The sequence below is a fragment of the Salvelinus alpinus genome, chromosome 24 (assembly GCF_045679555.1).
Source record: "Salvelinus alpinus chromosome 24, SLU_Salpinus.1, whole genome shotgun sequence".
Classification (NCBI taxonomy): Eukaryota; Metazoa; Chordata; class Actinopteri; order Salmoniformes; family Salmonidae; genus Salvelinus; species Salvelinus alpinus.
In genome coordinates this window covers 17,893,311-18,037,489 of record NC_092109.1, presented here as the reverse complement: position 1 = coordinate 18,037,489, position 144,179 = coordinate 17,893,311, and the positions used below count along the sequence as shown (strand labels likewise).

Genomic DNA, 144,179 nt, shown 5'->3' with positions numbered 1-144,179 from the left:
TGCGCAAGATTTTTTGGAATAGGCCTAATCAAAAAATATTTTTGGAAGAAGCCTTAGACTCTCTAACTGAACTGCCATCATAGACCTACACAGCACAGCCATTGGTTAGGCAGCGCACAAAACAGTTTTGATCAGCAAGAGCAGAGCAGGTCAGGGCTCAGGGTTGGAATATCCATTGCAGTGTGTAATGCAGCCTAGTTTTATTTACACTTTCCCAGCAGCTATCTTAGAAATATAACTTTGCTCTGTGCTTCTCTGTAACGATTGTCGTTGTCGGGAGAAGGAGAGGAGGACCAAAGTGCAGCGTGGTACGTATCCATAATACTTTTAATCAAGAATGAATACACGAACAAAAACAACAAAACGACCAACGAACAGTTCTGACAGGTGCAACAAACACTAATCAGAAAATAATCACCCACAACTCAAAGTGGGAAAACAGGCTACCTAAATATGGTTCTCAATCAGAGACAACGACAGACAGCTGCCTCTGATTGAGAACCACACACGGCCAAACACAAAGAAATAGACAACATAGAACACCAGACATAGAATGCCCACCCAAACTCACGCCCTGACCAACCAAAATAGAGACATAAAAAGGATCTCTACGGTCAGGGCGTGACAGTACCCCCCTCCCCCCCAAAGGTGCGGACTCCGGCCGCAAAACCTGAACCTATAGGGGAGGGTCTGGGTGGGCATTTCACCGCGGTGGCGGCTCTGGTGCGGGACGTGGACCCCGCTCCACCTTAGTCTTGGCCCACTTAGGTGGCTCCTCTGGAGCGGGGACCCTTACCGCCGACCCCGGAGGGAGACTCTGGCTGCTCCGGACAGGAGGGAGACTCTCGCTGCTCCGGACAGGAGGGAGACTCTGGCTGCTCCGGACAGGAGGGAGACTCTGGCTGCTCCTGACTGAAGCCCGTCGCTGGAGGCTCCGGACTAGAGGGCGTCGCTGGAGACTCCGGATTAGAGAGCGTCGCTGGAGGCTCCGGACTAGAGGGCGACGCTGGAGGCTCCGGACTAGAGGGCGTCGCTGGAGACTCCGGATTAGAGAGCGTCGCTGGAGGCTCCGGACTAGAGGGCGACGCTGGAGGCTCCGGACTAGAGGGCGTCGCTGGGGGCTCCGGACTAGAGGGCGACGCTGGAGGCTCCGGACTAGCGTCCTTCGTTGGAGGCCTCGTGCCATAACTCCTCACTGGAGGTTTCGTGCCATGGATCCTCACTGGAGGCTTCGTGCCATGGATCATCACTGGAGGCTTCGTGCCATGGATCATCACAGGAGGCTTCGTGCCATGGATCATCACAGGAGGCTTCGTGCCATGGATCATCACTGGAGGCTTCGTGCCACGGATCATCACTGGAGGCTTCGTGCCATGGATTATCCCTGGAGGCTTCTTGCCATGGATCATCACTGGAGGCTTGGCTCTGGGAGAAGGCACAGGACTCACCAGGCTGGGGAGACATGCAGGAGGCCTTGTCCTTGGCCGAGGCACCGGATACACGGGGCCGCGGAGGCGCACTGGAGGTCTCGAGAAAAAAGCCTGCACAACCCGTCCTGGCTGTATGGTGACTTTGGCCCTGCACCTGCAGGGCGCAGGCACAGGACGCACTGGGCTGTGCAGACGCACTGGAGACACAGTGCGCAAAGCTGGCGAAGGATAACCCGGACCGAGGAGACGCACTGGAGACCAGTTGCGCTGAGCCGGCATCATCCCTCCTGGCTTGATGCCCACTCTAGCCCGGCCGATTCGAGGAGCTGCGATGTAACGCACCGGGCTATGCGTGCGCACTGGGGACACCGTGCACTTCATTGCATAACACGGTGCCTGCCCAGTCACTCTCTCGCCACGGTAAGCATGGGGAGTTGGCTCAGGTCTCCTACCTGAGTCCGCCAATCTCCCCGGTGCCCCCCCCCCCCAAAAAGAAATTCTGGGGCTGCCTCTCGTGCCCGTTACCTTGCGCCAATTCCTCATAGCGTCGCCGCTCTGCTTTTGCTGCCTCCAGCTCCTCTTTCGGACGGCGATACTCTCCCGGCTGTGCCCAGGGTCCTTTGCCGTCCAAAATTTCCTCCCATATCCAGGAGTCCATGTTCCCACACTGCTTGGTCCTTTGTTGGTGGGGGATTCTGTAACGATTGTCGTTGTTGGGAGAAGGAGAGGAGGACCAAAGTGCAGGGTGGTACGTATCCATAATACTTTTAATCAAGAATGAATACACGAACAAAAACAACAAAACGACCAACGAACAGTTCTGACAGGTGCAACAAACACTAACCAGAAAATAATCACCCACAACTCAAAGTGGGAAAACAGGCTACCTAAATATGGTTCTCAATCAGAGACAACAATAGACAGCTGCCTCTGATTGAGAACCACACACGGCCAAACACAAATAAATAGACAACATAGAACACCAGACATAGAATGCCCACCCAAACTCACGCCCTGACCAACCAAAATAGAGACATAAAAAGGATCTCTACGGTCAGGGCGTGACATTCTCCAAGCATGCACTTCGTAGCCTATAGCCTATAGGCTATGGATAATTTGATTGAGACCACACTAAATAGCCTATAGGCACAAATTATATTGTGAGCCCCAGCAGAGAATCAGAGATGAGGGGCGGCATTGGGCACACATGATATATAGCCTAATAAGCAACTCATTCTAAAACACTGAGAAATATAGAAATGTCATCAATTACATGACCCTCCCCTGGTCTAGATTAAAAAAACACTAAACCTTACCTCTTAAAAAAACATGACCCTCCCCCATTTTCCTCCAGGTATCCATTATGTAAATTTCAATCTATCCCTTAGGTTTTCCACAGGAATGATGACTAAGACAGAGGCTTGTTTAAATCTAGTTTTCTGTTATATTTTTTCCTGCTGTCTTACAGTACAAGTGGGGAAACAGTCTATTTTTGATGCCCATTCAGAATTCACAGCACTGTAATAAAATACATTTCAATCGTAAATAAAAACCAATAACAGAAGTCAACCGGATCTATTTGTATCTGTTTAGGAAATAGACCCTTAGTAGATAATCAAATATATAACTCAATGAGCCAAGTCTGATGTTGTATTTTAAGCGAGTTCAGCTTCCTCTACCAACATGTGTTCTAAATGAACCTTTAAATATCTTTCCTGGGTTTATACTAGTTCTGCTACTGCCAAAGAAGCGCAGCCTTCAGATGGGCAACGGCTTATGTGCAAAATTCAGGAGAAAGCAAATAAAGCCAATGTTTCATATCTAGTAAAATACTCCATTCATCATTGTGTTCTCTATTCTCAACCCACTGTTTTTTCATATATGAGAGTACTCAATGGTCTACAGTACATGCTCTATGCCATTGAGACGGAACATGTCAGTGGAGAGTTACAAACAGAGGTTAAACTGGGAGGGAACACAAACCACCATCCTTAGTTTTTATGATCAAGGAAAGTCTAGACCTAGTTTACTGTCTATAACTTCCATTTATCTGACAGGAACATTTGGCCGGTATGTTTGCACTGATGGTTTTCCGACTCCTACACAGGCCTATATTGTAGGCTTACATGTCAATGAGGAACATATCCACCCACCACTATCAGGAGATTCTTAAGATTCGCCATCATCACATTCTCAGCTTCCTTTTATCCAGACAAAACAGAGCTGGTATGTAAAGATGGAATCCCTAACAGAATCAAAGATACGGTTGGAACTCTGTGAAGAAGACGACGTAATGAGATGTGAGGCATTCCGAGTCAGCCACGGTGAGAGATCCCCCCGTTCCCCCTGTTCCCCCTGCCAAGCCTCTGAGGCCGGCCTCAGGTCAGCCCCGCTATGTGATTTATGTGCTTCTTTATCAGATATAATGAGTCTTTTCACAATTAGCTTATAGCCACTATCAGAAGCCAGCCAGCGCTCTGTCAGTCCTGACCCACGCAAAAACAGCTGCTTTTTAACGACACAAACCTGGGGTTTCTGTTTAATGGGCGGATATCGCGGCTACGGTCGCAGGCAGCCGCAGCTCATTATGCCATCTCATGAGAACTGCTCTCCCCTCAGCACAGAAATGCACCGGCTCCATTCTCTTCCTGCTTCCACAGCCCTTTGAGTTTTTAGAGGGATGGTAAATCACGTTTCTAAATAGCCAGCCGCTGACTGCAGGGTGTCAACATTGTTTATAGAAATGTAGACGTATCACTGAGTCTACTGAGCACTGTGTCGCTGTCTAAACTCCAGCTATCAGCATCTTAATCCCCACAAAGTAACCCACATGGGGAACTGAGGCTTTAAGAATCCCATTGTGCTAAACGTTCATTCTGCCTTGCCATTTAGACCCACCGAACCTGCTGAAGTGCTCTGCTGCAGAACGGAAGCCTGTGTTACTGACTGCATTATTGACAGGATGTGGCTGAACCCTTCAATCTAAAGATCCATGAATGTGGCAATTAGTCAGCAGTGGAGGCAGCATATCACTTTGACTGTTCACCCGGACAGTTTATAAGGCAGGGTTATACTGTACTCCAAAGCCACTCTCTATTCAGCCTGCCCGTATTTAGTGTGTCATAGAGCAGAGGTCTGGTGCTTGAATCATTGGTTCCACAGGCTCAAAAGGAGCAGGCAGGAACAAAACACTAACAACGAGGTGTGAAGTAGAGGAATCTCATAGATTAGATTAGATACATTTTTGCTAAAATCTATGGATTTACGGATTATATGAACTAAAGCATGAATCATTTCTAAATTAATAGGCCTATGCCAGTAAAAGTTTCAAGAGAATGATGGTGCCTCAACTCTTCAGAGCACAATGAAGCTTTGATTTCTGAGAAAGCCTTGTGCTTGCAATTGGAGTTCACAAATAATAAATGAACACTCCAGTCTTCAAGAAATAATGTGCTTATAAAGCACATGGGGATGTGTGAAACTTACTCTCTAGCCTGAAGGGTTGCCACTTGCGCCACTTGTTAACTTTTCGGTGGAGCCTACTGGTAAGACACTTCGGGACAGGGGTCACGTGTGCTAGCAAGGCAGAGGTCCTGGGTTTAAGCCTCGGTGTGAGCCGAATCAGGAGGAAGCAATCCTCGCTAGGCAAGCAGTGTGACATCCTTTATACTTAGTAGGCATTTTATGATACAGCCTTGGCAGTGAATCATTCAGAAAATATTCAGTGTCGTGGAGAATGCACTGCAGACAAAAGCCCTCTAATAAATGGCCATCCATATAAAATACAAATGGTCTCTCTGAAAAGCATTTCCATAAATAGCCTAACTCTGAGTCATTCTTCCGTGCTGATTTGCCTCGCATTTCCATAAATTGATGAGAAATTAGTGACAATGGGAGAAATGTGCTGTGACACAAAATGCTGAGAGGACTATATTGTGGGGCTTCAGTTTGATTATTTAGCTAAATAATTTCAGAACAATCTCTGGAGCACATGCGTGCCTTTTCCGTGCTCTGCAAATACGGCAGTTTGTTTTCTCAAGGTCCATGTATCAACTTCCAATTCAGAGCTTCTTGCTTCATTAGACAAATACTCATCTTAAATCTTAAAGAGATTCTCTGGTGCTTTTGTATACTTTTTAGCCTGGGATTTCGTGGCTAATTGAGGTAAGACTGTAATTATGCTTATAGATGGTGTATGTATGAACTACACATTGACACATCCTGCCCAAAGCGGGAGGTTTAAAAATACTTCGTAGTTGCCAAAGTTCCGGAGCATCTTTAATTACAAAATTATGCAAATGTCTTCTAAGATGTCAACTTCCCTTATCATCATCAAAATGAAAAAGTTGAAATCAACCCACTCAATCAGTCTCAGTAAGTTGTTTGAAGCAAAATATTGTTTCCCATGATCTAAGCAATATCTCCATGCCTCAGGCTCCCAGCATGAATCACTGCATGGTGCCTATAGAGTCAGACGTTCTGGCACACTTAGGACCACTTGGGGACCCAGAAGACAGACTGGGACTTCCTCAGAGTCTCCTTCAGAGTCACACAGATGTAGTAAGTACATAACATGAGACATTGAAAAAGATGGTACCAAGAGATGCATTTTTTCTCTTCTAATTTCAATAAAACAAAAGGAGGCTTAACCCATAACAGTTCAAAGGTGTGTGTGTGAATCTGTTATTCATACAAACGCATTGAATAACAGATTCACTATATGGAACAATAGATAGTCCCCCCCCAAAAATGTAATGAAGTTTGTTCTGAAATGTCTGTTCTATATCTGAGCAATATAAGAAAGACCAGGAAACATATATATATATATATATATATATATATATATATATATATATATATATATATATTTTACATGTATTTAACCCCTTATTTTAGGCACTAAACATCTCCATATATAGTACCAGTCAAAAGACTCATTCAAGGGTTTTTATCTATTTTGACTATTTTCTACATGGTAGAATAATAGTGAAGACATCAAAACTATGAACACATATGAAATCATGTAGTAACCAAAAAAGTGTTAAACAAATATTTTTTTATATTTGAGATTCTTCAAATTAGCCACCCTTTGCCTTGATGACAGCTTTGCACACTCTTGGCATTCTCTCAACAAGCTTCATGAGGTAGTCGCCTGGAATGCATTTAAATTAACAGGTGTGCCTTGTTAAAAGTTAATTTGTGGAATTTATTTCCTTCTTAACTCGTTTGAGCTAATCAATTATGTTGTGACAAGGTAGGGGTGGTATATAAAAGATAGCCCTATTTGGTAAAAGACCAAGTCCATATTATGGCAAGAACAGCTCAAAAAAAGCAAAGAGAAACAACAATCCATCATTGCTTTAAGACATGAAGGTCAGTCAATCTGGAACATTTCAAGAACTTTTCTACAAATGCAGTCGCAAAAACGATCAAGCGCTATGATGAATCTGGCTCTCATAAGGACCACCACAGGAAAGGAAGACCCATAGTTACCTCTGCTGCAGAGGATAAGTTTATTAGCGTTACCAGACTCAGAAATTGCAGCCCAAATAAATGCTTCACAGAGTATAAGAAACAGATACATCTCGACATCAACTGTTCAGAGGAGACAGAGTGAATCAAATCAAATCAAATGTATTTATATAGCCCTTCTTACATCAACTGATATCTCAAAGTGCTGTACAGAAACCCAGCCTAAAACCCCAAACAGCAAGCAATGCAGGTGTAGAAGCACGGTGGCTAGGAAAAACTCCCTAGAAAGGCCAAAACCTAGGAAGAAACCTAGAGAGGAACCAGGCTATGAGGGGTGGCCAGTCCTCTTCTGGCTGTGCCGGGTGGAGATTATAACAGAACATGGCCAAGATGTTCAAATGTTCATAAATGACCAGCATGGTCAAATAATAATAATCACAGTAGTTGTCACAGGTAGCACGTCCGGTGAACAGGTCAGGGTTCCATAGCTGCAGGCAGAACAGTTGAAACTGGAGCAGCAGCACGGCCAGGTGGACTGGGGACAGCAAGGAGTCATCATGCCAAGTAGTCCTGCGGCATGGTCCTAGGGCTCAGGTCCTCCGAGAGAGAGAAAGAAAGAAAGAGAGAAAGAGAATTAGAGAGAGCATACTTAAATTCACACAGGACACCGGATAAGACAGGAGAAATACTCCAGATATAACAGACTGACCCTGACACAAACTACTGCAGCATAAATACTGGAGGCTGAGACAGGAGGGGTCAGGAGACACTGTGGCCCCATCCGATGATACCCCCGGACAGGGCCAAACAGGCAGGATATAACCCCACCCACTTTGCCAAAGCACAGCCCCCACACCACTAGAGGGATATCTTCAACCACCAACTTACCATCCTGAGACAAGGCCGAGTATAGCCCACAAAGATCTCTGCCACGACACAACCCAAGGGGGGGCACCAACCCAGACAGGAAGACCACGTCAGTGACTCAACCCACTCAAGTGACACACCCCTCCTAGGGACGGCATGGAAGAGCACCAGTAAGCCAGTGACTCAGCACCTGTAATAGGGTTAGAGGCAGAGAATCCCAGTGGAGAGAGGGGAACCGGCCGGGCAGAGACAGCAAGGGCGGTTCGTTGCTCCAGAGCCTTTCCGTTCACCTTCACACTCCTGGGCCAGACTACACTCAATCATATGACCCACTGAAGAGATGAGTCTTCAGTAAAGACTTAAAGGTTGAGACCGAGTCTGCGTCTCTCACATGGGTAGGCAGACCATTCCATAAAAATGGAGCTCTGTAGGAGAAAGCCCTGCCTCCAGCTGTTTGCTTGGAAATTCTAGGAACAATTAGGAGGCCTGCATCTTGTGACCGTAGCGTACGACAGGACCAAATCGGAAAGATAGGTAGGAGCAAGCCCATGTAATGCTTTGTAGGTTAGCAGTAAAACCTTGAAATCAGCCCTTGCCTTAACAGGAAGCCAGTGTAGGGAGGCTAGCACTGGAGTAATATGATCAATTTTTTTGGTTCTAGTCAGGATTCTAGCAGCTGTATTTAGCACTAACTGAAGTTTATTTAGTGCTTTATCCGGGTAGCCGGAAAGTAGAGCATTGCAGTAGTCTAACCTAGAAGTGACAAAAGCATGGATACATTTTTCTTCATCATTTTTGGACAGAAAGTTTCTGATTTTTGCAATGTTACGTAGATGGAAAAAAGCTGTCCTTGAAACAGTCTTGATATGTTCGTCAAAAGAGAGATCAGTGTCCATAGTGACACCGAGGTCCTTCACAGTTTTATTTGAGACGACTGTACAACCATCAAGATTAATTGTCAGATTCAACAGAAGATCTCTTTGTTTCTTGGGACCTAGAACAAGCATCTCTGTTTTGTCCGAGTTTAAAAGTAGAAAGTTTGCAGCCATCCACTTCCTTATGTCTGAAACACAGGCTTCTAGCGAGGGCAATTTTGGGGCTTCACCATGTTTCATTGAAATGTACAGCTGTGTGTCATCCGCATAGCAGTGAAAGTTAGCATTATGTTTTCGAATGACATCCCCAAGAGGTAAAATATATAGTGAAAACAATAGTGGTCCTAAAATGGAACCTTGAGGAACACCAAAATTTACAGTTGATTTGTCAGAGGACAAACCATTCACAGAGACAAACTGATATCTTTCCGACAGATAAGATCTAAACCAGGCCAGAACTTGTCCGTGTAGACCAATTTGGGTTTCCAGTCTCTCCAAAAGAATGTGGTGATCGATGGTATCAATAGCAGCACTAAGGTCTAGTAGCACGAGGACAGATGCAGAGCCTCGGTCTGATGCCATTAATAGGTAATTTACCACCTTCACAAGTACAGTCTCAGTGCTATGATGGGGTCTAAAACCAGACTGAAGCATTTCGTATACATTGTTAGTCTTCAGGAAGGCAGTGAGTTGCTGCGCAACAGCTTTTTCATTTTTCTTTGAGAGGAATGGGAGATTCGATATAGGCCGATAGTTTTTTATATTTTCTGGGTCAAGGTTTGGCTTTTTCAAGAGAGGCTTTATTTCTGCCACTTTTAGTGAGTTTGGTACACATCCGGTGGATAGAGAGCCATTTATTATGTTCAACATAGGAGGGCCAAGCACAGGAAGCAGCTCTTTCACTAGTTTAATTGGAATAGGGTCCAGTATGCAGCTTGAAGGTTTAGAGGCCGTGATTATTTTCATCATTGTGTCAAGAGATATAGTACTAAAACACTTGAGTGTCTCTCTTGATCCTAGGTCCTGGCAGAGTTGTGCAGACTCAGGACAACTGAGCTTTGGAGGAATACGCAGATTTAAAGAGGAGTCCGTAATTTGCTTTCTAATGATCATGATCTTTTCCTCAAAGAAGTTCATGAATTTATTACTGCTGAAGTGAAAGCCATCCTCTCTTGGGGAATGCTGCTTTTTAGTTAGCTTTGCGACAGTATCAAAAATAAATTTTGGATTGTTATTATTTTCCTTAATTAAGTTGGAAAAATAGGATGATCGAGCAGCAATGAGGGATCTTCGATACTGTACGGTACTGTCTTTCCAAGCTAGTCGGAAGACTTCCAGTTTGGTGTGGCGCCATTTCCGTTCTAATTTTCTGGAAGCTTGCTTCAGAGCTCGGGTATTTTCTGTATACCAGGGAGCTAGTTTCTTATGACAAAATGTTTTTAGTTTTTAGGGGTGCAACTGCATCTAGGTTATTGCGCAAGGTTAAATTGAGTTCCTCAGTTAGGTGGTTAACTGATTTTTGTCCTCTGACGTCCTTGGTTAGGCAGAGGGAGTCTGGATGGGCATCAAGGAATCTTTGGGTTGGCTGAGAATTTATAGCACAACTTTTGATGCTCCTTGGTTGGGGTTTGTTATTTGTTGCGATTGCAAACGTAATAAAATCGTGGTCCGATAGTCTAGGATTATGAGGAAAAACATTAAGATCCACAACATTTATTCCATGGGACAAAACTAGGTCCAGAGTATGACTGTGACAGTGAGTAGGTCCAGAGACATGTTGGACAAAACCCACTGAGTCGATGATGGCTCCGAAAGCCTTTTGGAGTGGGTCTGTGGACTTTTCCATGTGAATATTAAAATCACCAAAAATGAGAATATTATCTGCTATGACTACAATGTCCGAGTAACGTTGTATATGGCCCAGGAGGACTGTAAACAGTAGCTATAAAAAGTGATTGAGTAGGCTGCATAGATTTCATGACTAGAAGCTCAAAAGACGAAAACGTCATTTTATTTTTGGTAAATTTAAATTTGCTATCCTAAATTTTAGCACGGGGGATATGGTCACTAGTGTAACCAGGGGTTGAGGCCTCATTTAACACAGTAAATTCATCAGGCTTAAGCCATGTTTCAGTCAGGCCAATCACATCAAGATTATGATCAGTGATAAGTTCATTGACTATAACTGCCTTTGAAAAGAGGGATCTAACATTAAGTAGCCCTATTTTGACATGTGAGGTATCACGATCTCTTTCAATAATGGCAGGAATGGAGGAGGTCTTTATTCTAGTGAGATTGCTAAGGCGAACACCGCCATATTTAGTTTTGCCCAACCTAGGTCGAGGCACAGACACGGTCTCAATAGGGATAGCTGAGCTGACTGCACTGACTGTGCTAGTGGCAGACTCCACTAAGCTGGCAGGCTGGCTAACAGCCTGCTGCCTTCATGGTCAAATTGCTGCAAAGAAACCACTACTAAAGGACACCAATGAGAAGAACAGACTTGCTTGGGTCAAGAAACATGAGCAATGGACATTTGACCGGTGGAAATCTGTCCCTTGGTCTGATGAGTCCAAATTGAGATTTTTGGTTCCAACCGCCGTGTCTTTGTGAGACGCAGAGTAGGTGAACGGATGATCTCCGCATGTGTGGTTCCCACCGTGAAGCATGGAGGAAGAGGTGTGATGGTGTGGGGGTGCTTTGCTGGTGACACTGTCAGTGATTTATTTAGAATTCAAGGCACACTTAACCAGCATGGTTAACATGTATCTAACTTGAAAATTTTCCCTGTGTTCATCTTTGTATAGATTTTTTTCTATAGATTAGGGACAGATATAAATTAACAGTTGAAACACTTTGTCAATACAATGCATCATACTTTAAGATATTTTTCAATGCTATTTGTGATACAATTTACTTATTTCCCATGGTCACCCTTGACTGGTGCATGGTCCTCCTTCTGCCCCCACATTAAAAAAAAATCATAGAAAAGCCCATGGAGACATTAATCATGCTATTTAAGTGTATTAAATTCAAAAGCCTGTGGGTGTGAGATAAAAGTTAATGCACTCATTCAGCCTATCATCCACTTAAGAGTGAGCTATTATCTTTTTTGGGGAGATAATTTCTCATAGGACTTCTGATTACACCGTTATCACCTTTAGGTAAGTCATCTGTTCCAACTTTCTATCCTGTTGCTGTGGTGAAAATGGGCTGATTCCAGTCAGACATTACTACACGACCCAATTACTGAAATGTCAGGCTAGTCATCCCCTTCCCCCACCCTGTTCCATTACAGGCATACTTAAGGCCATCTCTATAAGGGCTGGTATCAGACAAATTAAATTGACAGTGCTGGGTGACCCAGACTGAGATTCATATCAAAGGAGAGGTTTATTTGTTTTCTGAGAGGAGAAGAAGCCAGGATGTTCTTGTCATAGAACCCAGCGCCCTCTCCATTTCCTGCTGAAACCTCCTGGGAGGACCTTTCACATGGAAAGATGTTACATTGTTTTCCCAGACTCTCCCATAGTATCCTCCTAAATTGTCCCACAGTGCTCTGCCAGAGGATGTTAAATCACTATGGGTGGGTGAACATCAAGCAGGGCTCCCTAGATTTCAGTGAAGTGGCTGACCTCAATTCTGTGGTTTGCTCCACCATATTCTCTGGTCTATAATGTTTTTGACATACCACCCATACTGAGGTAATTTCCTGAAGTAGCTAGCTGCCCCTATCTCCAATCAATCTAACAGCCTGGGACATACACATTGTGTCAAGCCTCAATGAAATGAAGGTCAGTTAGTGGTCTCCTGTTTTCTAGAACAAACATACCTTAACTTTGCTCTTAAATACATTCAATGTATCAAATGACCTGAATGTAACATACGACATGTCCGTTCTCATAGGTACATACCAATGGAATCAACAAGTTGAGTAATTGCTCATTTTACAAGAGACATAATAATGAACATGAGTAGAGGACATAAAACTCAAATTTGGTTCTAACTCCACCTGCATTCCAGCCTAATCCCGTCATGTTGCTGTGTTTGCCCAGCTAACACGATTTACCCTGTGCACTGGGCCAGTCACTGCAGGGCTCCAGCTGCATATTAAGTTATAACCGCCCAACACATGGAATTTGGCGGTTTCCATTTTTCTGCCCCTATGCTTTTCTGGAAGTCATCCCAGGAAGTTATGTCTTTCAGCACGATTACAGGGGACTAAAACGCCCTCAGCCAGACCAAAAAACAACGAGGCCAGCCAGGTCAGACATACTGTATTAGATAGGTCCAAGGGTATTTCTATCAGCTTTCATACAGCTGGCTTACAAAAACAAGACACTGTGATGTAGGGGCTAAAACACTGAAATATTACTGTAAGTGAAATACATTTTTTGGGCTGTGAGTGCCAGGACATCCCAGGTGTTACTGTGAAAATTCCATCTGGTTCATTAATTGGATGTTATTTCAGACGATTACTGATCCCCCCCCAGGACCAGCGCAAGCACATCTCTGCATGCATACTGAATATCATAAATAAGACACATCTCTGCATGCATACTGAATATCATAAATAAGACACATCTCTGCATGCATACTGAATCTCATAAATAAGACACATCTCTGCATGCATACTGAATATCATAAATAAGACACATCTCTGCATGCATACTGAATATCATAAATAAGACACATCTCTGCATGCATACTGAATATCATAAATAAGACACATCACCAAATAGATCTGTATACATCTTGTTGTCTGTCTGTAATTGTGTAATGACTTGGTGCTGACTATCTTGGCCAGGACGCTCTTGAAAAAGAGATTACAAATCTCAATGAGCCCTTCCTGGTTAAATAAAGGTTAAATCAAATATCTGCTGTTGTGATGGGATGGACAGTTCAGTATAGTTTATGCTCATGCAGCTATCTTACTGGTACAGGATGGATGAAGTCTCATGTGAAAACATTCATCATCAAAACGTTGATTATTACAACAAAAATGAATAGTCTGGAGACTATCTTAAGAGCAACAAGGGCTGATCTAAATAGCACATTGTGTTTGATCAACAACAAGGATACTTTTCTTTTATCCAGCATGGTTAGATCACTGATTACAATTTGAGCCAGGCCTACAAAAAAGAATGTAGCAGATTTTTGGGTCCACACCTTTTCACCCATCCCACCTCAGTATGGGACTGGTTGGGGGTTGAGAGGGAGCCATTGCTCCCAACCCCTTACAGCTTTACCCCCATCATTTACCTCTTTCCCCAGGGGAGATCAACAGGGCTCTGGAGTGGGACTCAGCATGTATCATCAAAAATGGAGTTTCAGCTTTTTTTATTATTGGACCTCTGTGTCTTCCACAAAGGGTTGTTTCTCATGCTGCTAATGTCATAGTATCCCACCCTGCAAACTCCTGTCCTGGCCCGACCCTCCACCTTATAATTACAGTTCTAAATTGCCTGAGGTGCAATCCGGTCAGTGATGAAGCCTCATTTCCCCTGTAGTGTGCCTTTAAGGCTTTAAGTGTATCTTTGAGCAGGATATGGGGATGGGGTGCCTCATTTGGGGAGTGAGTGATGGATGCTGTTGGTCTGGCTGTCTTATGGATAATAGTGATGGGGGGAATCGGTACAGTTACATATCACAATATTATTTTTGAGGATATAATATCGGTACTTTGACTCCAAGTATCGATTTGTTAGATAGCGTTAGCTAGCGCTAGTCGGCTGTGCATGCGCCAAAACTGGTATTTTTCATCCAATAGCTTGTTTTCCATCTTCTTTCTAAATAGTGAACCAACATGTTTTCAGCACTCCTATTTCTGTGACTGATCAAAACTCATTTTCTCATGCTCTCTCCTCTCCCTGTAGCAGACATATAGTGAGAAATATGTTTGGAACATCAAATCGCTAGGCTATTACCACCTACGTATCGTGATAATATCGTATCGTGAGGTCCTTGGCAATTCCCAGCCCTAATCAATGTGATCTCACTGCAAACAACTAATCAATCCCCCAGATCCCTACATCATCTGGCCTGTCTGGGGCCCTGACTGATGGTGACACCTGTAATTGGATTCAGTCTGTGAAACAACAGGCTAGAAACTATCCAGAAAGAATGAGACAATTATATACAATGGTAATGCACTCTGCAGCAGATTTAGGCCAACTCATATTTATTCTGGGAAGGAGATGAGGACTGTGTTCCTCTGAGGTGTTTTATTGAATTTATCGGGTTGTTTCTTTTACCAACCCCCCTCCCCCCGCCGCCACATCCCTCACTCTATCTGCTCTATCCATCAAACACACACACACACACACACACACACACACACACACACACACACACACACACACACACACACACACACACACACACACACACACACACACACACACACACACACACACACACACACACACACACACACACACACACACACACACACACAAAAGTGCCTAAAAATGATGGGTTTTTCCACACCCCGGGGCTCAGTCGACCCTGTGCCAGATTAAATCTTGCCCTCATGACCATGCCTGTCAGGGGAAAAACTAAGCAGGAAAAAAAAACGGTGAGCAGAGAGTGACAGACTAATTAGGGCCTTCCTGTGAGGAGCTTTATTTTCATATTTACTCTAGAGCGACAAAGGCTAAACACCAAGCTAACCCTAACAGCTCGCATTACTTAGGCTGCTCACACGCACACGCACACACACACACACACACACACACACACACACACACACACACACACACACACACACACACACACACACACACACACACACACACACACACACACACACACACACACACACACACACACACACACACACACACACACACACAGAGATCAACACACACACACACACACACACACACACACACACACACACACACACACACACACACACACACACACACACACACACACACACACACACACACACACACACACACACACACACACACACACACACACACACACACACACACACAGAGATCAACAGATATCCTGAGAAAATACCCCTTATGGCCTTTGGAAATAACAATTACAGGGCACAAGCTTTATATTACCACTTAACAAAACGTGCACTACTTCCCCTTCTCAGACTGTAGGCCAGTGTTTCTCAACTCCAGTCCTTGAGTTCCCCCATCAACACACATGTTTGTTGTAGTCCCTGACATACTCACCTTATTCAACTCATTGGGGGTTTGAATCAGCTGTGCTTGTCCGGGGCTGCAACAAAAATGTGTGCTGTTGGGGGTACTTGAGGACTGGAGTTGGGAAACACTGACCTACAGTCTGAGAAGGGGAGTAGTACAGTTGGGAAACAGGGGTATTTGGGATAATTCTAATTTGCAAAGAATGGCGCCCTCTCCTGGCTGAGTGATACATCACGTCCTCCACTGTAGGTCACACAAAACAGTGTCAGTTGGTGCCGTTTAAGATGAGGGAGTACGATACTTGTTTCAATAAGCATGGCCTTATTTCTATTACAGCATATTGGATGACTGTCATTCATATTCCAATCACCCAGTTCAATGTAACATCGATAGGTTTAGGCTACTACATGATACTCAAATTTTCAATATACCCATCATGGGTATACCCATCCCACTGCTACAACCTAGACAACAAATTAAAGTTTACAACATAGGTGCACACAGGTCGAGAATAAGATTTGAGGTGACAACATGTCAGTTCATGCTACAAGAGCTCTGATAGGTTGGATGACGTCTTCCGGAAGTTGTCATAGTTACTGTTTAAGTCTATGGAAGGGGTGAGAACCGTGAGCCTCCTTGGTTTTGTATTGAAGTCAATGTACCCAGAGGAGGACAGAAGCTAGCTGTCCTCCGGCTACACCATGGTGCTACCCTACAGAGTGCTGCTGAGGATACTGTAGACCTTCATCGCAAAACAGTGTGCTTTAATCAATTATTTAGTGAGGTGAATATATTTTGTATTGTTTTATCTAAAAAGGATAACTTTTCAAATGTTTCACTATTTTTATTTTTATGAAATTCACTTATGAGGATAGTCCTCCCCTTCCTCCCCAAGGAGTCTCCACTGCTATAAAATAATCATCTCTGTCTGCAGCTGACATCAGACCAAAGATGGCTACATGACCCCAATAGAACTAAAATAGAGCTTACATAGCATTGTATGAGGATAAATCACAAACTTCAGAGCAAATATTCTAAACCCAACGTCTGTCCAGGGAGGCATTCAAGAGCAGGCATAAGCACATTAGAGTTGTAACTATGTGAAATATAGACTTTATAATTCAACATGTTGCTTTTCCATGATTCATGTGCCGTCCATTTCCAGTCCTGGAGTTCTTGAGAGATCTATCCCCAAGGATAATTACAGTCTCCATGGTTTAGCTTTTCTCCTGTGATTTCCTGCCTCATGAAATTAGTCCTCGCTACCACCATTTATCACTCCATTACCACATTGCTGTTCCTCTAAATATAGGCTGCTCAGGTCTGCTAAAGTGGAGAGCTCTGCCTGCCAACAACAATAACAGCAATTCCAGATATGGTCATAGTCGCTTGATTATAGCATTTCAAATGACCTTATGCACGCACAAAAACAAACTCCATCAGCACGTGGGCTCCTAAACTCAATGTTAGGTTTGATTGATGCTGCTGAGGTGAATATGGGTCTTGTAATGGCCTACAAAACCCAATAACACATTTTAATAAAGCCCAACCTGTGCCTATTAATATTGCAGAACAAGTCGTGTTGTGAATCAATAGCTGTCATGTAGCTTGAACACGGAAACAGTTGAATACAAGTCAAAGCGCACCATTTAAAAGACCTACAGTACGTGTGAGCCTGTTTGTACATACATCTCCTGAGTCTCCTTCTCTTTGGTGGACGGTCAGAGATGTGATTTGTCAGACACTTAAAGCACACAATGCCTCGTTATATGAGGGTTCTTACACAGCCTTCCTTTCAGGAACTATTCATCACTCGTAGTTATTAAAATGTAGTTGCACAAGTATGCATGTCTATACGAAACTCACAAGGGAAGTGCATACTGGAACCAGGAAATATGTCTAGTGCATGTTTGACTTTGGTGGTCAATGAGGAAATTAGGGTAAAATGGTCACACTTAACTTGAAGCTTACTTGACAAGGTGTCACTGTGCACACCACGACATGGCCTGTAAACACACACTTCACCTATAATCTGAACAATGTTCATACTTTAACACTCGATCCTTATCTGCAAATGACCATTTTCACAAGATGTGTGTTCCATTTCCATTTAATCATCTGTATATCGTCTTCTGCCGTCACGAGGACGGCAGGGAAAGTGTTTATGATCAGAATACCATGAAAGAGGAAATCATGAAAATGTCTTTGACCTTTGAACTAAGATTAGATTTTGATAAAGTGGGGTGCAAAATGGCCACAGAGGCCGTCCTGGCAGGGGGAGCTGGTCATGTGTGGTGGGAAAATATCTGATAGGAAGTGGAAAGCGATGAGGGTCACGGTAAAAGGTCATGACAAGGGAACCCTCACAGGTCTGGGGTATAGGACCCTGGGGGGCCTTGTTCACATAGGAATAGTAAAGAAAATAACTCAATCTGAATCGCTGACAGAGTTTACTCTATGTATGACGAATATGCATTTCCCTGTAGATCCATAATTATTCATTAGTTATAATACTTTAGGTAATAATATGATATTACTGTCATGTTTTTAGTACTACAAAGAATCATTCTTCATTCAATTCAAATACACATCGTTTATCTGTCTTGAATTAAGCAGGCTTTTGACTATGCACAATATGGTTAGCTTTTCCTCATAAATGTTATTACTACTCTTATCATATTTCCCCGGGAGTATCTGTCGTTTTTTCCTGCGGAGAACTAACTCAAAACATGTTTCCTGTGATCCCGCAGAGCGAGCCTGGCCCTTATTTATCCATAAAACAAGAGTTTAATTTTGGCTGGGAAGATCGTGAAGCGCCTGGAATGGGATCGTGTATCACTGGTCATTCTCAGAGTCTGGAAAAGACAGTCTTCAGGCAGTCCGAGACGGCAATTCCAAAAGGCAAAACAAGGTCCCAACGTGAATGCCACTCAACTGTGTCAGCTGATGAAGAAACATGTTTTGAGTTAGACGCAGACATAATAAACTATGATAAAAAGCTTATTAACAGTCTAGCATGGGCTGGTTAAAATTAAAAAAGGGAAAGTTGATATACCCATACATACATATCGTCTGGTACGCTCCGGGGTGCAGAGTCCTTAGGCTAACTTTAACACACAATATGGGAGAAAAATGTAAACTTTTTCTCAGAAATGTATGAAATCAACCCTGAAATTAAACTATTGTTGTATCTTATGGCTGTCGAAGGTCGAAGGTCATTTAATAGCGACTGGTGAGCAGAAATATGAGGTCATGTGACCTTAACAGCTAGTGCTAGGGGCTGTGGTGGTAACGAAAGGGGGAAGGCTTACCCACAGTTTATAACATTCCCATGACAAGGCACTGAAACATGATGAAGCAGAAAGTAGAGGCCCATATATTAAACAAGCACAGAGAGCAAACAAGAAGCAGATAAATAAATCTCTCAAACAAATCACACATTGGGCACAAACATTTATGTATCCTTAGCGTCGCTCATAGGCCCCTTGTTTGATTTTTAATCATGTTCTCCTGGGAAGAACTGCTCTCGACATACACTACCGTTCAAAAGTTTGGGGACACTGAGAAATGTCCTTGTTTTTGAAAGAAAAGCACATTTGTTTTCCATTAAAATAACATCAAATTGATTAGAAAGTGCAGACAGTGTTGATGTTGTAAATTACTATTGTAGCTGGAAACGGCTGATTTTTTATGGAATATCTACATAGGTGTACAGAGGCCCATTATCAGCAACCATCACTCCTGTGTTCCAATGGCATGTTGTGTTAGCTAATCCAAATGTATCATTTTAAAAGGCTAATTGATCATTAGAAAACCCTTTTTGCAATTATGTTAGCACAGCTGAAAACGCCCTGGCCATAGAGAGGCTTTTATTCTCTATTTTGGTTAGGCACGGCTGTGACTAGGGTGGGCATTCTAGTTTCTTTATTTCTATGTTTTCTATTTCTTTGTTTTTGGCCGAGTGTTTTTCCCAATCAGAGGCAGCTGTATATCGTTGTCTCTGATTGGGAATCATACTTAGGCAGCCTTTTTCCCACCTGTGTTTTGTGGGTAGTTATTTTCTGTTTAGTCTATGTTACCTGACAGAACTGTTCGCTTTCGTTTTGTTACTTTGTTCGAGTGTTTTTGATAATAAATAATATCATGAACACTTACCACGCTGCGCCTTGGTCCACTCTTCATACCACCAACGAGAGCCGCTACATGTGCTGATTAAAGAACCAATAAAACTGGCCTTCTTTAGACTAGTTGAGTGTCTGGACCATCAGCATTTGTGGGTTCGATTACAGGCTCAAAATGGCCAGAAACAAAGTACTTTCTTCTGAAACTCATCAGTCTATTCTTGTTCTGAGAAATGAAGGGAGTACTACACAGCGGTGTACGAGATCTTCAGTATCTTGGCAATTTCTCGTATGGAATAGCCTTCATTTCTCAGAACAAGAATAGACTGACGAGTCCTTTGTTTCTGGCCATTTCGAGCCTGTAATCGAACCTACAAATGCTGATGCTCCAGATACTCAACTAGTCAAAAGACCAGTTTTATTGCTTCTATAATCAGGACAACAGTTTTCATTTGTGCTAACATAATTGTAAAAGGGTATTCTAATATTCATTTAAAATGATAAACTTGGATTAGCGGAGTCAATCACCACCTTCCGGAGACACCTGAAACCCCACCTCTTTAAGGAATACCTAGGATAGGATAAAGTAATCCTTCTAACCCCCCCCCCCCCCCCCCTTAAAAGAGTTAGATGCACTACTGTAAAGTGGTTGTTCCACTGGATATCATAAGGTGAATGTGCACCAATTTGTAAGTCGCTCTGGATAATAGCGTCTGCTAAATGACTTAAATGTAAAATGTAAATGATTAGCTAACACAACATGCCATTGGAACACAGGAGTGATGGTTGCTGATAATGGGCCTCTGTACGCCTATGTAGATATTCCCCAAAAAATCAGCAGTTTCCAGCTATAATAGTCATTTACAACATTAACAATGTCTACACTGTATTTCTGATCAATTTGATGTTATTTTAATGAACAAAAAATAGATTTTCTTTCAAAACAAGGACATTCCTAAGTGACCCCAAACTTTTGAATGGTAGTGTGCATCATAATGTGCTGCAACGCTCAAACTTAATGTGTGTCCTAGACAGAGACTTTGAAGGAGGAAAATTATGGTGACGATCACAAAGATGATAATACTGACAGTAATGGGCATGATGATGGTAATCATGACAAAATACATTGTTGAGGTTAAAGATTAGGATGAGGAATAGGAAGAAGATAATTGGAGGACAAAATCTTAATCTTAATTTAGATATACATAATAATTCCTGTTGGAGAGTATTTCAAGTCTCTTCTCATCTTGCACATCCCCTCCTACTTTGTATGTGTACTGTGTATGAGTCATGGCTGACCGCGTATCAGCAGCATCTGACTGATCCCGTCACAAATGAGTTTGAACATTTTCATGATCTATTCTCAGACAAATGGATCCAATGAGTTTAAATGAAACCTGAACATATGATTCTAAAATGAAGCCCGATAAACATCAAGTTTTGTGCTATGTTGTCGTATGTCACCCAGACGCCATGCAGTCAATGTACCTAGATTACTGAATCACCCAGTACATATGCGTCAAATAAATCCATGCCATATTTCTAGCTCATCCATTACCTTATCCAATATCCAACTCGTATGAATGGATTTCAGTCATTGTCTTAATGATTCACAGTCTTAGCCAATACTGTGGTATCCTGGATTCAGAAATAAACACATGAAAAGGATTAACCCTCATCCATTTGATTTACCCCTCGAATTAAGCACTAATGATGATCTATTTTGCCTATGTTTGATGTTTGAGTGACATAGGTCAGAGATCATCTTGCGGGATTCAGGGGGCTTTGACTCTGTCTGTCTCTCCTGTACACTCTTAAAGGACAACCTAAGGTCCAAGAGATATAGGCGCAGGATATATATAATCAAAGGGGCCGGAAGGCAGGACCCCTACACCCTATAATGGTGGAGTACAAACAAAATTCTAAGGCCCAAGCAATGGGGTCGTGCCAGCAATAGAATGGTGATAACCTCTGTGAGTCATAGACATCTGTTAAACCATTAGTCCATGTTATACAGCAGGCCCTGAGGTAGCCTGGGCAGCCGCTAGTGGGCGCTATGGATCTCCACTATCGTCTGGACGTAATGTGCCCAGCCAGTAATACACTCGTGTTCCCCGGCGAGCAGTTCATACTTAAAACATTCTCCATTCAGGCTTCAATTTCCTCCTTAACTAGATTTAATGGCAAGAAAGTTGGTGTAAAGGACGTCACGCTGCTTGCTTAGCGAGTACCGTTTCCCCCTGATTCGGCTCACACCTAGGCTTAAACCCAGGACCTCTGCCTTGCTAGCACACAGGACCACCCTCCTGAAGCATCCTACCAATCAGTGCCACGTGAAAAGCTAGCTATTCACTGCCGCAAGTGAGGACACTTCAGGCTGAGGAGTGAGGTTCACGCATCCGATGTGCTACACTAAATGCTAAATGCTAGTCCCTGATGTTGCGTATCACGATCAGCCAATCAGGTCGTAGCAGTCTGTTTATCCAACTCTAACCTAACATAGCATGTGCAAAAGAACAGAACCCCTGGTCTGATAGTTTCAAAATAAAAGTTGTGCTTACTGAACATACAGCTTTAAATGACATGTTATCAGGTATCAATGGAAGACCCAGATGCAGACCGTGTCAAAGTAACAATGTTTATTACAGCAACAGGGGCAAAGGTACAGGACGGTAGGCAGGCTCAGGGTCAGGGCGGGTGTGTACAGGGTCAGGACAGGCGGAGTGGTCAGGTGGGTGGGTACAGGGTCAGGACAGGCAAGGGTCAAAAACAAGGAGGATGAGAAAAGAGAGACTGGGGAAAAGCAGGAGCTGACACAAAAACACTGGTTGGCTTGACAAATAAGACGAACTGGCAACAGACAAACAGAGATGTAAGAGGTATAAATACACAGGGGATAATGAGGAAGATGGGTGACACCTGGAGGGGGGTGGAGACAATCACAAAGCCAGGTGAAACAGATCAGGGTGTGACACGTATTGGATTTGTGTCACGATCATCTGAATGAATGAACCAAGGCGCAGCGTACTTAGAGTTCCACATGTTTAATAAATATGAAACTCACCAAAAAATAATACAGAAGAAAACGAAACGTGATGTTCTGGGCTGCTCACAGGCAGCTACACAAAAACAAGATCCCACAAACAACAGGTGGGAAAAGGCTGCCTAAATATGATCCCCAATCAGAGACAACGATAGACAGTTGCCTCTGATTGGGAACCATACCAGGCCAACAAAGAAATAGAAAACATAGATTGCCCACTCAAATCACACCCTGACCTAACCAAATAGAGAATTTAAAGGATCTCTAAGGTCAGGGCGTGACAGTACCCCCCCCCCCCCCCCCCCGGCGGCAAACCTGAACCTATAGGGGAGGGTCTGGGTGGGCATCTATCCTAGGTGGCGGCTCCGGTGCGGGGATCGTTGCCGGAAGCTCCGGACCGTGAATCATCGGCGGAGGGTTCGAACTGTGGTTCATCGCCGGGGACTCGAACAGTGGATCATTGCCGGGGACTCCGGACCGTGGATCATGCCGGGGACTCCGGACCGTAGATCGTTGCCGGAGACTCCGGACCGTAGATCATCGCCGGGGACTCCGGATTGTATTGATTTTATACACACCCCAAAAAGTTTAATTACTATTTACCTGTAAAAATAAAAATTTACAAAGAGTGGATGAAACTATTTACCCATTTAATAACCAGACCTTCATACAAACTTGCTATGCACAATTTTTGATGCACAATCGAACGTGCTGCTATATGCTGCCAGCACCCCCACAAGCAAGACAATCTGGGCGGCTGTAGAGACACGCGGCAAGTTACCACTGTATAGTCTATATGGGCCGTAATGCATTCTCCACACACAGCAGCCTGGGAATGGGAAAACTGGGTGGTGTTAGTAGGCCTAGCTGACTTCAATGACTGGTACAACTACAAGAAAGGAGTGATATGCATACTTGTTTGTCTCTACATTAAGAAACATATTCCTCCTAACTGTAAATGTTTTGCATGATTCGTTATGAAGTTATTATTACATAAATTTGCTTCCATTCTAGTATTTTTCAGTCATCTTTGGTGACAGGCAAGTCTCCAGCCTTGGGTCGCAGAGGGAAAAGGCCAAAAGGACACGCCCAAACTGATATTTCATTTCAGAGTTTATAAACATTAGTTTACAGTTAGATTGTCACGCGGAATGACGCTGGAGGGACGAAGCAGGTACGGGGAGTAAACATTTAATAAACAACTGACATAGACGAGACAGGAACAGCGTCAGAACTAAAACTAAAGACAAAAACAATCAATGCAGCAGCAGGGAACTGACAAATATAGGGGAGGAAATAAACAGGTGATAAGTGAGTCCAGGTGAGTCCAATAACGCTGATGCGAGTGACGAGGGAAGGCAGATGTGGGTGATGGTTGGCAGGAGCGTGTGATGCAGGGTAATCTGGCGCCCTCAAGCGCGGGAGCAGACGTGACCTAGGTTTAGGTTTAAGGTCAGGGTTAAGGGTTTGGTTAAGGTTAGGTTTAAGCGTCAGCTGTGTCCTTATAGTCTCTCCCTTCGCAGAGCTTGGGAGTTTTGGGAAGCACTTGTTATGATTGGTCATTACTCAATGTTCACCGCTGGTGATTTGAATAAAGTTGGGTAATCCGATATGCATTGCGTTACGTTGGTCAAAACTTGGCCACGCCTAGCTACCATTCCTAATTTCCTTCTTCTTTTTCGGTGCATAATTCCTTCTTCCTAATGCAGTACTCATGGTGGGTTGAACTGATTTTGTTGCTAGCAGTTCCTGTGGGTCAGAGCATCATTTCAATCTTAAATTGCAGCAGTGGTATTATTATCTTTATTTATATAGACATTCCTATTGACAGATGTAGTTTGAGACGTCTGGAAGAGGTGGAAAGCATTTCAGTCTGAGTACATACAGCAACTGTCAGTGGCCAAATGTAACTATTTCAAAGAGAGAGTAGGTTTTCTGTTTTCTCCATGAAAATATTTTAGAAGTGCATTTACTACCACTCTCCAATCTAAACTTTTTTATACATTTGATACGGTTTCAGATTAAACGTGACCCTGGTATTAAACTTGTAAATCTAGCTTTATTTTAATCTGGAAACACATTGAATTGAAGCTAAAATACAAATGTGACCAACCTGCTTATCTTTCTGAATGTTGTTAATGCTACAACTCTTACATTTTTGATATACAGTAAACTTTTTGTTTGTGTGCTGGATCCTTTCAAATGGCCTATTCACTCTTATCAGTATGCACTGTTGAGATTGCTTTGAGGCACAGTACACAGTACATCCTGTTCAAATCTAACCCAAGCACAACTACTGACTTATTTTATTATTATTACTATTTCTTTTTTTAGGGGGTGGATCAGCTTTAATATTGCAAATACATTGTGACTTATATCAATGTAATTGTCAGCATCATTTCCAATTCCCCATAAATATATTTTTATAAATATATATATTATTTTAAATATATTTGTTTATATATTTTCCTTTATTATTTTCCCCTAACCTTAGAAGTAAACTAATTGACAGCAGCACTTAGTTTTCTACTTCAAGCTTATGCATACTATATACATTTTGTGGACACAGCATATTTTACATGAGTTATCTTTTGTTTGTTTTTAGTCCCACCTTTCATCTACCCTCAGCCCCTCACATCTATCTCTGAAGACCATCCAGTTTTGGTTGGTATATTTGCCATATATTTTTCAACTGTGCTGTGATGTTCCACAAAAGTTCTGACTTATTAAGTCAGAGTCACAGTATGTAATTTGTGTAGCTAGTTATATCATACTATGGATTCTGTCCTCCCACTGTAGGCAGAAATTGCTCTGGACTGTCGAGTAACTAGTGTACATATGCATTGCTTTAGTGAATTCTTTCTAAGCATTTGTATGGGTGAAATCTAGATGTAGGATACTGTACGTCCTACAATTCGTATTATATTGTACGACCCCTATTCAATTGGTAGCCTAATGTAATGTAACCTAACGTAACATATCATACTAAAGCAGTCACACGTAATTTAATGACAGGTGGCTCGGTTCCGGAGCCGCAGCTGGATACTATATGGGAATCTGGAACTTTTTCTCCAACCTCGCTGCTTCTCACCACTTTCCTTCAATTGAAAATGAATAGGAAGCATTTTTTCACCCCGTGGTGCCGCTTCCCAGTGTATACCATGTGTTACACCTCGAACACACAGGTTATTGCCGTATGGTACATTTGATGTAGTCTTCATTCATGCGCCGCATCACAATAAAATGAATCATGCTACACATTAGCAACTTCTTTGGCGGTTTACTACTGCTACCACATGACAAAGCACAAACTGAAAAAATCTAACGCATGCGACACTCTGCACTCAGTGCCACCCAGCACAACCCAATAGCAAATAGTCTGGGTAGCCATTTGATTAGCTGTTCAGGAGTCTAATGACTTGGGGGTAGAAGCTGTTTAGAAGGCTCATGGACCTAGACTTGGCACTCCAGTACCGCTTGCCGTGTGGTAGCAGAGATAACAGTCTATGACTAGGGTGGCTGGAGTCTTTGACAATTTTTAGGGCCTTCCTCTGACACCGCCATTGGCCCATTTCTTTCCTTGAGGTCCCCACAACGGCCCATTTCTTCCTTGAGGTCCCCTTATAGACTTGTTAATTATGCTGTTCCATCGTCTGGTTTGTTATTATGTAAAAATTGTAGGCATCTATTTATCCACTTGCAAATAAAAGGCCAGAAAACCATTTGCCTCCTCACTGCATCCACCATGACGGTCTATCTCACAGTCTGCTTTCAGGTATGATGCAGTGAGTCAGATTTTTTAAAATAAGATTGATGAATAGATAGAATTGCCAAACCGACACATCCTGTTCACCAAGCATGGTAGAGGCATGTCTGACAAAAATATCTAAAGGAATGTATTATTCAATAGACTTTCCAAACATGGGTCTGTTGTAGACCCACTTCCTCTGTCAAAATAAAAGCAATGCACGTGCGCACTAACTTGTGGGGGACTTTTATTTTGACATTAGGTAAGCAGAGAGGGAATGGGTCTACAACAGACCCATGTATGTAGCCTAAAAGCGTTCGCAGATATAGGTTTGGTTTGCAGAACTTGGTTAGGTACAGACCATCGCTTGAAAAACAAAATAAGAAGCATCAATGTTAGTGGTTGTCCCTCTTGAGATGCTGTACCAACAACATCAGCAGTGTACACTTCCTCAAAATAGTCAGAATGAATCTAAGATAAATCAAGAAATCTGCAATAAATTCTGACGTGTTTGCTGAGGAGGTCTTAGTCGCGCAATTTTAACCAAGACGTTTGCAGTATTTCTCAATAATGTGCATGAAAACTAGTCTCTCGTTGAATGTGACAACAAACACTTAATTGAAGAATCCTATCCATAGTTCCCACTCCTACTAGGAGTACCCAAGCAGAATTTGTATTTATTTAAATATACTTTAATCATAATCATACTTCATCAATATACACTACATGGCCAACAGTATGTGGACACCCCTTCAAATGAGTGAATTTGGCTATTTCAGCCACACCCATTGCTGACAGGTGTATAAAATCGAGCACACAGCCATGCAATCTCCATAGATAAATATTGGCAGCAGACTGGCCCGTACTGAAGAGCTCAGTGACTTTCAACGTGGCACCTTTCCAACAAGTAAGATCGGGACTGCCGAGTGCTGTAGCACTTAACAATGGTCTGTTCTCGGTTGCAACACTCACTACCGAGTTCCGAACTGCCTCTGGCAGCAACGTCAGCACAATAACTGTTTGTTGGGAGCTTCATGAAATGGGTTTCTACGGCCGAGCAGCCGTCGTCTTTTTTCTTCTTCTCAGTATTACCTTAGTGCCTTGTTGCATACAAGATGGACTTTATTCTGTATATTCATATTCTTCTTTTCACGAAGTAGGCCTAGTAAACAAAATATCAGATCAATAAAGGCATGACGCAATCTATAATAGGCTAGTTACATTAACAGTAAACAAACACAGTAAACAAAAGGTGAATGGTAATCCAAATAACCAAAACAGCCTACAGTGAGATGCAGCCATGCACAGCTGTCTTGCCAAATACACTGAGTGTACAAAACATTAGGAATACCTGCTCTTTCCATGACATAGACGGACCAGGTGATTCCAGTTTAAAGCTATGATCCCTTATTCATGTCACCTGTGAAATCCACATAAATCATGAATAGGAAGAGACAGGTTAAAGAATGATTTTTAAGCCCTTGAGACAATTGAGACATGGATTGTGTATGTATGCAATTCAGAGGGTGACTTGTGCAAGACAAAAGATTTAAGTGCCTTTGAACAGGGTATGGTAGTGGGTGCCAGGCGTACTGGTTTGAGTATGTCAAGACCAGCATGGTCAAATAATAATAATCACAGTAGTTGTCACAGGTAGCACGTCCGGTGAACAGGTCAGGGTTCCATAGCTGCAGGCAGAACAGTTGAAACTGGAGCAGCAGCACGGCCAGGTGGACTGGGGACAGCAAGGAGTCATCATGCCAGGTAGTCCTGAGGCATGGTCCTAGGGCTCAGGTCCCCCGAGAGAGAGAAAGAAAGAAAGAGAGAAAGAGAGAAAGAGAGAATTAGAGAGAGCATACTTAAATTCACACAGGACACCGGATAAGACAGGAGAAGTACTCCAGATATAACAGACTGACCCTAGCCCCCCAACACATAAACTACTGCAGCATAAATACTGGAGGCTAAGACAGGAGGGGTCAGGAGACACTGTGGCCCCATCCGATGATACCCCCGGACAGGGCCAAAGAGGCAGGATATAACCCCACCCACTTTGCCAAAGCACAGTGGGTGTTTTGTGCAATCAGTGTAAATAGGCCTATACAGGCCCGCTTCAAACATGGAAAATATTGCCGCTCGCTCATGAGTTCAGCAACAAGCTGTGACACTTCTTTTTTTTTGTGACCTACTTTTTATTTACTTTTGTAATTTATATTTTTCAGAGGGGGCATATAGAGGTATTTTTTTATTTTTCTAAATGGATATGAAGATAACCCCGTCCCATTTCCCCCCTCGGTCCTCATCCACCCACCCGCATTCTCCTTCCCCACCCGGATACCATGCTTCCCACCCTGCCATTCTAACCTCGCGCCCCGCCCCCCCCCCACCCTGAAGAAAGCATGCCTCCTATTCCTTCCCACCCCCTCCCGTACCACCCCTTCCTCGTGGGCCTGAAAGTAAAGAAAGTTACAAAAGTCAAAATAAATATATACTGTATATATATATAACTAAACACAGCAGAAAAAGAAATGTCCTCTCACAGTCAACTGCATTTATTGTCAGCAAACTTAACATGTGTAAATATTTGTATGAACATAACAAGATTCAACAACTGAGACATAAACTGAACAAGTTTCACAGACATGTGACTAACAGAAATTGAATAATGTGTCCCTGAACAAAGGGGGGGTCAAAATCAAAAGTAACAGCGTTGAGATTGCCTGCAAGGACAACAAGCTCAGTCCGATGATGCTGTGACACACCGCCCCAAGACCATGACGGACCCTCCACCTCCAAATCGATCCCGCTCCAGAGTACAGGCCTCGGTGTAACGCTCATTCCTTCGACGATAAACGCAAATCCGACCATCACCCCTGGTGAGACAAAACCGCGACTTGTCAATGAAGAGCACTTTTTGCCAGTCCTGTCTTGTCCAGCGATGGTGGGCTTGTGCACATAGGCGACGTTGTTATCAGTGAGGTCTGGTGAGGACCTGCCTTACAACAGGCCTACAAGCCCTCAGTCCAGCCTCTCTCAGCCTATTGCGGACAGTCTGAGCACTGATAGAGAGATTTTGCCTTCCTGGTGTAACTCGGGCAGTTGTTGTTGCCATCCTGTACCTGTCCCGCAGGTGTGATGTTTGGATGTACCGATCCTGTGCAGGTGTTGTTACACATGGTCTGCCACTGCGAGGACGATCAGCTGTCTGTCCTGTCTCCCTGTAGCGCTGTCTTAGGCGTCTCACAGTACAGACATTGCAATTTATTGCCCTGGCCATATCTGCAGTCCTCATACCACCTTGCAGCATGCCTAAGGCATGTTCACGCAGATGAGCAGGGACCCTGGGCATCTTTCTTTTGGTGTTTTTCAGAGTCAGTAGAAAGGCCTCTTTAGTGTCCTAAGTTTTCATAACTGTGACCTTAATTGCCTACCGTCTGTAAGCTGTCAGAGTCTTAACGACCATTCCACAGGTGCATGTTCATTAATTGTTTATGGTTCATTGAACAAGCATCGGAAACAGTGTTTAAACCCTTTACAATGAAGATCTGTGAAGTTATTTGGATTTTTACAAATTATCTTTGAAAGACAGGGTCCTGAAAAAGGGACGTGGGGATTTAGCTGAGAATGTTCTTTACAGAGTCAAGTTTATTTGACCAGGCCTCAATTGTTTCTTGTTAAGCACCATTCATTCTAGCTGTCGATTATTATAGTGTTTGAACTTCTAAAAATAACTGTATCCACTGGTTAAATGGGAGGGTGTGAGGTGGTTTCCATCTTAGAGGGAACATTCATTTTTTTGCATGTCAGAAGTAATCTTCTCTGACTGATTGAGAGATTGATTGAGGGGTTATCACCATTAAGTAACATAATAGATGGAAAGCATTGAATATTTTTATTAATGCACTTCTAACTGAATTTTGTTACTTTGCCTCAGAAGCATTTAACTGCAGGGCATTCCCGCATCATATGGAGGAATGTGCCTACCTGATTGAGGGGACACAGTGAACAGTTGGGAGTTGGGGCCAATTTCATCGTAAAACACTTCCTTGATGTTAAATACAGTCTGTTAACAAACTTAAAATTTATAAATACATTTTCCATATTATTTTCCAGTTAACACGTGGCTAAGATTCAATTAGATCTGTGGACCAAACTTTTTTAATAGCTAGCTCAGAATATGAGCTTTCCAAAAGTTGTTTATATATTATAAAGGTCAGTCCTTTTGGGAGCCTAGATCATTTATTTATAAATCCCCCCCATTGGATATTTCGGTAGTTGGGTTTCCCCGAGAGACTCCATAGGCTAGCATAGCTTGCACTAAGTTGTAAATATAGAAAAAAGGAGTTGTTTGGCATGTATGTGTCTTATAAACCTTGGAATGTTCTCAAACCATTACTGTCCATGATATAGGTAAGGATACGGATTCCACATTTGGACCATTGGGGGGGGGATCTAAAAGGCCGCCCTCCAGATCGCAAGGCATTATTGTGAAATATTGGAGTATGGGCATGCCATTTTGATTCCCAGTTACATTGTTTTTCAATTTTCCGCCAAATAGAAATGGTGTGAGCAATAATAGAACCAAAGCACCAAAGCATACATAAATCAGCTCTTCCCGGGCAATAGGAGACACCATATTTCTCTCTAACGATAGTGACAGGTGTGCGCCATAACGAGCAGCCTGGTGACCTAGAGGCCGGAGAGGGCAGTGACAGTAAGGCTGATTTGGTTAGATTCATTTTATAATTTGAGATTAAGCGGAATTTAACTATGATCTTCAATGCGTTTGTGGCAATTGAGATACATTGTCTAGATATAGTAAAATATTGTCTGTGTATAAGGATATTAAATGATCAGTAGATTTGAGAGAAATTTGTGTTATTTCTGTCAATTGGTGAATTTCCTGGGTAAGGGATTCCATGGTTAATAAGAATAGCAGAGGCAAAATTGGATCTCCTTGTCTGCTGCTTCTAGTGGATCTGAACGGAATAGAATGGAATGACGGAATTCAGTTACTTCTAACAAAATGCCTTTCAGAGAATCAAAAAACGTAGGATCATATGAAATTGGAGCATACACATTAATAAAAGGTCATTTTGTTTCGATTATGAATATATTTAAGGAAAGTGATTCTGCCTTCTTGGTCTCTGCCTTTACCCAAGATGGTACTTTTTTGTTTCTTATTTTTGTTCATTATGATTACACCTTTAGTTTGTTTGGGGCTGATGAAAAAGCTGACAGTTTGTACAAATGGTTCTCCTTTGGAGTATTGCTATATCAATGGTTTCTTGCTGGGATATCAAGACATCTGGAATGTGTCATAGGGGAGTTTAGGCCTTTTAAATTCTAAAAGAGAATAGCTAGCGCTGCCATTGACAAAAAAAAGTAGTATTCATGATGTAATTATTATCTTTAGTGTTAATAAGCACATGGATGTAAAATATAAAGCAGGACCCACAGGGAAACCCACCCATTGGTCGTTCCCGACCCAGAAATCCTCCCTGTGAACCCATATGGGACTGGCCATCTATCCTAAACAGTTTAGCCCATAGGGATGCAATGTGCTGTAGCCCCACAAGGAAGCAACCCCAGTCTGTATGGCACTTCAATATATTGTCCATTGTTCATTAATTGTAGTCATCAATGTCTAAATGTCCTGGAATACAGGAAATATAATAATAATGTCCAATGTTCAGCAACAATAATAATAATAGTGTTCCTTTTACACAATTGAGAGGGTTTTCTCATCATTGTCTTATGCTGAGGGCAACATCACAGACATAGGCTAGGCTGCATGATTGTGTGTGGTTAGCATACCTGAATATTGTGCCAGCCAAATTGTGGTTAACCTAGATCTGTCAACTCGTCCCCTTGTTTGTTGGACTTGGAAGTGCTTATGGAAAAATATTGAGCCTCCTTGGCAGTGGAAAACATGTGTGTTTTATTCTGGAAGGTCAAGATTAGTTTTGTTGTGTGGATAAAGCCGCATCTCAGGTTTAGCTCGCGTAGCTGGGATCTCACCTCATTGTAAGTTGCCCTCTGTTTCAGCAGTTCGGCACTCAGAACTGGGTAGATCTCTGCATAGGTCAGAGTCCCCAATTCCGCTACGAGGTGAACTATTTGCTCTTTGACTTCATAACTGTGGATTCATACAATCATACACAGAGATCCGTTCCGGAGAGGTGGCATGGGACCCACCGTCTCCCACCCAAACACTTCATAGAAAAGATTGAAGGATGTTGGGTTGGGAATAAGTTTAGAGTGATTATAATAATTTTTTAGGAAATAGATTTCACCTTCGAGCTCAGTTTGCGCTGTTTCTAGGTCAATCAAATCAATCAAATGTATTTTTAAAGCCCTCATCAGATGTCACAAAGTGCTTATACAGAAACACGGCCTAAAACCCCAAACAGCAAGCAATGCAGATGTAGAAGCACGGTGGCTAGAAAAAACTCCCTAGAAAGGCTGGAACCTAGGAAGAAACCTAGAGAGGAACCAGGCTCTGAGGGGTAGCCAGTCCTCTTGTGGAGATTAAGACCAGATCTTTCTTTAAGAGGTTCAAATGTTCATAGATGACCAGCAGGGTCAAATAATAATCACAGCAGTTATAGAGGGCGTAACAGGTCAGGAGTAAATGGAGTAAATGTCAGGAGTAAATGTCCGTTGGCTTTTCATAGCCGAGCATTCAGAGATCAAGACAGCGGAGGAAACTGGATCAACAGCACGACAAGGTGGACTGGGGACGGGGACAGCCAGTGTTCAGGCCAGGTAGTCCTGAGACATGGTCCTAGGGCTCAGGCCCTCCGGAAGGGAAGAGAGAGAGATAATATGGTCAAGATTCTAGCAGCCGTATTTAGCACTAACTGAAGTTTATTTAGTGCTTTATCTGGGTAGCTGGAGAGTAGAGCATTGCAGTAGTCTAATCTTGAAGTGACAAAAGCATGGATAATTTCATTGCATAATTTCTGGACCAAACATTTACGATTTTTTGCAATGTTACAAAGATGGAAAAAGGCTGCTCTTTAAATATTTTTTATATGTTCGTCAAAAGAGAGATCAGGTTCCAGAGTAACATCGAGGTCCTTCACAGTTTTATTTGAGACGACTGTACAACCAGTAAGATTCATTGTCATATCCGACAACAGATCTCTTTGTTTCTTGGGACCTAGAACTAGCATCTCTGTTTAGTCCGAGCGTAAAAGTAAAAAAATTGCAGTCACCCACTTCCTTATGTCTGAAACACAGGCTTCCAATTTAGGCAATTTTGGGGCTTTACCATGTTTCATCAAAATCTACAGCTGTGTGACGTCTGCATAGCAGTGAAAGTTGACGTTGTGATTCCAAATGACATCACCAAGAGTTAGCATATATAGTGAAAACTATAGTGGTCCTAGAACGGAACCTTGAGGAACATCATGGATTTATCAGAGGACAAACCATCCACAGAGACGAACTGATATCTTTCTGGCAGATAAGCTCTAAACCAGACAAGAAATTGTCCACGTTGACCAATTCCGGTTTCCAATCTCTCCAAAAGAATGTGTTGATCGATGGTGTCGAAGTGGCACTAAGGTCTAGGAGCATGAGGACAGACGCAGAGCCATGGTCTAATGCCATTATACGGTAACTTACCACCTTCACGAGTGTGGTCTCAGTACTATAATGGGGTCTAAAACCAGACTGGAGCATTTAATTTGCATTATTTGTCATCAGGAAGGCAGTGAGTTGCTTGGCAACCACTTTTTCTAAAATGTTTGAGAGGAATGGGAGATTCGATATAGGTGGAAAGTTTTTTACATTTTCTGGGTCAAGTTTTGGCTTTTTCAGGAGAGGCTTTACGACTACCTTTTAATCCCGTTTCCACTGGCACTTAAAATGATATCCCTATATCCCGAGCACCACCTTCAGAGTAGCCTTTATGTCGGTAGCCCTGCCCTCTGGTAAACAATGTATGATCGCTGAATGATTATTTTTAAGTCTAATATTGCGGGTAATGACGTTGCCAATGATTAGGGTTTTCAATTTGTCAGAGGTAATGGTCGGAGGCTTCGCCGGCTCAGACCCCGTAACAGGTGGAGGAGAGACCCGAGAATGCTCAGGCTCTGACTCATTGCTAGGTGTGGAAAACTGGTTGAAAGTTTCTATCGGCTGAATGAGTGACACCGGTTGAGCATTCCGACAGCATTTCTTTCCAGAAGCCGTGAGAAAATTGTCCGGCGGGGACCGTGTGGGGTGATTAACACTACTACCTGTACTTACTGGTGACACGGATGCTGTTTCATCCTTTCCTGCTTCTGAAGCTGGGCTTGCAAACTCGGCTATCCTCACCATAAGGCAATAGTTCTCCTGCATATATTAAGAGTACTTCGACTGCAATTAGAAGGGTTAATGTTACCTAGCTTTTTCGGCTGGCGGAGGTCCTGCAGATTAGTGGAGGCTCCTCAGAGAACGAAGGGGAGGACCATCCTCCTAAGTGAATTTCATAAAAAATATATATTTTTAAACATTTTAAAAGTTATAGATAAAACTATACTAAATATATTCACGTCACCAAATAATTGATTAAAACACACTGTTTTTCAATGAAGGTCTACAGTAGCCTCAACAGCACTCTGTAGGGTAGCACCATGGTGTAGCCGGAGGACAGCTAACTTCTGTCCTCCTCTGGGTACATTGACTTCAATACAAAACCTAGGAGACTCATGGTTCTCACCATGACAACTTCTGGAGGACGTCCTCCAACCTATCAGAGCTCCTGCAGCATGAACTGACATGTTGTCCACCCAATCAAATGATCAGATCATGAATCTAGTACTGAAAGCATAGGCTACAGCTGGCTAGCACTGCAGTGCATAACATGTTGTGAGTAGAAAGACAATAGTTTAACAGTTTTGAACAAATTTATTTATTCAAAATTGAAGGAGGACGTACTTAGCTAACAAATGCAGCTAGCTAGTTGGTCTACTCAGACACCCTTCTCAAACAGAGGGATGCTATGTTAGCTAGCTGGATATGACTATCAAACACAACACTGGAACTCTTCCAAGCCAAGGGAAGCTTTGGTTTTACAAATGTATTGCCACCGGGGCCCACCCGTGTCCCCCTCAAATACCAATTGGATTAGTTGAGCTTTCAGGTGTAGCATGCTTCTTCTTTGCTGACTACACGTTTGTCAAAGTGGACAATTAGTTCTCGCATTTAGCTGTGGACGCCACAAAAGTCAATCCATGTTTCAGTGCAGTAAAGATAGTGGAGACAGGCCCAGAGAATCATACACACTGAAGGTAGACGGGACCAAGGATCCTTCTGGATGTAGAAATAGAGAGAGACATGACTTTCTAGATGTGAAAAAGGTGAAACCACTACAGATTTGGTGGTGAGTCAGGACGAGACAGTCAGGCAGGCAGCGTTTCTTAGCCAGTCGATATCATGATTCAGCTGTCATAATTTTTCTGGAAATATACAAAAAAATATATATTGAAAATTAGCCAGAGTGGGCAATTTCAGTCTGCAAAAACTGTCGAGCGACATTAAACTCAGCTTCCACCAAATCTGTTTCTCTTAGATCCAGAAGTGGTTTCACCTTTTAACATCTAGAAAGTCATGGCTCTCTCTATTTCTATATCCAGAAGGATCTTTGGTCCCGTCTACCTTCAGTGTGTACTAAGATTCTCAGATTTCATTACCTATTTCCTCAGTAACATTCTCACTCATGAGCCCTATGATTTCATTTTTAATACGTGTGACGTGTATGTGGCATTGTGGGGTATGGTGCTAAACCCCTTGGAAGGTTCAGAGTATATTCCATCATAGACAGAAAAAGTCCACTGCCCCCTCCCCTCTTGACTCTATCGCGTCCAATGTCCTCCTCAGTGGTTGCTGGTTTGAAACAAGGAACTCAATAACGTCCACAATCGCTGACAAATTGTGGTTGTGGAGCCATTATCCTGGCGGCGCTTGTGGAAGGGTGGGCAGGCGCTGTACCCAAAGCTAGCTGGAGCTCGGCAGAATCATCGCATGGTTTGATGCTGCTGCTCATCGCTCTCCTTCTCCTTTGTTTGGATACTTTGGCAAAGCCAATTTCTGATATCCATCGTGGAAGATTAGCTGGTTCGAGCTAGCTAAATAGGCTAAGGCTAATAACACTAACACTTTTTACAGCTAGCTAAGAAGCTAACTAAACTCAGTAGTGGTGGGGCGTGAGGCAGAGTTGAGTGAAGCAGCTTCAATGGTACACTTGACCCCACCCTTATTAACCCTTGTGTAGTCTTAACATTCTGTATACTCCCCTTGTCCTAAGGGTAAAAAATGACCCGCCTTCACTAAACCCTAAAATATAGCAGCTTAATTTAATTTTAAACCCCAAATCTATTTTGCATGAAGAAACAACCTGTCATTCATCACAAACTTTGTGAATATCTGGGTTTTCCCTCTTCACGATGCAGAAAGACTGCATTTAATCAGTGGACACCACTCGTTTTCATTACAACACACCTGTCATAATTGTTTTCTTTACTAAAGTAGAGGTTTATTATTATTATTATTGCTAAAGGTACTGCATAGGTGTAAAACATATTTTTTTAGCAAGAGATAGCACTTGTATAGCCTAAGAAAGTAGAAGAAATGTGCAGAAAGTAGTTTTGAATGCATTTTATTGAAGGTAAACAATAACAATCTTGGACTTTTTTGGCAACATAGTGATATATTCTTATATACTGTACAATGAGGAATTAATCTGCAAAGCACTAGTCTTCCATTTTTTAAACCATTGCTCCCACCCACAAGGTGTATAAACAACATTGTATGAGGACACATCAATGAGGTTATGGAAGATGACCATGGGCCAGCTGGCAGTCATCCTCCTGCAGCTGTAAGTTCCAATCACCTTGTCCAGGTTGTCCACGCCTCTTTTGTTGTGGTTATAGTCCAGGATGATGGCTGGCTTCCTGTCCTCACGATCACTGATCTCAGCCATTTTGTGCAGTGTGCTCAGGAGGACCACATTCTTGTTCCTCTTTGGGAGGTAAGACACTAGAGTGGTGGTGGGGGGGAAGGCAACATTTGATGAGAAGGCCTCTCTCTCCCTTGTTGCGAGGAGTGCAGGGGGGAGCTCAGGCTTGTTCTTTCTAACTGTGCCAACCATGGTGATCTTCCTCTTCAGGAGCTGCTGGCTGAGTTCAATCAGTAGCACACATAATCTCAATTTCTCATTGTGTGTGTGTGTGTGTGTGTGTGTGTGTGTGTGTGTGTGTGTGTGTGTGTGTGTGTGTGTGTGTGTGTGTGTGTGTGTGTGTGTGTGTGTGTGTGTGTGTGTGTGTGTGTGTGTGTGTGTGTGTGTGTGTGTGTGTGTCTTTGTGGTTGTTGTGGTGTGTAAATGATTTTATAACTTCCGGGTCAAGAATACAATCTTTGTGCCCTGGTGGTGTACAGCTTTCATGGAAATATGAACAAAGGCGATGTTTCACTTTTTCTAATGTTGGGGTTCTAGGAAAAGTAATCAAATTTCAAGTTGAAGAAATATAATTTAGGGGTTTTTCTCTGCTGTTAAACACAGTGGCAGGTCATTTTTGACCCTTAAGACAACACAAGGGATAATCAAGATCAAATATTACAGGTGGAGGCATATCATGTTATTCATTTAGCCCACCACAGAGATGAGAAGCATTTTCCCCACTTTTTATGGAAAACCAAAGGAGGCATCCCTAACTGCCCAGTGGCTTTCCGTAGCCCACTACACACACCGCGGCGCGCTCTGTCCATTATGCTGACACAGCGCAGCAGAGATTTTATTTTATTTTCTCCAACCTGTCGTTCAATCATTTAAACTGTTTTGCTATTTATATAGGGACATAAAACTAAAACTGAGAGGGCTAAGCCCCATTTAGCCCCTTCATGGAGCCGGGTACGCCCCCTTCTCTACTAGTGTTCTAATCTAGGCCAACAAAAATGTCACACAATGTCTTCATAATATATGCGCAAACTGTTCCGACTGGGAAGCATGGGGCAAGCTTTAGAGTTCAGAGAGTACAATAAGCCCCCCTTCTCTGCCAGTGTTCTAATCTAGGCCAATAAACGTATTTGTTCTGGATTCTCTAATCCCAGTTAACAGAGGGAAACAAGGAGAGTCAAAGTCCACAAAAACATTATAATAGTTTCAGCGCTGTGGACGCAGGGAGGACCAAATAGTGTGTGTTATTCTACCTCATGGCTCATTGAGAAGCATGCAGATCTTACAAATGAGAGCGTATACGCTGGGGCTTCTGTGTCTCTTGTGTGTTTTCAGTTCTGTGTGGTCCTTATGATTCATGGAACTTTATACAAGGGTGGGTCTAATCATGAATCATGTTTGTGTCTATTCCACAAGTTGCCACCGGCTAAATCGATGATGTTAAAATGCCTATTTACACTGTTCCATCTGACTGCGCAATCCATTGTCTCATCAGCCCAGCCAAGCAATTTATTAACTTGATCTGCACTATCAAAAGCATCTAGACATTATCTCACATTTCTTTTAGACTAACATTTAGTTTTCAACAGAGATTTGTACAAACCTTGGTGTCTGCCTCTCCGACATTTGCAACATTGTTTCAATATTCAAATTTGATCTCCTGCTGTTCCATAGTAATGAACGTGTCGTGAGTCGGGACGAGACAGACAGGCAGGCAGCGTTTCTCAGGCAGTTGAAATCATGATTCAGTTGGCATCATTTTTATGGATATACAGTAATCCCTCGTTTATCGCGGGGGTTACGTTCCGAAAATGACCCGCGATAAGTGAAATCCGCGAAATAGAAAACTTTTTTTTTTTTTACAATTAGCAACTATTACATGTATACAAATACAGTGACTCACGTGTAGGCCGTTTCGTCGACATTATGGGTTTAGGAGATGTTCGAAATTACAAGATAATTTGGCCAACTTAATGTAAATTTGCCAAGCTGTTTTATGTACGTACACATAACTGCACGAGACGACAAAATGATAGCACAATTCGTAGCATGTTTTGATACAAGAAGCGGGAGTGAGTTTTTAGCGAATCAGAATGCAGAGCACAATGCACCAAAAAAAAAAAAAAAATGCATTATGAAAATCCGCGAAATAGCGAATCCGCGATAAGTGAACCGCGAAGTGGCGAGGGATCACTGTATACAAAAAAATGTCAATTGAAAAAAGGTAAAATGAAACGCAGCTAATTTGCGGTCTTTCCAGCTTCACTTTGAAGTGATTATGTTACTGTAGTTGTGTTGTTGGCTAGCTCCTCTGAACAATAGTGTCCTGACGAGTGAGCACATTTTCTATGGCAGACAAAATCGCGGCTCATCAGCTTATTGTTATGGATGTATCCAAATAAATGTTTAAACAGCTTAAACAAATGCAAATGCAGCTACTTTGCTGTTATTCTGGCTGCACTTTTTGACGTGACTGTAAATTAGCAGTAGTTGGCTAGCTAGCAAGCAAGGGATAAGAATGTTGCCAGCCAGTATGGCAATGGAACATTTAGAATGAACGACTGGGTCGCGTCCATATATACAGAACAAAAAGATTGAACGACTGTGTCGCGTCTCTAGAAACCCTAGATTTGTGTCAGGACTATATCTTGAGGAAGGATGAAATAGTATTAATAAAAATAAATGTTTTAATTAAAATTTGTCAATTATTATTTGAATATGTTGGTAACCCATTGTATAAAAGTGACAATGCCCCTCAAAGCAGGTGTTTAGCACAATTTGCATGGTTAACAATACCCATGGCAATATATCCTCCAAACATCGGCTTTGAGGGCATTATCACTTAAATATAATTTCATATCTATTATGTTTTGCGGATTCCGTTTTCTGTGTAGACTGTTGTTTTATGTTTCGCATTCACTTGTGTGTTAAAGAATCTGGCAGTGATTATGGCCTCACACTGAGAGTCCACTGATGATCTTATTAGCTGCTGTACAACTAACTACAGTTACTGAACACCCTATGTATCTTTTGGCTGACATCTCTCTCTCTCTTTCTCTCTCTCTACCTACGCCTCATGCACTCACCCACACATATCTACACATACCAGGGCTTGAGGTTTAATTGTCTATGGATGGTTTTCACACACCACACATGGACTCCACAAGTGTAACTCCATGCCCCACCCTCATTGGAGGAATGCAGTACACATTCTTACAAGAAGAGAGAGAGAGAGTCACACACTTAAAATGTATATGAAATTATTCTAAACGACTAGCGTCAAAACATATTTCCAGTGAAGGGAAATCTTAACGCTACAGCACACAATGACATTCTAGATGATTCTGTGCTTCCAACTTTGTGGCAACCGTTTGGGGAAAGCCCTTTCTTGTTTCAGCATGACGATACCCCCATGCATAAAGCGAGGTTCATACAGAAATGGTTTGTCGAGATCTGTGTGGAAGAACTTGACTGGCCTGCACCGAGCCCTAACCTCAACCCCATAGAACACTTTTGGAATGAATTGCAACGCCGACTGCAAGCCAGGCCTAATCGCCCAACATCAGTGCCCAACCTCACTAATGCTCTTGTGGCTGAATGGAAGCAAGTCGCCGCAGTAATGTTCCAACATCTAGTGGTAAGCCTTCCCAGAACAGTGGAGGCTGTTATAGCATCAAAGGGGGGAACAGCTCCATATTAATGCTCATGATTTTGGAATGAAATGTTCGATCATGTAGTGTACCTTAAAAAAAAAGGGAGGGGGCGGGGATCTGAAAACCAATCAGTATCTGGCGTGACCACCATTTTCCTCATGCAGCGTGACACATCTCCTTCGCATAGAGTTGAACAGGCTGTTGATTGTGGCCTGTGGAATGTTGTCCCACTCCTCTTCAATTACTGTGCGAAGTTGCTGGATATTGGCGGGAACTGGAACACGCTGTCGTACTCGTCGATCAAGAGCATCCCAAACATGCTCAATGGGTGACATGTCTGGTGAGTATGCAGGCCATGGAAGAACTGGGACATTTTCAGCTTCCAGGAATTGTATACAGATCCTTACGACATGGGGCCGTGCATTATCATGCTGAAACATAAGGTGATGGGGGCTGATGAATGGCACGACAATGGGCCTCAGGATCTCATCACCGTTTCTCTGTGCATTGAAATTGCCATCGATAAAATGCAATTGTGTTTGTTGTCCATAGCTTATGCCTGTCCATACCATAACCCCACAGCCACCATGAGGCACTCTGTTCACAATGTTGACATCAGCAAATCGCTTGCCCACACGATGTCATACACACTGTCGGCCATCTGCCCGGTACTGTTGAAACCGGGATTAATCCGTGAAGAGCACAGTTCTCCAGCGTGCCAGTGCCCATCGAAGGTGAGCATTTGTACACTGAAGCTGGTTACAACGTCGAACTGCAGTCAGTCAGTCAAGACCCTGGTGAGGACGACGAGCACGCAGATGAGCTTCCCTGAGACGGTTTCTGACAGTTTGTGCAGAAATTCTTTGGTTGTGCAAACCCACAGTTTCATCAGCAAAGGGGGGACCAACTCCATATTAATGCACACGATTTTGGAATGAGAAGTTCGACGAGCACACTTTTGATAATGTAGTACATTACACATTAAAATACTAAAACAGTCAAAAACACAACCAAGCCCAAGACGGGCTAGCCTACACCTATCCAACACAGGCTAGCGGGCACCAAACCAACATGGACCAGCCCACACCAAACTAACATGGGGTAGCCCACAACAACCGCATCACGGGTTAGCCCACACCAAGCCCTGCACAAGAAAACATTCTGTGTGCACGAACTGCCTTTCAAAAAACCTGCCGAACACCAAAACAAACAAAAACGTCACATAATGTCTTCATAATATATGCCAAACTGTTCCGACTGGGAAGCATGGGACAAGCTTTAGAGTTCAGAGAGTACAATAAGCCCCCCTTCTCTGCCAGTGTTCTAATCTAGGCCAAAAAACGTGTATGTCGTGGATTCCCTAATCCCAGTTAAAATAAGGAAACAAGGAGAGTCAAAGTCCACAAAAACACTAGAATAGTTTCAGCGCTGTGGACGCAGGGAGGACCAAATAGTGTGTGTTATTCTACCTCATGGCTCATTGAGAAGCATGCAGATCTTACAAATAAAAGCAAATGGGGCTTCTGTGTCTCTTGTGTGTTTTCAGTTCTGTGTGGTCCTTATGATTCATGGAACTACATCATTTCATATCTATTATGTTTTGAGGATTCTGTTTTCTGTGTAGTGTTGTTTTATGTTCCACATTCACTTATGTGTTAAGGAATCTGGCATTGAGAATGGCCTCACACTGTGAGTCCACTGATTATCTTACTAGCTGCTGGACAACTAACTACAGTAACTGAACACCCTATGTATCCTTTGGCAGACCTCTCTCTCTCTCTCTCTCTCTCTGTCTACGCCTCATGTAGTCACCCACACATATCCACACATACCAGGGCTTGAGGTTTAATTGTCTATGGATGGTTTTCACACACCACACATGGACTCCACAAGTGCAACTCCATGGCCACCCCCATTGGAGGAATGCAGTACACATTTTTATAAGGAGGGAAAGAGAGAGAGAGATCATTTTAAACAGCTAGCATCATAACCCCCCTCACCTATGAGAGCCAAAAGCAAATAATAAAGGCAACTAACATCTGCATTTAACTTGTATATTCCAAGGGAATTCTCCTATAAAACAGTCCTATATTTATGTATACAGTACCAGTCAAAGGTTTAGACACACCTACTCATTCCAGTTTTTCTTTATTTTGAATATTTTCAACATTGTAGAATAATAGTGTAGACATCAAAACTATTAAATAACACATACGGAATCACATAGTAACCAAAAAAGTGTTTACCAATTTTTTTAAATATTTGAGGTGCTTCGAAGTAGCCACCCTTTGCCTTGATGACAGCTTTGCACACTCTTGGCATTCTCTCAACAAACTTCATGAGGTAGTCACCTGGAATGCATTTCAATAAAAAGGTGTGCCTTGTTAAAAGTTCATTTGTGGAATTTCTTTCCTTCTTAAGGCATTTGAGCCAATCAGTTGTGTTGTGACAAGGGTAGGAGTGGTATACAGCAGATAGCCCCCAGCTCAAATAAGCAAAGAGAAACGACAGTCCATCATTACATTAAAACATGATGGTCAGTCAATCTGGAAAATTTCAAGAACTTTGAACGTTTCTTCAAGTTCAGTGGCAAAAACCACCAAGCGCTATGATGAAACTGGCTCTCATAAGGACGGCCACAGGAAAGGAAGACCCAGAGTTACCTCTGCTGCAGAGGATAAGTTCATTCGAGTTACCAACCTCAGAATTGCAGTCGAAATAAATGCTTCGCCAAGTTCAAGTAACAGACACAACTCAAGATCAACTGTTCAGAGGAGACTGCGTGAATCAGGCCTTCATGGTCGAATTGCTGTAAAGAAGCCACTACTAAAGGACACCAATATGAAGAAGAGACTTGCTTGGGCCAAAAAAACATGAACAATGGACATTAGACCGGTGGAAATCTGTCCTTTGGTCTGATGAGTCCAAATTGGAGATTCTTGGTTCCAACCGTTGTGTCATTGTGAGACGCAGAGTAGGTGGACTGATGATCTCCGCGTGTGTGGTTCCCACCGTGAAGCATGGAGGAGGAGGTGTGATGGTGTGGGGGTGCTTTGCTGGTGGTTACTACATGATTCCATATGTGTTATTTCATAGTTTTGATGTCTTCACTGTTATTCAAAATAAAGAAAAACCCTTGAATGAGTAGGTATGTCCAAACGTTTGACTGCTAGCTTTATTAAATAGTACCCGCAAAACACCAGTCTCAATGTCAACAGTGAAGAGGCGACTCTGGGATGCTGGCATTCTAGGCAGAGTTGCAAAGAAAAAGCCATATCTCAGACTGCCAAATAAAAATAAAATATTAAGATGGGCAAAAGAACACAGACACTGGACAGAGGAACTCTGCCTAGAAGGCCAGCATCCTGGAGTCGCCTCTTCACTGTCGACGTTGAGACTGGTATTTTGCGGGTACTATTTAATGAAGCTGCCAGTTGAGGACGTGTGAGGCGTCTGTTTCTCAAACTAGACACTCTAATGTACTTGTCTTCTTGCTCAGTTGGGCACTGGGGCCTCCCACTACTCTTTCTATTCTGGTTAGAGGCAGTTTGCACTGTTCTGTGAAGGGAGTACTACACAGTGTTGTACGAGATCTTCAGTTTCTTGGCAATTTCTCACATAGAATAGCCTTCATTTCTCAGAACAAGAATAGACTGACGAGTTTTAGAAGAAAGTCCTTTGTTTCTGGCCATTTTGAGCCTGTAATCGAACCCACAAATGCTGATGCTCCAGATACTCAACTAGTCTAAAGAAGGCCAGTGTTATTGCTTCTTTAATCAGAACAACAGTTTTCAGCTGTGTTAACATAATTGCAAAAAGGTTTTCTAATGATCAATTAGCCTTTTAAAATGATAAACTTGGATTAGCTAACACAACGTGCCATTGGAACACAGGAGTGATGGTTGCTGATAATGGGCCTCTGTATGCCTATGTAGATATTCCATAAAAAACAAGCCGTTTCCAGCTACAATAGTCATTTACCGCAATAACAAGATCTACACTGTATTTCTGATCAATTTGATGTTATTTTAATGGACAACAAAATGTGCTTTTCTTTCAAAAACAAGGACATTTCTAAGTGACCACAAACTTTTCAACGATGGTGTATTCAATTAGTGTACAAACATTAGGAACATTGGTTCTTTCCATGACATAGAATGACCATTTGAATCCAGGTGAAAGCTACGATCCCATTTGAATCCAGGTGAAAGCTATGATCCCTTCTTGATGTCACTTGTTAAATTGATGTCACTTGTTAAAGATGAAGTGTAGGAGACTGTTTAAAGAAGGATTTTTAAGCCTTTTAAGCCTTGCCCTCAGAACAGCCTCAATTTGTCGAGGCATGGACTCTACAAGCTGTTGAAAGCGTTCCACAGGGATGCTGGCCCATGTTGACTCCAATGCTTCCCACAGTTGTGTCAAGTTGTCTGGATGTCCTTTGGCTGGTGTAGTATTCTTGATACACAAGGGAAACTGTTGAGTGTGAAAACCCCAGCAGTGTTGCATTTTTGATACAAACCGGTACGCCTGGCACATACTACCATACCCCGTTCAAAGGCACTTAAATCGTTTGTCTTGCCCATTCAACCTCTGAATGACACAAATACACAATCCATGTCTTTAATTGCCTCAAAGCTTAAAAATCCTTCTTTAGCCTGTCTGCTCCCCTTTTTCTACACTGATTTGAAGTGGATTTAACAAGTGACATCAACAAGGGATCATAGCTTTCATCTGGATTCACCTGGTCAGTCTGTCATGGAAAGAGCAGGTGTCCTTAATGTTTTTTATACTCAGTGTATACAGTATTTATAGTTGAATTCGGAAGTTTACATACACTTATGTTGGAGTCATTAAAACTCGTTTTTCAACCACTCCACAAATGTCTTGTTAACAAACTATAGTTTTGGCAAGTCGGTAAGGACATCTACTTTGTGCATGACACAAGTAATTTTTCCAACAATTGTTTACAGACAGATTATTTCACTTATAATTCACTGTATCACAATTCCAGTGGGTCAGAAGTTTACACTAAGTTGACTGTGCCTTTAAACAGCTTGGAAAATTCCAGAAAATGATGTCATGGCTTTAGAAGCTTTTGATAGGCTAATTGAAATCATTTGAGTCAATTGGAGGAGTACCTGTGGATGTATTTCAAGGTCTACCTTCAAACTCAGTGTATCTTTGCTTGACATCATGGGAAAATCAAAGAAATCAGCCAAGACTTCAGAAAAAGATTCTAGACCTCCACAAGTCTGATTCATCATTGAGAGCAATTTCCAAACGCCTGAAGGTACCACGTTCATCTGTACAAACAATAGTACGCAAGTATAAACACCATGGGACCATGCAGCCGTCATACCTCTCAGGAAGGAGACGCGTTCTGTCTCCTAGTACTTGTGCGAAAAGTGAAAATCAATTCCAGAACAACAGCAAAGGACCCTGTGAAGATGCTGAAGGAAACAGGTACAAAAGTATCTATATCCACAGTAAAACGAGTCCTATATCGACATAACCTGAAAGGCCGCTCAGCAAGGAAGAAGCCACTGCTCCGAAACCGCCATAAAAAAGCCAGACTACGGTTTGCAACTGCACATGGGGACAAAGATCGCACTTTTTGGAGAATGTCCTCTGGTCTGATGAAACAAAAATAGAACTGTTTGGCCATAATGACCATCGTTATGTCTGGAGGAAAAAGGGGGATGCTTGCAAGCCGAAGAATACCATGGTTATCAGGAGCAAGGCAGCAGCAGCATAGTAGAAACTGTTTATTCATGTCTGCACATGTATACACACACACACACACACACACACAAATGAGATATGCTGAGACAGGTATCTCCCACCGCACAGAGAGAGAGAGAGAGAGAGAGAGAGAGAGAGAGAGAGAGAGAGAGAGAGAGAGAGAGAGAGAGAGAGAGAGAGAGAGAGAGAGAGAGAGAGAGAGAGAGAGAGAGAGAGAGAGAGAGAGAGAGAGAGAGAGAGAGAGAGAGAGAGGTATTTATTCTCATCCACTACAGGGGAGGACGATATCACGCTACCTTGTTTGAGAATGTGATGAAAGAGTTGAGCTAATGTGTTTGTTTTTCTGGATTAATTTATGACCCCTGCAGCTGTGCAAATAGCAGTGTTGAGCAACATTCCTCACTGCAAATGACGGGCTGTGTTTCACTATCATAACAATAGACCATCACTGTATAATTAATCTGAGGAGCATAAAATATGCAACGACTTTAAATTTATTTTGAATACATTCATCATAGGTCTCAATGCGCTGCCCAGAACACCACAGCATATCGACAGAACAAACGCTAGATATTATATTGGAGAAGGGAGAAGGAACTTTACTGCAACAGACTCTGAAGGCCCTTAACCAGAAATACTTTATAAATAGGTTGTTGTAACATTGGTCTTATTCTACATTCTACATTGGTAACATCATCTTTGATGTGGAATTATATGTAAGAGAAACATTTATACATGAGTTGTCATCTGCATGAAGGGACTGACACAAGTAGTAACAGTAAGTACTGATAATTTGTGACCTTTACATGTGTAGAATTATGTAAACAAATAAACGATATATGTTGATATGGACACAATTATTATGATGACTCAGTATTACCTAACACAGGAAAACAATTCCCTGACTTTTAGGGTAAATTATCTTCCTTGTCTTTCTGTACACATCAAATCAAATCCTTAGTTTGAACTATTTCAGCTAATTCATTCAGCATGGACCTCTCTGGTGTCCCAGCACTGCTTTGGGGCACATGCAGCTCATCACTGCAAACACATGAACGTTTATTTACTCATCCCAGCCTGCCTTCATCTAGCGGGAACCAGGCTTTGATATTCATTACAGAGTAATTTGCTGGTATATCTCAGCCAATGTTATGACTGTAATTATGTCTGTCAGTCATACCATGCTTTTAACATAATTGAGTCATAAGGAATTAGCATAAAGTCTAATTTGTTCGATTATGCGTGAATTTTGAGAATGATAGAAGTGAATGACAATGACTGGGAGGATATTTGACAAATTACTTGACAGAGGATCATTTACGGACTTAAACAGACACGCACTGATGTACAGTTAGCGCGCGCATACACACACACACACACACACACACACACACACACACACACACACACACACACACACACACACACACACACACACACACACACACACACACACACACACACACACACACACACACACACACACACACACACACACACACACACACACAGTGTTATGAGGGCCAGAGGCTTCTGTTCCCACTAAATAAAAACAGAATGCCAATACTGTACACTGTGACTGCTGATTTGCTGACATGGCTGGTTTGGCCAGTCTACACGTACATCTTGTAAACCGTATGTGCAGCCTGAGGCCATCAGTACAGTAGGTGTCAAATTGTGGTGAAATGCTATGCTCCAGTCCCATGTGTGCCATTCACATCGTTTTCAGACCTGGAGGGGAGAGACTTTGGTCCGGTGTAATACAGTGATACTCTGGAGGCAGCCGAGCGCAGAAATCCAATTTGCTCTGTGGAAGTATTAGCCTCCTGTGTTAATTCTCTCTGAAATGACTTCCATTGGATCTATCTGCTGAGCGAAGGGACTGTGAGGGAGGAGGGGGCTGCTACTGAGCCTTGTGTTGGCATGGGAACTGGGGTGGGCATAAGCCCAGCATGAAATGAATGCATCCAGCGGTCACCAGTTCAGACGCAGCAACACCCATAAGAGCAACCTTGTGTTGTCTTCTCCTTCTACTGCAGTGATGATGAATGTGATGAATTACCGATGTCCTCTCTTTTCTGTAGCATCATAGTCAGAGCATTAGAATGCCTTGAGCAGCCCAAAAACATGCTAAAGGCATGGTTGTGATGACACGCACATTGACGTAACATGCTTTCATTTGTGTCTTAGCTGCACGCATACACATACATTTACAAAGAGATACGCTCTTGGACTCACTTCAGAAGAATTGTTAACAGATAAATAATAGTAAAGTTAGTCAACCACATTTGAGTCTTTCATGTTAGGCAGAGTCTGTCCATTTATATGTAGCACAGGTGAAGAGTTAAACTTGACTTCTAGTCCTTTGTGGGATTAAGCCATCAATCACATATACAGTTGAAGTTGGAAGTTTATATACACTTAGGTTGGAGTCATTAAAACTCATTTTTCAACCACTCCAAAAATGTCTTGTTAACAAACTATTGTTTTGGCAAGTTGGTTTTGACATCTACTTTGTGCATGACACAAGTAATTTTTCCAACAATTGTTTACAGACAGATTATTTCACTTACAATTCACTGTATCACAATTCCAGTGGATCAGATGTTAACATACACTAAGTTGACTGTGCCTTTAAACAGCAGAAAATTCCAGAAAATTAGGTCATGGCTTTAGAAGCTTCTGATAGGCTAATTGACATCCTTTGAGTCAATTGGAGGTGTACCTGTGGATTTATTTCAAGGCCTACCTTCAAACTCAGTGCCTCTTTGCTTGACATCATGGGAAAATCCAAAGAAATCAGCCAAGACCTCAGAGAAAAAATTCTAGACCTCCACAAGTCTGGTTCATCCTTGGGAGCAATTTCCAAACGCCTGAAGGTACCACGTTTATCTGTACAAACAATAGTACGCAAGTATAAACACAATGGGACCACGCAGCCGTCATACCGCTCAGGAAGGAGACACATTCTGTCTCCTAGAGATGAACGTACTTTTGTGCGAAAAGTGCAAATCAATCCCAGAGCAACAGCAAAGGACCTTGTGAAGATGCTGGAGGAAACCGGTACAAAAGTATCTATATCCACAGTAAAACGAGTCCTATATCGACATAACCCGAAAGGCTGCTCAGCAAGGAAGAAGCCACTGCTCCGAAACCGCTATAAAATAGCCAGACTACGGTTTGCAACTGCACATGGGGACAAAGATTGTACTTTTTGGAGAAATGTCCTCTGATCTGATGAAACAGAAATAGAACTGTTTGGCCATAATGACCATCGTTATGTTTGGAGGAAAAAGGGGGATACTTGCAAGCCGAAGAACACCATCCCAACCATGAAGCACGGGAGTGGCAGCATCATGTTGTGGGGGTGCTTTGCTGCAGGAGGGTCTGGTGCACTTCACAAAATAGATGGCATCATGAGGTAGGGAAATTATGTGTATATATTGAAGCAACATCTCAAGACATCAGTCAGGAAGTTAAAGCTTGGTCGCAAATGGGTCTTCCAAATGGACAATGTCCCCAAGCATTCTTCCAAAGATGTGGCAAAATGGCTGAAGGACAACAAAGTCAAGGTATTGGAGTGGCCATCATAAAGTCCTTTAAACTGAGTTTAAATGTATTTGGCTGAGGTGTATGTAAACTTCCGACTTCAACTGTATCTTTTGCCTTAAACTAATCTGTATAAATATATTTGCCCAGATATAGCTCTCATCGATATTCAAATTCGTCCATCTTCTCCTAAACTCATCGCCAGTTTTCATCCAAGCAAGGGACTTTGCTGTGAAGTTTACCCTCAGTCTTCAGCAGACTGTAATATAGATGGCAACCTCATCATGTCTCAGCAGGTCTCTCAGAGCTACAACCACAGGCCTTTAGTCTTGTCTCCTTAAACAGCAGTGTGGAAAATCCATCCATTCCTCTTCCTCACTGTTGGTGATTCATTTGACCCGGGAAGTGTCCGGGTATGCCATTTCCTGTCCAATGTACCTTAAGCCAGTCTGATATATATACTGACGACTTACTGAAATGAGACTCTTCTTCTCCTTACATCTCTGAGCTCATGAACTCATGGTCACATTAAAATGACCCCCACTTTATCTTGGCCAGGTCGCAGTTGCAAATGAGAACTTGTTCTCAACTAGCCTACCTGGTTAAATAAAGGTGAAATAAAAAAAATAAAAAAAAACTCAACAACATCTGGTATACACAATATGCATGGATAACTGGTGCTAAAATCAATCATTTCTAATGGAATGGCTTAAAATGCTTAGCTTTTATTTGGGGGGCAATGTTCTGTAAAACAAACCAAAGCTGTGTAAATGCAGTAAAATTATAGGGGTTTAGCTGAGCAGTAATGTAATTATAGTGTCTGTGTTATTTTTGTCCAATAGGTGGCACTGTTGCCCCATAGTCAGTTGTAGCAGACAGTTCTCTGATTCAACACCAGAGGGAAGCAGCAAAGTGGACTTGGCAATATCTGCAGCACTTGATGTTGACTACTAGAAAGCAGCTCTCACACATCTCAGATCTAGTCAGCAAGGGAGGTGAACAATCATCTGAATTGTGGTGTGTTTTCTGAGTGGGATCTCACAGTATGGGGTGGCAGGTAGCCTAGTGGTTGGAGTGTTGGGCCAGTAACCGAAAGGTTGCTAGATCGAAATCCCTGAGCTGACAAGGTAAAAAATCTGTCATTCTGCCCCTGAACAAGGCAGTTAATGCACTGTTCTTAAGCTGTCATTATAAATAAGAATGTGTTCTTAACTGACTCATCTAGTTAAATAAATAAAAATGTGGCCAGTTTATTGTCCAAATAGAACAGTGTTTTCAATATTCACCTGCATATTATTGAGTTTGTTCGAGCAGTATACTGAAAAGAAAACGTTATATACTCAGAAAACAGATAAGCCATTCCTCAATGTATTCCTAATAGTGTAATGGAGACACTACAATCTACAAAGATTCAAATCAATGTCACAAACTCAGGTACAGCTAACATGATCTATTGTATCACAATAGAGCTAATATGATCTACTGGATAGATCTGCATGGGGTATGCAACTTTAAAATGGCTAAATAGAAAAAACTACAACTGCTTCCATTACTTTTTAAGAAGACTACAAGCTCACTTCAACTAATTCAAAAGGAGAACCATTAAAACAATAAATGCCCTACCATAGCTACACTCAACTTATTGAAGAGAAGCTTCACTAAGAGCATAGAAACACTCCATCCACATCCAATCAGAACCAGTGATCTTTGTTATGGTTGGGGAGTGCAATGAGTGCAGAGCCAGGACTGAGCTGCTGTTGATTAGTAAAGGCCTGCCTCTACTAGGCTGGTGATAGTGATCCCTGAACAGATGAGATTCCTTCGCCCATATGGCTGCCCTCTGGGACTCCTTTGTGCTGTGACTGATGGGCTTGCGTTAATGCCTGTGAACTTTATGGGCTCTTTCTCTTCCAACCCAACCCATAGTAGCAGCCCCACCCATCCCTCTGCTCTCTCCTTTCAAAGGAGAGCCCACGTTGTCCTGTCAAAGTGTGCCTTTCGTTTTGTACACAAATTCCCCACTCGCCCTCTACTCTATCCCCCCCCTCCTCCCCTGCACCCCTCCACCCTGCACACTCTCTGGTCCAGACTTTGTGTTTGTGAAAAGGACCGTCTCAAATGTCCCCTGCAGCCGCGGCAGCTGCTCCTGGACCTCACCATTCTTTCAGGGCCGAAACAAAAGGGGGGTCTCAGTGAACCTTTGTGTTGTGCCCCTCCTACACACCCCACCCTTTGACAAGGGTGTAAGAGTTGTGGCTGCATCTTTTGTGTGAGCTTTCTTTTTGGGGGGGCTCCACATGACCACACAACCACATTAGCCATCTGATCAGTGCCTAGACCAGCGCCTCCCCTACACGGGGCCCTCGTAGGCCCCTCAGGGCCCTGGCTCGGCCTGTTAACACAGGCAGCACTCAGAGCACAGCCTCCTCAACACACACACGCACGCACGCACGCACGCACGCACGCGCGCGCGCACACACACACACACACACACACACACACACACACACACACACACACACACACACACACACACACACACACACACACACACACACACACACACACACACACACACACACACACACACACACACACACACACACACACACACACACACACACACACACAGAGAGCAATGATATAGAGCTGAGGAGAGGCACAGGAGTGGGGGGAGATCTGCCTCAGCATCGTCTGGTTAAGGAGCCGTGTTTTGGCAAAAGTTTGCACCATTTGTCAGCACTAGGGTTGCAAAGGGAGGGCATTTTACTGTAAACTTTTTAAGTTAACCAGTTTTTATTTTACTAGGCAAGTTAGTTAAGAACACATTCTTATTTACAATTACAGCCTAGGAACAGTGGGTTAACTGCCTTGTTCATGGGTAGAACAACAGATTTTTTTCCTTGTCAGCTCAGGGATTTGATCTAGCAACTGTTTGGTTATAGGGCCAATGCACTAACCTCAAGGCTAGCTGCCAACAAGTAAACTACCAGAATTTTGGTATCTTTAAAGGATTTTATGTAATCTATCAAAACACTTCTAGTGGCTCTTTTGGGTACTTCAGATTATCACAGGTGTCTGTAATTATCTCTGGCCGTCTTTCTGGTCTTATCACATGTCAAATACTGTATATGAAATAATGATAATAAAATAAAAAGCTGTAAAACATCCTAAATATAACCATCAATTTAGTGAATACCATTGGCGTTTAATATGAGGGTTTCAGCGTTACATTTTTTACACACTTTTATTTATTTTACTATGTCAATATGGATTTGTTGTCAATGTTTTTTTTTATTAATTAGGGTTCTTTCACATATTCTCTTATGATCCGGATCCTGGAGTGTTATGTGTGAAAAGCAAAGGAACCCTGGCTGAAAGGAATCATGGATCTGCATGAGTAGTTACCGGTAGCTTTGCAACCGTAGTCAGCAACTGAGCTACATGGTTACAGCACTAGATATGACAAAGCTAGAAACATCACCACACCTGATTGTAGCTACTCTGTGTGGGAGATAGTGGTAGAGTAAACTAGGAAGAATTTCAAGTACAGGCAAGCAAGGATGGAACTGAAGAGCAAATTGTAACGATTTGACGAAATGATAGTGATGCAGTCATGGAGCTGACCTTTATTATTTACATAATCAGAGGAATTACCATATCTTTATGTTGTGAAACATATGATAATTAGTTATCAGATTAATTATGAATTCAAACAGGATAAACGCCATCCACTGGTGATTTGCATATGAGCAGCTGAGGAGGAGGGGAGATGTGTGCGTGTGTGTGTGAGTGTATGTGTGTACATGTTTATTGGTTAGGGTCCTGACCTCTGGTCCTCTGACCCCAGCAGCAGGTTCATGGTAATAAGTGATATTAGCATAGCCAACAGACTAGAGGACAACATATCACTACAGACACAGCCAGCTGAGCCTTACATCCCTCCAGACACAACTACCCACTGGGCACAGACGTCAGTTCAACATCTAGCTTTGATTTACATTTGAGTTTGAGTTTTCAACTAACGTGAATTCAATGTGGAATCAACAAAAAATGTCACCATGTCATTGGATTTTAGTTAAAAGTTGGGTGAAAGAAAGACCAAATGCCCTTTGATTTCTTTTTGCAAATCCAATGCATTCTTTTGATTGAAATGATGTGGAAACAATGTTGATTCAACCAGTTTTTGCCCCATGGTTAGTTTCATCCCAACCACCACCATAGCAGCAATAACACATTGATTCCTAAGGTAACAGTTCAGAAACAGTATTATTCCTTTGATACTTCCCCAGCACAACTTTAGATTCTATGAAAAGCTTTACCCACATAGTTCAATCCAGATGAACAACTGACAAGAGGATGCAATGTTTACACTCTGTTGGGATGTTATAAATGCACATGGCAAGCAGAAGCAATGCACAATGATGCAGTGGTGGAAAAAGTACCCAATTGTCATACTTGAGTGAAAGTAAAGATACCTTAAAAGTAAATGACTCAAGTAAAATAATACTTGAGTAAAAGTCTAAAAGAATTTGGTTTTAAATAGAAATGTAATCGCTAAAATATACTTAAGTATCAAAAGTAAAAGTATAAATCATTTAAAATTCCTTATATTAAGCAAACCAGACGGCACAATTAAAAAATATATGTTTTTACGATAACCATGGGCACACTTCAACAGTCAGACATAATTTACAAACAAAGCATTTGTGTTTAGTGAGTCTGTATGTGGAGTAAAAGTAAAAGTTGTCAAAAAATATAAATAGTAAAGTACAGATACCCCCCAAAATTACTGAAGTAGTACTTTAAAGTATTTTTACATAAGTACTTTAAACCACTGCAATCATGTGCAATGAGATAGCTGCCGTTTATGGGATTAAGATTATCAAGTAAAAAGGTGGCCATTCACTGACCATTTAATCATACCAATCGAATCACTTGATTGACTGTCCCCTAAAAATAGAACCAAATAGAAACACAGACTTCCTGCAGACTAGTGGTAATGGAGGATTCCGATGGCTGTAGCCTGGGCAACAGGGCGGCCTAGAACAGAAGCCCAATCTGACCCCCCATCACATCCCCTTCCCTCAGCACCATCTGCTGCTGCTGCTGCTGCTCCCGGGGCGTCGTCAGCTCATTGTGCAGAGGGAGGGGGGCATTAGTGTTGAAAAGACACTTGAGAAGAGCCATGTGGCTGGAACAGAGCCCTTATAAAACGGGTTGAGACGGGGGGCAACCGGGGTTGTTTGAGGAGGTACAGATAATGAAATATTGTGACACAGGGCAATTAAAGCAGCCTCTGCTGCCCACCTCCGCACATTAGACACTGCACATATCAGAGCAGCTGTGAAGTGCAGAGATAGAGCAATAGAGAGAGCACCAGCCCTGTTGGGATGCACAGCTGCAGAGCACATGCTTTCATATCAGTGCATGAACCTCATGGGGGTACTACCATTAACATTGCATTAGGCTTCAATCTCTCTCTTCGTGCAGATAAGTGAATAAAGCGTCCTACTACTCCTATTACTGCTCTGTTCTGGAGGAGGGGGGGTGGGGGTGAATGAGTCCTGGCTTGTGCCAGGCACAGTGCTCTCCTCCTCTTTCTCCTCCTCCTCCCTCCCTCCTCCTCTCCTCTGTCTCATTATGCGGGGCAGCAGTGTTTGTGGGCCAGTTGCCGGGTAGATTTAGGGGGGTTGATTGTAGGTTTTGGGGGGTTCGGTTGGGTCTGCAGGCGCTTGCTGTCTGACGGGGAACAATATCCCCGGCTGCACACCGCCATACACGCTGCACTGGGCCAATAATTAAACAAACCATTCTTGGGGGCTGATTTGATGGCTGCATTTGGCAGCTCCGTGCAGGGCCGCAGATCTGGAGGTCAGATAGGAGTGCTACTGAGTGGGGAGGAGATGGAGAGGGGGGTATTCAGAGATAGAGTGTCAGAGTTGGGGCATAAGGGCGGAGGCAGCTGTTGAATAGTACATACAGGCACAATGCTTAAGAATGACATGAAGCATACTGGTCCAGAATGACATTGGAGTTTGTTTCCAAAAGCACAAAAGCCCCGGAAAGTTCTGAATTTCCAATGAATGGCGGCTATTCACAAACTGTGTGTTCCAAGAGCAAAAGAGCACAGGGAAAAGCTGGATGCATTTCTTCTTTGTTTTGTCGGCTGTGACATGTGTATGGAATAATTACTTATAAGATTGTTGTTTGTTATTCTCTGTCATCTTTAGGTGAAATAATTGCCACAAAATCAATGGTCCACATAACAACCAAAGGTAGTTCCTCTATCACACACCACCACTCTAGTAAAAAAGTAGAACCCTGGATCTGAGTGAATCTTAAACAGCCATAAGAGACATTAGCAACACCACTATCCTCCATCCACTGCCTCTAAAGCTACCACATGCAATCTGCACCCACAGGACTGATTAGAGGCAGTCCTCAGTGCACAACACCTATAAATACACACCTTGTAAATAGAAGTTAGAATCAGGTGCAAACTCAAAGTAACCAAAGTAAACTCTCTCCTAATCCTGCTGCAACATGCAATTGGAAGTTGGTGTGCATGATGTGCACCATGGTCATTAACACTATAGGGACATTTGATCAATGTGTATAGGTGTGCCTAATTACCATACAAGGGAATAATTATGTCATTCAACCACATCTCAACTATAAAGTGACAATTAATCATCAATGTATTATTGATCAATCAATCTGGTTACTTGCCATCTGATTAGTGACAGACACTACAATTGTTCTCCTGTACTGCTTTGTGTTAAGGCACAGGCTCATTCTCTGTATGTTGTGGGTATGTGTGGAGGAGAGGTCTGTTAGGGCTAGCAGATATGGGAGTCAATTCAGTTGAACCTTCATAATATCACAGAATGGTTTGGGGTGCTGTAAAAACATTGTACAATCCGCTGTCTTGTAGTCATAGTATATCAATCAATCAATCAATCAATCAATCAAGTTTATTTTATATAGCCCTTCGTACATCAGCTAATATCTCGAAGTGCTGTACAGAAACCCAGCCTAAAACCCCAAACAGCAAGCAATGCAGGTGTAGAAGCACGGTGGCTAGGAAAAACTCCCTAGAAAGGCCAAAACCTAGGAAGAAACCTAGAGAGGAACCAGGCTATGAGGGGTGGCCAGTCCTCTTCTGGCTGTGCCGGGTGGAGATTATAACAGAACTATGCCAAGATGTTCAAAATGTTCATAAGTGACAAGCATGGTCAAATAATAATCATGAATAATTTTCAGTTGGCTTTTCATAGCCGATCATTAAGAGTTGAAAACAGCAGGTCTGGGACAGGTGGCGGTTCCATAACCGCAGGCAGAACAGTTGAAACTGGAATAGCAGCAAGGCCAGGTGGACTGGGGACAGCAAGGAGTCATCATGCCCGGTAGTCCTGACGTATGGTCCTAGGGCTCAGGTGGACTGAGCCGAGAGAGAGAAAGAAAGAGAGAAGGAGAGAATTAGAGAGAGCCAAGATTTTCAAAATGTTCATAAATGACAAACTACTGCCCTTGCAGGCACAATATCTTTTTTGAATTGATGTAGTTCTGTTCTTGTTCTAGGGCTCAGGTGGACTGAGCCGAGAGAGAGAAAGAAAGAGAGAAGGAGAGAATTAGAGAGAGCCAAGATTTTCAAAATGTTCATAAATGACAAACTACTGCCCTTGCAGGCACAATATCTTTTTTGAATTGATGTAGTTCTGTTCTTGCCTATTAATGTTCTGTATTATGTCATGTTTCATGTTTTGTGTGGACCCCAGGAAGAGTAGCTGCTGCTTTCGCAACAGCTAATGGGGATCCTAATAAAATACCAATAAAAAAAGAAATAGACCTCTCACAGGTAAATGCTTCCAGTGGTCAGAATAGATGTGTGCCTGCAAGGGCAGTAGTTTGTAAACAAAGACACTGCATAAACATGGATATAACAGGCCATGATGATAGGTCAATTAGGATAGAACACAGTACATCAGGCCTATGGGATGTACACGTGTTGGGTAGTGGTAAGAGCACCAAACACTGTGCAAGTGCCAACGGTTATTTAAGAATTATTGTTGGGACTGATTTGATTTAGTTTTTAGTATGGTGAGAACATTCAAGATCCAAAATTTACGCTCAACATTTTATTGATCATTTCGTCATACATGACATTTATAAAGTGAAACCTTTAGAAAATAACAAATATATTCTTTCATTTATCTTCTTTCTTCGTTTTTGACAATCGGGAATTCAACAGTAAAACATTTTATGGAGCAACAAATGCAATATATCTTTATTTTTTTATGTAATCAGGAGTTCAACATTGTACCATTTTCGATAATAGATTCTCATATTGAATGTCTAAAGTAAAACCTTCAGAGCATTACAGTACATTTCTTTTTTTCTTTCTTTTTTGAGTTTTTGTCATATTCAAATCATCTAAAGTGAAACCTTCAGAGAATTAAGACAATTTTGGAAAGTGGGAAGTATATCGCTGAATGCAATGGTGTTATGCTGCTCAGCTAGAAGACATTTTAAAAAGTCAGTTTTTAAGAATGCTTCTTCTTGGCACCGCTTCTTCTCCTACTGCGCGTGCTTCAACGTGCGACGTTCGCTCTGTGGAACACAGGATGCAGAACTCGCTCCTCCTTTCTCTCCAAACCTCATCCACACAAAGAATGAGGGCCGTTTTGTCGCTCTTGTGGCATACCTGACCTCATTCACATAAAGAATGGAAGTCAACTTGGCATGGACGGTACAAGAGACGACGAAATCACGGGGGCCCATTCGGGCCGGCCACGCGCTGCCTGGATCAGAATCCTCCTCAGGAGTATCCAGGGATGAGAAACAGTGTCATCCTGTAAAAGGATGAGTATTTCCTTATAGGTTGAAGGTTTACAGCATCTCAAGAGAGAAGATCAGCGCTTAGGGAGGGTGATCTCTGGAACCCAGTCGTTCAGACCACGGCTCTCCTCACAGAACAGGTGCAGCTTCTCCAGAGCAGGGTCCTCCCAAGAACCATCAGCTGGGTTCTGTTGACAAACAAGAGGGGAAAGAAACATTAGTCACATGGACACAATTAATGGTTTATTAAATAGTTCAATAAAGTAGGTTTGAGTTGAAATAGTACATACCGTGATAAGACAGCAGTGGGCATCTTCAAGCTGGCCAGTCTTGTCACCAACAATCTCGGCCAGGCGCTGCAAGTCGTTCACTCTGACAATGCTGATGTCGTTGTCAAAACAGTAAGACTGGATGAGGGTGAAGTGGATCTGGAGAGCAATGTCACACTCCCACTCCTCATCGGTGGCCAGGACACAGAAACACACATTGTCTGGGTCACTGTTGAGATAAAAAAATAAACTTTCATTAGTCAATGTTATCATACAATAACACAGTGACTTCAGTAATGAGTAAATGTACAATAAAAAAAAATCTAAATAAAGTTCATATTCAGTACATAAAATACTTACTCATTCATTATTTTGGCACTTTCATAGACACCAACAGTGAGGCGATCCTCACACTGGGCAGACTTGAGAGCTTCCTTCAGAGATTTGCCAATAGCTTCCATTTGAAGTTTGTAGCGCCTAGTTCGAGGAAATGTTGATAAGGTTTCAACAGAAGTGTGTTTGTGCAATTTGTAAGAAACAGCTAGTATTTATAGGGAGGACGTGGCACACGCGCGTTTTGTGATTGGCTGCTGGGAGACAATGCACATGCGACCCCTAGCAGGCTCGTGCCTATAGACAACATTTCGGAAGAAAGGACAGGGCAGTTTCCGTTCATTGAATGGATGCAAATGCAGAACTCCCTGACGTTTATGGATTAATTAATTCAGATTTGTGCAGGGTCGGTTTGGATGATGAGATTATTAGCCTACTATAATATCCATAATTACCACCCATATCCAAGTGGCACATTTAAGGCTTCCAAACTACATAAAGATATCGCTTTACTATCTAAATCTGGTCAACTTTTCTGGTGAATTCTTCATGATTTAAATAGAGTAAATGCATGATATATCAAGTAGATTTAGCATACATTTAGCATACACCTTTATGTATTAAGAAAGATTTCTGGAAAAACTCAATATTATTGTGTTACTTCAATATCCAGATAACTCACAACTTGTAGGCTTATACAATTTTGCTGATTAGGCAAGTATAGGAGAACAGAATTGGCCCAAAGTTCCTATTTGCAAACGATAATGGCACGCGCCGCTGTTTTGCATTTGTAAAACCATGGCTGACTTCAGGCGCGTGGCATCTGGAGATGCCTGAATCTCTCTCCATAGCAACAAGATCCCATCTGTCCGTGGGGGTGGGGGTGGGGGAAGGTGAAGGGGTCATCAAAGAAAACTTCTGCTGCACGATACAAGCAGAGATAAGTCGGCACATGCAGTGCATAATGGCCAATGACTTCCACAGATATTACGCATAGCCAACATAAAACGTGTGTCTATAAATAAGAAATTGTAATAGAGTGCATTAGTAGCCTTGACTGGTAAAACGAACAGAGGCAAGCGCAATAGTATGGAAATTACAATATTGTAGAAGACTCGCAGCTTTTCCTATATTATTTTATTGCATAATATACCCAAAGTATCCTACACTGTGACCACACTGTTTCAACTTGCAAGTTGCAAACCCAACTTCATCTTGCATGCCCCATTTTATTATTAGGCTGTGAACCAACATGATTGCTACTACTAAATTAATAGAACGTTGCCAATGGAAAGTAGTCGAGTTGAAGTTATCTGGTTGTTTGGCTAATTTGCATCTGCACAAAGAACTTTTGAGCCATGGGTCAATGTGCAGTAGGCTATGTCATTCGCCAGAGCGAGCCATGGCTTGAGCCAGAAACACCTGTCACGCGCTGCTGGGGAGGGGGCCCCGTCTGGCAGATGTTCTTCTTCATGAACAATGCGTCCTATATCGACTTGCACGCGCCTGCCCTGTTGCCAAGCTAGGTTAGGTTGAGCCTTCCAAAAATAGCCTAGTCTTTGAGCTGCTATCGGATGAATCAAACTTTGATCCAAGGAACCCTATCTGTTAACTAATACATTAGGCTAACTTACTGTATTCAAAGCTATGGGTTGTTGTTGCTTGCAACATGGGCCATTTAAACCTCTCAACTAATGATTGCCTAATAATAAACCAATGATAATTAAGTATTCTAATTGCTCTAATCATTTCGTTTGTTATGTTGTGTAGCAAAATAACATGATTTAATCAAAACCGCATATTTATTTATTGGGTGTGTTTATGCCCCAAACATTTCTGAATGATTAATTCAGCTCATACGCGTGGCCTATATTAAAGATAAGACTACGCCTATCAAAGATTCATAGTCGTGAGTTTTGACTATACGCTCACTTTATTTACATTTAAATTGGATCAAAACTCAGACAACAGACTTTTTCTTCCAGCGAATGTAAAGACTCGCGGACAATAGGTGCGGCGCGCCACGGGGTGGGGGTGGGGGGGCTCTGCCGGGCCGGGGCGAGGGGGTGTCCTCATAGCAATAGTCCACCATCTGCCGCGCTGCTATCCACCAAACAATGGAGCTGAATCAATCACCGCGAACCTGTTATCTCGACCCTCTAATTATGCATGCAGCAGTATTATTCTAGATTATTTTATGCACCTTAAGTGCCACCAAAGTGGATACAATTTAGCCAAACTGCGTAATATTTAGCTTTACCCTGCAAATATAACTTGGCCTTAATGGTTAACCGTGCCAGCTGCTCAACTTTTATAATTAATTGTATGGTAAAGCATGGCTATAATCTTCATTGGTCCATGTGGCAAAAGTAAATAAATAAAAGTTCGGACAGCTGATAGCGATCACGTGGCCAGTATATTGTGCGGCACGCACGCCCTCCTGGCACGCGCTGTTAATTTACATTTGTATTGAGAGGGTGATAATAGGAGTTTCTGCGAGCACAATAGGGGCCGTTTTTGGTCAGGCTCTACAGATGGCCATCCTCCACCTGCCCTCTCCTAACGGGGAGATGGTTGCCCTTCTGCGCACTTTACTTTCACTATATTATTGTTTGTGTTTGGACATACTTTCATCTATAACTGAAACATACAGAATCTTAATCAGAGACAATTTGGGCACTGTTAAGCACTTTACAAAGTTTGATTATCCAATTGTTAATCTTTGGATTTTTTGTTTCAGTAGGTTTCAGTAGGTAATATTTTGAATTACAAATTTCCTTGAGTTTGATTGTTTCACAAATTATCAAATGCATCTCCGAAAGCATATTTTGAGGCTATTGGCATAAATTAGTGTGTCATGTGAAACAATCAAACTCAAGGAAATTTGTAATTCAAAATATGACAGCCAAAATCTCCATTTATTGAGTTTAAACTTGGAGAGAATATTATCTAAATCCATCTGAAATAAATACAAACATTTTTGTTTTCGGTCGGAGCAGGCCCGGCACAGAAAAATACTTGCCATGATGCCTCCTATCAATCTGCCACGAGCCGTGGGACAATACAATTAGCATACTATTGCGCCATTCAGGTCAACCAATCAGGGCGCTGCGTATTCACAGGCGCCACTAGCACAAAGGTATAAAACCGCAGCACAGTCTCTTCAGAATCACTAATCTTTTCGGATTTACTCTCCGGCTACACTAACTCACACTCAGGAAGTTTTGGAATATTCTGCATCATCATGACTCTTGAGGAAGTTCTGATCCAGAAGCCCGCTAAACGTGCCCAGTGCACCGGCAAAGCGCTGGAGGAAGTTATGCTCTCAGCTAAAGACAACAACTGCCTGACTGTCGGTGTCTATGAGTCTGCTAAAGTTATGAATGTGTAAGTATGAGTTTCTTGAAATGCATATAGAAATTAAGTTTACATCTATGTTTGCTTATTTTGAAGTCATTTTGCATATACTTATGGTTCTTCTATTTTTTTCTTTGCAGTGACCCAGACAATGTGTGTTTCTGTGTCCTGGCAACCGATGAGGAGTGGGAGTGTGACATTGCTCTCCAGATCCACTTCACCCTCATCCAGTCTTACTGTTTTGACAACGACATCAGCATTGTCAGAGTGAACAACATGCAGCGCCTGGCTGAGATTGTTCGTGACAAGACTGGCCAGCTTGAAGATGCCCACTGCTGTCTTATTATGGTATGTACTATTTCAACACAAACTGACTTTATTAAAACATGCAATAATATATCATATTTTTAACTGTTTATTGTGACTAATGTTTCTTTCCCCTCTTGTTTGTCAACAGAACCCAGCTGATGGTTCTTGGGAGGACCCTGCTCTGGAGAAGCTGCACCTGTTCTGTGAGGAGAGCCGCGGTCTGAACGACTGGGTTCCAGAGATCACCCTCCCTAAGCGCTGATCTTCTCTCTTGAGATGCTGTAAACCTTCAACCTATAAGGAAATACTCATCCTTTTACAGGATGACACTGTTTCTCATCCCTGGATACTCCTGAGGAGGATTCTGATCCAGGCAGCGCGTGGCCGGCCCGAATGGGCCCCCGTGATTTCGCCGTCTCTTGTACCGTCCATGCCAAGTTGACTTCCATTCTTTATGTGAATGAGGTCAGGTATGCCACAAGAGCGACAAAACGGCCCTCATTCTTTGTGTGGATGAGGTTTGGAGAGAAAGGAGGAGCGAGTTCTGCATCCTGTGTTCCACAGAGCGAACGTCGCACGTTGAAGCACGCGCAGTAGGAGAAGAAGCGGTGCCAAGAAGAAGCATTCTTAAAAACAGACTTTTTAAATTGTCTTCTTGCTGAGCGGCAATAACAACCGTTACATTCAGCGAAATGTTTCCCACTTTCCAGAATTGTCTTAATTCTCTAAAGGTTTAACTTTAGAAATGTAATAATGACAAAAATGAATATAAAAAAGATAAGAAATATTACACTTATAATGCTCTAAAGGTTTCACTTTAGAATGTTTTGCTTAACTTTTTCAAAAAGATATATTTTTACTTATGTTATATGTTTATGCTTGATAACATTTCATTGTTAAACATGAAAAGGGGAAAAAAATGAATTATAATTATTTCAATGTTTTAAGAAATGTTTATAAAAAATGAATACCCTAATAAATTGAATATACATTGTATTTGTTGTCATGTGTTTTCACTCTTGTTATTAAGTTTGGAGGGTAGCCTACTTATTTAAAATGGGGAGGTTATTGGGTTGACAAACAAAATGTGCTCAAGGGTGTCAACTGCTAGCTGTTGTTCCACCAGTAAAAGTCTGTTCTGTCCCTTCCTCCCTTCTTGGCTGATCTGCATGTGTATGGGGGCGCACAATAGCAGAATGTGCTCTGTTGTCACATCCAGCAGCCCACACAGAGGGATTATTGTCTGACCGGCAGATGTCTGCGTAGCCACGCCGTGCCATCTGCCGCTTTCTGCAGGTAAGGCCGGACAGGGGAGGAGTTGAGGGTAGTTTGGGTGCCTAAGGCTCCGGAGTAGACTGGTTTGGGGAGAAAGGTGCAACTGCAGCAACACCTCTTTATACTTATATTAGGCAGGAGGCGGGGGGCGACACCATGTGTTAGCTAACTAGCAAGATAGCACACGGTGTTACCCCAGCCTCCTGCCTGATGTGCTTGCGGGAGCCCCTGCCTGCCAACACGATTTCCTTAGGTACACAGGAGCGAGGCGGGGGTGACACTGTACTAGCAAGCTAGCACCCAGTGTGGCTCCATCCTCCCGCCTGCTGTATTAGCGGGAGGTGGGGCAACCGGTAAACAGTGTACTTTGCCCCGCCTTTCGGGCACCGCTTTCCCGCAGTTCTGTTAACAATGGTGAGGGCAGGTGTTCGGCAGGCGGGAGTGAAGGACAGTGTCTACTGGCAAAAAAACTCAGATAATACTTTGATTTTCTTTTTGGCCCACATTCAAAAGTGTGTGTCTGTGTGGGGGGCTGCAGTTGCACACTATTGGGTTGGGGGTTTAAATAGGGGGCTGACTATCATCTGGTGCTCTGCCAGCTGCTGTAGGCTATTGTTTACATGGTGTCTAGCAGGACACTGGTGAAACTTTTGTAAACACTTAATACATAGAATAGCAACCCCAAATTTGCTTCCATGAGGTTTATATTTGACCTCCACCTGCTTCAAATTAAAAAAAACCTGCATGAATGTCAATTAAGTCTTTATTGCGCTTTATTTAGAGCATCAATAAGTCACAATGGTAAAAGTTCCATTTGGTGGTCAAATATAATACAGAGACAATCACCTGCACAAAATCAGTCTTCTCTAAGGGCAAGAAACACCACGAAGACAAACAAGCATACTGATTTCAGAGACTATCGATGTTTCATCAAACAACCAAGGAGTTGTCTAAAAGCAATGCTCTTTCAGCACATTCTTCATATTTCATGCGCTCTATTGTGCTATGAATAAAAGTATATAAGTATCACTTATATACTAAAAAGGGTGCTTTTTAAATTCATTTTCATGGGACTCATTTCATCAGGCACTTTTACACCTCTATTTCAGCTTCACAAAAGATGACCAATAACAATCTTACTTTGTTAGAGACATCATGACCAGCAGTCCAATGTTTCAGTATCTGTGCGTACCACAACTGTTCATTTACAGAGGTTCCTGTGTTACATTCACACAAAACACATTTTCACTTTCATCCCAAAGTGCAATAAAACATTTCTAGCTGTATGACCCTGAGTGAATTCTCAATGGATTAAAGCAGGCTTTCAAGGATCCATGTCCAGGCTGGTCACTTACTGAAGGACACATAACCTGGAGGAGTGCATCAGACTTTTGTAAGCTCGGAGGCCCTCTCTCTTAGGGTCCCGGACCAACCCTCCGACCACAGGCACAGTCTCAGCACCACGCCTTTTCTGGGCGCGGTGTAAGAGGATGCGGTAAAGTCCGGTGATGGGGCTGCGGCTGTCCTTGCCCTCGTTGTTGCGTATGTGTTCCATGTTGACACCCAGCTCCTCCAGGGAGGCCCTGATCTCCTCCTCCTCATCATCCAGCTCCCCAGGCTCTGCATCCGCCAGGCGCAGAGGGTTGAGGGGGACCGGTGGCACCACAGTCCACGGGTACTCCACAGGAAGCAGCCAGTCACAGCCCAGCATCTGGTCCACCGCATAGCGTTCCGTTGGCACAGGCTTCAGGATGCCCCGAATCAGCCGCTGGCACGGGCCTGGCACCCAGGGCGGGAGGGTGTAGACCCCCTCTATAACAGCGAGCCTCAGCTTGCCCATGGTGTCGGCTCGGAAGGGCATGGTGCCAGTCACCATGAAGAAGAGCAGGACGCCCATGGCCCATACGTCCACTGGCGGCCCCACATAGCACTCGTCCCTGAAGAGTTCAGGCGCGGCATAGGGGGGAGAGCCACAAAAGGTGTCCAGGGTGTCACTGCAGTTGGTGACCCTGGTGCTGAAGCCAAAGTCAGCCACCTTCACACAGCCATTACAGGTGTACAGTACATTCTCAGCCTTCAGGTCCCGGTGGATTATGTTTTTGTCGTGCTGCAAACAAAAACAATAGACATACTGTATGAAATAATTTCATGATTGAAATGGACTAAAATAAGATCTTTATATCAAGAATCTCTGTATTGGACTGTAATAAGACCTGGGATCACATTGCTGATTCTACAGTATATGTGTATTCAATTGAATGTTACGGACCATGTGTTTGATGGCGGATAGGATTTGTGCGAAGGTGATCTTGGCCTCGGCTTCTGACAGCTTGCCATCGGAGCAGATGTGTGTGTGGAGGTCCCCTCCCCCGGCATACTCCAGCACCAGGTAGAGTCGGCTGTGTGACTCGACCACCTCGTACAGACGCACCACATTGGCATGCTGCAGGGCTTCCATGCTGGAGATCTCCCTGGACAGCAGCCTCTGGGCCTGAACATCCAGCCGCATCTTATCCAGCACCTTGATGGCCACCTTGTCTGGGGGAGAGAAGGTGAGAGGTGTTGGATCACTTGAGACAGGTGTTTTTCTCAGTTCATTTTCAACATGCTTTACTGTGGTGGTTTCACAGTCACACTAAATGAATTGCTATGCTGTTAGCATCATTGCATGGATGATGATACCAGCTGCACTGATTAATTATTGATGACATTTTGCACGGTCAGCCCTTGTGGGGCCCTTGCCTTTGGTGAGGGAGTGGAAGGCCATTTTGACGTGGGAGAAGGTTCCAGAGCCGATCTCACCACGGACCTTGTAGAAGCCAATCCTACGGCCCACGATCAGCTCCTTGATGGTCTGCTCATCCTGACACATTTTGGTGGTGAGCTTCTCCAGAGGGCTGAGGCATGGTGGCGGGGTATCCTCCTCCTCATCCTGCCGACCTAACGAGCTGACTGACAGGCTATAGCGGCTGTGGAGAGTCCTCCTCCTGGTGGACACCTGGTACTGCCCCCCTGGCATCCTTACTACGGCTCAGGTCATGACAGGTTATGGACTGTGGACAGGAAATAATTTATATACAGTCATCTTGAGAACCCAATAGTCAATAGTATGATGGATGTCCTAGACAGTAACTTTGAATTGAATTATATAAAGGAGAGAGTGGGGTAAATTGAGATTTTTTCCCCCGACATTCAGTATCATTCAGCCAAGGGAAATATAGTATTCTTTCTAACAAAGGTACAGTATCTACATATATTTCAGGATGTTGTGTATTCTTGGAAATAAGCAGAATTCATGTAAACATTACAGTTTTGGAAGCATAGCTTGTACAAAAAAGTGGTCGCTTGGCACAAATTACCCTGGGTTAAGCCACCTACAAATTTCTGTACTGAATTAAATCTTGCTACCTTTTTAAAAACATTTCTATCTTAATTTCCCAAACACAATTTAACACAATCGTGTTAAAAGCATCTTTTAACACAGGCTTAACACCTAACAAACACTTTCAACATACGTCAGGCCTACAGTTGCAAAGGGAGGGTATTTTACTGAAACTTTCCGAAGTTTAGCAGTAAAATACCAGAATATTGGTATCATTCAAGGATTTTATGTAATCTATCAAAAGACTTCTAGTTGCCCTTCTGTGTACTTCAGATTATCACAGATGTCTGTAATTATCTCTGGCCCTCTTTCTGAAATTATGACATGTAAAATACACTGAACAAAAATATAAACGCAACCATTTCAACGTTTTTACTGAGATACAGCTCATATAAGGAAGACAGTCAATTGAAATAAATAAATTAGGCTCTGATCTATGGATTTCACGACTGGGAATACACATATGCATCTGTTGGTCACAGATACCTTACAAAAAGGTAGGGGCGTGGATCTGAAAACCAGTCAGAATCTGGTGTGACCACCATTTGCCTCATGCAGCATGACACATCTCCTTCGCATATAATTGATCAGGCTGTTGATTGTGGCCTGTGGAATGTTGTCCCACTTCTCTTCAATGCCTGTGCAAAGTTGCTGGATATTGGCGGGAACTGGAACACGCTGTCGTACACGTCAATCCAGAGCATCCTAAACATGCTCAATGGGTGACGTCTGGTGAGTATGCAGGCCATGGAAGAACTGAGACATTTTCAGCCTTCAGGAATTGTGTACAGATCCTTACAACATGGGCCGTGTATTATCATGCTGAAACATGAGTAGATTGCAGCTGATGAATGGCACGGCAATGGGCCTCAGGATCTCATCACAATATCTCTGTGCATGGAAATTGCCATTGATAAAATGCAATTGTGTTCGTTGTCCGTAGCTTATGACTGCCCATACCATAACCCCACCGCCACCATGAAGCACTTTGTTCACAACATTGACATCAGAAAACTGCTTGCCCACACAACACCATAGATGCTGTCTGCCATCTGCCCGGGACAGTTGAAACTGGTATTCCTCTGTGAAGAGCACACTTCTCCAGTGTGCCAGTGGTCATCGAAAGTGAGCATTTGCCCAAAGATGTCGGTTACGACGTCGCACTGCAGTCAGTCAAGACCCTGGTGAGGACGACGAGCACGCAGATGAGCTTCCCTGAGACGGTTTCTGACAGTTTGTGCAGAAATTTTTCGGTTGTTCAAACCTACAGTTTCATCAGCTGTCCGGGTGGCTGGTCTCAGATGATCCCGCAGGTGAAGAAGCCGGATGTGGAGGCCCTGGGCTGGCGTGGTTACATGTGGTCTGCGTTTGTGAGGCCGGTTGGACGTACTGTCAAATTCTCTAAAACAACATTGGAAGCGGCTTATGGTAAAGAAATGAACATTCGATTCTCTTGCAACAGCTCTGGTAGACATTCCTGCAGACAGCATAACAATTGCACCCTCCCTCAACTTGAGACATCTTTGACATTGTGGTATGTGACAAAACTGCGCATTCTATTGTCCCCAGCACAAGTTGCACCTGTGTAATCAGCTTCTTGATATGCCACACCTGTCAGGTGGATGGATTATCTTGGCAAAGGATAAATGCTCACTAACAGGGATGTAAACAAATTTGTGCACCACATATGAGAGAAATTAGATTTTTGTGCATATGGAACATTTCTGGGATCTTTTATTTCAGCTCATGAAACATGGGACCAAGACTTTAGATGTTGTGTTTATATGTTTGTTTAGTGTATATGAAATAAATAAATGCAATTATTTCAACAACAAAAAAATAGAATGACAAAGCTGTAAAAAAAATTATTCTAAATATTAACCATCAACTTAGTGAATAACATTGGTGTCTAATATGAGTTTCAGAATTTAATATCCTTTCCCCAAAAAATTACACACTTAGATTTATTTTACTATGTCAATATGTATTTGTTGTCAATGTTTTGTGTCAAACTGGTGGCACTTGTGGACAAAGTCAATAGTTGAAAGAGTTGAAGAGGTCATTGCAAATAATGACATTGTTGATTAGATGCTTTTTTCATTAAGTAGGCTATTTGCTCTTGAACCATATGGTCTATCTACTACAAACTCAAGGACACAGATATAAGAATTTTCTAATATATATATGAATACTTTTTTTTAAAGTACACTCCCGGTCAAAAGTTTTAGAACACCCACTCATTCAAGGGGTTATTATTTATTTTTACTATTTTCAACATTATAGAATAATAGTGAAGACATCAGAACTATGAAATAACACATATGAGATCACGTAGTAACCAAAAAAGTGTTAAACAAAATAAAAAATATTTTACATTTAAGATTCTTCAAATAGCCATCCTTTGCCTTGATGACGGCTTTGCACACTCTTGGCATTCTCTTAACCAGAATAATGAGGTAGTCACCTGGAATGCATTTCAATTAACAGCTTCTTAAAAGTTAATTTGTGGAATTTCTTTCCATCTTAATGCATTTTAGGCAGTCAGTTGTGTTGTGACAAGGTAGGGGGGTATACAGCAGATGGCCCTATAGAAATGACAGTCCATCATTACATTAAAACATGATGGTCAGTCAATCTGGAACATTTCAAGAACTTTGAAAGTTTCTTTAAGTGCAGTCGCAAAAACCATCAAGCGCTATGATGAAACTGTCTCTCATGAGGACCACCACAGGAAAGGAAGACCCAGAGTTAGCTCTGCTGCAGAGGATAAGTTCATTCGAGTTACCAGCCTCAGAAATTGCAGCCTAAATAAATGCTTTGCCAAGTTCAAGTAACAGACACATCTCAACATCAACTGATCAGAGGAGACTGCGTGAATCAGGCATTCATGGTAGAATTGTTGCAAAGAAACCACCACTAAAGGACACCAATAAGAAGAAGAGACTTGCTTGGGCCAAGAAACACGAGCAATGGACATTAGACCGGCGGAAATTTGTCCTTTGGTGTGGAGTCCAAATGGGAGATTTTTGGTTCCAACTGCCGTGTCTTTGTGAGACGCAGAGTAGGTAAACGGATGATCTCCGCATGTGTGGTTCCCACTGTAAAGCATGGAGGAGGCGGTGTTATGGTGTGGGGGTGCTTTGCTGGTGACACTGTCTGTGATTTATTTAGAATTCAAGGCACACTTAACCAGCATGGCTACCACAGCATTCTGCAGCGATACACCATCCCATCTGGTTTGGGCTTAGTGGGGCTATCATTTGTTTTTCAACAGGACAATGACCCAACACACCTCCAGGCTGTGAAATGGCTATTTTATCAAGAAGGAGAGTGATGGAGAGCTGCATCAGATGACGTGGCGTCCACAATCCGACCTCAACCAAATTGAGATGGTTTGGGATGAGTCGGACCGCAGAGTGAAGGAAAAGCAGCCAACAAGTGCTCAACATACAAGACTGTTGGAATAGCATTCCAGGTGAAGCTGGTTGAGAGAATGCCAAGAGTGTGCAAAACTGTCATCAAGGCAAAGGGTGGCTATTTGAAGAATCTCAAATATATTTTGATTTGTTTAACATTTTTTTGGTTACTACATGATTCCATATTTGTTATTCCATAGTTTTGATGTCTTCACTATTATTCTACAATGTAGAATATAGTAAAAATAAAGAAAAACCCTTGAATGAGTGGGGGTTCTAAAACTTTTGACCGGTAGTGTATAAATGACCAAAGTTACGATAGATTGCCATAGATTTTCCAAGATTCCGGTAACATTGGTGAATTACTGGTAACTTTGAAACCCTAGCCAGGCCCTGTTGTTACATCATGTCCCAGTGATAATGCCTTGCATTTCACCTGGGAAGAAAACTCTTCAATTTGCTCAACTTTCCATTGGCTCAACCATGGCTCCTAAATATTTGGTCAAATTATACATTTTGTGTATGGTTTCTAAAAACAACGGTGGCTAAACTTACTCCTTTGGCTCAACTTAACCCACTCTCCCCTACTATTATATAATATTATAATAGTTTTACAGTGCATCAACATTTGATGTTTTAGAAAGAAAGTTATTGTCAGTGTTTTACAATGATTTATACGATAATACCAGCTTGAGAAGAGAGAACATCTTTTTACATATCTCACCTTCAAGTTTGAAAGCTGTCGCTCTGCTTTTATCCCATATCAGACATTTTCATGATTCTCAGCACCTTTGGATACCCACACAGCAGCTTCAGAAGTCATGGTAAAATCCATCAAATCCTTTCTATGGAGCAAGCGGGAGATCTCCAATCCTCCTCAATGTCTGTTAAACTCTGAAATACAAATATCCAACTCCATTTAGCTTTTCGGTTCAGATTTCCACTGACGGTCTCAGAATATGTCTATAGCTGTTCTCCCAGGTCTCCCCAGCTCTGATCTGTACGCCTGGTAATGGTCCTGGAGAGCATCAGCCTATTCAAGCTGCAGAGTCAACGTAAAATTAACTCTCCTCACCTGTCTCTGACGGTGTCTCCTATACCCTCCCCCCGCAAATAAGGGATCAAGGTGGTGTCATGCACTCTAATCCCCAAGCTCTATTTAGATGTATCCCAATCTCCTCAAGTTGCTAATGTAAAAGGCTACAGAGCATGCAGAATAAGGGTAGATGGGATCATAACATGTACAGTATTCCCAGCCAACTCAGCTGTTTTGGGGGGGGGGATACTGTCAGCTGTTTGGTTAGAGCATTGGGCCAGTAACCGAATGGTTGCTGGATCAAATCCCTGAGCTGACAAGGTAAAAATCTGTCGTTCTGCCCCTGAACAAGGCAGTTAACCCACTGTTCCCCGGTAGGTTGTCATTGCAAATAAGAATTTGTTCTTATAAACTGACTTGCCTAGTTAAATAAAGGTTACATTAAAAAATATATATATACAGTGCTGTGAAAAAGTATTTGCCCACTTTCTGATTTTCTCTATTTTTGATACTGAATGTTATCAGATCTTCAACCAAACCCTAATATTAGATAAAGGGAACCTGAGTTTACAAATAACAAAAAAATTGGATACTTATTTTATTTATTTAATTAACAAAGTTATGCAACACCCAATTCGCCAGTGTGAAAAAATAATTGCCCCCTTACACTCAAAAACTGGTTTGGCACCTTTAGCAGCAATGACTGCAACCAAATGCTTCATGTAGTTGTTGATCAGTCTCTCACATCTCTGTGGAGGGATTTTGGCCCACTCTTGCATGCAGAACTGCTTTAGCTCAGCGACATTTGTGGGTTTTCCAGCATGAACTGTTCGTTTAAAGTCCTGCCACAAAATCTGAATTTGGATTAGGTCTGGACTTTGACTAGGCCATTCCAAAACTTCCGATTTGTTGATTTTCAACCAGACATAATTGTCACACCCTGATCTGGTTCACCGGTCCTTGTGATTGTCTCCACACCCTCCAGGTGTCGCTTATTATCCCCAGTGTATATATCCCTGTGTTTCCTGTCTCTCTGTGCCAGTTTGTCTTGTTTGCCAAGTCAACCAGCTTGACTTTTCCTTGCTCCTATTTCTCCCAGTCTCTGTTTGTTCTAGTCCTCCTGGTTTCAACCCTTGCCTGTACTGACTCCGAACCCGCCTGCCTGACCACTCTGCCTTTTCTGACTACCAGCCTGCCTATCCCCTTGTACTGTTTTGGACTCAGATCTGGTTTCTGACCCCTGCCTGTCCTGACCTCGAGACTGCCTATCGTCTGGTACTGTTTGGACTCGGACCTGGTTTATGACCTCTCGCCTGTCCCCGACCTGCCTTTGCCTACTCCCTTTGTTATAATAAATATCGGAGCTTTACCATCTGCCTCCTGTGTCTGCATGTGGGTCTCGCCTTGTGCCATTATAATAAATGGGACCCATCTCGTCCAAAAAGTTGACTCAAGTTTGCCAAAAAGCACCTTGATTATCATCAAGACTCTTGGAATAATTTACTATGGACAGATGAGTCAAAAGTATAACTTTTTGGACAACATGCTAGCACAGACTGGAATATGTTCCGGGATTGTTCCGATGGCATTGAGGAGTACATCACGTCAGTCATTGGCTTCATCAATAAGTACATCGATGACATTGTCCCCACAGTGACCGTACGTACATACCCTAACCAGAAGCCATGGATTACAGGCAACATCTATGCCCTCCAATGAACCATCAAACAGGCAAAGCGTCAATGCAGGACTAAGATCGAATTGTACTATACTCGGATGTGGCAGGGCTTGCAAAACATTACAGACGACAAAGGACAGCACAGCTGAGAGTTGCCCAGTGACACGAGCCTATCAGACGAGCTAAACTACTTCTATGCTCACTTCGAGGCATATAACACTGAAACATGCATGAGAGCACCAGATGTTCCTGATGACTGTGTGATCACGCTCTCCGCAGCCGATGTGAGTAAGACCTTTAAACAGGTCAACATTCACAAGGTTGCAGGGCCAGACGGATTACCAGGACGTGTACTGCGAGCATACGCTGACCAACTGGCAAGTGTCTTCTCTGACATTTTCAACCTCTCCCTGACCGAGTCTGTAATACCAACATGTTTTAAGCAGACTACCATAGTCCCTGTGCCCAAGAACACTAAGGTAAACTGCCTAAATGACTACCAACCCGTGGCACTCACATCTGTAGCCATGAAGTGCTTTGAAAGGCTGGTCATGGCTCACATCAACATCATTATCCCAGAAACCCTAGACCCACTCAAATTTGCATACTGCCCTAACAGATCCACAGATGATGCAATCTCTATTGCACTCTACACTGCCCTTTTCCACCTGGAGAAAAGGAACACCGATGTGAGAATGCTATTCATTGACTACAGCTCAGCGTTCAACACCATAGTGCCCTCAAAGCTCATCAATAAGCTAAGGACCCTGGGGCTAAACACCTCCCTCTGCAACTGGATCCTGGACTTCCTGACGGGCCGCCCCCAGGTGGTAAGGGTAGGTAACAACACATCCGCCTCGCTGATTCATAACACAGGGGCCCCTCAGTGGTGCGTGCTCAGTCCCCTCCTCAAACTTTCTGCCATCCAGGACCTCTATACCAGGCGGTGTCAGAGGAAGGCCCTTAAAATTGTAAAAGACTCCAGCCACCCTAGTCATAGACTATTCTCTCTGCTACCACACGACAAGCGGTCCCGGAGTGGCAAGTCTAGGTCCAAGAGGCTTCTAAACAGCTTCAACCCCCAAGCCATAAGACTCCTCAACAGCTAATCAAATGGCTACCCATACTATTTGTATGGCCCCCTCCTTCTACGCTGCTACTCTCTGTTATTATCTATGCATAGTCACTTTAATAACTCTAATTCTACCTACGTATATGTACATATTAGCGCAATAACCTTGACTAACCGTTGCACCCGCACATTGACTCTGTACTGTACCCCCTGTATATAGTCTCGCTATTGATATTTTACTGCTGCTGTTTAATTACTTGTTCCTTCTATTTATTATTCATATTTTTAAACTGCATTGTTGGTTAGGGGCTTGTAAGTAAGCATTTCCCTGTAAGGTCTACATCTGTTGTATTCGGCGCATGTGACTAATACAAAAACCAAGCATTGCATTCCACAGTAAGAACCTTATACCATCGGTCAAGCGTGGTGGTAGTGTGATGGTTTGGGGATGCTTTGCTGCCTCAGGACATGGACGACTTGCCTTAATAGAAGGAACCATGAATTCTGCTCTGTATCAGATAATTCTACAGGAAAATGTCAGGCCATCAGTCTGTGAGCTGAAGTGCAGCAAGACAAAATATCCAAAACACACAATCAAGTCTACATGAAAATGGTTAAAAGGTAACATATTTGAAGCTTTGGAATGTTCAGACCTAATTCCAATCGAGATGTTGTGGCAGGACTTGAAATGAGCAGTTGGTGCTTGAAAACCCACAAATGTTGCTGAGTTAAAGCCGTTCTGCCTGGAAGAGTTGGCCAAAACTCCTCCACCGCGATGTGAGAGACTGATCAACAACTACAGGAAGCGTTTGGTTGGAGTCATTGCAGCTAAAGGTGGCACAACCAGTTATTGAGTGTAAGGGGTAAATTACTTTCCACACAGGGCCATTGGGTGTTGCATAACTTTGTTTATGAAATACATTACATAAGTATGTAATTGTTGTGTTATTTGTTCACTCAGGTTCCTTTTATATAATATTAGGTTTTGGTTGAACATCTGATAACAAAAATACGCAAAAAGTAGAGAAAATGTGAAAATGGCAAATACTTTTTCACAGCACTGTAAGTGCACTGCATAGGGTTTTAGGAAGGTGAAGGAATGTGCATTTTTGGACCCTTTGGCCTTGACTGTAGAGAACACATGTGCTATGCAACCAAAGGGCTTCCTGCCATGCCACACAAGGTTGACCTGTTGATTGCAGTGAGCAACGGGGAGGACCAGACGTCATGTAACACTGTTACTCAATGTTCCCTGAGAGAGATTAGCTTGGCCTATTCCCTTCATAGACACAGCACACCACAGATAAAGAGATTACAGTAAATCTAACAACAACAAGTTGCTCAAATGCAGCCCCTCATTTTCAGGTGTACTGAACTTGCCCTTGTGCGAGAGAGAAATACAATGGGACTCATACTAGCTGTTCGCAGTCTAGTGATAAGTAGTTAAGTGACATCAATACTGTGTCTTCTGGTATACGTTTTATGTGCTAAAGCATTTTTTGTGTAGGAGCACCTTCACACCTTCCTGTGTGAAGCTCCATTATTTTACGTTGGAAAATAACACGCTTGATGTTCATGGATTTAGCCATTTATTTATTTTACATAAAAGCAACAAGGTTCATAACAGTTCTACTACTTAACCCATCTCAATTTAACCCCTACATACCTGGGTACCTGCTACCCAAGGTGCCCTACATGTTATTCAACTCTCTATGAGGGAGAGGATTAACTATTGTTTGTGATCCAAATTAATGAGGTCAATCAATACGCAATAATTGACGTATTGCCTTGGCCTGAGGGGGAACAGCGTCTTAATTTCTTGAATATGGGAGTCTTCCTGGTATCTTACGTAAAGGAACAGTTAGCTTCCTTTCTCTCTCTGGGGATGACTGGTGCGGGGGGGCAGACATCTATCTATTGGATTAAAGGCTTGAATAGATACAGGCTTTGTTTACCTGAGTAGAGGACCCGTGTTAAAACACACATGTCGGTTCCCCATACGTCACCAGAAAGGGCATAAGGTTGGCAGTGTAGACGGCAGACTCCAGCAATGACAACACTCTTCTGCAGGAAATGACCATTATTTGATTAAAGGATTACTTGTTCTAAAATAAATGCATGAATTCATGAGAATTGTTGTGATACTTTTAACCCTCATTCTCTGTGAAATTAAACTCAAATAACAAATCCACTTTCAAATATAGTTCGAAGACAATGATCGTTCATATCACTGCCGTCATGAAAATATTGTGATGCAAAATTTAATGTTGGTGCTTTTCTATTTTATACATTTCTTCTAATAACCATTTTCTGTGCTCATGCAAGTGACTGATTGAACGAATCCTCACTATCAGGGTCCGCAATTTGGCAGTACACCCAGAACCTTGTTAAGAAAAAGGGATATCTCAGTTTCAAGGTCTCAGCTTAGAGAGAAGAAGCCTTGTGAGGTATTGGTCGGTCACATGAATGAAGCAAACGTCAATGATTAATTAATCATGTAAATATGCCTTGTCTGCAGTATATAAGAGAACTAAACAGGACTGCCCCATTAGAGCTCCTAACAGACGTTCACTATGGTGCATTAAGTCTGTTGGAACCTCTCCAGCGCGCTGACAATAAACAATGACTCATTTAAGATTGACTTCAAGTATACTGTGTAAGAATTTCCACAACAATATCTAAACATTTTCACAAACCAACATGACTGCAGTCAAGTAAACAGCAGGAACACTATACCAAAAGCATACAAAGTCACTACTGTAGATGAATTTCACTCTTGCATATTCTGTAGAACTCTCTACAGTTGGACACCTCTTCCATTTGTGTGTACTACAGTTAAAGCTACGGAGAGCTCCAAAAGTATTGGGACAGCGACACATTTGTTGTTGTTTTGGATTTGAAATGCTACAATAACTATGAGGTTAAAGTGCAGACTGTCAGCTTTAATTTCAGGGTATTTTCATCCACATTTTAAGGGACCAAAAGTATTGGGACAAATTCACTTATATGTGTATTAAAGTAGTAAAAAGTGAAGTATTTAGTCCCATATTCCTAGCACGCAATGACTACATCAAGCTTGTGACCCAATTTTTTGGAATGCATTTGCTGTTTGTTTTGGTTGTGTTTCAGATTATTTTGTGGCCGATAGAAATGAATGGTAAATAATGTATTGTGTCATTTTGGAGTCACTTTAATTGTAAATAAGAATATAATATGTTTCTAACACTTCTACATGAATGTGGATGCTACCATGATTACAGATAATCCTGAATGAATCGTGAATAATGATGAGTGAGAAAGTTACAGATGCACCAATATCATACCCCCAAGACATCCTAACCTCTCACCGTTACAATAACAGGGGAGGTTTCATTTCTTGGGGGGTATGATATTTATGCCTCTGGTAAATTTAGCACCAAACTGACAGCAGAAGAAACAGTGTTAGGATTGATCTGTCCATCAAACTCAGCCATGCATATCTTTACCTAGAGCAGCAAATCAAACCAGATGTACCTTTGCACTATCCTGCCAGCAAAAAACAGAAGTTAATTATTGTGACTGCAAGCTAGCCTACCTACTATACAGTTGAAGTCGGAAGTTTACATACACTTAGGTTGGAGTCATTAAAACTTGTTTTTCAACCACTCCACAAATTTCTTGTTGACAAACTATAGTTTTGGCAATTCGGTAAGGACATCTACTTTGTGCATGACACAAGTAATTTTTCCAACAATTGTTTACAGACAGATTATTTAACTTATAATTCACTGTATCACAATTCCAGTGGGTCAGAAGTTTACATACACTAAGTTGACTGTGCCTTTAAACAAAATGATGTCATGGCTTTAGAAGCTTCTGATAGGAGGTGTACCTGTGGATGTATTTCAAGGCCTACCTTCAAACTCAGTGCCTCTTTGCTTGACATCATGGGAAAATCCAAAGAAATCAGCCAAGACCTCAGAGAAAAAATTCTAGACCTCCACAAGTCTGGTTCATCCTTGGGAGCAATTTCCAAACACCTGAATGTACCATGTTTATCTGTACAAACAATAGCACGCAGTACAAACACCATGGGAACATGCAGCCATCATACTTCTCAGGAAGGAGAAGCTTTCTGTCTCCTAGAGATGAGTGTACTTTGGTGCAAAAAGTGCAAATCAATCCCAGAACAACAACAAAGGACCTTGTGAAGATGCTGGAGGAAACAGGTACAAAAGTATCTATATCCACTGTAAAACGAGTCCTAAATCGACATAACCTGAAAGGCCGCTCAGCAAGGAAGAAGCCACTGCTCCAAAACCACCATAAAAAAGCCAGACTACGGTTTGCAACTGCACATGGGGACAAAGATGGTACTCTTTGGAGAAATGTCCTCTGGTCTGATGAAACAAAAATGTAACTGTTTGGCAATAATGACCACCGGTATGATAGGAGGTAAAAAGGGGGAGGCTTGCAAGCCGAAGAACACCATCCCAACCATGAAGCACGGGGGTGGCAGCATCATGTTGTGAAGGGTGCTTTGCTGCAGGAGGGACTGGTGCACTTCACAAAATAGATGGCATCATGAGGAAAGAAAAATATGTGGATATATTGAAGCAACATCTCAAGACATCAGTCAGGAAGTTAAAACTTGGTCGTAAATGGGTCTTCCAAATGGACAATGACCCCAAGCATACTTCCAAAGTTGTGGCAAAATGGCTTAAGGACAACAAAGTCAAGGTATTGGAGTTGCCATCACAAGGCCCTGACCTCAATCCTATAGAAAATCTGTGGGCAGAACTGAAAAAGCGTGTGCGAGCAAGGAGGCCTACAAACCTGACTCAGTTACACCAGCTCTGTCAGGAGGAATGGGCCAAAATTCACCCAACTTATTGTGGGAAGCTTGTGGAAGGCTACCCGAAACATTTGACCCAAGTTAAACAATTTAAAGACAATGCTACCAAATACAAATTGAGTGTATGTAAACTTCTGACCTACTGGGAATGTGATGAAAGAAATTAAAGCTGAAATAAATAATTCTCTACTATTATTCTGACATTTCACATTCTTAAAATTATGTGGTGATCCTAACTGACCTAAGACAGGGAATTTGTACTTGGAAAACTGAGTTTAAATGTATTTGGCTAAGGTGTATGTAAACTTCCGACTTCAACTGTATGCATCAGATTACTAAAATAGCAGTCATCTTTACATGGAGCAGATTTGCCTATTACTATCAAACCAGTTACAAATACAGGTATATTTGCACCTCTGTCAATCAAAGCCCTTCTTACATCCCTTTTTACATCAGCTGATGTCACAAAGTGCTGTACAGAAACCCAGCCTTAAACCCCAACAGCAAGCAATGTAGGTGCAGAAGCTCGGTGGCTAGGAGGAAACCTAGAGAGGAACCAGGCTATGGGTGGTGGCCAGTCCTCTTCTGGCTGTGCCAGGTGGAGATTATAACAGCACATGGCCAAGATGTTCAAATGTTCATAGATGACCACCAGGGTCAAATAATAATAATCACAGTGGTTGTAGAGGGTGCAACAGGTCAGCACCTCAGGAGCAACTTTCAGTTGGCTTTTCATAGCCGATCATTCTGAGTATCTCTACCGCTCCTGCTGTCTCTATAGAGTTAAAAACAGCAGGTCTGGGACAAGGTAGCATGACCAGTGAACAGGTCAGTGTTCCATTGCCGCAGGCAGAACAGTTGAAACAGCAGCACGACCAGCTGGACTGGGGAGAGCAAGGAGTCATCAGGCCAGGTGGTCCTAGGTAGGTGTGTGAGAGAGAGAGAGCGAGAGAGAGAGTGAGAGAGATTAAGATAGGCGAAATACTCCAGATATAACAGACTGACCCTAGCCCCCCGACACATAAACTATAGCAGCATAAATACTGGAGACTGAGACAGGAGGGGTCGGGAGACACTGTGGCCCCGTCCGACGATACCCCCGGACAGGGCCAAACAGGCAGGATATAACCCCACCCAATTTGCCAAAGCACAGCCCCGACACCACTAGAGGGATATCTTCAACCACCAACTTACTATCCTGAGACAAGGCCAAGTATAGCCCACAATCGTTTAACCACCTAACTGAGGAACTTAATTTAACCTTGCGTAATACCCTAGATGACGTCGCACCCCTAAAAACAAAAAACATTTGTCATAAGAAACTAGCTCCCTGGTATACAGAAAATACCCAAGCCCTGAAGCAAGCTTCCAGAAAATTGGAACGGAAATGGCGCTACACCAAGCTGGAAGTCTACCGACTAGCTTGGAAAGACAGTACCGTGCAGTATCGAAGAGCCCTCACTGCTGCTCGATCATCCTATTTTTCTGAGGAGAATAAGAAAAATCCAAAATGTCTTATTGATACGGTTGCAAAGCTAACTAAAAAGCAGCATTCCCCAAGAGAGGATGGCTTTCACTTCAGCAGTGATAAATTCATGAACTTCTTTGACGAAAAGATCATGATCATTAGAAAGCAAATGACAGACTCCTCTTTAAATCTGCGTATTTCTCCAAAGCTCAGTTGTCCTGAGTCTGCACAACACTGCCAGGACCTAGGATCAAGAGAGACACTCAAGTTTTTAAATATTATATCTCTTGAAACATTGATGAAAATAGTCATGGCCTCTAAACCTTCAAGCTGCATACTGGACCCCATTCCAACTAAACTACTGAAAGAGCTGGTTCCTGTGCTTGGCCCTCCTATTTTGAACACAATAAATGGCTCCCTATCCACCGGATGTGTACCAAACTCACTAAAAGTGGCAGTCTCTCTTGAAAAAGCAAAACCTTGACCCAGAAAATATAAAAAACTATCAGCCCATATCAAATCTCCCATTCCTCTCAAAAAAAAGATGTTGTGCAGCAACTCACTGCCTTCCTGAAGACTAACAATGTATACGAAACGCTTCAGTCTGGTTTTAGACCCCATCATAGCACTGAGACTGCACTCGTGAAGGTGGTAAATTACCTTTTAATGGTGTCAGACCAAGGCTCTGCATCTGTCCTCGTGCTCCTAGACCTTAATGCTGCTTTTGATACCATCAATCACCACATTCTTTTGACGAGATTGGGACCCAAATTGGTCTACACGGACAAGTTCTGGCCTGGTTTAGATCTTATATGTCTGAAAAATGTATCAGTTTGTCTCTGCGGATGGTTTGTCCTCTGACAAATAACTGTACATTTTGGTGTTCCCCAAGGATCCGTTTTAGGACCTCTATTGTTTTCACTATAAATTTGACCTCTTGGTGATGTCATACAGAAACATAATGTTAACTTTCACTGCTATGCCGACGATACACAGCTGTACATTTTGATGAAACATGGTGAAGCTCCAAAATTGCCCTCACTGGAAGCCTGTGTTTCAGACATAAGGAAGTGGATGGCGGCAAATGTTTTACTTTTAAACTCAGACAAAACAGAGATGCTAGTTCTATGTCCCAAGAAACAAAGAGATCTTCTGTTGGATCTGACAATTAATCCTGATGGTTGTACAGTTGTCTCAAATAAAACTGTGAAGGACCTCGGCGTTACTCTGGACCCTGATCTCTCTGTTGACGAACATATTAAGACCGTTTCAAGTACACCTTTTTTTCCAACTACATAACATTGAAAAAATCTGAAACTTTCTGTCCAAAAATGAAGCAGAAAAATGTATCCATGCTTTTGTCACTTAGATTAGACTACCGCAATGCTCTACTTTCCGGCTATCTGGATAAAGCCCTAAATAAACTTCAGTTAGTGCTAAACACAGCTGCTAGAATCTAGACTAAAACCCCCCAAAATGTATCGTATTACTCCAGTGCTAGCCTCTCTACACTGGCTTCCTGTGTTTTATTTATTATTTCAACTTTATTTAACCAGGTAGGCCAGTTGAGAACAAGTTCTCATTTACAACTGCGACCTGGCCAAGATAAAGCAAAGCAGTGTGACAAAAACAACAACACAGAGTTACACATAAACAAACGTACAGTCAAAAACACAATAGAAAAATCTATGTATAGTGTGTGCAAATGTAGAAGATAACTCCCTTAAGGCAATAAATAGGCCATAGAGGTCGAAATAATTACAATTTAGCATTAACACTGGAGTTATAGATGTGCAAGTAGAGATACTGGGGTGCAAAATAGAAAGAAGATAAATAACAATATGGGGATGAGGTAGTTGGGTGTGCTATTTACAGATTGGCTGTGTACAGGTACAGTGATCAGTAAGCTGCTCTGACAGCTGATGCTTAAAGTTAGAGAGGGAGATACAAGTCTCCAGATTCAGTGATTCTTTTCAGTTCGTTCCAGTCATTGGCAGCAGAGAACTGGAAGGAAAAGCAGCCAAAGTAAGTGTTGGCTTTGGGGATGACCAGTAAAATATACCTGCTGGAGCGCTCACAAGTGGGTGTTGCTATGGTGACCAGTGAGCTGAGATAAGGCGGGGCTTTACCTAGCAAAGACTTAAAGATGACCTGGAGCCAGTGGGTTTGGCGACGATATGTAGCGAGGGCCAGCCAACAAGAGCATACAGGTCGCAGTGGTGGGTAGTATATGGGGCTTTGGTGACAAAACGGATGGCACTGTGATAGACTGCATCCAATTTGCTGAGTAGAGTGTTGGAGGCTATATGGAAAATGACATCGCCGAAGTCAAGGATTGGTAGGACAGTCAGTTTTACGAGGGTATGTTTGGCAGCATGAAGGAGTGAAGGAGGCTTTGTTGTGAAAAAGGAAGCAGATTCTAGATTTCATTTTGGATTGTATATGCTTAATGTGAGTCTGGAAGGAGAGTTTACAGTCTAACCAGATACCTAGGTATTTGTAGTTGTCCACATATTCTAGGTCAGAATCGTCCAGAGTAGTGATGCTAGTTGGACAGGCGGGTGCGGGCAGCAATCGGTTGAAGAGCATGCATTTGGTTTTACTAGGGTTTAAAAGCAGTTGGAGGCCACGGAAAGAGTGTTGTATGGCATTGAAGCTAGTTTGGAGGTTTGTTAACACCGTGTCCAAAGAAGGACCAGATGTATACAGAATGGTGTCGTCTGCATAGAGGTGGATCAGAGAATCACCAGCAGCTAAAGCGACATCATTGATGTATACAGAGAAAAGAGTCGGCCCGAGAATTGAACCCTATGGTACCCCCATAGAGACTGCTAGAGGTCCGGACAACAGGCCCTCCGATTTGACACACTGAACTCTGTCTGAGAAGTAGTTGGTGAACCAGGTGAGGCAGTCATTTGAGAAACCAAGGCTATTGAGTCTGCCGATAAGAATGTGGTGATTGCCATTGTAGAAAGCCTTGGCCAGGTCGATGAAGATGGCTGCACAGTACTGTCTTTTATCGATGGCGGTTATGATATCGTTTAGGACCTTGAGAGTGGCTGAGGTGAATCCATGACCAGCTCGGAAACAAGATTGCATCGTGGAGAAGGTACGGTGGGATTCAAAATGGTCGGTGATCTGTTTGTTAACTTGGCTTTCGAAGATTTTAGAAAGGCAGGGCAGGATGGATATAGGTCTATAACAGTTTGGGTCTAGAGTGTCACCCCCTTTGAAGAGGATCACCACGGCAGCTTTCCAACCTTTGGGCATCTCAGACGATACGAAAGAGATGTTGAACAGACTAGTAATAGGGGTTGCAACAATTTCGGCGAATCATTTTAGAAAGAGAGGGTCCAGATTGTCTAGCCCAGCTGATTTGTAGGAATTCAGATTTTGCAGCTCTTTCAGAATATCAGCTGTCTGGATTTGGGTGATGGAGAAGTGGGGGGGGGCTTGGGCAAGTTGCTGCAGGGGGTGCAGAGCTGTTGGCCGGGGTGGGGGTAGCCAGTTGGAAAGCATGGCCAGCCATAGAAAAATGTTTATTGAAATGATCGGTTGTGACAGTGTCTCCTAGCCTCAGTGCAGTGGGGAGGGGGTGCTCTTATGTCGATTAGAAAGGCCTGCTCGCTGAAGTGTTTTAGGGAGTATTTGACAGTGATGAGGGGTGGTAGTTTGATCGCGGACCCATTACGGACGCACGCAACGAGGCACTGATCGCTGAGATCCTGGTTGAAGACATCAGAGGTGTATTTAAAGGGCAGGCTGGTCAGGGTGATATCTAAGAGGGTGACCATGGTTACAACCAATTAGGCTTGTACCTGGTAGGTTCCTGTTAAGGCTAGGGCTGATTTCAAGATTCTACTGCTAATCTACAAAGCATTACATGGGCTTGCTCCTATCTATCTTTCCAATTTGGTCCTGCCGTACATACCTACACGTACACAACGATGAATCACTTGCATCAGCGTATCAAGGTGTGTTGAGTATAAATTGAATTGGGTGGTTGCACTAAGATGGGATACAAACATGAAACACAGCAGCTCTCCATGAACAGGAATGAGGATCACTATCAGTCACTCAGTGTGTTTGATCAGTCACTCAGTGTGTTTGTGTAATATGTGCTTATGTTTGCTCTGTGAGCGCATTCCACCTCTCTCCTGTGCTGCTTTCACAATCTCGAGCTCCCTCTGATGTCTCTGTCCCACAGCTACAATCTCTGCCACCAGCCTCTGAACCTCAGCCTACCCCTCCTGACCACAAGGGGGAAGCAGTGGCAACACATTTTGTTTCTCTGTTTTGTCATGTCAATTTTGAATCCAAACTATTTCATTATGCAAGAATATAATTGTTGGAGTCAGTTAATTTAATCCTTCTGCCCTCACCTCTACTGTCCTCTCACACTGCTTTTTCAGATCTGACACTATCTTAGAGGATAATTAAAAGCTGAAAAGCAGAGTGTTACCATTTAATTTTATTCCAACCTTTTCAAAACAGCTTAGAATTAGACAATAGATGAAGTACTGTATCTAACAGAGGAGACTATTCCCTCAGCTCACACTGCTGCTGTAGTCCCCTCACGTCTCATCTCTCTCTGCAGGACATCTTCAGGTGGACTGATGTTACATTACAGTACCACCAGAGGGAGACACAGACTTTAAATATCGCTTTTAAAATATCGTTTATCATTGAGGCCTATTTACCTTACTTTGAGAAGGACACCTGCAATACAAGTTCATGTTTGATTGGAACTGGACTTTAGTAAAAGTTCCAAGTACTAATGTAAATACCAACATTCTAGTATTGGTCACTTTGTTGACTATTCACACCAGACCAAAGAGCTATCAATTCAATTCAAGGGGCGTTATTGGCATGGGAAACATATGTTAACATTGCCAAAGCAGGTGAAGTAGATAATAAACAAAAGTGAAAAACTATAAAAATGAACAGTAAACATTACACTCACAGAAGTTCCAAAGGAATAAAGACATTTCAAATGTCATATTATGTATATATACAGTGTTGTAACGAGGTGCAAATGTTAAATAAATAAACATAAATATGGGCTGTATTTAAAATGGTGTTTGTTCTTCACTGGTTGCCCTTTTCTTGTGGCAACAGGTCACAAATCTTGCTGCTGTGATGGCACACTGTGGTATTTCACCCAGTAGATATGGGAGTTTTTCAAAATTGGGTTTGTTTTCGAAATTCTTTGTGGATCTGTGTAATCTGAGGGAAATATGTGTCTCTAATATGGTCATACATTTGGCCGGAGGTTAGGAAGTGCAGCTCAGTTTCCACCTGATTTTGTGGGCAGTGTGCACACAGCCTGTCTTCTCTTGAGAGCCAGGGCTGCCTACGGCGGCTTTTCTCAATAGCAAGGCTATGCTCACTGAGTCTGTACATAGTCAAAGCTTTCCTTAAGTTTGGGTGAGTCACCGTGGTCAGGTATTCTGCCACTGTGTACTGTCTGTTTAGGGCCAAATAACATTCTAGTTTGCTCTGTTTTTGATCATTATTTCCAATGTGTCAAGTAATCATATTTTTGTTTTCTTATGATTTGTTTGTGTCTAATTGTGTTGCTGTCCTGGGGCTCTGTGGGGTATGTTCGTGTTTGTGAACAGAGCCCCAGGACCAGTAAGTGATGGCTTTGTTGTGGAAGGTTTGGGAATTGCTTCCTTTTAAGTTGTTTAATTTAATGCTCTTTTCTGGATTTTGATAATTAGAGGGTATCGGCCTAATTCTGCTCTGCATACATTATTTGGTGTTTTACATTGTACACTGGGGATATTGTTGCAAAATTCTGCATGCAGTCTCAATTTGGTGTTTGTCCCATTTTGTGAATTCTTGGTTGGTGAGCGGACCCCAGACCTCACAACCATAAAGGGCAATGGGTTCTATAACTGATTCAAGTATTTTTAGCCAGATCCTTATTTGTATGTCGAATTTTATGTTCCTTTTGATGGCATAGATGGCCCTTCTTGCCTTGTCTCTCAGATCGTTTGCAGCTTTGTGGAAGTTACATGTGGCGCTGATGTTTAGGCCAAGGTATGTATCGTTTTTTGTGTGCTCTAGGGCAACGGTGTCTAGATGTAATTTGTATTTGTGGTCCTGGCGACTGGACCTTTTTTGGAACACCATTATTTTGGTCTTACTGAGATTTACTGTCAGCACCCAGGTCTGGCAGAATCTGTGCAGAAGATCTAGGTGCTGCTGTAGGCCCTAATTGGTTGGTGACAGAAGCACCAGATCATCAGCAAACAGTAGACATTAGACTTCAGATTCTAGTAGGGTGAGGCCGGGGGCTGCAGACTGTTCTAGTGCCCTTGCCAATTCGTTGATATATATGTTGAAGAGGGCGTGGCTTAAGCTGCATCCCTGTCTGACCCCACAGCCCTGTGAAAAAAAATTAACCGCAGACTTGTTGTTTGTGGACATGGATTTTATAATGTCGTATGTTTTTCCCCCAACACCTCTTTCCATCAATTTGTATACCAGACTCGCATGCCAAATTGATTTGAAGGCTTTTTTGAAATCAACAAAGCATGAAAAGACTGCCTTTGTTTTGTTTTGTTTGTTTGTCAATTAGGGTGTGCAGGTGAATATGAGGTCTGTCGTACAATAATTTGGTTAAAAGCCAATTTGACATTTGCTCAGTACATTGTTTTCACTGAGGAAATGTACAAGTGTACTGTTAATGATAATGCAGATGATTTTTCCAAGATTGCTGTAGATGCATATCCCACGGTAGTTATTGGGGTCAGATTTGTCTCCACTTTTGTGGATTGGGGTGATCAGTCCTTGGTTCCAAATATTGGGGAAGATTCCAGATGTAAGGACGATGTTAAAGAGTTTAAGTATAGCCAATTGGAATTTGTTGTCTGTATATTTTATAATTTCATTGAGGATACTGTCAACACCACAGGCCTTTTTGGGTTGGAGGGTTTTTATTTTGTCCTGTAGTTCATTCAAGGTAATTGGAGAATCCAGTGGGTTCTGGTAGTCTTTAATAGTTGATTCTAAGATTTGTATTTGATCATGCATATGTTTTTGCTGTTTGTTCATGGTAATAGAGCCAAAAAGATTGGAGAAGTGGTTTACCCATACATCTCCATTTTGGATAGATAACGCTTCATGTTGTTGTATGTTTAGTGTTTTCCAATTTTCCCAGAAGTGGTTAAAGTCTATGGATTCTTCAATTACATTGAGCTGATTTCTGACATGCTGTTCTATCTTTTCCCGTAGTGTATTTCTGTATTGTTTCAGTGATTCACCATAGTGAAGGCGAAGACTCTGGGTCTCTATGTTTTTGGTTGGACAGGTTTCTTAATTTCTTTCTTAGGTTTTTGCATTTTTCATGAAACCATTTGTCATTGTTGTTAATTTTCTTGGGTTTTCTGTTTGAATTTCTTTGATTTGATAGGGAAGCTGAGAGGTCAAATATACTGTTTAGATTTACTAATGCCAAGTTTAAACCTTCACTATTAAAGTGGAAAGTTTTGTCCAGGAAGTTGTCTAAAAGGGATTGAATTTGTTGTGGCCTAATTGTTTTTTGGTAGGTTTCCACACTACATTCTTCCATCTATAACATTTCTTAATATTACTCAGTTCCTTTAGCTTTGATGCCTCATGATTGAGTATTGCTCTGTTCAAGTAGACTGTGATTTTGCTGTGATCTGATAGGGGTGTCAGTGGGCTGACTATGAACGCTCTGAGAGACTCTGGGTTGAGGTCAGTGATAAAGTAGTCTACAGTACTACTGCCAAGAGATTAGCTATAGGTGTACCTACCATAGGAGTCCCTTCGAAACCTACCATGAACTATTTACAGTTGAAGTCGGAAGTTTACATACACCTTAGCCAAATACATTTAAACTCAGTTTTTCACAATTCCTGACACTTAATCCAAGTAAAAATTCCCTGTCTTAGGTCAGTTAGGATCCTCACTTTATTTGAAGAATGTGAAATGTCAGAATAATAGAGAAAAATGTATTTCAGCTTTTATTTATCACATTCCCAGTGGGTCAGAAGTTTACATACACTCAATTAGTATTTGATAGCATGCCTATAAATTGTTTAACTTGGGTCATACGTTTCGGGTAGTCTTCCACAAGCTTCCCACAATAAGTTGGGTGAACTTTGGCTCATTCCTCCTGACAGCTGGTGTAACTGAGTCAGGTTTGTAGGCATCCTTGCTCACACACGCTTTTTCAGTTCTGCCCACAAATTTTCTATAGGATTGAGGTCAGGGCTTTGTGATGGCCACTCCAATACCTTGACTTTGTTGTCCTTAAGCCATTTTGCCACAACTTTGGAAGTATGCTTGGGGTCATTGTCCATTTGGAAGACCCATTTGCGACCAAGCTTTAACTTCCTGACTGATGTCTTGAGATGTTGCTTCAATATATCGCCATATTTATCTTTCCTCATGATGCCATCTATTTTGTGAAGTGCACCAGTCCCTCCTGCAGCAAAGCACCCCCACAACATGATGCTGCCACCCCCGTGCTTCACAGTTAGGACGGTGTTCTTCGGCTTGCAAGCCTCTCTTTTTTTTCCTCCAAACATAATGATGGTCATTATGGCCAAACAGTTCTATTTTTGTTTCATCAGACCAGAGGACATTTCTCCAAAAAGTACCATCTTTGTCCCCATGTGCAGTTGCAAACTGTAGTCAGTCATTTTAATGGCGGTTTTTAGCAGTGGCTTCTTCCTTGCTGAGCAGCCTTTCAGGTTATGTCGATATAGGACTCGTTTTACTGTGGATATAGATACTTTTGTACCTGTTTCCTCCAGCATTTTCACAAGATCCTTTGCTGTTGTTCTGGGATTGATTTGCACTTTTCGCACCAAAGTACGTTCATCTCTAGGAGACAGAACATGTCTCCTTACTGAGCGGTTTGACGGCTGAGTGGTTCCATGATGTGTATACTTGCGCACTATTGTTTGTACGGATGAACGTGGTACATTCAGGCTTTTGGAGATTGCTCCCAAGGATGAACCAGACTTGTGGAGGTCTACAATTCTTTTTCTGAGGTCTTGGCTGATTTCTTTGGATTTTCCCATGTCAAGCAAAGAGGCACTGAGTTTGAAGGTAGGCCTTGAAATACATCCACAGGTACACCTCCAATTGACTCAAATTATGTCAATTAGCCTATCAGAAGCTTCTAAAGCCATAACATAATTTTCAGGAATTTTCCAAGCTGTTTAAAGGCAGTCAACTTAGTGTATGTAAACCTCTGACCACTGGAATTGTGATTCAGTGAATTATAAGTGAAATAATCTGTAAACAATTGTTGGAAAAATTTGTGTCATACACAAAGTAGATGTCCTAACCGACTAACCGCCAAAACTATAGTTTGTTAACAAGAAATTTGTGGAGTGGTTGAAAAATGAGTTTTAATGACTCCAACCTAAGTGTATGTAAACTTCCGACTTCAACTGTACATACCCAGCGTGCGACAGAGCTGCAGGAGTTGTGACCCATTTTTGTTGGTTATGTTGTCATAGTTGTGCCTAGGGGGGCATATGGGGGAGGGAATGCTGTCACCTCCAGGCAGGTGTTTGTCCCCCTTGTACTGAGGGTGTCAGTTTCTTGTCCGGTTCTGACATTTAGGTCGCCACAGACTTGTACATGTCCCTGGGCCTGGAAATGCCTGATTTCCCCCTCCAGGATGGAGAAGCTGTCTTCATTAAGTATGGGGATTCTAGTAGAGGGATATAGGTAGCACACAAGTGGACATTTTTCTCTGTTAAGATCATTTCCTTTTGAATTTCTAGCCAAATGTAAAATATTCCTGTTTTGATTAATTTAATATTGTGAGTTAGGTCTGCTCTATAACAAATTAGCATACTCCCTGAGTCCCTTCCCTGTTTCACACCTGGTAGTTTTGTGGATGGGAGTACCAGCCCTCTGTACCCTAGAGTGCAACCAGTGGGTCCGTCTCCTCTAAACCATGTTTCCTGTAGAATGACAATGTCAGTATTTCCGATTTCTTTGGTGAAGTCCAGGTTCCTGCTCTTTAGGCCAAAGGCAGATGACCTCAGGCCTTGGATATTCCAGGATGAGATAGTGAAGGCTTTGTGTTCCATAAAGTGTCCAATGTTGTAGGTCATGTGGTTTGGCCTCAGGCCAGTAAGTGTGAGCACAGCCTTCTGAGCATCTGGTACATGCCATTGGCTTGGGCTAGTGTAAGAGTGGGGCTTGGGCCTGTTTGCCTGCTCACGGCCTGGGCGTATATGTGTGACTTCCATGTTGACGCCCTCTTTGCGGGAGTGGAGGGGCATAGGTCTGATCTGAGGGGGCCTAAATGGGGTGTGGGCATGGTTGACTTGGGGGGGTGTTGATTGATTGGGGTGGGGGTGTGGATGTGGCTGGTGGTGTTGTGGTCTGGATGTAGGTCCTCTCGGCGTGGGTCCTCTATGCGTAGGTCCGGGGGCCTTGTTGCTCCTGAGTGAAGTGTTGGGGCTGCATTTGAGAGCGATGTCCTTTAGCGCCCGGGCGAAGGTGGGCACTGCTGCCTTGTATAGGTGGACCTGGTCATAAAGGCTGTTCAAGTCCAGGGTTGAGTGGTGGGCCAGGTAAACATTTGGTTTTGAGACACACTCACGGGAAATACTTGCGTTTACCTGCTGTATGGTAGCAGGGTGGAAGCATTTTTGTGGTAGCAAGGTGGAGATAACCACTTGTGTGTTGGAGAAAGTATTAGAAGCTTTTTCAATCACCTCGAGTGCTGTGCCCACCCTTTCCTGCTGTGCTCTCAGGTAATTTGTGCCTGTGTGTATTATTATGTGGGTGGGTGACAATAGTTGGTCCTCAAACAGCAGGTCTAGGGCGCTCTGGGTGTTTGGACACTGTTTGGTAAAAAGTTATTTTCTTGTATATATTTTCTGTTTGACTCCATAATGAGTACAATCTGTGTCTTGTGTATGTCCTCAGTGGGTGTGTGGGGGGGGGGGGGGGGGGGGGTTGTCAGGAGGGCTATCAGGGTGGCTGACTGGGGGGGTGGGTCTGGGGTGGACTGTTCTGCCGTGGTGTCGAGACTTGTCGGGAGCTGAGGTGGGCTGTTCTGCTGGCTTCTCTACGGGGGTGGCCACCTCTCTAATGGGTTGTTCTCTGTCACATGCCATCCCCCTCTCCTCCAGCAGTCTGATCCTTTCCTCTAGTGCTCTGTTCTTCTCCTGCTCCTGCTCTTTCTCCTGTAGATGTTGTCTCACTACAGTCCAGAGTGCAGATATGTCCTCTCCACCTCTAGCTCTCCAGGTCTAGTTAAGGGGGTGGTGTTGTGCTGAACTGTTGTTTGGGTCTGTGCTGATTGGAGTGTAATCACCTGCTGTTCCAGCTCCACCTGCCTTCCCCCAGCTGGGTGAATTTATCCCTCATTTCAATGAGGGAGTAGTATTCTGTGCTGGGAGGTTGACTTACTGCTTGGGGTTGCTCATCTGTGGGGTTATGTAATGAAGAGGTCTGGTCTGACCCGCTCGGGGGGGGGGGGGGGGGGGGTGGGTATCTTTCTCAAGGGAGAGCTTCTCCTGCTGAGCTATTTCTTTGATTAGGTGAAAGTCCAGCTGAAACTGTTTGCGGTTGCCCTGTACTAATACTATTCCAGACTTATAGAGATGTATATTAGCAGATTCAGAGTCCTCATTGTCTAGTATCCTAAATTTCCACCCATCGGTAACACCCCCCCCCCCCTCTTATCAGAGGGGTAGTGTGTTAATATAGCACTGTGCCAAGCCAGGGGATGGTCTGTGTGGAAGATAATGTTGCTTATGTTCCCATTTTTATAATAGTCAGCAAAAAGTATATATTTTTATTTTATTCTTTACATACAGAGGGTACTGTATTTGAATTACCTCTGAACAGCAGGAGGGTGCTTCTAAGGCCTCTCCATTTGGTTGGGGCTCTGACACCTCTCGTTTCACACGTCAGTGCTAATTGAAATTGTATCTCTTTTTCCTAGCAAGCTTGGTAGCCTTAGCATTCATTCTTATAAAGTAATATATATCATTGTAATGTAATTTTCTTCTGGCTTTTGAAAGTAAAAAATAGCTTCCGACTAAGCATTACTTACTCAGTTCCAGGTTGGATGGTGTTTTCAGGTTTCTGTTTGTTTGAGAGAGCATTTGCTGTATAGTTTGGGAATAATAATCCTTGGGTGTAGGAAGCGTTCAGGTAATTCCATCCAAAATCAGGTTGTATGTTTGGAGTTTTGTTTAGAGTAGCATCTTGTATATGTCCCTGACAAAAAATCCAAGTTTGTCTAACTCTAGATAGAAAAAAATTTAAACATGCTGAAAAATGTGGAAGCTCATCTGCTCATGACCGGTCTCTCTCCCTCTATCACTAAAGATAACCCAATCCTGATGGGTGGCTCCTTTAAAATCCATTTAAATGCTACGGATCATAGATTCAAACGTTAAAAGGTGAGTTCAACATAGCCTACTATGACCAGGATATCTTAACAGTTAACGTTAGTTAGCTAATAGCTAGCTAAGTTAATTGATGCACTAGCTTCGCCTGCTTCTGGTTAAAGTTACCGGTTCCAGAAGAGCGAAATTATCAATAAACTTATCCAGACTTACTGCTGTAAACTTCATCTCTAGCTTCAAAATGGGGCTGTTCAGAAAAGAGAGAAACATTATTTTATTCTCCAATATGCTAAGCTACCTATCAAGTTCATACATCAGTTTTAAGCAATGGTGGGAACTCATGTCTGTGCATGCAATCAGTGTTGCAGGTGAGTGCAATCAGAAGATATCCACCAATCGATCGGTATTTGTTGACGCTGTGAAATCAAATGGAGCCTAGTCCAATAGCTACAACTCAAAGCATCAGTACTACATCAAATGAATGGAATCAGTACAGTTTAAATGTGAAAGATGTTTATTTATAACCTTATAAGCTGTACAGTAAGGAACCATTACCATTATCAGTTCCGCAGAAGGATCATCTGACACTCATTTGATAGTCCCCTTTTTGTAAGCGTACATCATAGTAAGCAGAAAAAATATATAATTTTTTGATAAACACATTTGTGTATATATGGAAAAACAACACAATGACCTACTCTTATAGACTGGTTGAGAAGCCACAGTCAATCAGCAGAACACAGATGGTGTATTCCCACTTGTTCACCAAATGTTTCCCTTTTGACAATATTCCGATCTGTAAACAACATTATCAACAACACCACTAAGTTAACTATCTGTATCTTGTGCTGGCAATTAAAGTCACTTATAGATAATGTTCTTCAAAAATATTAGTAATATGTTAAGATATTTCATACGGCCAGCTCCTATGAGAGACCATAATCCCTTCGCCTTCTATATCCTTTGTTTTCTCAGTTAAGGTGTTAGCAGACAGGTGTGGCACATCAGTTCAGACCTTGAAGAACAGATCCCTCTCCTGACCTCCCCATCCTTCTTACCAAACCTCAAAATGTCTGTAGTGGTCATGTTGGGAGAAGGAAGGATAAGAGGTGGGGCAGGCAGGGGAACACCCCTCATTTTTGGAGGTATAACATTTGGCACCATACTCTTTGATTTATAGTCACTGAATTCCAATGCCACCTCTGATCTGTGTGTAATAGCATAGTCTCTACACCTCTGAGTTATGGTGTAATATTGCCCAGTAGGTCAGGGGTCAGGTATCCCTCTGGTGTAGGTGTAGGAAGGGGCAGCTTGGTTAGGACTGGCTGGGGTGCAGGTGGGGGGCTGGGCTTCAGAAGGAGGCTGTTCTGCCTGTCCACTCCCTCCACCATGGTGTAGACAGAGACAGGGGGCAGTGGGGAGACGGGAGAGGCAGGTGGGATGGGGGGAATTTCAGCCTCAAAGTACAGGCTCTGGTACTCCCCAAAGGGCTGTCCCTGCACAAGACTACTATCCTCTGTTCGAGCAGGCTGGCTGCCTCTCCCAGTGGGGAGTTTGGCACTCATCTTCCCAGCATCTAACTCTGTGGTGTAACCTCCCCCGTCAGCATTCACCACCAGCAGCTGAAACTCCTTCCTCGGCTTCTCTTTCTCCTTTCTCTCCTCAGCCTTCTCCTCTGCATTCTTCTCAACCTTGCTCTGCTCCTCAGGCATCAGCAGCACTTCGCCAGTGGGTCTCACCTCGCTCACTTGGGTGTAGAGGTCCTCCCTGCCAGGGACAGCCCAGAGAGTCTTCCCTGTGGTGGGGGTCTGGACTGGGGAGCTGGCCTCAGTGCTGGCACCAGAGGGCTCCAGGCTGGGGCTGGTGTTGGAGAGGAGGAGATGGAAGGGGAAGGCCTCTGGTTCAGGCAGATCAGGGTCACAGCAGCTGGCCCGGCCAGAGTCGTCATCTCCGAAGCCAATGGTGAGAGGGGGACAGTCTGAGGAGGGCGAGCGGTCCATCAAGCACTGTGTGTCCAGCTCAGTCAGCCTGTCGTTGGGCTCCTCCATGTCCAGCTCGATGAACTCCACCCAGGGGTCTTCACAGTACAGCTCTGGCCTCAGGTCAGGGTGGCCGCCCAGGATGGAGGTCAGCTCAGCCAACTTACCTTTCTATGGACAACGACAGATAATACCTCAGAGTTAGTTTAAAGGAGAAACATACATTTATTACAACCTCGCTGGTACTTCACATTGTCTCCCCGCTTTTTAAAATTGTGTCAAATTAATACCTTGAAGAGCTCAGGGTCGATTCCTTTGATTTTGGGACCAGGAATTGGAGGCAGGAGAATCATCATCAACCTTGAAGAAAGGTATAGGAATACTTATTAACAGGCACACATGTTGCATAAGACTTTATATTTATCTGAAGAGGTTGAACATATTATTTTAAGACAGAGTAACAGGCAACAGTAAATATCTTACTTCTGTTGCTGGGAATAGATGAGCAGTATTAGGATGACTGCTAAACCCAAGGCAGCAAAGACAAGCAGGACAGTAACTGGAAATCGGGACTCTGAGCACACATATATAGAAGGCAATTAATATGATTCAAAACAGAGACATCATATATGTTATAACATGTTACATTTTATATGACAGTATATAAAAACTATGCATGTCAGTACCTTTAGTGGGGATGTGTATGACTATGGAGTCGCTGAATTCCCCAAAGTTACGGGATGCCAGCGTCTTGCACCTCACCCTGACCTCGTGATCTGTGTTGGTGCGCAGCCCGTACAGCGATCGCTGCATCCCCTTCTCAAGGTCCACCTGGGGGGTGCAGTCAAAACAGAGAGGTTTCACACCAGTAAGTTGGTGAATAGCACCCACACAGCAGGCGAGACAACGTACACCTGCAGGTTTCATCCATATAAGGACCTGAATCAACAAAAGCAGTAGAGCCTCTTGTATGTCACTTTGGTAGATTACCCCCAAGATTAGAATCATGTTCCCTTGCATGGAGGGCGATAACGTGAAAGAGGGAGAATGAGAGAACAGAGTGGGAAAGAGGCTGTCTGTTCTAAATCACAATGTGGGAGAAGGAGGCATAAGACTTTTGATTATTAGGTACTTTTAAAATAATGCAGTAAAACTTGGTCATGTCAAAATTACATGGACAGCAGTCTTAGCAGGTCTGGCCAGATGAAGGTGTATATGAGCACTGAAAACTACATTTAGGAATCTATTCAATGTGTCGCTGAAGCGTTGCAGATTGCGTGATAGAAATGGTAAGGTCATTTACGATTTAGCTGACAATATACACTGTTTACCGTGAATGCAGTCTCCGCTAACGCGGGAATTTAAACCATGCTGTAATGCTGAACTTCCTCGATACGGATTGAATAAAGCCCAATGTAAAGATTCTGAAATTACACAATGGTGGGATCTGCAACAGTTTGACCAAAAGAGTCAGAGTCCTCATGGAAGGGTAATCAAATCAAAGTTAATTGGTTGCATACACAGATCTGCAGGTCTTCTGGCAGGTGCAGTGAAATGCTTGTGTTACTTTATCCATCAGTGCAGTAGAATGTCTCGCAAATGTATCATGCAGAATAGCCACCACTAGTCAGCTAACTGCTAGGGTGTAGACTCACCATCCTCCACAGTGTTGAATTGACCTCACGGTACTGCACCTCGTATTGTAGCGTCATCCAGCCCATCGACACGTCTGCAGAGTGTGGCGGCTCCCAGCTCACCATGATGTCAAAGTGGCTCCCGGTTAGACCCACATTCAGCAGGGTCCAGTTCAGCGCTATTGGAGGGTCTGGTTCCACTGGAAAACATTCGTAGGTTCATCACTTGAAATGCAGAATGGCACATACAAAATTCAATATATCTACACAACTAGGCAATATACTGTACACACACACACTGCATGACCAAAACTATGTGGACACCAGCTTGTCGAACATCTCATTCCAAAATCATGGGCATTAATATGGATTTGGTCCCCGCTTTGCAGCTATAACAGCCTCCACTCTTCTGGGAATGCTTTCCACTAGATGTTGGAACATTGCTGCAGGGACTTGCATCTATTCAGCCACAAGAGCATTAGTGAGGTCGGGCGATTAGGCCTGGCTCGCAGTCGGCGTTCCAATTCATCCCAAAGGTGTTTGATGGGGTTGAGGTCAGGGCTCTGTGCAGGCCAGTAAAGTTCTTCCACACCGATCTTGACAAACCATTCCTGTATGTACCTCGCTTTGTGCACGGGGGCATTGTCATGCTAAAACAGGAAAGGACCTACCCCAAACTGTTGCCACAAATTTGGAAGCACAGAATCGTCTAGAATGTCATCATATGCTGTAGAGTTAAGTTTTCCCTTCACTGGAACTAAGGGGCCTAGCCTGAACTATTATTCCTCCTCCACCAAACTTTACAGTTGGCACTATCCATTCGGGTAGGTAGCGTTCTTCTGGCATCCGCCAAACCCAGATTCGTCTGCTGGACAGCCAGATGGTGAAGCGTGATTCATCACTCCAGAGAATGCGTTTCCACTGCTCCAGAGTCCAATGGCAGCAAGCTTTACACCACTTCAGCCGACACCTGGGATTGCGCATGGTCATCTTAGGCCTGTGTGCAGCTGCTCGGCCATGGAAACCCATTTCACGAAGCTCCCAAAGAACAGTTATTGTGCTGACGTTGCTTCCAGAGGCAGTTTGGAACTCCGTAGTGAGTGTTGCAACCCGAGGACAGACAATTTTTACACGCTATGCACAGCGGTCCTGTTCTGTGAGCTTGTGTGGCCTACCACATCACGGCTGAGCCGTTGTTGGCCCTAGATGTTCCACTTCACAATAACAGCACAGCACTTACGGTTGACTGGGGCAGATCTAGCAGGGCAGAAATTTGATGAATTGACTTGTTGGAAAGGTGGCATCCTAGGACGTTGCCACGCTGAAAGTCACAAGTTCTTCAGTAAGGCCAATTTACTGCCAATGTTTGTCTATGGAGATTGCATGGCTGTGTGCTCGATTTCATATAGCTGTCAGCAACAGGTGTGTCTGAAATAGCCAAATCCACTAATCTGAAAGGGTGTCCACATACTTTTGTATAAATAGTGTGTACACACACACAAATCATTAAGAACACCTGCTCTTTCCATGATATAGGAAGCCAGGGGAATCCAGATGAAATCAATGATCCCTCATTGATGTCACTTGTTAAATCTACTTCAATTAGCGTAGATCATTAGTCACCAACCTTTTTTCTGAGTCAAGATCACTTTGAGTCAAAATGCCAGCCAAGATCTTAAGAATGGCGCCAGGGGATGTCTGCCGTTTTACGGGCTCCTAACCAACTGTGCTATTTTGTTCGTTTTTTTGCGTTGTTTGTAACCCATTTTGTACATAATGTTGCTGCTACCGTCTCTTATGACTGAAAATAACTTCTGGACATCAGAACAGCGATTGCTCACCTCGAACTGGACAAAGATTTTTTCTTTAACGAGTCCGACGCAAAGGATATACTGCTTTATTGGGAACAGGCCCAAATCCCCATCATTTGCGTGAAGAAAAGACTGAGAAAAAGGTCAGGCTTCCTTCTGGGAATTCATAGGCGAGTGAGTAAACCTCCACTACCATCCGTTCTATTGGCCAACGTGCAATCATTGGAAAAAGGGGATGATTTACGAGCAAGACTATCCTACCAACGGGACATTAAAAACTGTAATATCTTATGTTTCACAGAATTGTGGCTGAACAACGACACAGATAATAGAGCTGGCGGCATTTTCCATGCATCGGCAGGACAGAGAAGCTACGTCTGGTAAGACGAGGGCCAGGGGTGTCTGTCTATTTGTCAATAACAGCTGGTGCCCAATGTCTAATATTAAAGAAGTCTTGAGGTATAGCTAGCCGGAGGTAGAGTACCTTATGATAAGCTGTAGACCACACTATCTACCAAGAGAGTTCTCATCTATATTATTCGTAGCCGTCCATTTACCACCACAAACCGATGCTGGTACTAAGACCGCACTCAACCAGCTCTAAAAGGCCATAAGCAAACAAGAAAATGCTCATCCAGAAGCGGCTCTCCTAGTGGCCAGGGAACTTTAATGCAGGCAAACTTCAACCCTTTTTACCTAATTTCTACCAGCATGTCACGTGTGCAACCGGAAGGAGGGGGTACTCTAGACCACTTTTACTCAACACACAGAGATGCACACAAAGCTCTCCCTCACCCTCCATTTGGCAAATCTGACCATAATTCTATCCTCATTCCTGCTTACAAGCAAAAACTAAAGCAGGAAGTAACAGTGACTCGCTCAGTACAGAAGTGGTCAGATGTCGCGGATGCTACGCTACAGGAATGTTTTATTAGCCTGGAATACTGGAATATGTTCCGGGATTCATCCAAGGACATTGAGGAGTATACCACCTCAATCATCGTCTTCATCAAGAAGTGCATCAATGACGTTGCCCCCACAGTGACTGTACGTACTGTACATATCCCAACCAGAAGCCATGGATTACAGGCAACATACGCATCAAGCTTAAGGTTAGAGCTGCCACTTTCAAGGAGTGGGACACTAATCCAGACACTAATCAAACATACAAAGCGTCAATACAGGATTAAGACTGAATCCCACTACACCAGCTCTGACTCACGTCGGATGTGGCAGGGTTTAAAAACTATTATGGACTACAAAGGGAAACCCAGCCACGCGCTGCCCAGTGAGCCACCAGACGAGCTAAATGCATTTTATGCTCGCTTCGAGGCAAGCAACACTGAAGCATGCATTAGAGCACCAGCTGTTCGGACGACTGTGTGATAACGCTCTCGGTAGACAATGTGAGCAAGTTCTTTAAACAGGTCAACATTCACAAAGCCGTGGAGGCAGATGGATTACCAGGACACGTACTCATGCGCGGACCAACTGGCAAGTGTCTTCACTGACATTTTCAACCTCTCCCTGACCGAGTCTGTAATACCTACATGTTTCAAGCAGACCACCTTGTGCCCAAGGAAGCGAGGTAACCTGCCTAAATTACCACCATGGAACACTCACGTCGGTAGCCATGAAGTGCTTTGAAAGGCTGGTCAACAGAATCATGCCGGATACCCTAGACCCACTCCAATTCGCATACTGCTGCAACAGATCCACAGATGACTCAATTGCACTCCACACTGCCCTTTCCCACCTGGACAAAATGAACACCTATGTGAGAATGCTGTTCATTGACTACAGCTCAGCGTTCAACACCATCGTGCCCACAAAGCTCATCACTAAGCTAAGGACCCTGGGACTGAACACCCCCCTCTGCAACTGGATCCTGGACTTCTTGACGGGCTGCCACCAGGTGGTAAGGGTAGTTAACAACACGTCTGCCACACTGATCCTCAACACTGGGGCCCCTCAAGGGTATGTGCTTAGTCCCCACCTGTACTCCCTGTTCACCCACGACTGATTGGCCCAACACCATCATTAAGTTTGCTGATGACAACAGTGGTAGGCCTGATTACCAACAAGGATGAGACAGCCTATAGGGAGGTCAGAGACCTCGCAGTATGATGCCAGGACAACAACCTCTCCCTCAATGTGAGCAAGACAAAGGAGCTGATAGTGGACTACAGGAAAAGGTGGACCAAACAGGCACCCATTAACATCAATGTTGTTGTTCTTCTTGTTCTTCTTGACGCTGAAGATAGTTCTTAATGACTTTCGCTGCATGTTTGGGGTCGTTGTCATGCTGCAGAATACATTTGGGGCCAATCAGATGCCTCCCTGATGTTATTGCATGATGGTAAGTATCTGCCTGTACTTCTCAGCATTGAGGAAACCATTAATTCTAACCAAATCCCCAACTCCATCTGCAGAAACGCAGCCCCAAACTTGCAAGGAACCTCCACCATGCTTCACTGTTGCCTGCAGACACTCTTTCGTGTACCGCTCTCCAGCCCTTCGGCAAACAAACTGCCTTCTGCTACAGCCAAATATTTCACATGTTGACTCCTCAGTCCAGAGCACATGCTGCCATTTTTCTACACCCCAGTTCCTGTGTTTTCGTGCATAGTTGAGTTTCTTGGCCTTGTTTCCACGTCAGAGGTATGGATTTTTGGCCGCAAGTCTTCCATGAAGGCCACTTCTGACCAGAGTTCTCCAGACAGTAGATGTGTGTACCAGGGTCCCACTGTTTTCTGCAATTTCTGAGCTGATGGCACTGCTGGACATCTTCCAATTGCGAAGGGAAGTAACCATAATGTGTCTTTCATTTGATGCAGTAAGTTTCCTTGGTCGACCACTGCGTCTACGGTCCTCAACGTTGCCTGTTTCTTTGTGCTTCTTCAAAAGAGCTTGGACAGCACATCTGGAAACCCCTGTATGCCTTGAAATATCTGCCTGGAAGAGACCTTGCTGATGCAGTATAACTACCTTGTGTCTTGTTGCTGTGCTCAGTCTTGCCAAGGTGTATGACTTGACAGTAAACTGTCTTCAGCAACCTCACCTTGTTAGCTGAGTTTGGCTGTTCCTCACCCAGTTTTATTCCTCCTACATAGCTGTTTCTGTTAATGATTGTGTTTCAACCTATATATTGAATTGATGATCAATAGCACCTGTTTGGTAAAATTGTTTAATCATACACCTGACTATATGCCTACAAAATCCCTGACTTTGTGCAAGTGTACCTAGAAGAATTGATGCTGTTTTGAAGGCAAAGGGTGGTCACACCAAATATGGATTTGATTTAGACTTTTCTTCTGTTCACTCACTTTGCATTTAGTCAGTTAATTGATAAATATAATCTATTAACATGTCTATTTTTGAAAGTATTCTTACTTTACAGCATTTATTCACACCTGCCTAAAACTTTTGCACAGTACTGTACATACACACACTACCGTTCAAAAAGTTTTAGAACACCTACTCATTCAAGGGTTTTTCTTTATTTTTTAAAATGTTTGACATTGTAGAATAATAGTGAAGACAAACTATGAAATAACATATATGGAATCATGTAGTAACCAAAAAAGTGTTAAACAAATCAAAAACAATTTTATATTTGAGACTTCAAATAGCCACCCTTTGCCTTGATGACAGCTTTACACACTCTTGGCATTCTCTCAACCAGCTTCATGAGGTAGTCACCTGGAATGCAATTAAATTAACAGGTGTGCCTTGTTAAAAGTTCAATTGTGGAATTTATTACCTTCTCAATGCGTTTGAGCCAATCAGTTGTGTTGTGACAAGGTAGGGGGGCCTACAGAAGACAGCCCTATTTGGTAAAAGACCAAGTCCATTTTATGGCAAGAACACCTCATAAGCAAAGAAAAACAACAGTCCGACATGAAGGTCAGTCATTGCGGACCATCAAGCCCTATGATGAAACCGGTTCTCATGGTTCTCAACTGGTTCTCACCGCAACAGGAATGGAAGACCCAGAGTTACCTCTGCTGCAGAGGATAAGTTCATTAGAGTTACCAGCCTCAGAAATTGCAGCCCAAATAAATGCTTGAGAGAATGCCAAGAGTGTGCAAAGCTGTCATCAAGGCAAAGGGTGGCTATTTGAAGTCTCAAATATAAAATAGTTTTTGATTAACTTTTTTGTTTACTACATGATTCCACATGATTCCAAATGTGTTATTTCATAGTTTTGATGTCTCCACTATTATTCTACAATGTAGAAAATTTGTAAAAATAAAGCAAAACGCTTGAACGAGTAGGTGTTCTAAAATTTGACCGGTAGAGAGTGTGTGTGTATTATATATATACACACACACACACACCACACACACACACACACACAGTACCAGTCAAACATTTTAGAACACCTACTCATTCAAGGGTTTTTCTTTATTTAGTCTATTTTCTCCATTGTAGAATAATAGTGATATATAAAATTCAGTATTTCAAAATGTCACTTTTTAAATTCAGGCTGTAACGCAACAAAATGTGGAAAAAGTCAAGGGGTGTGAATACTTTCTGAAAGCGCTGTATAGGTAACTATGGTTTAGGAGGTCAGAGGTCAGGCTCACCGATGTCTTCCACAGTGAAGATGACCTCATCATAGAGATTATCCTGATCTCCAGAGCGGAGTTGGACACTGTAGGTCATCCAGACCTTTGTGTAGCTTTCATTGAAGAAGCACTCGTCTATCCCGTCAGCCATGTAGTTAGGACACTCACTCCACTCTTTGGGAGATATGCTGCAGGCATGGGGAGACAACATGGGGGGTTTAATACTGTGCTGATTGCTAGAAAGACTAACATCATGCACCTGACATGTAGTTAAGAGGGAGACTCACATTATGCTAATAACTACAATAACTTTCACAAGAAAAATGATTTGGCTCTCATCAGTGAACAAAACTCTTCTTTCTCTCACTTCTTGTTATTGATGTAGTAGAACATCCGCAGGTCTCTGGGTTCTGTGAGGTTCTGGAATGTTCCGACATTCCATCTGCAGCGGAACGTGTTCATGTCATGGGAGACACAGCCAGTGATCTGGGGGCGGATCTGGGGCAGGGCTGAGAGGGAGAGCGTGAGAAAGAGAGAGGTGAGCACACACAGTCTATAAGGCTTGCAAACAGTCAAAACTCTAACTTAAACATGAACTTTGCACCCATTTTCAATTATCCTAAAATGACACACACCCAGTCAAGTTGAACTACGCCCGATGCTGTATATAGAGACCATTTACAGTGCTGAGCTGCTCTTCATGTGTAAGACAAACAGAGCTTAACATCTCATCTGAGTGGCATAGCCACAGGGCGGACAGCTGCGTTTTCCTGGAAGTATCCGTAGACCTTCAAATTGTCAGCCAGACTATACTGCCCACAGGACTTTCGGGTAAATCCTCTCCGTTACCGGTTCTCAGAACTATATAGTACAAGGTGTGAAACCTCCACTCACAGTAATGGACACTACTGTTTAGATATCTTCTGTTTCTGCAGGAAATGACAACGGACAATTAAATTGCTAATTAAATTGCTCAATTGGAATGATTTTCTCAGAAGCCAATTACTCCCTCTACACATGAACACGCTGTAATGTTGCTTATCTTGTTACCTTCTGCTCATTGAGATAAAAGGAACCAAGAAATAAGCTGTAGGAATGGTAAATTATCATTCTATCTTGTTTATGACAGGTAAGTGCTGTCCTGGTCTGTCTGTGCTATATTAAATGATTATACTAATGTGTCCTCTGGGAGAGGGGAGCTTAAGGTAAACACTCGTCTGTTCACAGCCCTGAGGAGGGACTTAAGTACCATCTCCCATAATGACACTGGGAAGAGCTGTCAGTCTGCCACAACACAGATGAGTGGGACAGCACAACAGCTGATTGAAGGGCCCTGGCGCCTAGGGAGATGGCAGCTTCAACGGTGTATTGCTCTTCTGAGGAGTGATGCATACCACTGGCTTGGTTAGCAGCTCAACAAGGGGGGAAGGGGGCACAAAGGTTAAAAATAACCTGTTTACCAGATCCTTTCCTACCAGGAACTCCCTTAGAATTAAGAGGAAAAATCTATCCAACACCTGGCAACGCTCAAGGGTTTCATACTAGGTACATTTCCTGTGACTTATTGGGATTCAGGGACTAGTGGTGTGTGTGTGTGTGCGGGCGTGCATCTGTGTGTGCTATGCAGAAATTGAGACTACATCCAGTCCCCATTTTGACTTACCCAATATTTTCTGAATGTAAATGTGCACGTGTAAATATATATGTGAGTACTTGTGAATGTTCTTGAATGTGGACGTGAGTGCTGTTTGATTAGTGTTCGCCAAGTTCAGGTCGCTAGTTTTCACAGAAGCAAAGGTGCGCAGCAGATATCACTGGCTCCAACAAAACGTTGAAGCTCTAACTTCAAAAGACACTTTCCAAGAAAACATACACTTTTGAGTTCCAGTTATTCTAGTATTTCCAGTCGCTGGAAGGTGAACTCTTTTCCATTACAACCCGTTTACCCTGACATCCCTGAGGTGCAGAGTACATTTAATTGCCTTTAATAACGATACAAAACGTACTCATTTATCTCGTAAAATCTCTCACATTAGGACTGAAATGTCAAAACATTCATCATGACTAATCAAAGGAAAGAGAGCGTTGTGTTTGATCGGCTGCTGTCAAATAGGAGGTATGGAGGGAGGAAATGTCTATTTTAATCAAGGGGCTTCTAAATGCACATGTACCTTTTAATGTAACTCCCTGTAGAGTACACATGCAAGGAGTGCTAGAACTGGATGATGTATAGAGGAAAATTAACTATTATCTCTCTCCAATGTCACTGATATATCCCATATACACATTTACTATTATACAGATGAAAGGGATGGTGCTATTGCCTTAAACTCTACAAATGAAAAACCCTTCCGGGTCTGTTCTTTTCCCCCACCTTCAATCGCTCAAAAGCACTTTTTGTTTAACTCTGTGAAACATGGCTGGGCTGTTTTTTTTAGAACAGGGAGCTCCGTCCTCCGCTTTAGGAACATGCCGACTTAACGCAGAAGCTAGAATGACATAGTTATCTGAGAAAATGTATGTGTTACTTTCGTCCCGGTTCTCCCCTACACACCAGGGGGTATCATCATACTGTAACTGCCTGGCACACAGTTAAACAACTCTCAGAGGACTAGATCACAGATATACAGTATGGATGATTTCATTACACACTCTGGTTTAAATGTTACATAAATAATTGAATATAGCAGTTATTTGTGAAAACGCAATATGTTTTATGATAATGCTATGGCACTGTGTTTAGTGTATTATACAGACTAATATAATCTGTTAGAACATGTTCTTTAAATAAGCATGCACGTATGGGCACATAGTGTTGCACGGGGCACGCTGCACATTGAGTGCTTTCCAGGAACTGGATTCCCAGGAATTCTGAAGGGGGCAGTGTGGGAGCAGTGAGTAGTGCACTGTGGGAAACGGTTTAGATATTCAGAGGCCCCCTTCATTCAAGAGTGTTGAATGAACAAAGTTTGAGTGCAGGAAGTTTTATTCCTAGGTGGTTCAGGCCTTTATGATGAAGTCACACTTTCATAAGTGTTCTTTCATGTTACGTAACATTATACACTTTATATTAGAGCTCTTTAGCGATGACTGATTGAGTAGAGGCTTTCACTCTACCATGAGTCTGTTTTGTCTCAGATTTGTATAGGCTTTGACAGTGTTGCTTCGACAAAGTTCCTCTGTTTTCAGTAAGTGTTACTTCACTCTGTCAGAATAGTTGAAAGAATTTAAGATCCCAGACAAAAATATAATTGACACATTTTTTTCTGAGAATCAGCAGTACTCCATCCTAAGAGGTTATTGTCTGAGATAAATGGGTGGGAGGTGCAGGAGGTAGAGACACAAACAGAAAGAAAAGCTTTTTAAGCCAAGGTTTTACCTCTCAGTGCTTTAAAGCTGTTCAATTGAAGGAGAATACCTTGGTTGCAGCTACTGCTTTAAAGTGCCCACATAAGTACAATATATAACAGATGTCCTTCACTAAAGCTTTCCTCTACCATAAATGGGAAAATGGAACATTGCACAAGTAATTCACTTTCATTTCTTGAACAAAACAGAACAGGTAAATGCTTGCTGTATATTTATTTTAGATGCACATTTATTTTTGGATACTATCATGAATTACTCTCTCACGTTAGGACTGAAAAGTCCAAACATTCATCATGACTTTGATTAAAGGGAAAGAGAGGGTTGTGTTTGTTCAGCTGCTAGGTAATAGTAGGGACGGAGATAGGAAATGTCTGTTTTAATGCGGAGGGGGACGAAGCGCGTTCCCCTGACAGCCAAGGCAGCTGATTGAAGAAGCTTGAACAAGCTTGAACATGTAACTCTAAATAACCACTGGCCTCCATGTTCTTCGGGAGGCCATTTATTAAATACATCACGCCAAATGAGGAAAAACAACATTGAGAGGTTGTTAAGGTTCCAAACATGTCACTTTCTTAACCCATCTAGTGACTAAATGACAGCATAGATTTCAAGTATCATGCTAGCTAGTCTTGGGTGTTAGCCTGGGAGAAGTTACATGAGAAAGTGGTGGGACGAAAGTAACAATGTTAACTGAGGAACCTGGAATAAAATAGAATAAACCGTTTAAGCACAGTTCATATTGCTTTTATAATGTCAGCAAGATATCAACAAGTGACAATGTTTGAACATTACATGACATTAGAATTATGCCTTAATAAATTGACTTGATGGATCCGCTTCTCACAAGCTTTAAATCAACAAGTTAGTGGTTAAAAATATATACATATATTTATGATTATGTGGGTCAATTACCTTGTGTCAAGCCATGGAAATGTGATAAGCATGATGAGTTTGCCATTTGTGAAGAAAATAAAAATGTTTTATTCTATCAAGACATGAGGAGTGCACATGACAAGGATAGCTGGAGCACACATTGGTAGGGCTATGCATGAATAGTAATTAAAATGGTGAAACACATCTCTTTCTACATTCCCATTAAAGTGAGATTAGGAAATTATGGTTAATACAACTATTATGTGATTAATTTTAGCCTGATTAATATTGTACGTCAAAATATTGTGATTGCGCAACATTGAGATGTTGACGCAAGGTCCATTTTCATACACTTCTAACCTTTAACATGAATTATTCAAATCGACACATGAAATGATGTCTGATAGTACATTTGTTGAAAGTAATGAGCATTACAAACCAGAAACATGGGGATAAGACAGATATTGTGCACTTTTTACAAGCTGTCACTTCCACCCCAAGGCTGTGTTACTCTCGCCCCGCTGGCAGTTACGAAAGTAACATTGCAGTAGTTCTGGTCTTGGTCTATTTAATTTCAACTAATTTACCCTAGAGACAAAACAGTTGCTTATGGTAGAGGACATATATACTGTAAGTTGTTCGTCATAAAATATGGTGTCTCTAGCTTTATCGATCTCTAAGTAATTAGGGAAAAAACTAAAAGTGTTACATTCATCCCGGTTCTCCCCTATGTATATAATACTACATAGTGTACATACAAGACTGTCCTTACTACAAATTATACATGCATAGGAAGTACTTGACTTCTAGGAATCTGATAGGTCTGTATTGATCGTCCAGTGAAAGGAAAGCCCCTCTGGTTTGGTCTGGTTCATCATTAATCAAAGGTACCTTGTTCAGAAGTTGGCGGCTCCTGCGATACAACTGTTAGGATGAGGAGAAGGCAGATTAAGAGAATGTGGGAGGTTGCCATGCTGTTCATCCCTAGAAAAACATGAGAGAAGAGTTAGTCATTTTACTGTGTTAACCCCACTGAACATCACCCTTAAGCTGGCCTGCTGCCATTAAGTAGGGTTTGCTTACAAACCGAAACATACAGTATAAGTCCAGAGTCTGGTACTGTGATCCCCACCATTGCCTGTGTATTGTATATGTATTCATAGTAGCTTATCTATTCTTCTAGGTCTCAACATATCATTCGCTGCATTTGAGCCCATTGTCCCCTGTCTAAATATTATGTTACATTCTTGAAGTTTGAACTCTGAGCTTCCATGAAACAGACTGCTCTCCCACTATACACAGAGTATACACAGCATTTAAGAACACCTGCTCTTTCAATGACAGACTGACCAGGTAAAAGCTATAATTCCTTATTGATGTCACTTGTTCTATCCACTTCAATCAGTGTAGATGAAGGGGAGGAGACAGGCTAAATAAGGATTTTAAGATTTGAGACATGGATTGTGTATGTGTGCCATTCAGAGGGTGAATGGGCAAGAAAATACTTAAGTGCCTTTGAACAGGGTATGGTAGTAGATGCCATTTTTCCACAGTCAACAGTTTCCTGTGTGTATCAAGAATGGTCCACCACCCAAAGGACATCCATCCAACTTGACAAAACTGTGGGAATCATTGGAGTCAACATGGGCCAGCATCCCTGTCGAAAGCTTTCGACACCTTGTAGTGTCCATGCCCCATCGAAATGAGGCTGTTTTGAAGGCAAAAGTTGTTCCTACTGTTTGGAAAACTCAGTGTATATAGTAACTGGACACTCCAAGGGAGATCCGAAAAAGAAAACTAGGTTTTTTTTTTCTTCGTGATATCCAATTGGTAGGTACGATCTTGTCTCATCGCTGCAACTCACCAACGTGCTCGGGAGAGGCTATTGTCGAGTCATGCGTCCTCTGAAACATGACCCGCCAAGCCGCGCTGCTTCTTAACACCTGCTCGCTTAACCCGGAAGCCAGACGCATCAATGTGTAGGAGGAAAAAACATTCAACTGATGACTGAAGTTAGGAGTTTCTAGAGCACGTTTAGTCAAGAAAAGCCCCCTGGCCAAAGCGGACGACGCTGGGCCAATTGTGGGCCGCCCTAAGTGACTCCCGGCCAGCTGTGACACAGCCTGGGATTGAACCCCAGTCTGTAGTGACGCCTTAGCACTTCGATGCAGTGCCTTAGCCCGCTGCCCCACGCGGGAAGCCACAAGATGGCGCCGACAGAGATGGTCGCATCGCTTCGAGTCCTTAGGAAACTATGCAGTATTTCGTTTTTTATGTACTATTTCTTACATTGTTACCCCAGGAAATCTTAAGTCTTATTACGTACAGCCGGGAAGAACTATTGGATATAAAAGCGATGTCAATTTACCAACATTACGACCAGGAATACGACTTTCCTGAAGCAGATCCTCTGTTTGGACCACCACCCAGGACAACGGATCTAATCCCAGAAGCCGACCCAAAACAACGGTGGGGCAGAAGGAGCGGCCTCCTGGTCAGGCTCTGTAGACGTGCACATTGCCCACCGCTCCCGAGTATACTACTCGCCAATGTCCAGTCTCTTGACAACAAGCTAGATGAAATTCGAGCAAGTGTTGCCTTCCAGAGAGACATCAGAGATTGTAACATCCTCTGTTTCACGGAAACATGGCTCTCTCGGGATATGTTGTCAGAATCGGTTCAGCCACCGGGCTTCTCCATGCAGCGCGCAGACAGAGAAACACCTCTCTGGGAAGAGGAAAGGCGGGGGTGTATGCTTTATGATTAACGACTCATGGTCTAATCATAACATACAGGAACTCAAGTCCTTCTGCTCACCCGACCTAAAATTCCTTACAATCAAATGCCGGCCATATTACCAACCAAGAGAATTCTCGTCAGTTATCATCACAGCTGTGTACATTCCCCCTCAAGCAGACACCAGGACGGCCCTCAAGGAACTTCACTGGACTATATGTAAACTGGAAACCATATATCCTGAGGATGCATTTATTGTAGCTGGGGATTTTAACAATGCAAATTTGAGAACAAGGCTACCTAAATTTTACCAGCATACTGATTGTAGTACTTGCCGGGGTAATACACGCGATCACTTCCGCTAACTTCCGCGATGCATACAAAGCCCTCCCCGCCCTCCCTTCGGCAAATCCGACCATGACGCCATCTTGCTCCTACCGTCTTATAGGCAGAAACTCAAACAGGATGTACCAGTGACTAGAACCACTCAACGCTGGTCTGACCAATCTGAATCCACGCTTCAAGATTGTTTTGATCATGCGGACTGGGATATGTTCCGGTCAGGTTGGTGAAGAAGGCACAACAGCACCTCTTCAACCTTAGGAGGCTGAGGAAATTTGGCTTGTCACCCAAAACCCTGACAAACTTTTACAGATGCACAATTGAGAGTATCCTGTCGGTCTGCATCACCCCCTGGTAAGGCAACTGCACCGCCCACAACTGCAAGGCTCTCCAGAGGTTTGTGCGGTCTGCACAACGCATTACTGGGGGCAAACTACCTGCCCTCCATGACACCTACAGCACCCAATGTCACAGAAAGGCCAAAATGTTAATCAAGGACAACAGCCACCCGAGCCACTGCCTGTTCACACCGCTACCACCCAGAAGGTGAGATCAGTACAGGTGCATCAAAGCTGGGACCGAGAGACTGAAAAACAGCTTCAATCTGAAGGCCATCAGACTGCTAAACAGCCATCACTAACTCAGAGAGGCTGCTGCCTACATTGAGACCCAATCACTGGCCACATTAATAAATGGATCACTAGTCACTTTAAACCAGGGCTCTCCAACCCTGTTCCTGGAGAGCTACTCTCCTGTAGTTTTTCCGCTCCAACCCCAGTTTTAACTAACCTGATTCAGCTTATCAACCAGGTAATTATTAGTATCAGGTGCGCTTGATTAGGGTTAAAGTGAAAATCTACAGGACGGTAGCTCTACAGGATCAGGGTTGGAGAGCCTTGCTTTAAACAATGGCACTTTAAACGATGCCACTTAAATAATGTTTACATATCTTACATTTACTCATATCATATGTATATACTGTATTTATACCATCTATTGCACCTTGCCTATGCCGCTCGGCCATCGCTCATCCATATATTTATATGTACATATTCTCATTCACCCCTTTAGATTTGTGTGTATTAGCTAGTTGTTGGGGAATTGGCAGATTACTTGTTAGATATTACTGCACTGTCGGATTTAGAAGCACAAGCATTTCGCTACACTCGTATTCAAATCTGCTAACCATGTGTATGTGACCACAAATTTTATTTGATAAACTATAGCTGTGTTTGAATACACATACTAATTCAATTTCAATTTTATTTTATATAGCCCTTCGTACATCAGCTAATATCTCGAAGTGCTGTACAGACACCCAGCCTAAAACCCCAAACAGCTAGTAATGCAGGTGTAGAAGCACTAACCATACTATTTGTGATGTAAATTGAGTGTGTAGTATGCTTATTGGTCATAGTTAGGGTCAGGGTAGCCTAGAGGTTATAGAGCGTTGGGCTAGTAACCGAAAGGTTGCAAGTTCAAATTCCTGAGCTGACAAGGTAGAAATCTGTAGTTCTGCCCCTGAACAAGGCAGTTAACCCACTAGGCCGTCACTGAAAATAAGAATTTGTTCTTAACTGACTTGCCTAGTTAAATAAAGGTAAAATAAAAATAGTATGGATATAGTATGCCAAAAGTTCCTGGATGTTGTCCTACATTCACCAAAATACGAAGTATACAAGCAGTGGGCACGATTTCCGCGCTTTTAGGGCACATAATGCAATGGCTGTGGCTTCACAACATTTTCTGATTTTAAGAAAATGGCGGAAAAGATGCAGCCAAAAACGACGTGAGTGAATACAAATTGCTTTAATCTTCTTAATAGGGGGCGCCATTTCCACTTTGGGAAAAAATAGTGCCCAAATTAAACAGCCTTGTACTCTGTTCTAGATCATATGATATGCATATTATTATTACTATTGGATAGAAAACACTCTGAAGTTTCTAAAACTGTTTGAATTATATCTGTGAGTAAAACAGAACTCATTTGGCAGGCAAAGTTCCAAACAAGAAGTGAAAATTCTGAAATGGGTCTCTGTGACAGGCCTCGCCTATTCAATTGCCTTGTATTTATGGATATGTATGCACTTCATACGCCTTCCACTAGATGTCAACAGGCAGTAGAACGTTGAATGAGGTGTCTAGCCTGATGTGGGACCGAATGAGAGCTTTTGGAGTGACAGGTCAGCCATATTGGCAGTATTTTGCTGCGCACTAGGGTTTGTCACATCGTTTTCTGCAATGCGTTAGGTAGACACGAAGAAATGCTCCGTCTGGGACGTTATTGGATCTATTTCTGAAAAACATACTAAAGATGGATTATCAACTGAGTTTGACCAGTTTATTCGACTATTATTATGACTTTTTGAATTTTTCGTTCATGCGTAAAATCTTCATGGACACTTGAGCTCCACCATGCTAACCAAAGTTGCTAATTCGACAGAAGAAATGGACATTCTAAAACAAAACAACGATTTATTGTGGAACAAGGATTCATGGGACTGCATTCTGATGAAAGTTCAACAAAGGTAAGAGAATATTTATGATGTTATTTCGTATTTTTGTTGAATATGTTGACTCCAACATGGCGGAGAATGGCTGAGCGCTGTCTCAGATTATTGCATGCTGTGCTTTTTACTAAAGTTATTTTTTTAAATCTAACACAGCAGTTGCATTAAGAACCAGTGTATCTTTATTTATTTGCCCAACATGTATTTTTCAGCAAAGTTTATGATGAGTTTTTCTGTTAGATTATGTGACTCTCTAAAATTTCTCCGCACAATTTGGAGTATTTTGGCGCCATGTTCACAATGTAAACCCAGGATTTGTAGCTATAAATATGCACATTTTCGAACAAAACATAAATGTATTGTATAACATGATGTTATAAGACTGTCATCTGATGAAGTTGTTCAAAGGTTAGTGATTCATTTTATCTCTATTTGTGGGTTTTGTGAAAGCTATCTTTGCGGTGAAAAAATGGCAGTGTGCCTAACATAAATATATGTTGTGTTTTCGCTGTAAAACATTTTAAAAATCGGACATGTTGGCTGGATTCACAAGATGTTTATCTTTCATTTGCTGTATTGGACTTGTGATTTCATGAAATTATATTATATTCCCTGTGGCGCTAGGCTAGGCTATGCTATGCTAGTCAGCGTTTCTGATGAGGAGGATCCCAGATCCGGGAGGGTGGGTCGGTATGTATTTTATGACAAATGTTAAGAAAATGTTGAGCAATGTAATAAAGTAATTACTTTTAAAATAAATTAAGTTACACTTTATGTTAATTTGTTAGCTATGCCACAGTCGCCAGCCTTACGAACAGCATAGCATAGTATTACAGCAGTTGCTTGTATGTACCGGTAACGTTAGTTGGCTATTAATACATCAAACTTGCCAGTATATTAACTATATGCTATCCAACATTTATTGACTTGATTATTCACATCATTCTTAGCGGTATAGGTGTTGTGCATTCTCAATCGACATTGTTACTACAATGAAGTCATAAGATGTCTAGCTAGTATTTGTTATGCTAACAAACTAGCAAGAAGTTGCAAACCAACAGCATAAACTTCCGGTAGACAGGTGAAGCACTAGTACACTCAACTGAAAGGATACTGTTTGTTTATAGTATACTAAAATGAACTAGTTGTATACAGTATGTTAGTATATTGGTATTCGAACACAGTTTAGGTATTTTAAATGTACCCTTTGCTAAGCCCCGCCCCCCTTGGTTACTGTTGCAACCTCAGATAACATTTTCCCGGAATGACCAATTCCCCATTCAACCACTGGAGAAATCCCTTCACAATGATCTCAAAAACGGTGTGACTAATAAACAATTAAATTAAACACAACTACCCATGGCTGATCAAGACACTCTTGGGTATCTTGTGGTAAGAAACTATTGGGTATCTTGTGGTGGACTGTCATTACAATTGCTTCACGGGAACCTGGTTAAAATCTGTAACATTAGTGTAGCTAGCTGAATGGCTCTGAAGTCAAAGTCAGCATGCAGTCAAGGCCAAACTGTTTTATAGCCCTCACTGGCTTTCATGGGATTTAAACATGAACTTGTCGGAGGTGTCGAACTCGAGACAGTTGCTATCCATTGGGAGTGCTGCGGTTGGTTGCAGAAACATTTAGGCACCGGGCTAAGCGAAGGGGCAATTGCACACGCCTATCTGATGTCACGGACAACGAGTGACTCAGTAGTGTGAGCGCTGTCCACAATTCCTGGTTTTCCTGGGGGGTATTGAGTTTGACCGTTCGGTCGCGTTACGAAACATGACAAAGTCAACAGTCCATTGCTGAACATGACATTCAAGATCTGCAGCCAACAACTCTGGGCTGGGTTGTGTCCAGCACTTGTTTGTGAAATCAAACCATCCTACATCCTGGCCCGATTCAATTTATTTCCCCCGCTCTATGGAAAATATAGGCGTTCTTCTTAAACAACAATCCTCTCATTTTTCTTCAATCACTATTGCTGTATGCCAACCAAAACATATCAGTCTTAAAAAAAACTACCGCAGAGTGTAAAATGTTAATCTTAAACGACAAACAGATTTGTATGTGTTTGTTTTTACTGAAAGCTGATCTGAGAAAAACAGGATTCGATCGAGGGGGAGAGGATATGGGAGGGGCGTGGGGAAGGAAAGGAGAATGAGGCACTAACACAATGGTCTAAATAGTGTACATATTTTAGGTGTGGTGTACTAAGACACTTCTTGTTGTTGTCTTCCTGTTTTATATACTAACAGTAGAAACTCAAGAAGTAATATGTTTTAATATTGTAAATGCCTATCCATAAAAATACAAAAAATATGTTTAATAATTTAGCATTCACTCTTATCCAGAGGGCCTCACAGTAGTGAGTATATACATTTTTGTACTTCTTCCCATACTGGTCCCACTTGGGAATCAAACCCACAACCCTGACGTTGAACTACATCATCACGCTCAGACTTTTATTCGCAACAAGTCAGTTTGGTAGAAACCCCTAATACATGCTACACAAAATTACCTGTCGTGTGAACTAATGGTAAATATAACTCCCTTCATGGTGACAATAAGCAGAAATTAAAATTGGATGCGTTTATTTTCTGTATTCATCAACAGACAGTGTGAGCCATTGCATGCTGTACTCTCTCCTCAAAAGTCCTGATACTCATTATTTACTTTGGCAGTGCCAACTCTTCTTGGGAGGCCGCAACATGTGTTATTTTATTTCGTTTGGTGTAGGCTACAATTATGAATACAAAACGTGACTTGTCATTGCTTCGCCTATTTACTTTTTTGCACACATTTTACATGTAGGTCTACAGGATTTAGACTTTGGAATAATTGAATTGACCAATTCATAGGCTAATTACATTGAGAGATTGTTTTGAAATTGAGCCATTTGGCTTTAAATTAACAGAACGTGCACATATGCAGTAGATATTGTATATAGCCTACCGCGAAGAACAAAATAGTATCATCTTAACAGTAGGATAGGCCTAGTAGACCAGGGTTTCCCAAACTCGGTCCTGGGGCCCTCCGGGTGCACGTTATGTTTTTTTGCCCTGTAACTACACAGCTGATTCAAATGATCAAAGCTTGAAGATGAGTTGGTTATTTGAATCAGCTGTGTAGTTCTATGGCAGATATGGTTGAGAAATCCCTGTACTAGCCCAGTTAGCAATGAACAATTGGGAGGCCGGTATCTACTCACCGTATAAGCAAGTTGTAAATCGCTGTTGGTGTCTTCAATACTTGATGAAGCGGAACACTCGTCTCAACCACGGACCGCAATCTGCTAGACCACCACCAAAAACGGTCACGCCTTGGTGGAAAAAATCCCCAAACTCAACATTTAAACGTTACCATATTCCAAAAATGACATATTGTAGCAAGACTCATAGCTTTCTCTATCTCGTACACTCTTCCCCTTGATTCAATTCTGTCAATCTGTGGCTGGGCGCTCTGCGTGCGTTACTGCTGCCATTAAGGGGATTCGATTAATCTGGCCGGGTAAGCGTTTCACCGGGTGAAAGTAAATTGCATTCGTTCGTGAGCCAGGTGTCCAGTTGAAAGCAGACGAAATCGGTTAAAAACAAAAGGGATGTGGGCCTAAAACATAAGTGATATAGGCCTAATTGATCACGTGCAGTAATGAGTAGGATTCTGTGTTTTCACATGCAAAAGTGAATGCTTTTGATAAAAACGTCCCCCAATGAAAAGTAGTTTGAAAATTCAAACACAGATGTATGTTTCTGGACGATGCACCATGCTGCCTTGTTGACAACACAACCGAGCTATGCAGATTAGGCTAGTGTTCGATTTGAGAAGGGGTTGCCTCCCTCACCATGTTTTCCGGTTCAAATCACGAGTCCATGACCAGATTAATAAATTTGCAAAGGCAAATTGACAACCATATAAATATATATATCAATGGCAGCCATTGCTAGTGTACCCATTAGTTTAACAGTCAAATTGCCAGCTAAAGAGGTTCCAAAACCCTTCTATGGATTATATGTCTATGGCCACAACAAGCTGTTCTATATTTGGCCCGCATGCTGCCCAAATTGTGGCTCTGCCGACTGTAGGAATACAGTATCTGCTTGTGTTATTATTATTATTTTTTCACCTTTATTTAACCAGGTAGGCAAGTTGAGAACAAGTTCTCATTTACAACTGCGACCTGGCCAAGATAAAGCAAAGCAGTTCGACACATATAACAACACAGAGTTACACATGGAGTAAACAAACATACAGTCAATAATACAGTAGAAAAATAAGTCTATATACAATGTGAGCAAATGAGGTGAGATAAGGGAAGTAAAGGCAATAAATAGGCCATGGTGGAGAAGTAAATACAATATAGCAATTAAAACACTGGAATGGTAGATTTGACATTATACCACAGCTATGTTTTTTTTTTTTTTTTTTAGAAGCTATTGATAATCTGTGGGGGGAAAATGCTCTCTGGTGTATTTTGAACATTGTGAGCAGGCTCCTGTGGTTGGTGGTTGCAGTAAAATAATATATATTTTTACTTTAGCCTGTATTTTTTTTCCGACTACGGCTCCCTACAAGATCCTACAAGATCCTGCAATAATTCGGTCCATAAACCCGGTGCCCCGCGGCTCAGCATAATCGAATCCACCACTCTGTGGCATCGTGAAAGCGCCACCTGCTGGTAAATATTTAACATAACAGGCAAGACCACAAATGATTTCGGAGAAGTTGTTTACGCATTTTACGCACACAAATTACATACTTTACAATTCAGTCGTGAAAAGAAACCTTTGTCATAATTTACACCCGGTGACAATTGTCCTCAATTATTTTACGGAACCGCCTTTCGAGATTGTGCAAGTTGTTTTTCTTGTTCATCTGTAAGTAGTCTATGACCTCTTCAATGTCCGCTCTCACAGACGCACATGTGGTGGCTATGGGGCATGTAAGGCCCATCCATTGATTTAGGACGCCATTTCCATAGATGTTTTCCTCGCAGTATGGATTGAAGAGTTCAATGAAGTGGAATACTCACTTTCACCTATTCAACGTTAGGTTATAAGGAGGGGATGAGTCCATATTTTTTAACCCCAAGTCTCATCTACTAGAGTGGGCATAGCCTGCACACTGAAGTGCACTCACAACTGAAAGACAAACATTTAGCAGGAAGTGTATACCATGTGTATTTTGTTCATACAACTAAAACAACTTGAAATCGTTTCCATGTTTTCTATGTTGGTTGGTTGGTTGGTTGAGGGATTATGTTATTCAAAGTAACATGGTTTTGACTTTTTTCCCTTCACCAAACAAATCATAGCAGCTGTGGAAAATCTATGTCTAGATTACTCAAGTTACAGTAGATGGAATACATTCTCCTCTCATGGCACTCAGCCCTGGGAGAGGTTCTATTATCTAGAAGATAGGGTCTGAAGATGTATTCCTTCACAAATCTGCCACACTGTTCAGAGTCATTATCTCGCTGGCTCTAGAGAGAGTGTTTGGCATGTGAGGAGCCCCTGACTCAACTCATTCTCTGAAGTCTGTCAAGTGAGACTCCCTACCCTCCATGCACATGCTCTCATAAATAGACATTCTCTCTCTCTCTCTCCCTAACAAAGTTTGGAATTGAAAGCTTGAAATACTTCTCAAGATGTGGTCTTCCATGTTGATCCTGTGATTATGCTACCTGGTCTCATGCCTTTTTAGGTTTTCACTTGAATGTGGGGGAAACAGGGACTTGCCCTTTCACGAGGTGCTTTGAAAGCCTACATTTAAACTTTAGGTCACTATGGTACTAATAAGCAGTATCACTTTTAATTGGTCAATTCCACTGTCACTCCAGGGATGCCCCCACCCCTCCTGGCCTGATTGTTGACTGGGCCCAGGGGGAATGACCTGTACTGCAAACCTCCACCACTCAGTTTTCTGAAAGACTGACTGACAGATTCTGAAAATGGCGTCCTTCAGAATTCTGTCAAAATCAGAGCAATTTCATAGAAACATATCTTCAGTGAGAAGACAAAAAGGAATACTGTCTATGCAGTATGGCAAGGTATGAACAACTTTATAATTTTACCACAACAAATTGTGTTATGTGTATAATAAACCTGAACATTAGGTAATATGTTGTTTATTAATCCAGTATATCAAGGTAGTATTGTATTGCTCCATATACAATGTAACGTTTGTGTGCTAAATTGTAACTATTGATACTGTTTAATGGAATGGAACTGTTAGGAACCTCACAAGAGTATCTGTTCTGAACCTCAAGTGTTTTATTCTTGTCTCTGAAGTACATACAGTGCATATGGAAAGTTTTCGGACCCCTTCCCTTTTTCCACATTTGGTTACCTTACAGCCTTATTCTAAAATTGATTACATATTTTTTTCCCCCTCATCAATCTACACACAATACCCCATAATGACAAAGTAAAAACAGGTTTTTAGAAATTGTTGCACATTAAAAAAAAATCCCCAGCTAGCGACTGGAACGAGCTGCAACAAACACTCAAACTGGACAGTTATCTCAATCTCTACATTCAAAGACTCAATCATGGACACTCTTACTGACCGTTGTGGCTGCTTTGTGTGATGTATTGTCTCTACCTTATTGCCCTTTGTGCTGTTGTCCGTGTCCAATTATGTTTGTACCATGTTTTGTGCTGCTACCATGTTGTGTTGCTACCATGTTGTTGTTATGTTGTGTTGCTACCATGCTGTGTCGTCATGTGTTGCTGCCTTGCTATGTTGTTGTCTTAGTTCTCTCTTCATGTAGTGTTGAGTTGTCTCGTTGTGATGTGTGTTTTGTCCTATATTTATATTATATTTATTTTTTATTTTTAATCCCCGCAGGAGGCCTTTTGCCTTTTGGTAGGCCTTCATTGTAAATAGGAATGTGTTCTTAACTGACTTTTCTAGTTAATTAAATTAAGGTTAAATATTAAATAAAAAAATACAATTGGAAAGGCACACACCTGTCTATATACCTGTCTACACGTGGTCCCGTGTGGCTCAGTTGGTAGAGCATGGCGCTTGCAACGCCAGGGTTGTGGGTTCATTCCCCACGGGGGGACCAGGATGAATATGTATGAACTTTCCAATTTGTAAGTCGCTCTGGATAAGAGCGTCTGCTAAATGACTTAAATGTAAATGTAAATGTATAAGGTCCCACAATTGACAGTGCATGTCAGAGCCATGAGGTCGAAGGAATTGTCCGTAGAGCTCCGAGACAGGATTGTGTCGAGGCACAGATCTGGGGAAGGGTACCAAAACATTTATGCAGCATTGAAGGTCCCCAAGAACACAGTGGCCTACATCATTCTTAATGGAAGAAGTTTGGAACCACCAATACTCTTCCTAGAGCTGGCTGCCCGGCCAAACTGAGCAATCGGGGAGAAGGGCCTTGGTCAGGGAGGTGACCAAGAATCCGATGGTCACTCTGACAGAGCTCCAGAGTTCCTCTGTGGAGATGGGAGAACCTTCCAGATGGACAACCGTTTCTGCAGCACTCCACCAATCAGGCCTTTATGGTAGTGTGGCCAGACAAAAACCATTCCTCAGTAAAAGGCTCATGACAGCCCGCTTGGAGTTTGCCTAAAGGCACCTATAGGACTTTAATCCATTTTAGAATAAGGCTGTAGCGTAAAAAGTCAAGGGGTCTGAATACTTTCCGAAAGCACTGTATGTGGGAGTGCTATAATACTGTGAATGGGTCACTCAGAGTTCTTATGGATGAGAACTGTCTGAGTGGAGAGCCTTTGTATAAATCAAGTAGGAAACCTTCAAGCTTTTCTACAAGTTTTTATTCTAGAATGAATGTTAGTCCATGATAAAAACCAGGCCCCGTGCTACATGAATCACTTTGAATGAACCATTTTTGCCACAACTCTAACATACCTTTTTCTCCTGACAAAATGGGGGCACGAAATAACAACATGCACATTTGTATCAATTTCATTGAGGGGGATTGAACTAACTCTATTGATTCACTGGTCAAATCCAGGTTTACTGTGATGTCCTTGTCCAAATTGTCATGTGGTTATTTCAGTGTGTTGCTCACCCTCGGGTGTGTGGCTGTTACTTCTCCACCTCCTGCCCCAGGGATGCCCGTTTCTTTACCGACCCCACAGAGGCAGTGAAAGACATCCCAGATGGCTCCACTCTACTGGTCGGAGGTAGCATACTGTACCTGCTCTCAAGCCTTTTTCATCACATAGTTATGCTTTAGTCAAATGTCAAATTCAAACGTTTTGCGTTTCAAACCTCATGCAAATCTTCTGCTTCTGGGAAAACAATATGTCATATTTGTTTAAGCGCTAATCATTAACATTCCATGTTTGCGCTTGTACATTAGTTTGGGTAATGTATAGGATAATTCAGAGTTTAATGTATTCTTCTGAATGTTTTCCAGGGTTTGGTTTATGTGGAATACCCGAGAATCTGATTGGGAGTTTATTGAAGACTGGAGTGAAAGGTATCACAGCAGTCAGCAACAACGCTGGGTAATTAGGCTACTACAAAATGAGTGTGTGTGTGAGTGCCTTTGAGTATAGTTGTTTTTGTGCATGTGTTGTATGTATCTAAGCAAGATAGAAATGTATTTCTGTTATTCTAGTGTGGATAAATCTGTCTGTGTGTGTGTGTGTGTGTGTGTGTGTGTGTGTGTGTGTGTGTGTGTGTGTGTGTGTGTGTGTGTGTGTGTGTGTGTGTGTGTGTGTGTGTGTGTGTGTGTGTGTGTGCAGCGTGGATAATTTTGGTCTTGGTCTGCTGCTGAGGACCAAGCAGATCAAGCGGATGATTTCTTCCTACGTTGGGGAGAATGCAGAGTTTGAGAGACAGTACCTTTCAGGGGAACTGGAGGTGGAGCTAACGCCTCAGGTTAGACTCTAATGACTGTGTGTCACTCTAAAGTATTTTCTCCATTTGGTTTGTAATGAAAAATGGATTTGCATGTCATGCTCGCTATAACAAGTTTGTTATACAATTTTTGTATCTTGTTATAGCCTGCGTGTTAGATCGTGTTATGACTTTCATATATAATACATCTACTGAAGGGTACCCTGGCAGAGAGGGTACGTGCCGGCGGTGCTGGGGTCCCTGCCTTCTTCACGCCCACTGGGTATGGCACACTGATCCAGGAGGGAGGCTCACCCATCAAATACAACACAGACGGCAGTGTGGCCATCGCTAGCAAGAAGAGAGAGGTATGCAAAAACACACACAGATATTCATATTGAACCTTTATTTACCCAGGATACTTGACATCTTTTTTTCCAAGAAAGACCCGGTAATATTAGAGAGATAGAGGTGGACACTATGGGGTCAGCTCAGCTTTTACTCCTGACCCTCACACATGTGATGTCATTATCCCACAGGTGAGGGAGTTCAATGGCATCCACTATGTCATGGAGAGAGCCATCACAGGGGACTTTGCTCTGATCAAGGCCTGGAAAGCTGATCGAGCCGGTAACATTGTGTTCAGGTGGGGTTGGCTGATTTTTCAACAACCTTCACAACAATCATAAGAACGTGTTATATTCAAACTCCACAAGAGGTCAGCATTTTCTAGCATGATGTTGCGCCACTGCTAGTGCTAACATTCAAAATCAATCAACAGCGACTGTCACTGTGAATGATTATATAGTTCATGCACTGACTCTACTTAGCATATCAGCATACAATAAACAGTTCATGATACTGTCTTTGTCTTTCTATAGAAAAACAGCACGGAACTTCAACCAGCCCATGTGTAAAGCAGCTAAAGTCACCGTAGTGGAGGTTAGCATGTCAATGAACCAGTTTCAATGAACAGTTTCTTCAACTATCATGTGTGGCCTAAGAGTTTACTGAACCTTACCCCAGACTTTTAAACCCTAACTGGGTCTTTGGTTACTGCTGTCTTAGGTAGAAGAGATTGTAGATGTGGGGACCTTTGCTCCAGAAGATATACATGTCCCCAGCATCTATGTTGACAGGATTGTGAAGGGGGCAGTGTATGAGAAGAGGATAGAGGTAAGCCTGCCTGTCTGTGTCTGTCAGTCTGTTGGTGGCAGGTAATGTGCGATCGGTTGTTTTCTCTGTGCTATTGATTGGCAATAATCCCTGTTCACTGTGCAGAAGAGAACGGTCCAGAAAGGCTCTATGGAGACGCCCAAACCCAAGAGGAAGGGAGACCTGCTCCGAGAGAGGATCATCAGGAGGGCAGCACTGGAGTTCCAGGATGGGATGTATGGTATCCTTTACACAGGATCAGGGCCGGAGGGAACAGTGTGGATTGATATTGATACACGTGAGGTACATATAGGGCTATGGCGGTCGCGAAATTTCCTCAGCCGGTGATTGTCAAGCAAAATAACTGGTCGGTCTCACGGTAATTGACAGTTAATTAACAAACCCATTTAGCATCTCCTGGCTTGCACACAGCCTACAAGCCACTGATGTCTAATAAAGCCATGTAATATAGTCTACACCACAATAAATCCATTCTTTATTTTAGACAGTTCTAAAGAAATTCATTTAGCAGACAAGATTTGCTTAGAATTCCGTGGCATTATTTTATAGTATGAAGAATACAATTGAACAAAGCTGAATTAAATTGAAAGGATATTTTCTCCAAACGATTTGAGGGAGTGTGCACATGCGGCTATTCTGTGTTGAGCGGTTAACAAAGAAATAGGTACTCTATATGCTTAATTTTGAAAGACATGAGCTCATGAGCTCTGCTCTGTTTATTTGCGCAGGCTGTTCACACTTCAGTCTCTCATTCACAATTTGACGATGCCTTGAATTTCTCTGGGTCATCCCCTTTGTGGCCGTAATGCATCCTAAAAAGATCCATGCCTTTTGTGGCCAGTGGCCGTTGTGCCCTTCTCCCTGAGTGCTGCGTGCTCCGAAGCACCTCTCACTCACATGGCTCTCCATCACGTGATCGGGTCTTTCTCACAGGCTACAAGTGAAGACAGACACATCGGGGACGCAACTGTGTGCGTCCTTATCCAATTCTGATATTCTTATTGGAAAAACTGTCCACATTTACTTTTCGTCAGCCAACAAGATGAGAAAGGCCTAACTAACAGCAAAAGCACTAGCCTATGTCAATCGACTATCCCCCATAGTACAAAAGTTGACCTGTTCTGTGTGAGAAATAAATATTCCAAACATAGTCTGGAACAGTTGTAAAATGCGATAGATCCAAAATTAATTCAACCACTAGCATCACTAGTTTTTTTTTTACACAATGTGGTGGACCCAACAGATCAGAACATGTGGCAGAAAATGTTGATAAACTATTAGGCTATTTCTTCACATTATAAGCGCAGCAATGCGCACACGGCAGTATGCTATATGCTCGAATGTTCCATTCCATCAAATTTATTGGTCACATACACGTGTTTAGCAGATGTTATTGCGGGTGTAGTGAAATGCTTGTACTTTTAGCTCTGACAGTGCAGTAATATCTAACAAGTAATTCTAAAAGTTTCACAACATATACCCAAATACATGTAAATCTAAGTAAGGAATGGATTAAGCATATATACATATGTCAGAGCGGCATTGGACTAAGATACAGTGGTGTAGTATAGAATACAGTATATACATATGAGATGAGCGATGCAATATTTACACACAATTAAAGTGACTAAGATACTGTAGAATAGTACAGAGTACAGTTTATACATATGAGATGAGTAATGCAAGATACGGAGACATTAAAGTTGCTAGTGATCCATTTCTAAAAGTGGCCAGTGATTTCTAATCTATGTCTATAGGCAGCCGCCTCTGATGTGCTAGCGATGGCCTTTTAGCAGTCTGATGGCCTTGAGATAGAAGCTGTTCTTCAGTCTCTCGGTCCCAGCTTTGATGCACCTGTACTGACCTCGCCTTCTGGATGATAGCAGGGTGAACAGGCATTGGCTCAGGTGGTTGATGTCCTTGATGATCTTTTTGGCCTTCCTATGGCATTGGGTGCTGTAGGTGTCCTGGAGGGCGGGAAGTTTGGCCCTGGTAATACGTTGGGCAGACCGCACCACCAGCTGGAGAGCTTTGCAGTTGTGGGCGGTGCAGTTGCCTTACGAGGTAGTGATATAGCCCGACAGGATACTCTCAATTGTGCATCTGTAAAAATTTGTGAGGGTTTTAGTTGTTAAGCCAAATTTCTTCAGCCTCCTGACGTTGAAGAGGCGCTGTTGCGCCTTCTTCACCCAGAGGCGCTGTTGCGCCTTCTTCACCACACTGTCTGTGTCGGTGGACCTTTTCAGTTTGTCAGTGATGTGTACGCTTTCCACCTTCTCCACTGCGGTACCGTCGATGTGGATAGGGGGGTGCTCCCGCTGCAGTTTCCTGAAGTCCACGATCATCTCCTTAGTTTTGTTGATGTTGAGTGAGAGGTTTCCGCAAATGCGATTATGCATATAATGCTTTTATTATACTAAAAGTGCATTTTTAAGGTGAAAATTCTTCCCCAAACTTGAAACTCATGCGATCCTTATGTATGACACCCTTTGTAAGCAGATTAAATGTTCTTAAAATTAAGAAGTTATTTGGCCACTTTAGTTGCGATACAAACCTTATCAAAATTAGGCTACATGAGGTGTGCGTATATGATTCGAAGAAGTCGCAAAAAAAAGCATTGTTTCTTGCCTTATGCTGGGCATCATTCACAAGTTAAAATATATAATTCACAAGTGATAGGCTAATATTGTCACCCATCAGACTATTCTTGATTTGAATTTTTACCAATACTAAATAATATGTTTGAGATTTGTGGACCATTATCATGCACCTGTCTCGAAGCAGGGGGGGACGGACGGACATGTAATCTTTGTACTTAAACAGCGAATTTAGGACACTTTTCCCGTGGTTCATTTTCATGCCAGCCAGGTAGCCTATACTCCTGTTGTAGAGATAAACAATGTGCTTAATATAAGGAAAGTTGAGAAAGAAATATAGAAGGACTAGCCTATAGAAAGCTGAGAGGCCATCACTCTGTTTTCTCATGCAATTACATAGCCTATAGAAATGTTGCACAACATGAGCTCATGGGCTCACATGAAGTGTTTGATTATATTTTTGATTACATTTGCATTGATGTCAGAGTGATTAGAGGAACAGTAGAGTTCGGTGTACCAGGCAGTTAGCAAGTTTGGTAGACTACTAATGACCATTAGCAGCATCAGAGCTTGGAGAAGCCTAATTACCATGACTAAACATGGAATTTGACTGCCTTCATGACTCATGACTGCCAGTGTGGAAGTAATATGGTCACCAAACAGCCCTAGGTTTATACAATATGTAGACGTGGTGGATGTGATTGGTTATTAATAGGTCCCTTGACTATAGCCTCTTCAGCAAACCTTGGTATTGGGATCCCCATGCTGGCCAGCAACTTCATCAACTCTGACATCACTGTGCACCTACAGAGTGAGAATGGACTTCTGGGCCTGGTGAGCCATATTAAACTGTTAGATTTACAGATACAAATAGAAAGTGCATTCAGGAAAGCGGGCACCCTCTCTTTGACATAGCCCTGTGTGTGTGTCTGTGTCATTGTGTTGTTTTGTCTATGCATTATAAAAAGGGTCCTTATCCCACCGAAAGTGAGGTAGACCCAGACCTTATCAATGCAGGTGCGTACAGCAAGCCCATACGTCAACACTACAACTACAAAGTTGAAGAAAGTCTTTGAACATGCTATCCTCAAATCAAAGCTTTCTTGGAACATCTTTCCTGACCTTTACCCTCCTACCCAGTCTCTGTTTGTGTTATTTAGGTAAAGAGGTTGTAACTGTGGTTCCTGGAGCTGCGTTTTTCTCCAGTGATGAATCATTCGCTATGATCAGGGGGTGAGTGCTCAAACCACCTACTGTACTCCCCGATCTTTAGCTCCGCTAACCTTAGTATCACTTTTTCCTTTGGAGTATCTGAAGGTAACATGAACCACCTCTACTTTCAGTGGCCACATTGACCTGACCATGTTGGGGGCCATGCAGGTGTCTAAGTATGGGGACCTGGCCAACTGGATGATCCCGGTATGATCATGTCTCTTTCAACCTGGCCAATCGTAGGAATACGTGTATATAATGTTTCAACATGTGTATGCTCTCTTCATTGACTTCCAAAGGGAAAGATGGTGAAAGGAATGGGAGGGGCTATGGACCTAGTGGCAAGTGCAGGAACCAAAGTGGTGGTGACCATGGAGCATTCTGCTAAGGTACACAATGACACTACCCCTGGTACTTCATACATATGGTTTTGGACCTTACTACTGTACCTAATACACTATAGGAGTGTACCCTACAGTAAACCTTTTCTCCTTACAAACTTAAGGGGGACAAACACAAAATCCTGGAGAGTTGTACTCTCCCACTGACAGGGAAGCAGTGTGTGGATAGGATCATCACTGAAAAGGTGAGCTTTTTAAATAAAGTTAGGCTTGTCAGCTGCAGGCAGTGTCAATCTCCTCTCCCTGTATGCAGTCGCTTACACTTCCCCCCCATCGCCCAGGCAGTTTTTGATGTTGACAAGGCCAGCGGCCTCACTCTCATAGAGATCTGGGAGGGGCTGACTCCTGATGACATCAGAGCGTGCACTGGCACAGACTTTGCTGTGAGTTTGACAAACCCATCATATCTCGACAGATGAATCATGGGATAACTACTGACTCATTAAATCAACACTGAAGGATCTGTGCTTCCATTATAATGAATGACTCAACTCTGATCACTGTTTGTGTTTCTTGATAGGTGTCCCCAAATCTAAGACCAATGCAGCAGATCTGAACCCAGTGACTCCAAACCTTTCTGCAGTGCACAGAATCCTTCTTTTAACATTCCACATGACCATAGTGCTACAAATGCATGTACACAACACAACTCTGGGAGAAAGGTATAAATAGGCCTGCAGACTTGAAGGTATTGACAGTTAGGAGTCAGTCGGCTACAACGTGCCTGTGACTTACAATAGAATCAGCTTGCTGAAGTCTAGGCCTACAATGCAATGACTGGTCATTCAAAGCTGTACATGGTATGATCCATGGCAGATGTATTTACTCTTTTAAAATGGCATAACTAAATTTGTTCTTGAGTTTCATAATTTTACAGAGTCACTCAAGTGCTAAGTGTTTTTTTTGGTTCAGGATGGGATGATACAGCAGCAGATGGCACAGGGATGTATTGTCTGCATGATATCATACATTATATACACTTGAGAGCAACTGGGGTAGTCAAACTCATACAATGTGTCTAACTTGGGTAAATTCAGCATTGTGACCTTTGCACTAATGGTACGGCACAGAGAGGCTCAACCAGGAAAAACAATTGTTACGCAACCTGTTCCCTACTCAGAAAAAGTACCAGTGCTGTTTGAACAAAACCACTTAAATTTCATGATTGTACATGCAGTGTTACACAATACCATCATAAAAACAATGACACCATCTAAAGTGAAAGACTAGGGTGGACTAAGTTAAGTTCAGGATTGTTGCTGCCACCATCGGTCAGAATGCAATGACGAGATTTGCATTCTCAATTAGCCATTTAATTTCACACACAGCAAAGGCAAACTGAGGCGGGGGGGGGGTGTTTGCTCCTGGATTCTGTTGGATTGTAAGGCCGGTAGGTAGGGTGTGATGGTCTAGGAGGAAGAGAGAAAATACATGTCAGGGGCAAATCAACATATAAAAGTGCATGAACCAAGTAGTGCCAGGTGAATAAACAGGACGGAAATATGTAATCAACTCAGAGCCGACTATCCTTTTGGGGGCTCCAAGCGAGATTTGGTTGCCCCCTTGTAGCAAATCATTAGTTTTAGTGGCCCCCCTCTTAAGTGGGGATAATGCGTTTTAAAAATGAATTTCCTGCAATTCTACACCTTTTTGCCATGGGGCAGAGAAACCTTGCAACTTTATAACAAATGTTATGCTTTTTCTAGACATGATTTATGCCACATTAATAGAATATCTGAGTAAGAATGATTTTGTTAGTCAATAGGGAAAGTCAGGGCTCCTGGACACGTGCCCTGTGTGCCCAGTCGCTAGTCGGACTGAAGTTTAGATCAAAATTAAGTGACTGCCAGTGACAAGAGTATAACTGCTGATGCACAACCAAATTGTGAAAGTGAGGAGTGGGGCATATTAGCAGAAAATGAAAGCTCTTACAATATTTGATGATTACATTTCTCTGAAACAGGCTATAAACTACATGCGCACCACCAAGTCAGAACAGTAGGCGAAATTAAGAGGGGAAAATAGACCAAATTATCAGGGTGAGACATTGGCTACTAACATCTACACAACATACACTTTGTATTACTTTCTTAGCTACAGTATACATATCTCCCTGGCAAATGTAATAATTTATACAGCAGCATACAATACATTTTTGCACTCACCTGGTTGTGCTGTGCTCACAGGAAGGTGGCGCAGTGGTCCTTCGTGGGCAAATTGTCATCAAAGTTGCAGGCAATCTCAATGCTGTGCGTTACAGGGAAGACATCCTCCTCCCTCATGTGGTACCCTTCCTGCAGGCTCATCCTGACATGACCCTCCAGCATGACAATGTCACCAGCCATACTGCTTGTTCTGTGTGTGATTTCCTGCAAGACAGGAATGTCAGTGTTCTGCCATGGCCAGTGAAGAGCCCGGATCTCAATCCCAATGAGCACGTCTGGGATCTGTTGGATCGGAGGTTGAGGGCTAGGGCCACTCCCCCCAGAAATGTTCAGGAACTTGCAGGTGCCTTGGTGGAAGAGTGGGGTAGCATCTCACAGCAAGAACTGGCAAATCTGATGCAGTCCATGAGGAGATGATGCACTGCAGTACTTAATGCAGCTGGTGGCCACACCAGATACTGACTGTTACTTTTGATTTTGACCCCCCCCCTTAGTTCAGGGACACATTATTCCATTTCTGTTTGTCACATGTCTGTGGAACTTGTTCAGATTATGTCTGTTGTTGAATCTTGTTATATTCATACAAATATCTACACAAATATTTACGCAAGTTTGCTGAAAATAAACGCAGTTGACAGTGAGAGGGGAGAGAAACCTCTGCCTGGTGAAGTCCACAAACATGTTACATGTAACAAAAGTTACTTGACCTACAGCATGGTTTCGAACTACTAAACATTTAAAATAATTTGTATATAATAATCCAAATGGATTAAGCGTTGCCCCTCGATTAAGCTAGAGTGAGTTTGCTAGTTAGCTTCAGTGTTGTTAGCACCGGTTAGACATGGCAGCGAACATCCCCCCTCCCGCCGGTATGAAGCTCAGCGGGGATTGGAGCACCAACTGGGATACGTTTAGAGGTGAATGGGAGGACTATGCGCTAGCAACGGGACTTCTGGAAAAGGACGAAGAGGTAGTGGCTGCCACTTTGAGGACTATAATGGGAACTGAATGCCGACACGTATACAAACACAACCTGAACCTAACAGCACCTCAGCAAGGTAACGCTATAACTATTCTTGATGCTCTTGAACATTACTTTAAGCCAGCAAAGAACGTCATCTACGAGCGTTATGTTTTCGGTTGTTGCAAACAGGAGAACGGGGAGTCCATTGACAGTTTTGTCACTAGGTTAAGGGAAAAGGCAGCTACATGTGACTATGGGGCTTTAAGAGATGAACTGATCAGAGATAAGATTGTGCTTGGCATAACTGATGAGGGCACCCGCAGACGTTTGCTGAGAGAACGTGACCTGACTCTGGTCTTGGCAGTGGAGACATGCCGTGCAGCAGAGCTTACTGATATACGGATAAGGTCCATGGAGCTAGAAAGGCAACATATGGACAATGTCAATGCTACATTCAGGCAGCCAGTAAAGAAATTCCCCTTTGCTACAGCTAATGCTAATACTACAGCCAACTCTGCAGTAGACAACCCCAAGACATGCCGATATTGTGGCATTTCTCATGGACAAGGAAAAGAACACTGCCCAGCCTATGGAAAAATATGCAAATCCTGTGGTACAGCTAATCACTTTGCATGAAAAGCAAGAGAAAGGAGGGTAAGGGGCACTCCATTGAAACAAACACAGATGAAGGGAACAACAGCACAGAGGATGTATATGCTAGTGAGTGCATAGGGGCAGTGAAGGCAAAAGGAAAAAAGTGGTTTGTCACTCTGCTACTTAATAATAAACCACAGCAATGCCAGATAGATTCAGGGGCCACATGCAACGTTATGAGCCTTAAAGATAAAAGGAGGCTCGCGCCCAGAGACAATCTCACACAGAGTAGCACCAAGCTAAAACTGTATTCAGGCCAGTTCATGACCTCTTTAGGCCTGTTTGTGACAGAGTGTGTTTTACGTGGCCAGAAACACACCCTTGAGTTTGAAATAGTTGAGGCTAGTCAACAGCCATTACTGTCAGGTTCTACATGTGAGCGCCTTGGGCTTATTAACTTTACCATCCCAGCTGATCTTAACATTATAGACAAAGTCCAGGCTGGGCCCCTGAGCAAGGAGACACTCCTAAGCAAGTACCATGATGTCTTCAACGCACCGGTTGAGTCAGTTCCCGGGGAAGTCCACTTTGAGTTGGACGCAGCAATCCAGCCTGTCCAGTGTGCACCCCGCAATGTACCAGTGGCCATGAAAGCAGCTACGAAGGCTCAGCTTGACAAATACGAAGCAGATGGCCACATGATATCCGTCACTGAGCCTACAGACTGGATAAGTAATATGGTTATCATTAAGAAACCAGACAAGCTACGGATATGCATTGATCCTAAACACCTCAACCGGGCTCTGCGACGTTCACATTACATTATGCCCACGTTGGAGGATGTTCTTTACAAGCTCCCAAAGGCCAGAGTCTTCACGCTCGTGGACGCTAGAGATGCCTTCCTGCAGTGCAAGCTCGACGAGCCCAGCAGCTATATGACCACCTTTTGGACACCCTGGGGCAGGAAGAGGTGGTTGAAGCTTCCGTTTGGTGTCTCCGTGGCTCCAGAGGTGTATCAGCGGAAACAGCACGAGCTGTTGATGGGACTCAGTGGCGTGGAACCCATAGCAGATGACATCCTCGTAGTGGGCTGTGGGGACAGTGATGAGGAGGCAGAATGTGACCATGACGCCAAGCTGCTGGCCCTGATGGTCAGATGCAGACAGGTCAAGCTAAGGCTAAGCATAAAAAAGCTTCAGTTTAAAGTGCCAGAGGTCCGCTTTCATGGGCACATCTTGTCCTCCACCGGATTGAAGGCGGATCCTGAAAAAGTGAAGGCTGTCTTGGAAATGCCCCACCCATCTGACGTGAAGGGAGTGCAGCGCTTCGTCGGATTCGTCACTTACCTGGCCAAATTCCTACCGCGGCTCTCTGAAGTGTGTGAGCCACTAAGGAGGCTCATGGACAAGGACGCCATCTGGCATTGGCTCCCAAAACATGACGCAGCGGTGAGGGAAATAAAAAAACTGGTCACCCAGACACCTGTACTGCGTTACTACAATGTGTCAAAACCTGTCACGATTCAGAGTGACTCAAGCCAGTATGGACTTGGCTGTTGCCTCATGCAGGAGAGCCAGCCTGTGGCATTCGCCTCTAGGGCACTCACCCTAACAGAGCAGAACTATGCCCAGATAGAGAAGGAGTGCCTCAGCATTGTGTTTGCATGCCAACGCTTCCACCACTACCTGTACGGGCGTGACAATATTACCGCAGAGACAGATCACAAGCCCCTTATTGCTATATTCAGCAAGCCTCTTCTGAATGCCCCAAAACGACTGCAGAGCATGCTACTGGCCCTACAAAACTACAACCTCACGGTGGTGTATAAGCCAGGGCCAGAGATGTATGTGAGTGACACGCTCAGCAGGGCTACTGCATCAGGCATTTACACACGCTCCATGCATGAACAACACGCAGTGTGCAGCTTACAAACAGAGCAAGTGGATGTTGAACACATTAACCAGGCTGACTACCTCAATGTTACGGACCAGCGCCTTATACAAATCAGACAGCACACAGACAGGGACGGACAACTCCAGGCATTGAGGTCTGTGATTATGATGGGCTGGCCCGACTGCAAGGAAGAAACTGCTTTAGCCGTCAGAGAATATTGGCCAGTCAAAGAGGAGCTCAGTGTTCAAAACGGAGTAATATTCATGTGTCAGAGAGTCGTTATTCCCCGGTCTCTGCGCCATGAGATGTTGGCGCGTGTGCACTCAAGTCACATAGGAGGTGAGGCCTGTTACAGACAAGCACGTGACACACTGTATTGGCCAGGAATGCAGAGTGAAATCAAAGACTATGTCAGTAAATGTTCAATCTGTAATGAATATGCCATTGAGCAACAGAGAGAGACGATGACGTCCCACGAGCTACCGATGCGCCCCTGGCAGATAGTAAGCCTAGATCTCTTCCAGCACAGTGGCAAAGACTTTCTGCTGGTAGTCGATCATTACTCAGACTTTTGGGAGATTGACCTCCTCCCCGACCTCTCAGCAGAGACAACGATCAAACGCTGCAAGGCTCAGTTTGCCCGCTATGGCCAGCCAGATAGGGTAATTTCAGACAATGGACCCCAATTCTCCGGAGCTGAGTTCCGAAAATTTGCTGCAGGATGGGAATTTGAGCACGTCACTTCATCACCACGATACCCAAAAGCTAATGGGAAGGCGGAGTCCGCAGTAAAAATCGCAAAGAACCTCTGCAAAAAGGCTCTGCGAGAGGGCAAAGATGCCTGGAAAGCAATCCTGCAGTGGCGCAATACCCCGACAGAAGGCATGGATAGCAGCCCGGCCCAGCGCCTCATGGCACGGCGCTTAAAAGCAGCTCTGCCAGTAGCCAACACTCTCCTGGAGCCCTGTGTGGTGACTGACGTGCTGGTGAAGCTACGTCACAGAAGACAGGTCTCCAAGTTCATCTACGACAAATCAGCAAAAGACTTACCTGAGCTCAGGGTGGGTGAAACGGTGCGAATGAAGCCACTACCAGGGGACCGGACGGGCCTCTGGAGACTCGGATCCTGTGTACAGAAAGTGGCACCACGCTCCTACTTGGTCGAAGTGAATGGATCTCTGTACCGTCGCAACAGAGTTGACCTTCGGATTGCTGAGCCAGCACCTACTCAGAACCCTGATGGTCAAAGGGGTCGCATGACAAAAGACGGAACTCCAGCAATGGGGCCTGAGGCACTGGGCGAAGAGCCAGGTGATCACAGGTCAAGTCACATGGGGCCTGAGGCACTGGGCGAAGAGTCAGGGGATCACAGGTCGGCTGCTCCCTCGCCCATCAATACTCCCCTTAGACAGTCAGGTGACACGCCTGTGCGGGAACCCGCAGTCCTCGCAGACAAGCCCCCTGTCTTTTCACGCTACGGGCGTTTGTCTCAGCCACCAAAAAGACTTAATCTGTAGGTTGCCCATCAGGGTTGACAGAAAGAGATAAAAAAATGTTTTAAGTTGTTACCTGAGAAAAAAAAAAAAAAAAAAAAATACTAAGTTGTTCATGTTGGAAATTATTACTAGGTTTGTTTTGTTAATGAATTGACACCTGTCCTATTTTATTAAAGGGAAGATGTTATGGGTGTAAGATGGCACAGTGATGCCATCTGTTGGTAAATGTTCATTACTGCAACTCGTGTATTTATACCGGGGTGCTTGAGATACCCGGAAGTGTCATGATGTACAGAACAAGGCTGGTTACTCGCATGAATGTCTCTGTCTCGTCATTTAACATTCAAACACTCAGTGTCATTCATAGTAAAACTTTTTTTCTATTGAAATTCATTGTGGAGAGCTCCTTTATATCTTTTTTTTTTGCTGAGTTTATCTGTATTCCCAGTCATGTGAAATCCATAGACTAGGGCCTAAATAAAAAAAATGTAATTGACTGATTTTCCTTAAATGAACTGTAGTTTAGTAAAATCTTTGAAATTATTGCATGTTGCGTTTTTGTAAATATTCAGTGTATTTTGAGGAGTTAGCAATTATGCATATACAAATCCTTTTCAACTTATTTCCTCTGATTTTGAAGGCATGACAGATCTAGTGCCAACGGTGTGTTAGGAAGAAGTTCTTCTTGTTCGGGAAAGTGGTCAAAACCACGTGAAAATCTGGTGTATTCTCAAGAACTCCAGAGGAATGTCACCCTTAGTACACCAGTTACATATTTACAACAAGTGCTACAATGAATCAAATGTTATAGTAGAAAAGTTCAAGTCTGAATTGTTAAGTATAGAAAGCTACTGAATCGAATAGGTCTGAATTGTCAATAACAGACTCATCGTATGTAATCACCTTTGTCAACCATGATCCTGTTTTCAGAGTAGAATAAGCTGTCTATTAAGACCTATGTCATCGGTGGAGACACGTCCTCCATAGCTGGTCAGAGTGTCCTGGACCTGGAGAACCCAGAGGCCAATGGACAGATGTATGACCAGTGGGTCTGCTCTGTCAAGGACTTCCCTCGGGTCATCAACATGAAGGTAGCATAATCAAATTTTATTAGTCACATGCACCGAATACAACAGGTGTAGACCTTAGTGAAATGCTTACTTACTAACCATTAATGCAGTTAAAAAAAATACAGATAAGAGATAAAAGTAACAAGTAATTTAAAGAGCAGCAGTGAAATAACAATAGCGAGACCATATACAGGGGGTACCGATACAGAGTCACAGTGCGGGGGCACCAGTTACTTGAGGTAGTATGTACATGTAGGTGTTCAGGAGTCTTATGGCTTGGGGTAGAAGCTGTTTAGAAGCCTCTTGGACCTAGACTTGGCACTCCGGTACCGCTTGCCGTGTGGTAACAGAGAGAACAGTCTATGACTAGGTTGGCTGGAATCTTTGACAATTTTTAGGGCCTTCCTCTGACACGGCCTGGTATAGAGGTCCTGGATGGCAGGAATCTTGGCCCTAGTGATGTACTGGGCCGTTCGCACTACCCACTGTAGTGCCTTGCGGTCGAAGGCCGAGCAGTTGCCATACCAGGCAGTGATGCAACCGGTCAGGATGCTCTCAACGGTGCAGCTGTAGAACCTTTTGAAGATCTGAGGACCCATGCCAAATCTTTTCAGTCTCCTGAGGGGGAATGGGTTTTGTCGTGCCCTCTTCACGACTGTCTTGGTGTGCTTGGACCATGTTAGTTTGTTGGTGATGTTGACACCAAGGAACTGGAAGCTCTCAACCTGCTCCACTGCAGCCCCGTCGATAAGAATGGGGGAGTGCTCGGCCCTCTTTTTCCTGGAGTCCACAATCATCTCCTTTGTCTTGATCACGTTGAGGGAGCGGTTGTTGTCCTGGCACCACACGGCGAGGTCTCTGACCTCCTCCCTATAAGCCGTCTCGTCGTTGCCGGTGATAAGGCCTACCACTGTTGTGTCATTGGCAAGTTTAATGATGGTGTTGTAGTCGTGCCTGGCCGTGCAGTCATGAGTGAACAGAGAGTACAGGAGGGGACTGAGCACGCACCCCTGAGGGGCCCCTGTGTTGAGGATCAGTGTGGCGGATGTTGTTACCTACCCTTACCACCTGGGGGCGGCCCGTCAGGAAGTCCAGGATCCAGTTGCAGAGGGAGGTGTTTAGTCCCAGGGACCTCAGCTTATTGATGAGCTTTGAGGGCACTATGGTGTTGAACGCTGAACTGTAGTCAATGAATAGCATTCTCAAATAGGTGTTCCTTTTGTCCAGGTGTGAAAGGGCAGTGTGGAGTGCAATGGAGATTGCATCATCTGTGGATATGTTGGGGCAGTATGTAAATTGGAGAGGGTCTAGGGTTTCTGCGATAATGGTGCTGATGTGCGCCATGACCAGCCTTTCAAAGAATTTCATGGCTACAGATGTGAGTGCTACGGGTCGGTAGACATTTAGGCAGGTTACCTTAGTGTTCTTGGGCACAGGGATATGGTTGTCTGCTTAAAATATGTTGGTATTACAGACTCGGACAGTGAGAGATTGAACATGTCAGTGAAGACACTTTCCAGTTGGTCAGCGCATGCTCGCAGTACACTTCCTGGTAATCCGTCTGGTCCTGCGGCCTTATGAATGTTGACCTGTTTGAAGGTCTTACTCACATCGGCTGCGGAGAGCGTGATCACACAGTCTCCCGGAACAGCTGGTGCTCTCATGCATGTTAGTGTTATTTGCCTCGAAGCGAGCATAGAAGTAGTTTAGCTCGTCTGGTAGGCTCGTGTCACTGGGCAGCTCTCAGCTGTGCTTCCCTTTTGTAGTCTGTAATGGTTTGCAAGCCCTGCCACATCCAACGAGCATCCATCTATCATTATAACCTTTTTAGTCATAATATATATATAAACAAACTTTTGGCGGGATGACATGTTATACTATATCATGTCCACCCATATTGTAAACTTTAAAAAATATATAAAGGTTCTTCCCCAGCTTTTTAGGTTCCTTGGATAACTTTTGCCCAATAAAGAACCTTTGCATTAAGTGTGGGGTTCTTGACGTGGCATTTGTTCTTCAGAATTCTAAAAGGTTCTTGAAATACATACTGTAGATGCCTGCAGATGTGTCTCTTTCATAGCACACAGAAAATTGACCAGTGTTAACTAATGTTTTCAGTGTAACATTTATAGTGTTGATTCAAGAGTTCAATTAACATTCAGTGGTGTAAAAGAACCCCAGTGTTGGTGTTAATAACCAGAGTTGAACCAAAGCCATGCCCATCGTTATCATATTTTCCAGCATGCTCTATTGCAGATTTTTTGTTGTTTGTTTCAACGTCTATGTTTTTGTATGTACATTGATTACTTAACCGTACGCAATTTTTAAAAACTATTCCCATCTGTTGGACTTATTGCAACCGTTACTGAAATGGATTTTCCAGTTTAGATGTTTAAGGTAGTAGCATATCTTAGTCTTCCCAACCCAGGCAATCGTTCTGATTGGAGGTTGCTGGTGATTACACATTCAAAATGCTGGATATCCCCATTCTGGCTGGATTCAAATAGGACCACTGTATTAAGGTAAAACTATAGTCTCAAAAGAAGGCCTTATTGAAACATGTTTTGTCTTAAATAATTTAATTTGAATGATAACACTAACCTAGGATCTCACTTGGTGAAAGCCACAGGACTGAAAATGAATGCAACAACCATGTCTCTGACACTAGCAAGCACAGACATGGATGGTACTGGTAACTCAAAAATTCACTTGCAAGGCCCCCTGGGAAATATGCAAATAATGCTTAAAACCCTAGAGCAGGGCTATTAAATTCCGGTTCTAAAGGTCTGAAACATTTCTGTTTTTTGATGGTTTATTGTTCTTTAGACACCCTCACCCTAAAATGGTTCCAATGACATCGCTCTCAATAACCTTATTTGGTTCCAACTTGCACCTTTATTTTTAAGAGCGTAGCTGCGACCAATGTATGACCTGGAGAAGGAGGTGCAGTATGCCGAGCTGAAGAAGCTCCTTCTCATGAGAGCTACAGAGGAGTACCTGGCAGAGGAACATCCCTGCCACAACAACGGGCAGCTCCTGCTAACTGGAACAGTGTAAATGTTATTTTAATTGTATTATTATTGTACTTTTGAACCCTTTTTTTGTTTTTATCCCCAATTTCGTGATATCCAATTGGTAGTTAATCTTGGCCCATCGCTGCAACTCCTGTACGGACTCTGGAGAGGCGAAGGTCGAGAGCCATGCGTCCTCCGAAAAACACAACCCCACCAAGCCGCACTGCTTCTTGACACACTGCTCGCTTAACCCTGAAGCCAGCCCACCAATGTACCAAACACCGTACAGCTTGCGAACCCAAAGTCAGCGTGCATGCGCCTGGCCACCACGAGTCGCTAGAGTGCGATGGGACAAGGACATTCCAGCCGGCCCTGGCTGTGAAAGTGGCACTCATTAGAGAGCAGCCAGATTGCACACTTCATGTAATTTAGGGTTGTTTAATATTTTGTTCACTTGCACTGTATTGTTCCTATTGCCCCTTGCCTCTGACACTTGGCCAGCAGGATTTCAGATCAATGTATATAGTTGTACATTTATGCATAATGATTGTAAATGTGATATTTTGGGTATGTGTTTTATAATGGGTGATCCATGGGAGCTGTAGCTGCTGGTTGTCATGGGGATCCTGTTCTCAGGGTCAAATGTCAAGGCGAGGGGGGGCCTCCCTTGTGTGAGCTGCCCACAGAACACACGTCCTGTTAAGTGCCAGACCTACAACATTTACAGTGAGGAAACTTGACCGAGCAGCTGTCATCGAATTTGATAAACTTATCAGTCATGTGAGGACTCACTTGAAGTGTAAGAGGAATGGGAGATGGAGTAATACAGTGCTGAGGCATACGGCTCATAGAGAGAACTGGATACTATTATGAATTGTGTGGTGAGCCTTCTGGAGCCAAGAGCCGCTGAGGCATCCCCCAAGTGTGTGCTTCACAGAGTGGAAGGCGAGAAGTCCAGTGGCTATATGATTCAGGCTGGTTCCCAGACTTGCCCTTTACAATATCATCAGCAGACTCCATCACTATCATTTGACCAGCTCCCTCCGCTCAAGCCGTCAACTGACTAATTTATCTGCATGTCCAGCCCGTATTTATCCTGACAATGAAGTGTTTCGCAATTTTTCGTTCCAGGGCTACAAGCAGAATAGAAAACAATTTGACATAAATAGTTGCATTCATTAGTTTTGACAAATGTCAATTGAAAAAATAAGGTCAGACAAAGCAAAAACCTGAAATGATTTTATATAAATGCTGTAAGTACAGAAATTGTATGGTCACTGGGAAATGAATATCTAACTAGTCAGTGACAACTGTGGGGCAGTTGGAGTTTGACAGCAGCTGTGAGCTTATTACAGTATTGTAGACACTATGTTCTGGGATTTCCTATGATCTTGGGACAGCGGTCGGTTGTGAGGGAATGTATTAATGTCCTCTGTTTTTAGTGTATGCAACATGGACTGACTGGTTTAAATATGTATGATGTGAGAATGTATTTGATCCTTTTTTAATGGAAGGTGATACCAAAGAAAAATGGTATTCTATGGACAGTACCTTCAGAAAGTATTCACACCCCTTGAATTTTTCCACATTTTGTGTTACAGCCTGAAATTTAAATTGAGAGTTAGTGTCACTGATCTTCACACAATACCCCATAATGTCAAAGTGGAATATTGTTTTTAGAATTTTTTTCAAATAAATATTTATTTTTTTAAAGCTGAAATGTCTTGAGTCATTAAGAGTTTAACCCCTTTGTTATATCTATCCTAAATTTGTTCAGGAGTAAATGTCCGCTTAACAAGTCACATTAGTTCAATAATAGTGGTTAACATGATTTTCAAATGACTACCTCATCTCTGTATCCCACACACACAATTATCTGTAAGGCCCTTCAAATGAGTAGTGAATTTCAAGCACAGATTAAACCACAAAGACCAGGGAGGTGTTTGGTCTCTAGATACTCATGGATCATTTAGTAAACATTACCAGGACAAAACCAGTCCTAAGGGCTGACAGGGCTCCACATCATGTGTGGACATAGAAAGACCAAAACACTGAGGCTCCATTATCCTGCAGACAAACACAGTCAGCCCCAATACTCTGATATGGGTCTCAAGTCTGAGTTTATTTTAACTGGAGCTAATGTGCTAAGGTGTGCTTAGACTCAGTGTATGTGGTGACAGGTCAAGTACCTGAGGCCCCGCCTACCTGAGGATCTGTCTCGATGTATACACCATCTGAAGCCTAAATAATAAATTCACCATGCTCAAAGGAATATTCAGCATCTGCTTTTTATCTATTTACACATCTACCAATAGGTGCCCTTCTTTGCGAGGCATTAAAACTAATGGAGCCTCAGTGTTTTGGTCTTTCTATGTCCACACATGATGTGGAGCCCTGTCAGCCCTTAGGACTGGTTTTGTCCTGGTAATGTTTACTAAATGATCCATGAGTATCTAGAGACCCAGAGATGAATACCTTGTGGGCAGTAAGATTGAGTAATCCTGCATAGAGGGCCACTGGTTGTCAGTGTACTCTGTTGCATAGTGCATTGATAACCAGAGCTGGACCAGAGTAACAATGTAGTACAGGAGTAGGTACTCAAAGGTAACACATTCAATTTGGGCATTACAATCCTGAGAAGGAAGTTGAGGTCTGCATCTTTAAAACACATGGAGAATAGTAAGACACTTCATTATTTCTATAACTATGCTATATTGTTTGTCCTCGTGTGTCCGTTCATGTTTTTCAGTATAAAGTACTCTGCAGCCACTTAGTGTGGACACCAGCTGAGGCCACACACAGATTCCTGTTGAACACTGTCTCTTTAACTACCTTATTTTCTCAATAACAGTCTCTCTCCTTTGTTTCATCCCTCTCTCCTCTTCTCCCTAAATCCTCTAGGGTATATCAGCTGTGTCAGTGAGCCCCTCCCGCATCTGAAATGGCTACATAGAGGGCACAACATGATCAGAGGTGAGAGGTTACTTGGTCAGGTCAACAGGAAGTGTTATTAAAGATGCTTTACATTGAAATACAGATATGTAGTAGTCCCAGAGGTCAGTTTTGCATTTCACCTCCTGATTATTAACAATGTTAGCATGTTTAAGCCTTGTTTTTATTTTATCACTCTCCTTCTGTCTCTTGTCTGCGGATATGTTTTGATGTGAGAGAGGATGCCAACCCCCAGTCCCATCATCGCCACCTCACGAGCTTTTAAGATAAGTGTCTAGTAGACCAGAAGGTTAGGTAATTGTGATGAACTGAGAGAATATTAGGGTAGCACTGTAATTCATTCATCATATGCTATATTCCCTGCTCCTCTGTTCTTAGCTCTTTCCCTTTCTCTCTTTTACACCTCTCTCACCACCTCTTTCTTCCTGTTTTCATAATGCATAACAGATGTACATTGAGGTACAGATTGAACTTGTATTTATAACACTTGGAAAATGAACTTTTTTCAATTAAGCATTTCACATTCTCTACTGGTTGAATTTAAGTCTATCACTTGATGAAATACTACACCTGTTCTGTGTATCAGAGCAATGCAGATGAAGGACATTAGATATTGAGATGAACCGGTTTTAGAGTATTTACATGATGCATAGAAGTTTAGTGTACGGCTTTTTAAATTCTATTTCTGTATATATGAATTACAAATCAGCCTTTAACTAGTCAAATCCTGTTTCTAGTCTATTAGTTACAATGTGTAATCATTGATGTCCCAGGACCAAGATTGGTAAACACTGTTGAAGTGTGGAATTGTAATACATACAGTTGAAGTTGGACGTTTACATGCACTTAGGTGGGAGTAATTAAAACTCATTTTTCAACCACTCCACAAATTTCTTAACAAACTATAGTTTTGGCTAGTTGGTTAGAACATCTACTTTGTGCATGACACAAGTAACTTTTACAACAATTGTTTACAGACAGATTATTTCACTGTATTGTAGACCTCCACAGTCTGATTCATCCTTGGGAGCAATTTCCGAATGCCTGAAGGTACCACATTCATCTGTACAAACAATAGTACGCAAGTATAAACACCATGGGACCACGCAGCCGTCATACCACTCAGGAAGGAGACACGTTCTGTCTCCTAGAGATAAACGTACTTTGGTGAGAAAAGTGCAAATAAATCCCAGAACAACAGCAAAGGACCTTGTGAAGATGCTGGAGGAAACAGGTACAAAAGTATCTATATCCACAGTAAAACGAGTCCTATATCGACATAACCTGAAAGGCCGCTCAGCAAGGAAGAAGCCACTGCTCCAAAACCGCCATAAAAAAGCCAGACTACGGTTTGCAACTGCATATGGGGACAAAGATCGTACTTTTTGTAGAAATGTCCTCTGGTCTGATGAAACAAAAATATAACTGTTTGGCCATAATGACCATTGTTACGTTTGGAGGAAAAAGGGGGAAGCTTGAAGCACGGGGGTGGCAGCATCATGTTGTGGAGGTGCTTTGCTGCAGGAGGGACTGGTGCACTTCACAAAATGGCATCATGGGGAAGGAAAATTATTATGTGTATATATTGAAGCAACATGCTGAAATAAATCATTCTCTCTACTATTGTGCTGACATTTCACATTCTTAAAATAAAGTGGTGATCCTAACTGACCTAAGACAGGGAATTTTTACTAGGATTAAATGTCAGCAATTGTGAAAAACTGAGTTT

At 42.8% G+C, this 144,179-nt stretch overlaps 5 protein-coding genes across 6 annotated transcripts; 2 read left to right on the top strand and 3 right to left on the bottom strand.

Annotated features, from left to right (window-relative positions):
- Positions 1-58,746: 58,746 nt before the first annotated feature.
- On the bottom strand, positions 58,747-60,262 carry LOC139552254 (growth arrest and DNA damage-inducible protein GADD45 gamma-like). Its single transcript, XM_071363796.1, has 3 exons — positions 60,091-60,262; positions 59,752-59,959; positions 58,747-59,649 (listed from the first exon to the last, which is right to left on the bottom strand). Exons 1-3 carry the CDS (start codon positions 60,189-60,191, stop codon positions 59,536-59,538), a joined length of 423 nt encoding a protein of 140 aa, XP_071219897.1. The 5' UTR covers positions 60,192-60,262; the 3' UTR covers positions 58,747-59,535.
- Positions 60,263-63,228: 2,966 nt separating this feature from the next.
- On the top strand, positions 63,229-64,725 carry LOC139552253 (growth arrest and DNA damage-inducible protein GADD45 gamma-like). The gene is made up of 3 exons (XM_071363795.1): positions 63,229-63,450; positions 63,561-63,768; positions 63,878-64,725. Exons 1-3 carry the CDS (start codon positions 63,308-63,310, stop codon positions 63,989-63,991), a joined length of 465 nt encoding a protein of 154 aa, XP_071219896.1. The 5' UTR covers positions 63,229-63,307; the 3' UTR covers positions 63,992-64,725.
- A 1,027-nt stretch (positions 64,726-65,752) lies between these two features.
- Positions 65,753-94,608, bottom strand: LOC139552252 (serine/threonine-protein kinase NIM1-like). Of its 2 annotated transcripts, XM_071363793.1 has the most exons (5): positions 93,961-94,548; positions 72,527-72,696; positions 67,747-68,057; positions 67,274-67,542; positions 65,753-67,111 (listed from the first exon to the last, which is right to left on the bottom strand). In XM_071363793.1, exons 3-5 carry the CDS (start codon positions 68,021-68,023, stop codon positions 66,356-66,358), a joined length of 1,302 nt encoding a protein of 433 aa, XP_071219894.1. In that variant the 5' UTR covers positions 68,024-68,057; positions 72,527-72,696; positions 93,961-94,548; the 3' UTR covers positions 65,753-66,355. The 2 variants fall into 2 exon arrangements, with proteins under 2 accessions (XP_071219894.1, XP_071219895.1); XM_071363794.1 differs by lacking the exon at positions 72,527-72,696 and having other exon boundaries at positions 93,961-94,608.
- A 146-nt stretch (positions 94,609-94,754) lies between these two features.
- LOC139551774 (growth hormone receptor-like) lies at positions 94,755-117,592 on the bottom strand. Its single transcript, XM_071363109.1, has 9 exons — positions 117,296-117,592; positions 109,387-109,479; positions 104,621-104,762; positions 104,272-104,441; positions 97,893-98,071; positions 96,924-97,068; positions 96,721-96,811; positions 96,528-96,597; positions 94,755-96,408 (listed from the first exon to the last, which is right to left on the bottom strand). Exons 2-9 carry the CDS (start codon positions 109,475-109,477, stop codon positions 95,500-95,502), a joined length of 1,797 nt encoding a protein of 598 aa, XP_071219210.1. The 5' UTR covers positions 109,478-109,479; positions 117,296-117,592; the 3' UTR covers positions 94,755-95,499.
- A 1,215-nt stretch (positions 117,593-118,807) lies between these two features.
- On the top strand, positions 118,808-129,151 carry LOC139551773 (succinyl-CoA:3-ketoacid coenzyme A transferase 1, mitochondrial-like). The gene is made up of 18 exons (XM_071363108.1): positions 118,808-118,961; positions 119,924-120,133; positions 122,129-122,255; positions 122,492-122,582; positions 122,823-122,958; positions 123,135-123,284; positions 123,456-123,562; positions 123,798-123,858; positions 123,985-124,092; positions 124,198-124,312; positions 127,429-127,523; positions 127,658-127,706; positions 127,850-127,922; positions 128,033-128,108; positions 128,201-128,290; positions 128,407-128,487; positions 128,584-128,685; positions 128,823-129,151. Exons 2-18 carry the CDS (start codon positions 120,035-120,037, stop codon positions 128,856-128,858), a joined length of 1,596 nt encoding a protein of 531 aa, XP_071219209.1. The 5' UTR covers positions 118,808-118,961; positions 119,924-120,034; the 3' UTR covers positions 128,859-129,151.
- The last annotated feature ends 15,028 nt before the right edge of the window (positions 129,152-144,179 follow it).

What these genes read in the sequence shown, in the direction of transcription:
- LOC139551773 (XM_071363108.1), top strand. Translation starts at nt 120,035, where the DNA reads ATGGCGTCCTTCAGAATTCTGTCAAAATCAGAGCAATTTCATAGAAAC. An exon ending in TGTCTATGCAGTATGGCAAG is followed by an intron (nt 120,134 to 122,128) that starts GTATGAACAACT and finishes TGGTTATTTCAG; the next exon opens with TGTGTTGCTCACCCTCGGGT. An exon ending in ATAGGATCATCACTGAAAAG is followed by an intron (nt 128,488 to 128,583) that starts GTGAGCTTTTTA and finishes CCCATCGCCCAG; the next exon opens with GCAGTTTTTGATGTTGACAA.
- LOC139552254 (XM_071363796.1), bottom strand. Translation starts at nt 60,191, where the DNA reads ATGGAAGCTATTGGCAAATCTCTGAAGGAAGCTCTCAAGTCTGCCCAG. An exon ending in AGTGCCAAAATAATGAATGA is followed by an intron (nt 59,960 to 60,090) that starts GTAAGTATTTTA and finishes TTATCTCAACAG; the next exon opens with TGACCCAGACAATGTGTGTT. An exon ending in CCCACTGCTGTCTTATCACG is followed by an intron (nt 59,650 to 59,751) that starts GTATGTACTATT and finishes GTTTGTCAACAG; the next exon opens with AACCCAGCTGATGGTTCTTG.
- LOC139552252 (XM_071363794.1), bottom strand. Translation starts at nt 68,023, where the DNA reads ATGCCAGGGGGGCAGTACCAGGTGTCCACCAGGAGGAGGACTCTCCAC. An exon ending in CTTCCACTCCCTCACCAAAG is followed by an intron (nt 67,543 to 67,746) that starts GCAAGGGCCCCA and finishes TCTCTCCCCCAG; the next exon opens with ACAAGGTGGCCATCAAGGTG. An exon ending in TATCCGCCATCAAACACATG is followed by an intron (nt 67,112 to 67,273) that starts GTCCGTAACATT and finishes TTTTGTTTGCAG; the next exon opens with CACGACAAAAACATAATCCA.
- LOC139552253 (XM_071363795.1), top strand. Translation starts at nt 63,308, where the DNA reads ATGACTCTTGAGGAAGTTCTGATCCAGAAGCCCGCTAAACGTGCCCAG. An exon ending in TCTGCTAAAGTTATGAATGT is followed by an intron (nt 63,451 to 63,560) that starts GTAAGTATGAGT and finishes TTTTCTTTGCAG; the next exon opens with TGACCCAGACAATGTGTGTT. An exon ending in CCCACTGCTGTCTTATTATG is followed by an intron (nt 63,769 to 63,877) that starts GTATGTACTATT and finishes GTTTGTCAACAG; the next exon opens with AACCCAGCTGATGGTTCTTG.
- LOC139551774 (XM_071363109.1), bottom strand. Translation starts at nt 109,477, where the DNA reads ATGAACAGCATGGCAACCTCCCACATTCTCTTAATCTGCCTTCTCCTC. An exon ending in TACTACATCAATAACAAGAA is followed by an intron (nt 104,442 to 104,620) that starts GTGAGAGAAAGA and finishes CCATGCCTGCAG; the next exon opens with CATATCTCCCAAAGAGTGGA. An exon ending in CTTCACTGTGGAAGACATCG is followed by an intron (nt 98,072 to 104,271) that starts GTGAGCCTGACC and finishes AATGTTTTCCAG; the next exon opens with TGGAACCAGACCCTCCAATA.